Source organism: Littorina saxatilis, linkage group LG2 (genome assembly GCF_037325665.1).
Source record: "Littorina saxatilis isolate snail1 linkage group LG2, US_GU_Lsax_2.0, whole genome shotgun sequence".
NCBI classification, from domain to species: Eukaryota; Metazoa; Mollusca; class Gastropoda; order Littorinimorpha; family Littorinidae; genus Littorina; species Littorina saxatilis.
Genome location: NC_090246.1, coordinates 45,799,016 through 45,931,520, shown reverse-complemented (window position 1 = coordinate 45,931,520; position 132,505 = coordinate 45,799,016). Strand labels below are relative to the sequence as shown.

General features: G+C 44.0%; 2 protein-coding genes across 5 annotated transcripts; one reads left to right on the top strand and one right to left on the bottom strand.

The window, feature by feature from the left end:
* Positions 1-12,458: 12,458 nt before the first annotated feature.
* LOC138955294 (cholesterol transporter ABCA5-like) lies at positions 12,459-125,569 on the bottom strand. Of its 4 annotated transcripts, none has more exons than XR_011452181.1 (33): positions 125,370-125,557; positions 115,474-115,619; positions 109,101-109,488; positions 103,393-103,505; positions 102,889-103,109; positions 102,149-102,342; positions 101,431-101,594; positions 100,205-100,352; positions 99,755-99,941; positions 99,240-99,298; positions 97,527-97,660; positions 94,062-94,214; positions 92,094-92,213; positions 89,797-89,935; positions 89,170-89,260; positions 85,343-85,482; positions 62,880-62,996; positions 58,186-58,620; positions 55,919-56,055; positions 53,847-54,104; positions 46,890-47,021; positions 45,044-45,196; positions 44,435-44,572; positions 32,751-32,840; positions 32,177-32,392; positions 30,911-31,135; positions 29,465-29,637; positions 29,162-29,237; positions 28,480-28,574; positions 21,155-21,274; positions 19,896-20,143; positions 18,542-18,848; positions 12,459-12,743 (listed from the first exon to the last, which is right to left on the bottom strand). XR_011452181.1 is itself a non-coding variant. In XM_070326927.1 (33 exons), exons 2-33 carry the CDS (start codon positions 115,558-115,560, stop codon positions 12,714-12,716), a joined length of 5,166 nt encoding a protein of 1,721 aa, XP_070183028.1. In that variant the 5' UTR covers positions 115,561-115,619; positions 125,500-125,569; the 3' UTR covers positions 12,459-12,713. The 4 variants fall into 4 exon arrangements, 2 of the variants coding, with proteins under 2 accessions (XP_070183028.1, XP_070183025.1); XR_011452184.1 differs by having other exon boundaries at positions 18,582-18,848; XM_070326927.1 differs by having other exon boundaries at positions 18,664-18,848; positions 125,500-125,569.
* On the top strand, positions 69,306-71,405 carry LOC138955494 (piggyBac transposable element-derived protein 4-like). Its single transcript, XM_070327091.1, has 2 exons — positions 69,306-69,478; positions 69,805-71,405. The coding sequence occupies exon 2, from the start codon at positions 70,056-70,058 to the stop codon at positions 70,986-70,988; it is 933 nt and encodes a 310-aa protein (XP_070183192.1). The 5' UTR covers positions 69,306-69,478; positions 69,805-70,055; the 3' UTR covers positions 70,989-71,405.
* Positions 125,570-132,505: the final 6,936 nt, after the last annotated feature.

The following is a 132,505-nucleotide window of genomic DNA, read 5'->3' as shown; positions in this document are numbered from 1 at the left end:
ATTGTTTTGTCTTTGCTTCATAAATATATCTGTAAAAGTTACTGTCTTCATACCCATTCAGAGAATCTTTTGCTGATGGTTAAAATATGTACACCCATACAGACTACAAATACAAGAAAATTTGATTAAAAAATTCTTGCATTTTTAAAACATCATCACTAAAAATTGACTATGTCATACAGACATATTTGTATAAGAATGCCTGATATGTAAAATTAAGAAGAAACGCAAATGCTTTTGACGACTCGCCTTTGAACCCCCAAATCAAACGGTGAAAATTTGAAGAAAACAAGCCAAATTTTTGTCATGTCTGCTGATTGAAAACCTCAACGTGAAGTTTTTACAAACATGACCCCACTGTGACCCCAAAATGTGATGGGGGTCAACCAAACTAGGCTCAAATTGGCAGATTATCAAATCCTTGAAGTGTACAAAGTTTCAAAGCTCTTGCTTCAAAAACATCCGAGATAACCTCAACATTAAGTTTTTATGAAACGAACATGACCCCGCTGTGACCCCAATCAAACTCGGGTCACTTTGTGAGATCATCAAACCCTAAAAGTGTGCAAAGTTTCAAAGGTCTAGCTTAAACAACATCTGAGATAACCTCAACGTTTCAAACCCTAAAAGAAATATTTTTCAACACAATTATTATAAATGTCTTAAATCAAACCTCCTGAAAAAAAGATCACTTGGATCCTAATGTCTTGATTCAGTGAGGTTCTCCTCAAACCAGCAACTCCTCTCTCTACACATTATTACACATATTCAAAAGTTTAAAAAACTAAACAACGTGACAAACAAGTTCATGAGCAAACTATTACCGTATTTGACGGACTACAAGCCGCGACTTTTTTTCAAACAAAATCGCATTGCGGCTTATAAAAAGATGCGGCTAAAACGTTACCTAAACTTGAATAGCATTCACCTAATGGAAGTCGCCGCGGATTTTCATTTCGCTCGATTAGCGATTACCGGTACTTTATTAGCTCTCTACTCAAGACTCGGCGCTTTTCTCTTTCTTTCGCGAATCTTCGTTTGTCAACAAGTCGTCGTGACAAGATAGCGTACAGAGAAACACAGGATGTATCAGTCAGGATCTCGCGCTCACGAGATTGAGTTTTTTTGTGCCTCGCGATAGTTGGAGGAGCGAGAGCCGCCATGTTGTGTTTTCGTCTGCTCGAAATGTGCGCAAAAGTCGTAAATCATCCCCAAAAAGCTTATTCCGGGCGGGACTACATGTGTGTGTTGGTTACAAATTGTTTGTGTGATATTTTTCTTCAAACTTTTTCACTTTTCTTCTTTGTTTCACTTGTTTATTCTCAGAGCCGATTTCGCCAAATACCGTACTTTCGTTTGCCTGGTTGTTTTGATTGATTGAGTGACACGATCTGATTATATTTTTTTCGACGGCGGCTAATATAGTGACGCGGCCTATACGTGGCTGGTCCCAATTTTTTTTTTTAAGTCGGGGGTGCGGCTTATAAAACGGTGTGTCTTGTAATCCGTCAATTACGGTAAGTAAATATTCAGCACACTGATACAAAAATATCAAAATGTGGATTGTAAGCACAAATAATGATCGAAAATTTTTAATTAAATTTTCATTTGATTAATATACTTACCCGAGTCACATATTAGCATTGACGCAGTCGAGATGCTAGGTTGACTGAAAAACGCTATCCCGTCTATAGTATAAGGGAAGCAACCCAAGCAAAAAAGTAGCAAGCTTGCTACCCTGGGTTGCCTCCCGTAGCGTGCATCACGCCACAGATCTCGTACCCGATACGAGACACCCTCATTCGACTTCTAGAATACAAAGAAACTAAAAGCGGGGAAGGTGGGAGGGAATTACCTATGTGACTCGGGTAAGTATATTAATCAAATGAAAATTTAATTAAAAATTTTCGATTAAATTACATATTCTTACTCCGAGTCACATATTAGCAGATAACTCCAACAAGGTGGTGGGTAAGATCAAAAAGTTCAAACTCACTCTAAAGTTCTGAAGAGACAAAAGCCAGCTGCCGCCAAGGAAGGAATAGGCCGAGACCCATCCTGACAGAGGGCAGCAATGTCTGCAGAACCTGATAAGACAAAATCCTAGCGCCAGAAGCTGTGCGCAGGACATCATCCAAACCCCATAGGCCAAAAAGGCCAAGGAGGAGGCCCAGGCCCTGGAAATGAGCTCGGGCCGAGCCGAGGGAAAGATAGCATAAGCTATGACAAGGCGGAGGGCAAGAAAATCCCTTGCCAAGAAACTGGCCCACTGCCAAAAGTCAGGAAAGGATCCCGTGAGAAAGCAACCACTGACTCACTCTAAACCCTTGCCAGGAACTGGCCCACTGCCAAAGGACAGAAACGGACCGAGAACCACCCTGATTGACAGCCGAGATGTCTCTCAGGCAAGAAATGCGAAAGACGACCTCAGAGAGCCAGTAAGCTGTGCCCAGCACTTCTTCCAATCTTCTGAACCGTAAAACAGTCCGGAAAAGGACCCCAGTCTTGGATAAACCCGACCAAGTAGAGGGAAGGACAAGCTGCCCCCCCCCCCCCCCCCCCTTAAATGGAAGGAAATGCTAATGGCCTGGAAAAGATCCGTGCGTAAGGTTGCCGGCTAAGCCCTGAAAAGGACCGACCCTCACGGAGACCATAAGGCAACCATGCCAAAGTAAGAAAACTTTGGGATGGAGTGAGGCCCAAAAGGCCGTTGAGAGAACAGTCAGCTCCGGAAGCGTGACCAAACTCCAAACCGGAAAGAGAGAGACGCCTGAGTATCAAGTACCAGGGTCCAACTCAATGAGCAAAACTCAAGGGAGACGGTCACCGGTCGTCCCCTGCCCATCCCTGCGAAAGCAGAGAGAGGGGTAAAAAAGGGGACGAAGCGACCTAAGGTAGTGCATAAGCACCGCAAATGCGGACCCGCAGTGGCCAAATCCTAATGTGACCGGAGACCGGAAACAAAATGACAAAAGCCAGCGTGATCGCAGAGCAGACTGCTTGTAGGTAATTGAAAATGAATCAAAAAACCCGAAACAGAAAGGACGAAGCTGGTAAGAAAGACGGAAAACCGTGAAGCGAACCAGCCGTCAGCCTCCCGAGACCAGAGTTCTCAGTAATAGTCATAGTTGCAAGTGAAAAAGGGGTGACCAGGCCGGAAGCCCAACCCAGCAGAAATCGTCCCAACTCACATCATGCAAGCATGATGGAGAAGAGGAAGAGACGAAATCCGCAGTCACAAGAACCAATTGTCAAAGTCGCAACACGACAGGCAGGAGACTATAACACAGGCTAAGGCCGAGAGCCTTGCTGCCCGTAGGCCGGCCATTGCACCAAAGTACTCAAAGTACACAGGCACAGTAAGAAACCAAAAGTTTCGGCCGCCGAAAAAGATGCTGGCCTAGAGGCCAGCACCGAGAAAACTGGAACATTAGCTAGACCTCTGCCCAAAAAGGGGAGGAGTAGCCAAAAAACCTGAGAAAAAGTGACAAGCCAAGAATGACTTCTCAAACATGCAATGCCCAGACAATGCACCCTCAGGAAAATCTGAATGTTACTTCCGAGGCCAACTCAAGTGAACCTTAAGTTTGGACGAAACACCAGAACGCGTCTGATCGCTAGAGAAAGACAAAGTCAGACTCGGCGAAAGACAAACCTGGACCGAGTCCAGAAGCTCGTGGCAAGAGAAAACGGGGAAGCCCAAAGGCAGAAACCCCCTTTTAAACGGAAATCGACCTCTCAGCACCCATACGCTGGGAAAGAGAAAGAATGTCGAAGCCCGAAGCCACAAGCACAAGGAAAGCAACAACCACCACCTCCAACGGATGAAATGGCTGTTGCTCCCGCCGAGGCTAAAACCCCGAAGCCCTACTGTTGTTTCAAAAACCCAGCGTACCTATGACGGCTGTGAAAGAAACAATCTCACCTGAGCTGAGGACGTAGGCCGCTTAGGCTGAGTCCGCTTAGGTATAGCCTGCTTAGGAGCGGCCTGCTTTTGCTGCTTTCAAATTGAAGCTCAAAAGAAGGGAACCGCTGTTCTCTGTTGGTCTCAATCCCCTGCTTCTGGCATGAGAGGCCAGGCTGCCGGAGAGAGACCGTCCACCAAGGATGACGAACTGAGAATGTTCCTTGTCGACTCCTCAGAAAACCGGGAGTGGGCAAGAAACAAGTCCCTTCCGCACGAGACCGCATGGAAATAGTGCAGAGAGGACAGCCTCATCTGTGCCTCGTTCACCCTTGTAAGTGTGGAGAGGAGTGAGACACTTCCTCCGCGTCCTGCCCTTTACTAAGGGGAAAGGGCGCCAAGGAATCTGCCAGAGCGCGAGAAAGCGCCCGCAGGAGAGTCTCGGAAATGGAACTGAGTTCCAAAAGTTGTCAGCCCCCTTCCTCAGAGAATAGGAGATTCTGCCCATAGAGCGGCAGAACCGAATCCTTCCTCAACGGCTTCGTAAGAAGCAAAAGAAGATCCGGCGTGACCGGAAACGGTGCACGCGGACGGGGAAAGGCCAACAGGCGGCTACGAGACGACCCTGGCCAAGGCAACTTCCTCTGGTCCGCTAAGGGCACGAAGGAGGAAGCCTGCGCAGGAGCGGCAAGGCATTCCGATGCCGGCTCCGAAGCTGAACCCTGAGGAACCAGCAACGAAACCGACGCCGGAGGCCACCCCCTGTCGAAGAGGGGGGCTCGGCGAAAAGGCAAAAAGGCGAAAAGCTACAAAGGGCGATTCTTCAAACCAGAAGTAGCTGCTTCCTCTTTGCCAACCGAAGTCCTTCCTGTTGGCAATCGATTGTGCTCATTCCCTAACTGAGGGGAGGATGAGAGGAATCAAAAACCAAGGAAAGTGGGAGAGAGGAGCTAGCGGCCACCACCGGAGTGTGTGAATGCTGCTGTCCCAACAGAGGCAAGAAGCCTGTATGCCCATAGGGCAAGCCTTGTTCGAAATTCACCGGCGACCAAACGGAAGCAGCGGGAACTGAACCGGAAAATCCGGGAGGAGCCGGAAGTGCGGCAGCAACAGCAGCGCTATGCCAAAGCTGGTGCTGAGCCACCTACGAGCTGAAGCTCGGAACCCAAAGGTAGGCCGTAGGCCAGAACCGGAAGTGACAGTAACCTGTGCACTACCCGCTTGACCTACCCTCCTGCCAAGGCCGGAAGCGAAGCTGCCGGAAATGGCTGCCGTGCAAAGGGCAAAGCTCAAACCGGAAAGGGCCATGGGCTGCCCACACACCGATGAACTAACATTTCCAGCCGGAGCCGGAAGAGAAGCTGTCGCGAACGACTGCTTACGTATAGCGCAGCTCAAGCAGGATGGGATCATTATTTGTCCACCTTCCAACGAGGCACTACTTCCGTGAACCGGAAGTGCCGCTGTCGCGTACGACTGCCGACGTAAGGCAAGGCTCGAACCGGACGTGACAGTAGCCTGTGCACTAACCAGTGAACCTACACTTCCGGTCGGAACCGGAAGAACAGCTGTCGCGGGCGACCGCTGTCATAGGACAAGGCTCGAACCAGACGTGACAGTAGTCTGTGCACTAGCAAGTGAACCTCTACTTCCGGCCGGAGCTGGAAGCGGCTGCCGCGAACGACTGCTGACGTAAATTCGGAAGCTGGCCAGAGCCGCCGAAGGCAGCTGCTCCTCGCACACGGACCCGAAGTCCGAAACGCCACCTGAAGGGGACGGCTCATAGCCAAAAGAACCCGACAAATGACGCTGCGAGGGAAGGCCGTAAGCCGAACGCCCATCCTGTTGGCCATCGATGAAACTCGCACCCCTGACTAAGAGGAAGATGAGAGTCACCAACAACCGAAGGCAGCTGAAGAGAGGAGCTAGCGGCCACCACCGAAGTGGGTGGCTGCTGCTGTCCCAACAGAGGCAAAAAGCCTGTATGCCCAGGAGAACCACCGTATTCGAAATTCACCGGCGACACAACGGAAGCAGCGGGAACCGAACCGGAAAAGCCGGGAGGAGCAGGGAGTGCAGACGCAACAGCAGAACTATGCCATAGCTGGGGCTGAGGAGTCTGCAAGCCACAACCCGGAAGCCCTAGGCCGGAACCGGAAGTGACAGATGACTGTGCACGACCCGTTTGACCTACATTTCCTGCCCAGGCAGGAAGGGCAGCTGCCGGAAACGGCTGCTGTGGCAGGGCAAGGCTCGAACCGGAAGGGACCATGGGCTGTCCGCAAACCAGTGAACCAACACTTCTGGCCGGAGCCGGAAGCGAAGCTGCCGCAAGCCCTAGGCCGGAACCGGAAGTGACAGATGACTGTGCACGACCCGTTTGACCTACATTTCCTGCCCAGGCAGGAAGAGCAGCTGCCGGAAACGGCTGCTGTAGCAGGGCAAGGCTCGAACCGGAAGGGACCATGGGCTGTCCGCAAACCAGTGAACCAACACTTCCGGCCGGAGCCGGAAGCGAAGCTGCCGCGAACGGCTGCTTACGTAAAGCGCAGCTCGAACCGGATGGGACCATGGTCTGTCCGCAACCAGTGAACCACCACTTCCGGCCGGAGCCGGAAGGAAGCTGCCGCGAACGACTGCTTACGTAAAGAGCAGCTCGAACCGGAGGGGACCATGGTCTGTCCGCAACCAGTGAACCACCACTTCCGGCCGGAGCCGGAAGGAAGCTGCCGCGAACGACTGCTTACGTAAAGCGCAGCTCGAACCGGAGGGGACCATGGTCTGTCCGCAACCAGTGAACCACTACTTCCGGGAACCGGAAGTGCAGCTGCCGCGGACGGCTGCTGCGAGCACATACCTTGTGTCGACCGTATCCCCCAAAGGGACCTGCTCAGGTGCACTCCCGCAAGCGGAAGCCACCGAGCGCCGGCCGAGAAGAGAAACGCCTCCCTGTGCACGGACTCCAGAGCCATCACAGAAGCCAGCAGGCTGGACAGGTGATCAGGAACAAAGGAAGCCAACGACCGAGGGTCGCACACCCCCGGGAGGGAGGCAGAGCTGGAAACAGGGTCCGTCCGCGACATTTCTGTACGAACGAGCGTCCGAATTTCTGGAATCAAAGAAGACAAAAGGCTAGCAACAAGAGCGCCAGCCTCCGGCGCAGGTACAGGGGTAGAAACGGCCGTGGTAGCGGCCACCCCCGCCGCCCGCGAGCCAGACGAAGTTTCCTCCGGAGCCTAAATAGGCACAGGAAAAACGAAGTTAGTCTTCGGGTCAGAAACGTGAACCGTGGGGTTCCTAGCAGAAGAGGTGGAAGCCGAGGACTTAGGTTTAACAGGGCCTTTGCCCCTAACCTCGGCCTTAGCCGCTCGCTTTTCTCACTATCAGACATGCTGTCACACGAGAAAAACAAACTACTGAAAATACACAAGTCTCTAGGACGTAAAACTTCAGCAGAATAAACTAGCACTAACGTACCAGCTACAAGCAGCTACCAATGCTACTGGTAAACGCTCAAAGTCCGTAGCACGGACCCAAACTAACCAGCAAAAAACACCACGTGTAAGCGAAAAATGGCGACCAAAATGGCGGCCACAGCAACAAACTACTGAGCAAAATTCGTAAGTCCGCGGACGGAAAAATTCTCAGCAGAATGACAATGCAAACAACAACAAAAAGGAACAATCTCACCGCTAGAAACAGCTATGAGCAGACGGGGAGCCGAGGCCGGTAGGTGTCAAGCAGACAGCAAAACCGGCCTAGGAGCGAAATCAAGCACGACCTGTCTCTCTGGCTGAAAGATGTCGAATGAGGGTGTCTCGTATCGGGTACGAGATCTGTGGCGTGATGCACGCTACGGGAGGCAACCCAGGGTAGCAAGCTTGCTACTTTTTTGCTTGGGTTGCTTCCCTTATACTATAGACGGGATAGCGTTTTTCAGTCAACCTAGCATCTCGACTGCGTCAATGCTAATATGTGACTCGGAGTAAGAATATGTAATTTAATGAATAGCTTTACAACACAGAAAATATTAATACAATGCTGCTTTGATTATTGATCAGAGTACACATTTTGTCAACCAACAGACACTGGCAAGATATCCAACATACAACACATTTTTGGATTGAGGAGACATACACCAGCATCTATACTACTCGTCATAAAAAACTAGGCAGATGCTTTTGAGGGCAGATCTTTCTGATGATGCTGTTAATTGTAAGACCCAGTATATGACTGAAAAGGCCATTCATCCTCTACCTTATTTAGAAAACATTGAGTTTACATAACGTAGTATCTAAACAGTGGAACCTACAACACAAGACACCCCCCAAATCAAATTCGCAAAATCAAGGTTCCCGCGTTAAAATCGACAACAAAATCAGAACAACTAAACCAAAACCATAGACACGCCGTAGACAGTGGCTGCATGGGGAATTGCCTCCGCACTAACTTACACCGATGAAGAGCAACACGCCGGGTGAGTTTCTGCACAAAATCGTCTCTGTTTTCTCCAAAATGACATATCATCACATTACTGGCGTTTGTACTTCGACCTAAGGCGTTATTGCATCCCATCATCGATTTTCTTCTTTTCTTCGATGCATTTGTTAACGTTGAGCTTCGATTATTTATGCTTTTCTTGCAAAGTTTGCGTAAATTCTGACTTCCCACAGTTATTACGGAAAATCAAGGTTATCAATCAAACTGCAGTCTATTGGAATATCATTATTGTTTATTAGTTGACATGTGGTCCAAGTTGTGTCATCCAAAGTCACGCGGTTGGAGCGTAATTCTTGAATCTGTACCACGACTGATCGATTTTGCGGCGGCCCACCTACGCAAAGGGTGGCTGCATGCCAATGCACTATTTGCGCAAATGATACTGTGAACAGCGCATCCAGTAATAACTAATATAATAATATAATAATATAATAGTTAATATTATGCTTGTATTTGTATGTTTTGGGAATTGGGAGACGAATATTTTTTGCTTCTTATGATTATAGAATTAGTTTTACAGTGCGGGAAATATATGGCAATTTATGCCTGTTCCATATGACCTCAGGGGCGTAGCAGAACTGTCAAAGAAGGTTCGCCGGAAAACAAATAAAAGCCACAAATTCATTGCACACCTGTCAAGAGTGGTCCGGTAGAAAAAACATCACAGGCACTACACCGCTGAGGCTTATTCGTCTCGTGTGTGATACAGGAATTAATCTCTCTCTCTATCTCTCTTTCTCTCTCTCTCCTTCTTTTTGTGTTTTCTTTGGTGCCCAAAAGTGGTCCGGCAGTCGCAGGACCTGCCGGACCGTGTGCTATGCCCCTGTAAGTATATATTACATTTTGTTATTCATTTTATTTAATAATTTTATAATGTTTATTTAATAAGTTTATGCTTGTTTCTCAGTGAAACAAGGCATTTAATTGTGGACTGGCCTATACTGCTGCAAGATATCAAAATGTCTTAAAATACTTTCACATACTTATACAACTATGTTGTTTTTCTTCCTGTAGCTGCTGTTTAGTGTTTATCAAGGTGGTCCATAATAGCCTTTTTACAGTGTCACGGTCCGTGACAGGAAAAGGACTGCGTAGTGTAAAATTTGTCACGGGATTTACCCGTTACCTGTATTTTTGGGAGTGTGTGAGCGAAGGTGACGGGCGTGTGGAGTTTCCCCGTGTCATTCTTTTTCATGTCTATTACGATTTTTGGTGTGGGGTGTGAAGGTTTGAGTTGTTCTGTAGTCTGGTCAGGCAGACCCCACCAGTATTTCGTTGTGGATGGATGGGTGGTAGCAGTTTCATAAGCCGTTTGGGTAAGTTACGTTTTTGCATAAGGAAGACTAGGACAGTCTTTGTTTTGCAGTTTCATATTAGTTTTTTATTGACCGTATGCTATGTTTCGTTCTGTGTTTTGCTACGTCAGCTGTTCTGTTAACACAAGGTAGCGACAGAATTAGGAGAAAATTAAACACGCTCATGTTGTTTGTTGTTTGACCACGCGTATGGTTTCTTTGCTAAGTTAACCTGAAATGTTAAAGCATAGGTCGGCGTTGATTGTTTTGCTTGTGCCGTTTTGCTTGTTTGCTTGTTTTGCTTATTGTCGGCTTTGTAGACGTATGGCTCGCGTTTTTGCCGGAGCTAAATTGTGAAACGTGTTTTGATACAATATGGAACGGGGCTTTTTCCCGCATTGATATTATAATTGTGATATGGTTGTGTATGGAGGTAGGGCTATTTCATATAACCCGTGTGCGAACCTGACAAAAGCCGAGTTCTTTTCCAGGCTTATGTGTGCTTACCTCCGCACTCTACTGTCCTGTCGGGGGGTCTGGCCAACTCCATGGCTCGTCGTTGGAGGGCTGGAGCTTGGCTGGCAGTGGTGCCAGTCTCCTCCTGTGGGGATGCAGCGTCTTGCGGATGGCACGTCGCCGCCGCATCATCGAGGGGCGTTTCCTTCGTGTAAGGCTGAGGCTTATGGGTGCTTACCTGTGCACTCTACTGTCCTGTCGGGGATCTCGACGACTGGTTGCCTAGGAGCTTTGGGGATGGCCTGGGGAAGTATCCAGCGTATGGAGTCTTCTTGTCACCAGCATCACGCCTCACCATTGTGGTGTAGCTGGTTCTGGTTAAGGGTGTGTGTATCACCTTGAGGATACGTGGCTCGTCGCCACGTGGTCATCGGTCTCGTCGTCGTTCGGACGATCATCGAACGGTTGGGAGTTGGGAAAAGTGTGCGTCACTTGGCATGGTTTGTCACCACGAGAACTCCTATCATATTGTCGCTGGACAATTTACGAACTTGTTTTCCTCTCGTCGTAAGAACGATCCATTTCAGCTGATATTTCGGAGCGGAATCGTGTGAACTTCTCGTCTTCTAGACGGGAAACTAATCGAACATCATGTGTAGCCAGGGTATTACGTCTACTACTTTAAGTGATTGTATTTTGTTGAAAATTGTGATTGTGTTTGTGAACTAGGAGTGAGTGAGTTAGTGTGGTATGGGTGTGTTGGTGTCTGTTGTAACTGCAAGAGTAATTAACTGGGAAATTCGTACTTAAATAATTGTTGATTGGTTTTTTTTGGATTAAATTTTGAATGTTATGTTTTGTTTGCCTAGGTATGCACTAAGTATGATTGGTGGTGCACTTGCGTGAACTTGTGTGCGTGACATACAGGTCCGTTATACCTTAACATTTGTAAAATATTGTGACAAACGGATTTGCACATAATTTTATATTGGAGTTATGTGACGCAGGTGTACAACATTTCATGGGCCACGAACTTTGAGTAGGCACCGCACGGTGAAATATTGTCCGCGCAATGCAGTGCTGTCACGTGTGAGATGTGACCAATCAGAGAAGAGTATTAACTGAGGTTGCGTTTGTAGAGACGATAGGACAGCAGAGCTTTCCAGACCGTTGAAAAGACAAGACGGGTCTCCTGTTGGGTAAAGTTTCTCACCGGGCACTAGAGGTCGTTGGACTCGTGCCGCGGTATTGAATCGTTGGATTCAACTGCTGTGTTTACAGGTATTTATTGAATTGATATTTTGCTCGGAGATATTATTTTGCTCGGAAATATTGACTTGAGAAATGACCGGGAGAGTCATGTGCGAATTGGCTGAAAAGCGTGCGCTGATGTCAGCCATTGTTGAAAAGGGAATGTTTACATGTTTTTCGGAAATGAAGTCGCTTATGAGTAAGCGGGTGTATATACTGTAACCGCATAAGTTAGTTGACGGTAGTGATAAAGAATGTCAGAAAAGTTTATTCAAGTATGGAGACTTATGGTAGTTTAAACTTGTGTATTTTAGCATCCCGGGCCGAGGGGGTCGCGGAAGTGGGGAGACGAGACGGGAGGTTCCGCCCATTACGTCCCGAGCCGTGAGCTGTGGGAGCGCAGGAGGGAGTCAGCGTGAAGCGCTGTAGAACGGGGACCCCGTCCCATTCCACCACGCGAAGACAGTTTGCGTGGGTGGGGTGGACCAGTACGTGCCACTGAATGGTGTGAGTACGACTGGCAAGAAGTAACCAGCGAGATAGCTGTGCGGAGATACGTTCCCCAAGTAAACGAACACGAGACGTAGAGCGTTCGTGGTTTGTTGATCTGTGTGTAACAGAAATGAATATTGACAGAAGTATTGCTTGAGACAATGACTTCGTGTGTAGTGAGACAGACGGGCTCTCACGGAACAAAGCTTGAAGTGTTCTACGTGTGTGCACGTGAATTATAGACTGCATGAGAAAGTAACATGTGTGTATTTCTGTGCAGCTAGTTTTCTGTATGTTAACAGAAATAGAACTTCCTTGTTGAGTGAGAGAGATTTGTAGAATGGATGGGAAATAATATGTTTATGTTGTGTTGAATATTTCAAAGAGGTACAGGGGCAAAGGGCCGTAACCGTGTTATTGTCTTTGTGCCTGGTTGGAGTGTTGTGTGTGTGTGTGTGAAGGCTAGATAGTAAACAGAGAGAAGCACGCACAATTTCTGATAGGAGTAAATATACATACATACAGACATACACACGTAAATTCCAGCCGTAACAAATATAGACCCTTTACGGATGTATTTTTTTCCCCAGAATCCCAGAACTTATCCTTGGGTTATCCTTATTCTGCACAACATTTAAAATGAATAAAGACTAAACATGTATCAAGAAATAAAACGTTTCCTGACATAGGTACTTTTTCCAGTAACCTCATTAATCGACAAAAAACGAATCTTCAATTGTTCATTGGAATGTACATCGACACTGTGTCCAACAACGTCCTTTAGGTCTCGAAATTCGCATTTGCAGTAGTAACATCTAAACTGTAGATGATCCATGTGTGTTTACCTGCAAAGCAGAACAAAACCACTCTTAAAAGGAAGGACAAAACCAACAAATGTGTCATTCGTTACATTTGTGTGTGTGTGTGTGTGTGTGTGTGTGTGTGTGTGTGTGTGTGTGTGTGTGTGTATTTCTTATGAAATATCTACTCATAGATATTAACATACTGGAACTTAGGCCAATTTAACTCTTTAGTGACTAGCATTGCCGTCAGCTTTTCTTTTTCCAGGCCTGGGCTTGCCACAATTAAAACCAATATGTAAGAATGCTGCCAGGCTGAGTGTGTTTGATATCGATTGTTCTTTTCAGCAGCTGTCTGCAACTGGCGGGAAAGATCACTCGCTATCATATCAGTGTATGACGTCACTTTTTTGACATATCAATATAGTTTAGAAACCGGAAGTGACGTCATAAAATTGGAGATGATGTGATCATCAAAACCCAATATGTGTTATGCTATATAATAGAGCGTTCTTTTGTGTATGTGGTAAATATGATTTCTCTAAAATATTGCAAATGGTTCGAAAAATTTAATTACTAAAGTGTTTTGGGTTATAATCTGGGTTAGGACAGTTTAGGTTTGATATGTGAAGATCCTTCGTTTCTTACGCATGATTTAGTGTCCAAAAATGTGCTCAGCACTGATGGTTATAACGGGTAAAAGTAGAGAGATAAAAAAAAAGTGTCCAAAGTATGATAGACCAACAGACAAGCTGACAGACAGACAGACCAACGAACAGAGTGAGCTATAGACAAGTGACTAAAGTCAGCTGGAAAAACTAATCCATCATACCCACCTTTCCCAAAAATTTCCGAAGATGAGAATATGGACGGATTTCCGCGGATTTCTTTATTTATGTATTACTTGGGATAAAAAATAGGTTACAGTCATAAACGCTGTCTTGTCTTATGTTTACACAGGCAGGCAACAGTCACGAACAGAGCCCTAACTATAATATACCATTTTATTATTTGTAGTACTCGCATAAACTGTTGTTAGCTCTTCTTGATCAGCATGCTCCTGCTTCCAGCCGCCGCGTCTCTCACCGTCCTCCGTCGCCTTGGTACTCGTCCGCTGCGCCTCAGTTGCAAGATGCCAAGCGTGAGAGACGTAGAGCAGAGAGACAATGGTTGAAATCAGGCCTGACTGTTCATAAGCAGATTTTTCAAGTTGCCAACAAAGCAGTCACTAGCATCGTTCACGCAGCCAAGACTGCATTTTACAATGTCAAAATACTCGCATGCTCTTCTTCAAAACAGTTGTACGACATCACTAACACTCTTCTTGGTAAATCTGACTCGTCTCCACTTCCCTCTGAGATTCCTTCTTCTCGTCTTCCTCAGGCTTTCTCCGACTTCTTTGACAGCAAGATTTCCACACTCCGCCAGTCTCTTGACGCTCTCCCCCCCACCCAGTCCCCCATCCCTAACCCCTCCTATTCTGGCCCTGCCTTCTCCTCATTTCAGCCTGTTACCGAAAGCACAGTCAGAAAAACTATCATGCACGCCGGCATCAAAACATGCGAACTTGACCCCCTTCCCGCCTCTATCCTCACTCACTGTCTAGATACTCTCCTCCCGCATTTCACCTCCGTCATCAACGCCTCTCTCTCATCTGGGTCCTTTCCTGCCATTTTCAAATCCGCTATCCTCCGACCTCTTCTCAAGAAACCTTCCTTGGATCCTGAAAATCTGAAGAACTACAGACCAGTGTCTAATCTCTCATTTCTCTCCAAAATAACAGAAAAAATCGTACTCTCCCAGCTTTTGGACCATCTTGAAGCCAACCACCTTCTCTACTGCAATCAATCTGCCTATCGCTCTGGACACTCGACGGAAACCGCTCTACTGAAAATTAGCAACGACATACTGACTGCACTCGACAACAACGACGTCTGCCTTCTCTCTCTGCTGGACCTGAGCGCGGCATTTGACACTATTGATCATGCCGTGCTCTTGTCCCGCCTTCAAAACTCTTTTGGCATTTCTCAGTCTGTCCTTTCTTGGTTTCAGTCCTATCTCACCGATCGCTACCAGTCTGTCTCTGTGAACGGCCTATCTTCCTCTGCTTCTCCTCTACAGTACGGTGTGCCCCAGGGCTCCGTCCTGGGGCCTATTTTGTTCGTCCTTTACACCCAACCCATCCCTTCAATTGCCGCTCACCACTTTCTCTCTCACCACAGCTTCTCCGACGACAACCAACTCTATCTCTCTGGACCTATCTCTGACCTCCCTCGCCTCATTGCCTCCACCCAGTCTTGTATCACCGACCTCAAGGCGTGGATGGACCTGAATAAGCTGAAGCTTAATGAGGAGAAAACCGAAATGATTCTTGTCTCTCCTAAAAAACATCTCAATCATCCTTCTCTTCTCTCGTCTGTCGATCTCAATGGTTCTTCTATTGCTCTTTCTCCTGCTGTCCGCAACCTAGGTGTCACTCTCGACCAGTCCCTGTCCTTCCATCAGCATGTTGCCAATGTCTGTCGCACTTGCTTCTTTGAAATCCGCCGCATCTCCTCCATCCGTCATCTCCTCACTGAGGATGCCACTAAAACTCTGCTCTGCGCCTTTGTCCTATCCCGACTCGATTATTGCAATTCCATTCTATCTGGCTCTCCCAACTACATCATCGAAAAGCTTCAGCGTGTTCAGAATCATGCCGCCCGCCTCATCTTTCGTTCTTCCAAGCATGACCACATCACCCCTCTTCTTCAAACCCTACACTGGCTGCCTGTTCAACAGAGGATTCAGTTCAAGATCTCCACACTCTGCTTCAGAAACTTTGATCTATCGTCCCCTAGCTATCTTTCTGACCTTCTTGATGTCTACTCCCCCTCTCGCTCCCTAAGATCCTCCGCAGACACCCGCCTTTTTAGGATACCATCAGCACGCACCAAAACATATGGCCAGCGCACCTTCTCCTACCAGGCCCCATCCATCTGGAACCAACTCCCGCATTCACTCAGGCACTCCACATCTATGCAATCATTCAAAACCTCACTCAAAACACACCTCTTCCCTCACTAGTCCGTTAATGACCACACATCACCCTCTCCTGCTGGTCCTTGATCTGTCTCTTTCTTTCTCCTTCTTCTTCCCTTTCCAGCTCTATTCTTCTTCTCTCAACAAACTTTATGTATCCAATACTTTATTTATTTATTTACGACTGTTTTTCCGTCTAGAATGCATGTGCCTGTAGTTGGTATGAGTGAGTGCGTCGCGTTCTCGCTGTGCGCCTGTCTGTGAGTGTATGAGTCCTTGTCGATTTGTGTTTCGTATAATGTTCACTATGTATTTTATATTTTGTAAGCGCCTAGGGCTATATTTAGATTAGGCGCACAAATGTTCATAATAATAATAATAATAATAATAGGTGGGCAGCCAGAAAGTGCGTAGGCATGCAGCCGTAAGCAAAGATACATTGCGTAGGTGGGCAGCCGCAAAATCGATCAGTCGTGGTACAGATTCAAGAATTACGCTCCAACCGCGTGACTTTGGATGACACAACTTGGACCACATGTCAACTAATAAACAATAATGATATTCCAATAGACTGCAGTTTGATTGATAACCTTGATTTTCCGTAATAACTGTGGGAAGTCAGAATTTACGCAAACTTTGCAAGAAAAGCCTAAATAATCGAAGCTCAACGTTAACAAATGCATCGAAGAAAAGAAGAAAATCGATGATGGGATGCTATAACGCCTTAGGTCGAAGTACAAACGCCAGTAATGTGATATGTCATTTTGGAGAAAACAGAGACGATTTTGTTGTGCAGAAACTCACCCGGCGTGTTGCTCTTCATCGGTGAAAGTTAGTGCGGAGGCAATTCCCCAATGCAGCCACAGTCTACGGCGTGATAGACAGAACAATCAAATCTGCATCCAAAACAGTCAGTTTTGTTCACATATCTTGTCTATGGCATGCTGAGCGGTGTAGGTGTCACTCCTCTCAGAAGGCATAAAAGGCAGTTTTGGAAGCCGTTTTAGCCGGTAATGAGAGAAAAAAAGATATATTTCAGTAACTCCTCAACGCATTGTCTTGAGATATTAGTTGATTGAACAAAACAAAAATCAAAATTAGCATGCATTAAGAAAAATGAAAGCTTCAATATACCCTTAAATTTAATACATTTTCAACTATGGCTGTTCACAGCGCAGCTGTTTAAACGCACACACAAATTTCTTGGAAAACGCTCTTTCAAGAGCCACGATCAGTTAAGCGTGTCAGCTGTGAGCTTCGCTAGGCCTAGGCCGACATTTGCGCTCAGTGCTCTGAATGAGTCAACTTCAAAGACTACTTTCGCGTTGAAATCCTCATACCACGCATGTCTGATAAAATATGTACATGAAATTTGAGTATGTGGCACATCTGTTATTGTTCTTAAAGATTACAACAAATTAAATTTTGTCAGCAAAGACCTACAGCAGACCTTATGTCTCAAATGACTTAAAATTTTGTATGTACTTTACGAAATGTGTTAGCACAAATCACCGAAAGTTTGAATTGAAGGCAATGCGTTGAGGAGTTACTGAAACGTACCTGTTTTTGTCTCATTACCCACTAAAGCGGCCTCAAAAAACGCCTTTTACGGTTTCTCACAGGAATGACACCTACACCATTCAGCATGCCATAATGTGAGATATGTGAACAAAAGTGACTGTTTTAGATGCAGATTTGATTGTTCTTTTTAACGACATGCAGAACATGTTTTGTTTTAGCAGTTCTGATTTTTTTGTCAATTTTAACGCGGGAACCTTGATTTTGCGAATTTGATTTTGGGGGTGTCTGTGTTGTATCAACACTATGTCATGTAAACTCAATCTGTTAACTGAATGGCCTTTTCAGTCATATAATTGGTTTTACGATAAACGGCCTCATCAGAAAGATCTGCCCTCAAATGTATCTGCCTAGTTTTTTATGACGGGTAGTATAGAATTTGTAATTTAGACCCCTGGGCAAATGTTCAAGAGTATAGACCTGATGAAATGCTGACGCGTGCAGGGACGTTGTTTTGGCGGTGGCAGTCTTCTTTCAAAACACTGAAAACTAAGGACTGCTGAAAACTGTCAAAAATTGCCACAACTTTGACAGCAATTTTGCACTTGAAATTGAGTGAGGCTGTAGCGCAAAGGTTTATGCAAAGCCCGATAGTTAATTCCCACAGTATGACAGTTATTTCCTTCTGGCTCTTTATTATGCTTTGCTAGGGATAGAATCAAGGTTAAAAACACAACTTTGGTGCAACCCGGTAATTAATTATTTTGTTATCAACTGGCATGTGAATGCTTGATTCAGAATCAGGTCTCCACATCAAAACAGTTAGTTGCCACTGGTGAATCTAGAACTTATTCTCATTGCCTCGATTTTTTCTTGATTTTAACGCGGTGACCTTGCTTTTGCAAATTTGCTTTTGGGGGGTGTCTGTGTTTTAGGTTCCACTGTATAGACACTACCTTATGTAAAATCAATCTGTTGTTGAATATGGTAGGGGAATGAATGACCTTTCCAGTCATATAACTGGAATTACTATAAATAGCCTCATCACAAAGTATCTGCCTAGTTTTTTTTATGATGGATAGTATGGAGGATATCACAATATGAATTGTCAGTGCTAAAGCCTTTTTTCTTCCACTCTAGCTGGCAGCTGTCTGGGCAGCATACTTAGGCACTCTCTCACGTCATTTCAGTTGTGAGAGAAGTGTGCTTCATAACTCCAGCAAGTCATGCCAACACAACTATCTCAGTTTTGAGACCTGTATAGTTTGCTTACAATCTCTGATATGTCATAAATATACAATCACTTCTTCTTTTGCAACGGATGGATGTCTTGGATTCAAAGACCTGCAGATACGATGAAATGGGAAGTTTGGCACAGTTCTTTGGTGATGCCAGGTTCTCACAATCGCTCACTCAGCCCATTAACCTGCTCAGCAGGATGCACTAAAGAAGGAGATGTTGTTGTGCTGAGCTGTCGTTCCAGTGCACCCTTATCTTTGGCATTGTCCTGGTCCTCCCCTTCCTCCAGCTGTTTCTTGGCGAAGTTGAGGAACACTTGTTCCAGCGTGGACTGGCTGAAGCTGTACTCCTCCACTCCGTGTGACTGTTTGGCTGCACACACACACAGGTACAATGGAGTATGTTGTGTGTGCTATGGGGTTTAGATGGGGAAAAAAGAGTAACTGCTTTTGTACCTCAAATCATGTAGGTTCATGTACATGACAGTTTTTATCAGCTTTTCATTGCCAGCAAATTACACACTATACAACCGGTATGTGGAATCATTCTCAGAAAACCAAGACCATAAAAGCTATGGTTACTGTTCTTTTTACAGGGAGACCCCCCAAAAAATGCAACCCATAAAAATGCTAATAACTTCTACATCTGTTGACCGAATAACTTCATATTTGGTGTACATTAACTTCAGCTTATGGATGACCAGTCCACAAATCCACAAGCTTTTAGGTTGAATGGTCTGACTGTTAAAATAACTTTTCCAAAATGTGTTCCAAATTACCCTTCCGAAATTGTCAATGACACGAGCACAATCCAGACAGGATTGCCTTGAACCTAGCTGTAACTGCTGTCTTCAGGTCACAATGATCTGGGTGGGAAGAGGGTATACTCGGACATTCAGATAATCCAAAAGTATAAAGTCTGGATGGTTTAAATCAGTGAAATATGGGTACCGCTCAATGTCAAACATATTCTACTGTTGATCGAGTCGATTCCCGAATTCAGAATATTTTTTTGAAAGTGCACAAAAGTCATATCATTCGACCTAAAAAACCTTGCTTCTTTGTGGACTAGTCATCCATAGGCTAAAGTTAATGTACACCAAAAATGAAGTTACTTCGTCAACAGGTGTAGAAGTTATTAACATTTTTATGGGTTGCATGTTTTGGGGTCACCCTGTATAATTTTTATTTTTTTTAGAAACAAAACATGAAAAACAAACCAAAACTTTAAACACACACGTTCTAGTTCCCTAAAAACCCACAGGTCATAAATCGAATCAGTTTTAATTGGAATGAAGGATAACTGAGGCACATAGTATGGATTGAGCTCTAAATGCAAATGAAGCGGGTAAATACAGGACTTGGCACACACCCGGACAAGAACAATGACACTTAACCAAGACACACAAAGTATACTCACTGCTCTCAAGTGCAGCAAATGTTGCTGACAGCACACCCACATCAACCTGGGGGATCTTGTACTGAGCCCGCTCAGCGAAGCTCTCCAGGCAGGTGGCATTGGGAAACATGGTCAGTAAATGCTGTTCAAGGGCCTGCACTCTGGCTTCAAGCACCTCTCCTGAAGCACTGCTGCTTCCCCCCAGTTTGACCTCCAGAAGGTAACCGCTGCCATATTTCATCTTCAGGTGCTGTGTTGGGCCCAGACACCTGTAAGGAGATACAAACCATGAGGAACTTTTCTAATAGCTCCCGGGATAATCCTTTCTCTCCTGTTTATCTTGTTGAACGGAATCATTTTATTCTGGGTTAAATTGTGATCCAATGCCTGGTTTACATGCAACAGCTCAATAAGCATGAGTAACTACCAGTATGGTACATTTTGTCTCCCTGTAAACAGTACAGGTGTTTATATAAGCATATAAGTACATCACAAAATGTTCATTTCTTTCCACAAAATCTTGAAAATCATAACTAAAGTGACATCAATAAGCAGTACAACTCAAAGCTGTACTTTTAAGCTCCTTAAACCTGCTGCGGTAAAAAAATCAAGTACAAGTGCATAGCAATGAACAAGTGCATCGTCTTTCGGATGAGACGAAAAACCGAGGTCCCTTCGTGTACACTACATTGGGGTGTGCACGTTAAAGATCCCACGATTGACAAAAGGGTCTTTCCTGGCAAAATTGTATAGGCATAGATAAAAATGTCCATCAAATACCCGTGGGACTTGGAATAAAGTAAAAAAAAATTCCATCTCACACGGCATTAAGTCTCAGGAAACATGAATACACGCATGCAGGAAAAAAAAAATATGGGTAGCGCCGTATGTATGGCAGCTCGCTTTCCCCGGGGAGAAAGCAGCCCGAATTTCCATGAGGGTAACCTCACTGGACTGTAAATCTTATCCAATCCTATCCAATCCAATGAACCTACATGCATGCAAAAAGATCCACTTTCCCCCTAATCAAAATCTTCGAAAATCATAACTAAGCTGACATCAATAAGCAGTACAACTCATAGCTGTACTTTTAAGCTCCTTAAACCTGCTGTGGTAAAAAAATTAAGTACAAGTGCATGGCAATGAACCTACACGCATGCAAAAAGATCCACTTTCCCCCTTATCTCTCTTAGAGACGGCGACAAAAATGAGACAAAAAGACGAAAGAAGAAGACACAACAACCAAGAACATGGTGCGGGAGACACTGGTGCACACTCACTCCATCTGTCCGTTGACCATGATGCCCACCCTGGAACACAGAGCGTCCGCCTCCTCCATGTAATGTGTGGTCAGAATGGCCCCACGGTCTTGGCCCTCAAAACTGCTGCTGATTGTGTCCCTGTCATGACAAAAACAGACATGAACGTTCATTTCTACACAAAAATTGATAGGCGCAGTTACTAGCCACAGGCTTTTGAACTTTCGTATGTAGTTGTGTGTTTTTTGCTCTTTCATGAGGGAATATAGTCTGCAAGAAAGCAATGCATACAAAGTTGGCAAGAAGTGGATTTGAAAGGCTACCAAGTGACGACTGACACATAACTCTAGATTTGCTTTTGACTAGTTCGTGCTGTAAATGCTCTGTTGGGGAATTTGAAAATAAAACAATACATTTTCAATAATATTAACATTTCTGGACTGGGATGGTCAAGAAAGACTCTTCGTCTGTTTATCTGTATTCTAGTCACAGCGGTGTTAATGCAAATTGTAATTCAATCAAGTTTGCGTTTTAAGGGGAGGTGGGCCAGTGCACTACCTTTTTTTAAATTTTGAATGTTTTATTGTGTCTGAATGTTATTTTATGAAAGAAATGAACAAATGATGACAAAGAATAGTCACTTTTTGTATTTTCGGTTGCTGGTTTTTGTTTTACGTGACAAAAACAGTCAAAATACAGACAAAAGTGGAGTACAGGAGATACACGGATTTTCATCAGATGTGATTGTCACACTTCTAATTATTGTTTTATTTTATCCTTCTGAGTATGCTCTAGGGGATTACGAAGCAGATCTTGTTTATTATATTTATATTTGGAGTTAGGAACACTTCTTTGTTACAACTGTCAAACTTTAGGGTAACGCTTGCGAAATTATTTTTTGAAATAATCTGGATATGACTATAATAAAATTTCAGCAAAATCCCTTCGTAATCCCCCAGAATGTTGTATTCTGCACAAACTACAAAAGAAAATATTGCTCTAGCTAAATTACAGCCAGAGAAATCGCGTAACCCAAGACGTAACCGTAGGCAAAATGGCTGAACTGAGAAAAACGACATTGAAGATTGAACACCACAGAAACACTATTGAAACAGACACACAAGGACAAAACTGTGTTATGAATGAACAGCTTAGTTTATTTGAATTGCAAACTACTTAGCCTTTAGCACGCCAGCAGAGAATTTATGCGTCCATCCCTTCTTTCCCTCTGTCAACCAGCATGGGGATACTGCCCCAGCGCTAAACGTGCATCAATGACCCGATTCTCGTTTGTATTTGCATGCGAGAATAACGGTATTTTTAACGGTAACTTACTTGAGCCAGAACGAGACTTATTTCCTTCTGTTATCTCGTCGATTTGTTGGTTTCCTCGAAGTTTTCTGCTTTTGTTTTTACATCGATACAGTACTTTGGTGCTTCGACAAGCAAGATGGAGGATGATGAGTTTGAAACTTTCGTTTGATTGTTTTTTGACAACAAATCGTACGTGGAATCTGAACGATTTACTGAGGAAGCTCTTCGCAATGAACTGTGTATCGCGGTGAAGAAAATGACACAGTTCGTCAAGACAGTGACGGAATTTACGAAAGTGCAGATTGATACAAACAGTTGCTGATCCAGTTTCGTTCGGGAAATGGCAGGCCCAGCAAACATTACCGATAATCTGACTGATGTTGGATACTTTCTCCTGTTTTTGTTTTTTTTGCGTAGCAAATGCTCAACTTGCTTGTCGAGGAGATACTGCACAGAAACTGACTCAAATTCAGCGCAAAGCAAGCCAGTGCCGAGACGTAAAAAGTGTGCTGCATGGCGTGTTCGGAAATGGCGACCTGTGGATCTGCGTGGAGATCAAAGCTTTCCTCTGTATCGGAAACACCGACAGAATCCAAACTTTGGCCTAGTACCAGCGGAACTACTTGTTGTTGCTAACCGAACTAATAAAGACATTGTCCTCTTTCTTATTTCGAGCCATTGTTATCGTATCAAAGGTTGTTTCTCAAGGAAAAATTCGCTTTCGGTTGTCACCGATCGTTTGATGTGTAACCAGGATGATGTAAAACCGAGTGAACTTCGGGTGTTCCCGTCATGGCCGAGAGTCTCTTCGGTAGTTTCCGGATGCAAAATTCGTAAGCTGAGCATGCGCACTCGCAAAGTAAACTGGTTCCCGATTTCGGTTTATGAAACGAACCAATGGATGTCGAGTACCTTCCAAATAAGGATATTTCCGTTCGATTACGATTGCTGCCTTTGCAACGGACAAGTGGCTGAGTGAATGGAACATTCATCAAAACACTGATGTCATGTTATAGGTCAAGAGCTGCTGCGCAGTTTTGTATGTCGTGAATGCACTGTTTTGCTGAGGACAAAGCCGTAACTAGCCTTTGAAATGAGACAATTTTTGGCGGGGGAATATCGACTACAGAAGACAATCAATGCCACACATGTTCACATTTTGTCTTTATTGACAGATAAATAGGACACTTTTGACAAAAACACCGACACACATGGATGATAGGTATGTTATGGAAACATAATCTGCTAAAATACCCAAAACAGTGTTTTGAACGATTTGGTCAATTTTGCACTGGCCCACCTGCCCTTAATGAAACAGATCCTGTGATTGGTCAGAATGCCCCAACTCATTAAAAATTACCGGTCATTAATTGTCGATAACCACTCGCTAAAAAATCCATGAACAACCTGCTGGCGAGGCGCATTGATACAGCCTCAACTAGTCTCGGTTAGCTTTGAGGGTCATTTTACAAATATGAAGGCCAACGAAACACCGAGACCATAAGGTATGCGAAGTGATGACGTCGAATACGTGACGTAAGTTGATGCATGAATTCTTCCGGAGTACGTCAGTCAATTCCAAAGATCGCTTTTGTGATGAAAAGAATTTGTTTTAGATTTTGCTGTCCAGAAACCCGCCAAAAAAGAAGGGAAAATGTGTGTGAAAGAAAACAAAACAGGAGCAAAGTGATACGATAGGAATACAGAGACATATTTCTTGGGACTTGACCCTTGCAGGTAGGTGGACTGAAAGTAGTGTGTGAACAGAACAGAACCAATTTTGTCTGTTTACAACCGCATGAAAGCAGGAAAGAGATCGTCGTCAGATTGAATTACAATAACATTAACATGCTTCCATTTGAAACTTCTCGGTCTTCAATTAGCTTTTGTCGGGCGTCAATCCCCGATGAAGACCTCGAAGTTTCAAATGGAAGCATGTTAATGTGTAATTGTTGTGAGCACATCAGCTTTAATTATACAGTCATTGTTTTTAAGTTTTTAACTAACACAGGAAAAGAGCTTCTGTTTCTGTATTGATGGATCATGTTTCCATCCAATACATTCAAAAGCCAAACTAAACAAGAAGGGCAAAGCCCATACGACTCACATGCTTTACACATTTTTCCTACCAAAATACATGTGACCTTGACCCAAGGTCAAGGTCATCCAAGGTCATGCAACACAAAGCTGTTAATTCAAGACATAGGAAGTACAATGGTGCTTATTGGCTCTTTCTACCATGAGATATGGTCACGTAAAGTAAGCCCCATCTTTTGATACCAGTTTGGTTTACCTTGCTTCAAGGTCAAGGTCACAGGAGCTCTTCAAAGTTGGATTGTATACATATTTTGAAGTGACCTTGACCTTGAAGCAAGGTAAACCAAAAGATGGGGCTTACTTTGCCCTATATATCATATATAGGTGAGGTATTGAATCTCAAAAACTTCAGAGAAAATGGGAAAAATGTGAAAAATAGCTGTTTTTTAGGCAACATTTATGGCCCCTGCGACCTTGACCTTGAAGCAAGGTCAAGATGCTATGTATGTTTTTTGGGGCCTTGTCATCATACACCATCTTGCCAAATTTGGTACTGATAGACTGAATAGTGTCCAAGAAATATCCAACGTTAAAGTTTTCCGGACGGACGTCCGGACGACTCGGGTGAGTACATAGACTCACTTTTGCTTTGCATGTGAGTCAAAAATGGGTCAAACAGCCCAAAATCATTGTTTTAAGTCTACCTCGACGAACGGAAATTGATGCTCTCATCGAGGCTTTGTACAATTAGTAGTCTTGTTATTTAGTCTTTCACACAACTCAAGCCGTAATAAATAACAAGTCGCGTAAGGCGAAAATACAACATTTAGTCAAGTAGCTGTCGAACTCACAGAATGAAACTGAACGCAATGCCATTTTTCAGCAAGACCGTATACTCGTAGCATCGTCAGTCCACCGCTCATGGCAAAGGCAGTGAAATTGACAAGAAGAGCGGGGTAGTAGTTGCGCTAAGAAGGATAGCACGCTTTTCTGTACCTCTCTTTGTTTTAACTTTCTGAGCGTGTTTTTAATCCAAACATATCATATCTATATGTTTTTGGAATCAGGAACCGACAAGGAATAAGATGAAAGTGTTTTTAAATTGATTTCGACAATTTAATTTTGATAATAATTTTTATATATTTAATTTTCAGAGCTTGTTTTTAATCCAAACATAACATATTTATATGTTTTTGGAATCAGAAAATGATGGAGAATAAGATGAACGTAAATTTGGATCGTTTTATAAATTTTTTATTTTTTTTTACAATTTTCCGATTTTTAATGACCAAAGTCATTAATTAATTTTTAAGCCACCAAGCTGAAATGCAATACCGAAGTCCGGGCTTCGTCGAAGATTACTTGACCAAAATTTCAACCAATTTGGTTGAAAAATGAGAGCGTGACAGTGCCGCCTCAACTTTCACGAAAAGCCGGATATGACGTCATCAAAGACATTTATCAAAAAAATGAAAAAAAACGTTTGGGGATATCAATCCCAGGAACTCTCATGTAAAATTTCATAAAGATCGGTCCAGTAGTTTGGTCTGAATCGCTCTACACACACACACACACAGACAGACAGACACACACACACACATACACCACGACCCTCGTCTCGATTCCCCCCTCTACGTTAAAATATTTAGTCAAAACTTGACTAAATATAAAAAGACCAAAATACTGTACTCACATGTTTAGCTAAAGACGTGAGTACATTATTTTTTGGTCTTTTTATTTCTCGCTCTCACACGCAGTCACCATTGTTCTGCTTCAGTTATGACTTGTGTCCTTGGTTTCTCCCTTGGTTTGTCAGCTTTTTACCCTTCATGGTCATGTTCATAATTCCATAAGCAAGCAGCGAAAAACTGAGACGACTGTTATAAACTTCTGGGACAAAACGATGACAATATGTGCTTTCATCTTGTGAAATTTAGTGACACTCAGTTGTTAAGTTCTAACAAAGCAAAGTTTAGCGCGACGCTCCACATTCTTTAGTTTGAAGACCTGTATGCAATACTTATGGTACCCCTCTGTATAGAACTTGACTTTTTCCCCTGTTTCAAAGGATCCTATTAGCTAATAAGAATAACAATCAGAGTCAAATCACTGCAGCTATAAGCTAGCTCTCTCTCTCTCTGTCTCTGTTGTAAGAAAAGGCATGGACTTAACACTTTCGCGACGGGACACTGATAAATCAGTACCAGCGCTGACACGCCCATGGACGGGAAGCGCATTTTTCAGTACCAGCCATAGAGGGTACACGACTCGTGATTGCTTCCCGGTTTTTGAAGCTTGCAAATAAATTGAGTTGTTTCCCTTGATACACTTGGCGTCCCCTTCTGCCATTTGCAAATCCGCCTGATTTGTGTGCGTTTTTGAGGAAAAAAAAATGAATCAAAGGCGAGCCTTGTCTCGGGAGGAGATTCTCCGGATGTTGGACCTAGAGGATCCCGTAGAGCATGATTCGGACGTATCGTTTTCGCCTCACGAAAGCGATACAAGCAGTGAAAGTGAGGAAGAAACAGTCCCGTTGTTGCTAGTACGAGTCGGCAAACTACACGTGGTTGGCGGTGATACTGCTAGATGAACATGTATCTCGGAATCGTGCAGGAGCTATGGGGGCGTGGCAGCACTGATAACAATGGATGGCTGGAGCCTTCAAATCCTTTTGGAATTGTTCATAGGTGTACAGTTGGTACTTTGTTGTGAAAATGTGACTTATATTCAATATGGATTACCTAGACATCATTTGGTGAGTGTTAGATCTACAGTTTTGAGTCATTTGAGTCAGGATGCTGTGAGTGAATGAGTGATTTGCTTGTTTTTTTCTTTGTACTGTCTCCTTATTTCTGTGTACAATGTTAACAATATTTCAGCTAATTCATAGGTTTTACACCTTGTTTGGTTATAACATTATTTATAATACTTTCTGTTAAAAAATAACTTTTAAAAAAAGCAGTAGAAAATAAAACACACACAATAAAACGTTAAAAAACACAAATTATCCCTTTCACCCCCCCTTTCACCCCCCTTTGCTAAAACAAATCGCGTGACAAACTTATAAATAGCACGACTGAACTGGGCATCCATTTTTGAATTAGTACACAAAATTTGGTGGTGATTGGACTTAATTCAAGCTTGCTAGACAGATTTCTTTACAGTTACTGATTTTTGGGAAGTTTCTTGGTGGCAAGCTTGGGCAGGCAGGACGTAAACACCGTGGCAGTGCTAGTCACAATAGAGTTAAAGGTGGTCGTCTACATTTTTGCTTTTTTTCAATAATCTTATGGTTAGATTTCGCTAAAAAGTTATGTCAGATGGTGAATGAACCATGGGGAAAAAAGTGATAGAAAAAAAAATATATGTAAAAAAAGATTTTATTTTTGGGTAGCGTGACTCACGCTTCCAATATTTTGTTTTCTGTTTGCTGAGAACATGTGCTTTGCCTAAAAATACTGACCAATCAAATTCATGTCACTATGCTTAGAGCCACGCCCAAACAAGTGCAGCAACAGTTTGACACTGGAGTGCTGTCCACGCTTTTTTTTAAACGCACGAAATGCACGGGATTTGAGAGGAGTTTTGCGCTTGGCATTTTCCAAATAAGGATATCCTACTATGAGTACTACGCTGGAATACTACAATGAATTTTCAAACGGCTACACTGGCTTCGTCTTTCCTGATCGAAAGGGGGTGTATTGTTGATAATTGTAGATAATAGACTCTGCATTTTAATGGTCAAATGGCGATTTCGGTATAAAAATGTAGACAAGGACCTTTAAACCTCTATCCTTGTAAAATAAAGTTCCATCAGCATTCTCTCTCACTCTCTGTGGACCCTGTTCCTTGAAACAGAGATGAGTGCTGACTAAAACTTGCAAGAAAAGTCATTTGTTCCTCAGTCCATTCATTTGTTACTTTGAGCATTCATTCCTTGATTCACTTATCAATCAATGTACCATTATTCCATCGCTTACTGTAAAACCACCTACCAGAGGAAGCGTTTGGACTGGGGGTCCATGCCAGTGGAGGGCTCATCAAGGAGGACCACCTGGGGCCAGCCCAGCATGGACATGGTGTAGCTCAGCTATTCACAACACAAACACAACACATCACTGTCTTAATTATTCTGGGATTTTAAAATGTTTCGCTTTTTCTCTCACGCCACTCCCATGACTGAATGTTTCCTTTTGATTGCATGAAGCAATTGTTTTACTCCCCCCCCCCCCCTCCCCCCTGTCCTGCCCCCTGCCCACTCCCTTCCACCAACTCCCTCAATGATCACGGGTAAGTTGTAAAAAAGCAATACCCTCAATAACATTAATGATCTTATCTTATCTCATGCTACTTTCCCATTCACATTATTCTTCTGCAGACTTATGCTGGTTTGTTTTCTTTCCCCCTCTTACACCACTTTTTTTTCTTTCAATGTTTGTTCTGATATTTCATGCTGGTTAATGCTTTCCCTTCTCTTTCTTAACCACGTGTTTTTCTAAAATGTTTTTTTCAATGTTTTTGACATGTTTTATTTTCTTCCGCCAATACCATTCCCCTATCTGAAGGATTGATACTTCCCCTGTCCTGTGCCATGTACTTCTCAATCTGATATTTTCTTCTGAGGCCTTAAATTGGTTAAGAGAGCTTTAGGTACTTAAAGCCAAGCTCTGTGCTTACCTTTCTTTTGGTGCCCCCAGACAATTTCTTAGAATGTTTGTTGCTGTGTTCTTGAAGCTTCAGGTTTTCTACATAACTGCAAAACAAAACAAAACAAAAGATCCTGTAAATATAAAGTAACAGAATCTTAGAAGAATAAACACCTGGACACTACACATCTCTCGGATTACACACACACACACACACTTTTCTCTTGAGAAAAGATGCTTTACAAGGCTGATTGCAAAACTACAAAACAAATGTTGGCAATGCAGAGTACATCTCTGTCACTCTCCTGCACTTGAAAACCCAACCCACACTTACTAGTTGACCACTGTGGGAATGTCCTCTTTAGGGATTCCCTTAATGGCAGCGTACAGCTCCAGATGTTCAGACAGCTTGATGGTTTCCCACTGTGCATCATGCTGGGGGCAGAATCCCAGGTGGTGGAATGCTTCCGACATGTTGGAGCGAACATGGTGACCAGCCACAACAACCTGTCAGAAGTAAGGACAAATCATGTTCTTGTCAGGTACAGCCAGCTGCTATGTATGCAGTTCAAAACAAACAAAAATCAATCAATATCTTTTTACATTTAGTCACCTGTTTTTGACCCAAACGTAGCACAGGATGCCGTTGAAAAGCCAAAGGTCATCAGCTTTTGTTGATCTTTGGCAGGCCTTAGTTTTATTTGGGTGGCATAATTCAATGCGCATAGCTGCCAACCTGCTGAAGTCTAAATCCAGGGGGTCCAAGGGGGACCGTTTAGTCTTGAATATGAGCAGGGAGAAGTTGTAAAATTCAGGAGATTCCTGGAAAATCCGGGAGGGTTGGCAGCTATGCAGTGCGCTTTGTCAAAATGTCTCAAAGTGAAACCAAAAGCAGACGCAAGACTTATAGTCAGTTGGAGTTGTCTCCTGTACTCCTAACTTTAGTGTGCTGCAGACGGGTGTACCCAAACGGCTCATATCGCAAACGGTTCAGAATTCTAGAAAACGCAAGATCAGCACTACACAACTTCAGTGCACCTGAACTCGAGAGTGCTCGGTCGCTTTTTGAAAATGTGTATCTTGAACGGAAAATATTGAATATCACGCTGTCCGAAAGAATGGAGTTCTTATCGGACAATAACAGTGCTCAGTTCAAAACGATAGGACATCTGACCGCCATGCGGCTATGTGAATCGGACATTTGAGCCTTTCAATCGGTCTATGTCCGATGTCCGACGCCTAACGACATCCCTGCTTGAGTTCTCGAGTGTGGCGACAACTCAGTGACTTGAGTTTCCGAGTCTCTCTGTTCGTATTTGTGTACTGTTCTCCATATCTCACTGTTCGGGGCTAGTCCAGTAACTGATCCTACGCTCCCGGTCACTTCGTATAAGTTTGGAAAGCAATCTCAATTAGCGATAATTTCAAGCGAGACCGACATTATTGATATGAAATGCATTAACCAATCGCCGAAAGGCGCATGGAAGGATATCCCAAAATCCTCTATTCTCGATGACATACTAAGGAGTTAGTTCGGGAGAACGACGATCTATGGACGGTTTATCATATAAAGGGAAGCAAGTGGTTAAAAACGGGCGTCGATGGAGCCAATGAACAGTGTTATATACTTGTAGTATTTCATCCACTTGCGCACATGCTTAGTTCCAAGGCTGATATATAGTTTTGTTGTTGACAGATTAACCTCTTTAAAAAAACAAAAAACAAGTGAAACGTAAACCAGTTTTCTTTCTATCAACATTTTCTAGAACAGATGGCCCACCTTTCCCCTTGTTGGATGTACATCAGCTGTCATCATGCTGAGTGCGGTGGTCTTGCCCGCACCATTGGGGCCCAGCAGTCCAAACACCTCGCCCCTGTTCACAGCAAACGACAGGTTTCGAACCGCCACCTTCACCTTTTCTGGAGGTGGTTTGGTACAAGGCTTTTTGGCTTTTCCTGTTTTGGTGTACTCTTTCCTGGTCTGTCGTACATAGGCTACAGTAGCCTGTGTGCACAAAGAGTAATGTTATTAACTGTTTGCCGCACAGGCTGTTGCAAACACCACTAAAATGCATTAGTGCCCACAGAAACACACACACACACATGAACAAAGAAGGGATTAAGAATGCACATTTTGGATGAAAATATCCCAGTCTTCTCTCTTGTAACTGAATAACATTGTAAAACACTTGATTGTGTCTTCACTGGGTGACGAGCTCTGCTTACGAAAGATTTTGAAAAAGCAAAACGAAATCTGAACGGAGATCAAAACACAGCATAATGTTCCAAAATGGAGAAATCTACAAACGAGAAAGTTAACAAACAAGAAGAGCAAACGCTCGATCGAGTCACTTTCGCAGTTCTGAATATTATATGAGGCATCAGATGGACAGGAAGAAATTGCTATTCACAACACAATGAGTCACGTTCACATAAAATTTGAGCCCGGTCACTTTTATAGTTTCCGAGAAAAGCCCGACGTTAAGTTGTGTGTTGCCGAACAGAAAAGGCTAGTTATCTCCCTTGTTTTTCTGATAACGTTCGTAAAAGGCTACAGATGTAAATACTTTGATGTAAAGAATAATCCTACAAAGTTTCAATCACATCCGATGAACTTTGTCAAAGATATAAAATGTCTAATTTTTCCTTTGACGCTGACCTGTGACCTTGAAAAAGGTCAAAGGTCAACGAAACCATCGTTAAAGTGTAGAGGTCATTGGAGGTCACGACTAAACAAAATATGAGCCCGATCGCTTTGATAGTTTCCGAGAAAAGTCCAACGTTAAGGTGGTGTCTACGGACGGCCGGCCGGCCGGACAGACTAACACTGACCGATTACATAGAGTCACTTTTTCTCAAGTGACTCAAAAAATTTTAATGGAACTTTTGAGTGCACAATAGAAAGGTCCTCAACACCAATATGAATGGTTATAGACAAAATAAAAGAAAGACTTTTATCTGCCTATTCTTGGGAAATGATACATATTCTGAAGGACTGCAACTCCAGCAATTTAACACACTTTGTCTCTCAGGCACACAGACACACCTGCCCAGTGTCTGTGCCACGCTCAATCTGCTCCACCCTGGCTCTCTCCTCTGCCACGTCTTCATCCTCATGCTCAATGATGTCAGGATTGGTCTCGGGAGTCACATGCACGGTGTTGACATCACCAAATCTCAGCGCTTCTCGCACGCTCCCACCGCTACTGCGTACCTCCATGATTCGCAGTAGCAAGTACATCATCACAAAATCCATCACACACTGCAAAAAAGGAGATGGATAAGGTCATGTAGCAAACTGTGAATGAAAGTTCAACGTAGAAAGCAAGCTGTGGTATAGTACAGCACTTTCCAATTTTTTTAAATGTTGTTGTTGTTGCCTGCATGCAGGTGTAAGTGTTTTGCCAGCTCTGAGACTTTGGCTGTGAATTTGGGATCTTCATCAGGTGCATGCATACAGACTGAGGTGTCCAGCCATCCATAAAAGTCTGCACAAAAAGTCAATTCTGGGAAATAAATCCTTTGCTAAAAGAAGATCTCTATGCAACACTCTCTTCCGATTGAGCTACCCAAAGCCTACTATGGAAGATCATACACACACAAAAATGAAATCAACTTACTGCAATTAGGCAGATCATAATGTTGTTGTCAAACTTGAAGTAATCGCTCACTGAAGGCTCTTCATTTTTGTAGGAAGCAATGCGATAGATCTGGAAAAAAAACCATAAATGGAAAATTTCAATAGTAAATTTTCATTTAATTAATATACTTACCCAATTCTCATAAATGCATTGACTTCAATCTCACATGCTAGATGTCGAAAAACCACTCAAATTACCTGCCCTTGCAAGGGTGGTAACCAAGCTAAAAACAGACGCCATAGCCATTGCTATGACCTGTCCCACCTGGTTACCCATAACCCACCGCGCACCACGTGAGCGCCAACATCCGGAATAATCATTCGAGACTTCTCAAAAACCCTTAGGAAATTAAGTAGCGGGGATGGATGGGAGGGTATTAACTATGAGAATTGGGTAAGTATATTAATCAAATGAAAATTTACTATTGAAATTTTCCATTTTATTAACCCCTTCACTGCCCACCCCGTACTAGGTACGTGGTCATTTTCGGTTTGTCGTTCGCCCATAACTGTACCTAGTACGTGGGATTTGCGTCAGCAACATTTCAGGACATTTCTGAAAACTAAATGGGAGGTAACCACTGTCCAAGTACTTGTAGGGGTTCTAAACACAGTTCTTTCCCATAGAGTATTCGGATAAGTTAGTACCACGTGGTGAAAACTGTGTTAGAAATGTAGAACCGATCTATAGCATTCACAATGGCGGCCAAAAGTCGGACCTCAACTCGTAGACCTGTTTTCAAGCGATACAGTGTTCTGGAAGCTCTACAAGAAGTGATTTATGGATTACCACACAGAAGAATACTTTTATGGGCTGTAATGTGAGTACCTGATGTTTTACACCAGTTTTAGCAGTGTTTTGTGTGGTTTTACGTGCTGCAATGTGTGTGTGTGTGTGTGTGTAAGTCCGGAAACTGTAATTTTTGACAAAAATGGTCATTATATCAATTTTTACTATAACAATCACAAACAAAGTCCAATGATCATGTCATCCTATAATAGCCAAGGGTATAAGCAAAACACATGCCAAAGATCTATCAATCAATCAATCAATATGAGGCTTATATCGCGCGTATTCCGTGGGTACAGTTCTAAGCGCAGGGATTTATTTTTTTATTTTTTATTTTTATTTTATGCAATTTATATCGCGCACATATTCAAGGCGCAGGGATTTATTTATGCCGTGTGAGATGGGATTTTTTTACACAATACATCACGCATTCACATCGGCCAGCAGATCGCAGCCATTTCGGCGCATATCCTACTTTTCACGGCCTATTATTCCAAGTCACACGGGTATTTTGGTGGACATTTTTATCTATGCCTGTACAATTTTGCCAGGAAAGACCCTTTTGTCAATCGTGGGATCTTTAACGTGCACACCCCAATGTAGTGTACACGAAGAGATCTAAGAGATATCTCAATAAATGATCGAGCAGTGAACAGATTAGTGAACCTACCGAAGAAAGCGAAATTTTGCCCTGGCACACAGCAATACCAAAATGCTGTTATACTGTGGCAATGAAGGGGATAAATTACATCTTCTTACCCCAATTCTCATAAATGCAGATTGCTCCTAAAGGCAGAGGGAACTTACTTATGTCCCTGAGAGAACCTGTCCTGCAGAAACTAACGAGGGCAAGGAAATGGCCCCATCAAGTTAAGAGCAGGAGATGTCCAGGAGGTAAAAAATTAATGAACACGTCATCAGACCTCCAAAGAGCTGTTGGCAAAACTTCGCATAGGCGACAGGAACACCACCAGCGAGAGAAGAACCCCAGGCTCTGGACTCCTGAACACCTGTAAAGGAACAGAGGGAGGACTGAACTGTGTTCAATAGGCCACCACTCATAGGACTGTCATATGAAAGTAGCATCTATAGTTCCAATTGACTGAGCGCAAGTTAAAAAGGATTTTAAAACTCTAACCAGACAGTTAGAAAATCCAAATCGCCCGTAGCGAGAATCCTCCCGAGAGGAGGGAATTAAACACCAGAGGAGATTGACCAGGTTTCTGATTGAAGGAAATCTGGCCGAAAAACCGTGAAAAAACGGAACTATAAGTTCCAAGGCTACATCCTCCGGTAAACCCCAACCCCGAGTAAGAAGAACAAAGTCCTACGCGTTATACAAGGGGACGCCTCTAAACCTCTTAAAACAAGGTCCTTTGATCATGCCCGCAAAAGCGCCATGAACATCAGAAGAGAGGCCTATTTGTTTCAAAGTAGCTGAGATAGCCGAGACGCCGGAACCTCCAAGAAGAGGCCAAGCTGCCCAGAGCCAATAAGAAACAGAGGTGATTAACCACCTGGATTGAGAGAGGGGCGCTAAGGAGTTGCACCCCCGCTCTATACACCAATTGGCCAAGGAGGCCAATGAGGGGCATACACAGAGAAAGTGGAGGACCTATGTGCTTCATGAACCGAGACCAGAGTCAAAACCCACGATCTGTAACACAAACAGCACAACCTCCAGCCCTGTATGCAGATGGCCCAACCCGTGTGTAAGCCCTGAGAGGTCCTGCTGAGCGAGTCGGCCAGGGAGATATTCCCCTGAGATATTGATTTAGTGTGAAAGGAACCAAATCAGAATCCCGTAAACTCTGTCTGACAGGGAGCAAGAACTTGCTCCTCCCTGCTAGTCCACATAGGAAGCAACAGAAGTATTGTCCGTATGCAACCGGACATGCCTTTATATAGCCAAAGAAAAAGGCTAGTAGACTGAGAGCTACTGCTCCTAACTCCAGGCAATTGAGATGCCCAAGGAGTTGAGTCTACATCCACAGCCCCAAGACTGTAATAGCCAATGTAGGCTCCCATCCGGACAGAGACGCATCCATGAAGCGGTCTAAATCCGGGGGGGGGACAAAGCTAGGGAAAACGCCCTGAGCGATCCAATTGGATTCCAGCCACCTACTCGCGTGGAGGAACCCACCCTGGAGGAGGACCCTCTTGTCCCAGACCTGTGAGGCCGAGTCCCAAAGAGACTTGAGGAAAGACTAGAGAGCCAGCATAGCCATCGATTCCGTCTGACAGAGGATCAAGGCTAAGGACCTCGCAGAGGTCTGCTCTCGTGCCAGCCTGGTAGTGATAAGAGCCTAAAGCCTCTCTATTCTCTTCTGTGAAGGACGAACCTTCCAAGAGACAGTGTCGAGCGGCATGCCCGGGTAAAAAACCTGGGATGGGGACAGCTCAGATTTTGCCTGGTTTACTGAGAACGCCAGGCAAAGAGCCTGGTTCAACACCATCTGAAAGTGCAGCTGGCAAGCTGATTGACTCTGATAAAAGATCAACCAGTCACCGAGGTCGTCCAGAGACGAATAGCTCTCCGTCTGATCAGAACACCGACTGAATGCCCTCCATGGTAACAACTCATGGCCAGCAACAGCCTGAAGGGCAGAGCCCTGAACTGAAAAAACCTGGTGACCCCAGCAGAAACGGAGCCACTTCCTGTCTGCAGGACGCATAAGGAAGGCTCGTGTGACTGAGCACAGAGGAAAATCTCAGCCAAAGCTGATAACTCTAGACCATGCCGTCCCACCTCCTCCGGAGAGGAGAGGGAGGAGTCACTGAACGAAACACCCACTTTGTGACCGGGAGCGCATCAATGCGCTGCTACTTGTTTATGAAAGAAGGGCAAGACTGAGGCTTCTGAGTAGGTTTTAACAAAACCCCGAAAAAAGCCTGTCCCTTGCTTCCTGTAACCGGTGTAAAATCAAACCCCTTGTAAAAGAAGGAGATCACACCTGCTGAAGACAGTGTGGGCATAGAACATAACTGACGAACTCATCTGCTCGGTGATGACCCTAGCCAGAGCTGCCAGCAGCATGGCTACGGCCCTATCCGAGGCATCCTCCCTAAACCGAAACGAGTCCAGGGAGGATAAGATGGCTCGTATGAGAGCACAGAGGAGAGTCTCAGCAAAAGCAGCTAACTCTAGACCATGCCGTCCCACCTCCTCCAGAGAGGAGAGGGAGGAGTAACATCACGAAACCCCACGTTCCCTGTGGTCTATTTGTGAAGCCAAGAGACTAGTTCCGGCCCTTGGCAACGAAAATGTCTGGATCAGATCCTGAGACTTGACATTCCAACCTATCTTCTTCCGCACTAAAAGTGAGAACGAAGCAGCCTGAAACCCAGAAGCCAGCCACTGGCTAGCAGAAGGAGGAGCAGGACCATGCGCATGAAGCAGCGGGAAAGGTGTAGGCTGAAGACCACTACCCTGAGGTGCGGGTCAAGCCAAGAGCTGCGACATGTGGTAGGCAATCACCGAAGACTCGGCAAATCGAAACGATTGCGAGTAAGCCCGCGTAGACCCAAAGTCATCCGCGGAAGAGGGAGGAAGAGAGACACCCTGCTCTGAATCCGCCACCCCATCCGGGAAAAAGTAAGCTGACACAGCAGCCGCTTTTTGCATGGCGAGCCTACAAGCAGTAGGCAGCGCTACACACTCTCCCTCCTCCGAGGAGTCCGAATCCCCACCAGCAGTTGTGTCAAAACACAAAGGAGGGGAGACGGGGGAGGCAGCGCACTAAAACTCCTGCTGATAACACCGCCAAGAGTGAGAGTGAAAAGCGTGATCTGTCTCTGCCTGCCAACCCAAACCGCCCACCTGACCCGAGGGGGGAGAGGGCTTGGTAGTTGGCGCAGCGCCCTGCCGAGAAGGAGGGCGAGTGGGGGTATGAGACAAAGCCAAGCCCGGCCAGCCGTACCCCACCCTCTGTGTGAGAGAAGCGTCCCAGTGCTGAGAACCAGTCTGTCTGGTTTGAGCCACGCCGCGCCCCGAGTGGGGAGGGGGGTGGTTAGTCACGGCAGTAACCCCTGGAGGGGGGAAAGACTGAAAGAGAGACGTAACTGTAAGCGACCGACCCCCACCGGCATGGTTGCCACTCTTCCGGCCTGGTGCCAGAAATCTGGTTTTTGAAAATGTTCACAGCCGGAAATTCCGGGTTTTTGAATTTTGTTGCGGAAAAAAAAAAATCAAATACGGGAGCAGCGGAAAGAAAGCACTACTTCTGCATGCTAATCAAGAGATCCACAAGAAGAGTTTGCAGGTAAGGACAAGAACAAATTGTATGCATTGCTATACTAGAAGACTTCGAGTCAGACAACAACAGGGGGGGGGTAATTTATTTAATTCGTTTGTGGTATTGGCATACCCTTTGTTGTAACCACTTACTACAACGCAACGTATGATATGTTGATTATTTTGTCGGTTTTAAGAACTCACATACCCCTTAGAAAAAAGGGTGGGTTTTTTTGTGGGTTTTTTTTTGGGGGGGGGGGGGGGGGGTATAATATTGATGTATTTCTGATTTGCACAGCGAGAACTTAATTATACAACATCTTGTCACAATCATAACTAAAATTGCTTATCTTAGTTTTGTTGTGTCTACTTAATTCTAGTTTTGTGAATAACTAATTTAACCTGAACTAAAGAAAAAATCCACAGAATAATAGTCTTGTTTGTGTGTGTGTCACTGTTTGTTTGTGTGTGTGTTTTCGCTGTTAAGTTAAAACATAAACAATAATTATGATAAAATAGTTGAAGAATGCATTTCGTGTGACTCACAGTGAGGTCTATGATAATATAATCATATATGATATTTATATATATTCATCATCATAACTTTTCAGGAGATTGTTTTTAAATATAATCGAAAATTTTATAAGTAAATTTTCATTTGATTAATATACTTACCCGAATCACATATAGCATTGACGCAGTCTAGGATGCTAAGGTCTGAAAAGGTCTTAAACAATTTTAAAGGGAAGCAACCCCACCACAAAAGTGTAAACGTAGCCATGGTAATGACCCCACACCCGGGGAGTTACCTCCCATTGGTGTGTCCTACGTCACTACCACTACTCAACACGTGGTCAATATCATACGGCTTTAAAGAAAACTAAAAAACCATAAGTGGGGTTGGCGGGAAGGAATTCACTATGTGATTTGGGTAAGTATATTAATCAAATGAAAATTTACTTATAAAATATTCGATTAAATTACATATTCTTACTCCGAATCACATATAGCAGATAGCTTCAACAAGGCGGTGGGAAAGAAAAATCTAACTCACTCTAAAAATCCCTGCCAGAAACTGGCCCACTGCCAACAAGTCAGGAAGGGCCCGGTGGGAAAGAAAAATCTAACTCACTCTAAAACCCTTGCTAGGAACTGGCCCACTGCCAACAAGGCAGGAAAGGACCCGAGAACCATCCTGATTGACAGCCGCGATGTCTCTCAGGCAAAAGTTGCGAAAGACAACTTCAGAGAGCCAGTTAGCTGTGCCCAGCACTTCTTCCAATCTCCTGGACCGTAAAACGGCCCGAGAAGAGACCCAAGCCTTGGATTAATAAACCCGAGCCGAGTCGAGGGAAAGACAAGCTGCCCCCCCCTCCCCCTTACTAAAGGAAGGGAATGCCAATGCCCTGGAACGATCCGTGCGTAAGATTGTCCACTCAGTGCTGAGAAGGACGAACCCTCACGGTGACCGTAAGACAATCATGCCAAAGTATGCAAACCTTGGGATGGAGTGAAGACCAAAAAGGCCTGTGAGATAGAAGTCAGCTCAAGAGAAGAGTGACCGATCTCCACCAATGAGAGAGAGAGAGACACCTGAGTACAAGGTACCAGAGTCCAACTCGATGAGAAAATATCAAAAAAGAGGTGGTCGCCAGTTATCCTCTACCAGTCCATGCGAACGCAGAGAGAGAGGTAGTACGAGGAAGCAGCGACTTACGATTGTGCGTAAGCCACCGGAAGTGCGGAATCACAGTGGTCGAAGCCTGGTGTGAATGGTGACCATAAACAAATTGGCTAAAGCCAGAGTGTCCGCAGTACAGTCTGCTTGTGGGTAATTGAATGTGGATCAAAAACCCAAAACAGAAAGCAAGACTGGTAAGCATAAATGAAAAACCGTGAAGCAGACCAGCCATAAGACTCCCGAGACAAGTGTTCTCAGGGAAAAACCAGAAGTTAACTTCGCGGCCAAATCAAGAGCCTTCCTGAGTTTGGCCGAAAAACCAGAACGCGTCCGTCTACCTCTGAAAGACTGAGAGTCAGACACGGAGATCAACGGGCAAACGCCGTAGTCATAGTTGCCTGTGGTAGAAGGGTGACTGTAAAAGGAAACCCGACCCAACGGAAGTCGTCCTGACTCACCTCATGCTAGGATGAGGGTGAAGAGAGGAAGAGACAAAATCCGAAGTCACAGGAACCGAAAAAGCCATAGTCGCACCACGACAGGCAGGAGACTATTGCACAGGCTAAGGCTGAGAGCCGTGATGCCCGTAGGACAGCCATTGTACCGAAGTACCCACAGCACGCAGGTAAACGTAAGAAACGGAAGTTTCGGCTGCCAAATAAGATGCTGGGCTATAAGCCCACAGCAAAGAAACCGGAACATTAGCTAACCCTCTGCCAGAAGGAGAGGAGTAGCCAAAACCTGAGAGAGGTGATAAGCCTCAAAGAATGACTCCTCAAACATCCATTGCCAAAGACAATGCCCCCTCAGAAAAACCTGAATGTTACTTCCGAGGCCAACTCAAGCGCACCTTAAATTTGGACGAAACACCAGAACGCGTCTGATCGCTAGAGAAAGACAGAGTCAGACTCGGCGAAAGACAAACAAGGACCATAGTCCAGATGCTTATGGCAAAAAGTGAGAAACGGGGTAACCTGAAGACAGGAACCCCACCCAAACGGAAATCGTCCTATCTCATCTCCTGTATGGGGTGGGGATGTAGCTCAGTCCGTAGCGCGCTGGATTTGTATCCAGTTGGCCGCTGTCAGCGTGAGTTCGTCCCCACATTCGGCGAGAGATTTATTTCTCAGAGTCAACTTTGTGTGCAGACTCTCCTCGGTGTCCGAACACCCCCGTGTGTACACGCAAGCACAAGACCAAGTGCGCACGAAAAAGATCCTGTAATCCATGTCAGAGTTCGGTGGGTTATAAAAACACGAAAATACCCAGCATGCTTCCTCCGAAAACGGCGTATGGCTGCCTAAATGGCGGGATAAAAAAAACGGTCATACACGTAAAATTCCACTCATGCAAAAAACACGAGTGTACGTGGGAGTTTCAGCCCACGAACGCAGAAGAAGAACTCCTGCATAAGATGAGAATAAAGGAAAGAATTGACGAAGTCCGAAGCCACAAGAACAGAGAAAGCAACAACCACCACCGCCGACAGGTGGAATGGCTGTTGCACCAGCCGAGGCTAAAAAACCTGGATGCCCTAAGGTCAGCCGTTGTTCCAAAAACCCTGACGTACCTATGAAACGTCTGTGAGAGAAACAACCTCTCCGGTTAAACCGGAAGTGCGACAGAAGCAGCAGCCCGTGGCTGAAACGACTGTTACGCTGACTGAGGACGGAAGCCAGTATACCCGAAGGCCAGCGCTAGATCCGACCAAAAGAGACCTCAGCGGGTGCCCGAGCTGATGGACTTAGATCGCTGTGTAAATATCGGACTGATGCATAAGAAAATATGCACTCATTAGATCGATGGGAGTCGCCCGACCTCACCACTCCCACAATCCATTGGCTGTGTACAGAGACCATCCAATGAAAAAGTGTAGGGAGGAGATCCCCTCCGCCATCACCAAAGTGGAGGGCGGAGGGGGGGGGGGTGAGATCGGGGGCACTTCCTTGGGTGGAGAGGCTTGCTGCTAGAGCTGCCTCTCTCCCTGCCCGACACTGATCTATTTCTCGAAACTCGAGAATCAGGCAGAGACTGCCAAATGGCTGCCGGCTTAGCTTAGCCAGAGGCCTGAGCATGCTTCTCCTGAGGAGGCTAGCTCTGCTTCAACCCTTGTAGAGAGAAGTCGGAGACCTGCTGATCTCTATTCGACTGGATCTCCTTTCTTCTGGTATTAAACACCAATGTTCAAAAGGAGATCCCTCTACCCCGGGCAAAGCTCAAGTGTCTCTCTTAGTCTGCTCAGTGAACTGAGAATGCGAGAGAAACAAGTCCCTCCGACACATGACTGTATGAGCATAGTGAAGGGAGGACAGCCTCATATGCTCTTAGCTCACCCTAGCAAGGGCTGACCAAAAGAGTGGAGATGTCATCAGCCTCCTGATCCACACAAGGTGTGAAAGGATTCAGTGACTCAGTGAGAGAGCGCTCTAATGATCATCTCCGAGAAAGAGGCAAGTTCCAAAAGCTGAAGTCCAATTTCCTCCGACGCGACAAAGGTGTGGTATGGGAACACAACACCCAAGTGCCTCTAAACTGCTTCGCCAGCAGAGGAAGAAGTTCCTGCGTCCCCAGTAAAGGCGTACGCGGAAGATCAAAGAACGACGACAAGTTCCAACCCGGCTTCGGCAAGGTGAACTTCATAAGCAAGAAGGAACAAAAGTTGAAGCCTGTGTAGCCGAAGCCAGTCAAGGCTGAGCGTGTTCCGGAACTGAACCGTGAGGAACGAGCAGCAGAACCGGAACACTGGGGATACCACTTCCGGGAGGAGATGGTCTAGCCAAAACCTGCAAAAAGTGGTACACCACCAAAGGTGACTCTCGAACCGGAAGTAGGAAACCTCCTTCCTTCGCGGAACGGAAGTCCGACATAGACGACGGAGCAACCAGAGAGGAAGCCACCAAAGCCAATGCACCCTCCGGGAAATATCTGGAAAAAACCTGCGTCGCAGCTTCGAGAGCAGCCAAGAGCTTCGACGGAAATCCAGAACGTGTCTGATCGCTGGCTAAAGACTGTACATCAGAATAGCCAAGCGAACGGACACGGACCTAAGTCACAGTTGCCAGTGGAAGACTAATGAACGGGATGACCGGAAACCGGAAACCCGTCCACCCGGAAACCGTCCTGTCTCAACCCCTCCCGAAAGAGGGTAAGAGTAAGAGGAGGTAACATCCGAAGCCACCAGAACTGAATAGGCAGTAGCCGCAACACCCAACAGGTGAAGTGACGACTGTCCCGGCTGAGGCTGAAAGCCTGAATGCCCGTAGGCCAGCCGCTGTTCCTCACTCACTGACCTCCGAGAGGAAGCATCAGGAAGAGGAACAGTGTATCCGGACAGAGCCGGAAACGCAACAGACAAAGCCGCACAATGCGGAAGCATTGTTGAGTGGACTGGGGCCGGAAGCCCGAACGCCCGTAGGCCAGTCCGCGGTCAACTCCAGTAAAGGCCACAACATGTACTTGCAATGGAGGACCTATGCTTCCAGTAAACCGGCGTATATTGATAATTTTACTCACAGAACTCATGTATGCAAACAGAAGTAAATGGATATACAGCAGTCCCTGCAATGTACGGCCCCCGGCGTGAGCGGACACCTGACATGTACGGACACATTTGCTCGGCACGGAGTGTTTTCCTTCTATATTTGCCCCCCCCTTAAACGGACACCTGCAAAACGTGGACACGGACACTCATTTTCGGTCCCAACAGCAGGTCATACCTCCAATGTACGGACAGACCATCGTCAAATTTTCACCACAACAAAATCGATAACAGAGCAGTCCGGCTCTTGGTGCAAAGATCACAGCCGCAATGGCGTGACGACAGTCACTGGTAACTTGAGTGCACCTGTACCCATCAGGAGGGGGGGGGGGGGGTAGTTTTGGTCAGGAGTGGAGTACATGCGAAGATGCCAACATGAAACTGCACTGTGCTCTTTATTCTTGTCTGTTGGACGTAAACAACAGAAACCACAGTCGATGAAGGTCCTGAGCGAAAGAGAGTGAAAAACCGGCCACAGTTCTCAGCATCGTGTGTCTGTGTGTAACCTCTTTCATTGACAAGATACTCTTGTTTCCCCTCAGCCTTGACCAGTGAGTCGGTTGCCTAATCTGTGAACCCTTCAGTTGTCTTGCTGTGTCAAAAGTTACGACACAGTCAACTGGTTTTGCTCTGAGTGAACAGTTAGAGCTGACCTCTCTGGCCACAGCCCAACAGTACATGGCTGGAGGGAGTGAGAGAGAGAGGGAGGCGGGGGGGGGGGGGGGGTGGAGGGGTAGCTGGCTAAACTCTGTGGGGTGTCAGGTGTCACTGCATGTCAGCAGGAAGAGCATTGGAGAGAAATAGAGAGGTGTACTCTTCCACACAATTTCCAAGCATCAGTTGTCACGGCTTGGAGTAGGCATTAGTGAGGGAGAGTGGGAGCTGTTATGTACAGTGTATTTCCGACTGAAGAGTGAAAAGTCACTGCCATGCCACATGATCGGCATGCAGTCAATAAAGCCAGACAAGATGAAAATAAATTACATGATTATGACATGCAGCTCTATCTGCTGCTATTTATTCAAACTGGGTTTCAAGCTTATTCTTGCAAAGCATCTGCACACGCTCCTCTGTGCTGTGTTTGTGTGGCTGCTTTCGTATGTCAGTGCATGGTGAGTGTGTTCACTGCCTTGAGGATTTATTTTATCTCTTCTTTTCAACACTTTTCATACAAATCACTTTTACAGAACGTTTAAAGAAGTATTAGGAGTTTATTGTTTAGCAGCCACAAGAAGTGATTAGCATAGACTCAATCCTGTTGTTTGTGTGTCTCTGTGATGAGTGTATGGGGGAGGGGGTGCTGTGGTCACCCCTCCCGTGACCGGACACCTGCAATGTACGGACAGTTTTGCTATGGCCCAAGGGTGTCCGTTCATGAGAGGGACTGCTGTACTGACATAGCCTTGTTTTAAGTTGCTCACCTTGTCAATGTAGTAAAATCCACCAAAGATGATGTAGACAGGATCAATGAAAACCAGCACATAATGTAGCGCTGTGGCTATGGACGTCTCTGCCAGCATGTCCAAGAGTGACACGGCCAGGTACGGCATCATTCCTCCCTGTCAACCGGGTAAAGTGAAGACTACTTCATGACTGATCAGTTAACTAAGGTGACATTAAAGGATGCTTCAGGAAAATAAATCATATTTCATGTTTATTATTTTATGAAAACTATAAATGTGAATGTGATAAAATAAAATAAAAGTAAAATAGCACTTCAGGAACAGGAGCACTTGAACGCAGACACTAAATTTCCTGTCTTACAGAAACACACATAATCATGCATGTACACACTCAGAAACTCAACCTTACCACCAGAAGCCCCCCCCCCCCCCCCCCTCCCCATACACCTCCCATGCTTCTCACAGTATTCAACACCCCCATCTCCCCCCCCCCCCCCCAAAGAAAACAAGCATGGAGCCACAATTGCTTCCTTCTTCTGAACATAACTCCCGCCCAACCCCCCTCTCCATCTTTCTCCACCAAAGGCATACATTCCCTGCCTTTTGAAATAGAGACCAAACACAAACCATGGAGAAGATGTTGGGCAGTACAGCCTGTGCCGTCTCATACTTCTCAAAGAAGAACGTGGAGACAAGTGACAGTAACAGGCATTGTGGAATGAAGAGAATGAACAGCAAAATCAGGCTGATAATAGCACCTGTTGGAGTCAGAGATGGTACCTGCGCAGAGAGAACAAAATAATGCTTATACTGACATAAGGATGATAATGCAGCATTTTCAGCAAGGTTTGTTGCTCACTGATCACTGATACATTAAAATGTGAGACAAGCAGTTATTTTGAGATCATGTTGATAAAGTTACCTGTTTAATTTGTTATGAATTGATCAGACCCCAAGGAATTTAAAAATGATTTTATATCACACACAAAATTGATTGAACGACCGGTGCTGTGATGGTCCCGACTTAAATCCTTTTCTGTACAGATTTTACAATGCAGCGACTACTTTGTACAGGGTGACCCCCCAAAAATGCCACCCTCTAAAATGCTAATAACTTTCAATCAGCGAATGTCTTCATATTTAGTGTATATTACCCTGAGATGTGGAATGATAATTTCACAAAGTTTCAAGTATGCACATCAAGTGGTTTGAAATTCGGAGAGATTGCCTCAAAAGTAGGATGTTTGACACCAAGAAGCCGCCACACGCATCTAACTTGAACCCTCCAGACTCCCAGTAATTCTTGTTTCAACTCCTATATTGTCTGAGGATGGTTTTTATATGTAAGCCCCTTCAGAGAAACCAACAGGTAAACATCTGGATCAAGGTCTAAAATCGGGTTGATGTGCCTTACCATTCAGTGTCAAACCTCATACTTTTGAGTCAATCCCTGAATTTGGAATACATTTTGAAAGAGCATAAAACTCAGAACATTTAAGAAACAAACTTGAAACTTTGGGAACTTATCATCTCGTATGTCAAGCCAATGTACATCAAATATGAAAAGGAGTTGTAAGCACTTTAGTGAGAAGCATTTTTGGGGGTCACCCTGTACTACCGTATTTGACGGATTACAAGCCGCACCGTTTTATAAGCCGCACCCCCGACTTTAAAAAAAAATTGGGACGAGCCACGAATAGGCCGCGTCACTATATTAGCTGCCGTTGAAAAAAATATAATCAGATCGTGTCAATCAATCAAAACAACCAGGCAAACGAAAGTACGGTATTTGGCGAAATCGGCTCCGAGAATAAACAAGTGAAACAAAGAAGAAAAGTGAAAAAGTTTGAAGAAAAATATCACATACACAATTTGTAACCAACACCCACATGTAGTCCCACCCGGAATAAGCTTTTTTGGGATGATTTACGACTTTTGCGCACATTTCGAGCAGACGAAAACACAACATGGCGGCTCTCGCTCCTCCAACTATCGCGAGACACAAAAAAACGAAATCTCGCGCGCGCGAGATCCTGATACATCCGGTGTTTCTCTGTACGCTATCTTGTCACGACGACTTGTTGACAAACGAAGATTCGCGAAAGAAAGAGAAAAGCGCCGAGTCTTGAGTAGAGAGCTAATAAAGTACCGGTAATCGCTAATCGAGCGAAATGAAAATCCGCGGCGACTTCCATTAGGTGAATGCTATTCAAGTTTAGGTAACGTTTTAGCAGCATCTTTTTATAAGCCGCAATGCGATTTTGTTTGAAAAAAAGTCGCGGCTTGTAGTCCGTCAAATACGGTAATCAAGACAATCAAGGACAGACCTTGAAACACAGACTGTTCCATACAATTCTGAAAAGAAAGTAACACATGCACACACATATATGGCTCTCTCTCCCTCTCTCACCCCCCTTTCACTCTCTCTCTCTCAGACCCTTCCCTAACCTCACAGACACACACACAAACTTACCCCCATAGCCAAAGCAATGATGAGGCAAATTGTTGCAGGAATAAGGTAGACGATGAGGTCAAAGAAGAACATGCTCCCCCAGTACATGTGGAAAGATACTCCAGCAACCCGAAGCTGACTCTTACACTTCCACTGTAACATAGACATACACACCAACCATCAGTTCAACTGCACGTAAACCCCCTAACGAGAAAGAGCAAGCTAGTATGTGTCTCTGCACATAAAATGATATGGTTGAATCATTCTTACAGCAAAGTAACAGAAGTTTCTACAGGATGTAAGCTAAAGCACAATATAAAAGAAAATTAGCACCAAAACAAAAAGTAACTGAACTCAGGAGGAAACAAGTCACGTGAAGCGATATACAAACATTTAGTCCGTCGTTATCAAACTATTAAAATCAGTACCAGATGCCAGTCATCACCGAGATTACCTTCAGATAGTCTCGGCTAACCAAAAACTTACTCCGCAAAGCATGCGACCGTAGTACTTACTGAACCTATTTTCTTTCATTCTCAGCACATTTGTAGAGTAAACATAATTCTCAGCACATTTGTAGAGTAAACATAATATATCTATTTATTTTTGAATTCAGGAGAAGATGAAGTATACAATGCAATCATTTTTTGACCTGTTTCTGCAAATTCGATTTTAATGACAACTTTCATGAGCAAACTAATTAACCAATTTTTAAGTTTTCAAGCTGAAATGCAATCCCATAGTCCGGACGTCGTCGAAGATTGTTTGACCAAAATTTCAATATATTTGGTTAAAGGACCAGACCACGCTGTTTTAAAGGTTATTAGAACCACTAACCGATGACTGAAGGTTAGAGAAATGCACCTAAAGATTCCAAAAATGTAAAGAAATTCACCGATTCGTAGCTTAATCATTGTGATTTAATTAAAAACGTTCCGCCAAATTCGTCTGCTAAACGAGACTTCGAAATGGCCGCCAGTAGACGAGAACCGGCTGTGACGTCACTTAGTGTTTGGAAACCGAAAGTTACAGCTTACGCTCAAGTGGGCGTTTGCCTAAATCGAGCATCAACAGCACGCCGAAGGAATGCGCACGGCTGCTGATAGCTATGAAGTATAGAAAAAAGGTTCAGGCATCAGTTGTCACCTTTTTCCGATGGGCTTACAACTTCTGCAGCAAGACTGATTAACTGGAAACGGCCAACACGATGTTGTGTGTTTCGCGACACTTTCTTCCAATGCGAACGCAGTTAAGCCGGCAAGAAAACCTGGCACACACAAAACAGCTGTTGCCTAACGCAGTTCCAGTTCCGACAATTGTTGACCACTCACAGGAGGTCAGAAACCGGATACCAATGTCATCAGAACGATCTGCTTTCACTAAACGCAGACGAAAGGAAGTGAGTACATGTATACTGAATGTGTTCTGTAAGGGATAGGGGTTCAGTGTCACTGGGCGTTTTTGTCAGACTGACAGTATTTGTAGTGGAATGGCATCTGTTCCTAATTTTAAGCACATGTGTTAAGATTACAGATTAAAACATATATATCTGTTACTACATGTCCGTCCCCATGCACCCACCTTAAAGTTCCCTCTCTCTCTCCCTCTTTTACACTCACCTGGGTAATCGATGAGTCTCAGGTTTAATCAGTGTCCGTCCATATACACATAGACATTCACACAAACACACACACGTTGTTATAGTTGTTATCTAATTCAGTGTTGTATTAAATAGATAAAGAAATCGTTAATACAGCAAGCTTGCATGAATAATTTGCTGTTGTCCTTTTTTTCAGATCAGGTTCTGTAATACAGTAATTATAATTAATACGAGTACAAATTCATGTTTGCAGTCATACTCATAGTGTGTGAGTGTGTGTGTGTGTGTGTGTGTGTGTGTGTGTGTGTGTGTGTGTGTGTGTGTGTGTGTGTGAAAAGCACTTTGATACTTAAAACATCTGTGTTATTTGATTTTATTACAAAACTGCAGTCAGAATATTAAGCAGACCTATTCCAACAATACATTTTGATCAGCAGTAAATGTAATGTCAAATTATGAACAACAATCATGTGAGCAGATATATCTAACAGAAACAAATAGTCTAGCAAAATAATACAACCAAGTACATGTGTGGACATCATCATCCACATAAAAAAATTGATTGTAGGAAGAGCACTCTGTGTTATTACCACTGCTTCAGTCAAACTGCCAGTTCAACTTTATCTCTGTGGGTTGTTTTTTTCTCTCAGAGTAACATGGGGAAAAAAACCTTTAAAAAACTTGCATGCTACAGAGCTGGATTGTTTCTAGTGATCATGCAGCATGATTTATCCGCATAGAAAACTACTGAAACACCTAAACAGAAATAACAATGTCTACAGAAAAAACCCACTGTTTGATTGCTGTCTGTAGTACTCCTCTTGCTAACAGTGGCATTAAAATAATTAAAACTAAGCTATGCTCTCTTGGGGGGGGGGGGGGGGAAAGTGCTCTAAGTACTTTTTGTGTCTACATAGGCAAAACAAAACTATGCAATGTTTCAGATTTCCTGACCCACCCTATGTTTTTCCTCCTTATCCTGGACTATTTTGGACTCTTACAAAAATGTAGGCTACTTCAAAAATGACAAATTTTAATTTTGCAGGCTTACAAGGAAATTGACTCTTCTCTTACAACCAGAATACACCATGATTTCAAGCAAATAAAAAACTACATGCACCTGAGAAAAAAAAAACTTTAATTCAAGAAGTTAGACCTCCTAACCCCAGCTTTTCAATTCAATTCAATACGTTGTTGATGTTGATTATGGAGCTTAACGTCCTCCCAGGTAACTAGGGACCTATATTGGGGCATGATTTTTTATACAATGTTAAAAGTGTAGGGTGTAATGGGGGGGAGGGGGACTGGAGGGTGACGGGGTGTAGTCGCTAATAAATTTAAAGGTGCGTTTATTATCTAATATACCAGACATTTTGTTTTGGCTGGTGTACAGAATAACATCACATAAAATCGCACTCGTAAAACATACAAAACACATAAAATGTACACATCAGTACACACATAACCCAAACCACACATATCCATACCAGCACCATCACACACATATCCACATACATACTCTAGTTTGTACATTATAAAAATAAATACATTATGATTAATATCATTACTAGTCAACTTAAATTAAGGCTCAAAATAGGTCTTAAGATGGATGTTATTTAGTGTAATGAAGAGATTATAAAAACCAAAAAAAAGCTATGAGAAAGAAAGTATGAAAGAATGATGCCCTTTCTCCGGTGAAAGTTCTGCTGATTGTGGTAACTTTTTTTTCTGTCTAAAACAGGCATCAGTTAACTGAACGAGCTGTTTGAGGGGGTGGTGATCCTAACACTGGCCTATGGCAACACTGGCCTATGGCAGCTACAACAAAGCTCTGCATACACAGCAAGACTACAATGCAACAGTGCCCAGACTTTGACTGCTACAGGCTGCTTTCCCATGCAAAGTACAAATATGCAAGTGTCCATAAACCAGGGTTTAATACAAAGTCATGTAGTATGTGAGTGAGTTCTGATGAAAAAGTGATTGTGTTGTAATATTGGTTATTACTGAGTGTTGATGTTACAATGATTACATTATAAAAACAACAACAGAACAATGTGAAGAGCAAACTTCTTCTGTGGGCATGCAAGTGAGTTAATCTTGTGTGTGTGTGTGTGTGAAACTATATGTGACTGAGTGTTACAAATTTAAATGACAACAGTTTTCTTGATAGCCTTTAAAAACAACAACAAATACATACATTTAACAATCAAACAAATATAGGCACCTCAAAAAAAGTTGTATGTACACCTTCGTGGCTGGTGATGCATTCTTGCTCCCCTGCAAGTTTTCATTCTACAATGTACCTCAGGCTAGCTTCCTCTCTCTCTCAAATCTGCCCCTCCCACACAATACAACAGGTACAGTGGCCACTCTGACACCAGTCTCTGAAATAATCAAGAACAGTTAAAACTGCGATGAGCTGTTGTTCTTTTACTCGTGAATGCAATGCATGAACACTTAAACAATATCCCACTTATTCGCGAGTGCGTTGACAAGGCGAGAGTGAAAAAATAGCACAGACTCGAAAGCAGACGATAAGTTCAGCACAGAGAGCGGGCGTGTTTACCTTTGATCGCTGAGACAAACCGTGTCGCAATTTTCATCGTCACTGTTTCACTACTGCTGGAAGTGGCCTCCACCCTCATCTTTCATGCTTGATTCGAGGAGAGAAACCGGTAGTTCGAACATGTACGGTTCAATTTCGTCTGCAGTTACGCTTGTTGTCATGTTGGTAAACAACCATCTCCACACGGTGTGACGTCACGGATAATTTATTCATAAGCCAGTCTCGCGAAGATCACGCGGCACAATGGCGGGTCGTTTTGGAGAAGAAATCCGTCGCTTCGGTCACAAAATTCGTCGGATTACGGCCTTAGAAGATTCCGAAGTAAACCAAACATTGTTGAAGACGGTAAGAAAGTGGTTTTCTAACTAACTGCAAACATCGGGAAGTGTTCGGTCGCGCAGGAACACGATTCGAAGCGTTTTTGACGATAAAACAGCGTGGTCTGGTCCTTTAAACAAGAAGAGCAAACGCTCGATCGAGTCACTTTCGCAGTTCTGAATATTATATGAGGCATCAGATGGACAGGAAGAAATTGCTATTCACAACACAATGAGTCACGTTCACATAAAATTTGAGCCCGGTCACTTTTATAGTTTCCGAGAAAAGCCCAACGTTAAGTTGTGTGTTGCCGAACAGAAAAGGCTAGTTATCTCCCTTGTTTTTCTGATAACGTTCGTAAAAGGCTACAGATGTAAATACTTTGATGTAAAGAATAATCCTACAAAGTTTCAATCACATCCGATGAACTTTGTCAAAGATATAAAATGTCTAATTTTTCGTTTGACGCTGACCTGTGACCTTGAAAAAGGTCAAAGGTCAACGAAACCATCGTTAAAGTGTAGAGGTCATTGGAGGTCACGACTAAACAAAATATGAGCCCGATCGCTTTGATAGTTTCCGAGAAAAGTCCAACGTTAAGGTGGTGTCTACGGACGGCCGGCCGGCCGGACGGCCGGCCGGACAGACTAACACTGACCGATTACATAGAGTCACTTTTTCTCAAGTGACTCAAAAATGAGGGCGTGACAGTGCGGCCTCAACTTTCACTAAACACCGGATATGACGTCATCAAAGATAATTATCGAAAAAAAGAAAAAAAACGTCTGGGGATATCATACCCAGGAACTCTGATGTTAAGTTTCATGAAGTCCAGTAGTTTTCTCTGAATCGCTCTAGACACACACACATACACATACACCACACTCTCGTCTCGATTCCCCGTCTGTATTAACCCTTTCACTGCCCACCTCGTACTAGGTACGTGGTCGTTTTCAGTTTGTCATACGCCCATAAACGTACTAGTTACGTGGCATTTACATCAGCGAAATTTCTGAAAACTAAATGGGAGGTAATATTGAAAACTGGTCCAACTACTTGTAGGGTTACAAAGCACAGTTCTTTCCCTTTGTCCGTTCGGATAAGTTAGTACCACGTGGAGAAAACTTTCTGAGAAGTGTCGAACCGATGTAGTATTCAAAATGGCGGCCGAAAGTCGGAGGTCAACTCGTAGACCTCTTTTCAAGCAATACAGTGTTCTGGAAGCTCTACAAGAAGTGATTTATGGATTACCACACAGAAGAACACTTTTATGGGTTGTAATGTGTGTACCTGATGTTTGACACCAGTTTTAGCAGTGTTTTGTGTGGTTTTACGTGCTGCAATGTGTGTGTGTAAGTCCGGAAACTGTCCGTTTTTGACAAAAATGGTCATTATATCAATTTTTACTATAACAATCACAAACAAAGTCCAATGATCATGTTATCACATAGCCAAGGGTATAAGCTTTTTTTCTTCTTCGTTCATGGGCTTAGTTCACTCATGTTTTTAGCACGAGTGGATTTTTACGTGTATGACCGTTTTTACCCCGCCATTCGGGCAGCATACGCCGATTTCGGGGGAGGCATGCTGGGTATTTTCGTGTTTCTATAACCCACCGAACTCTGACATGGATTGCAGGATCTTTTCCGTGCACACATGGTCTTGTGCTTGCGTGTACACACGAAGGGGGTTAAGTCACTAGCAGGTCTGCACATAAGTTGACCTGGGAGATTGGAAAAATCTCCACTCTTAACCCACCAGGCGGCAGCGACCGGGATTCAAACTCACGACCTACCGATTAGGAGGCCGATGTCTTACCACCACGCCTGTCGGTAAGGGTATAAGCAAAACACATGCCAAAGATCTAAGAGATATCTCAATAAATGATCGAGCAGCGAACAGATCAGTGAACCTACCGAAGAAAGCAAAATTTTGCCCTGGCGCACAGCAATACCAAAATGCTGTTATACTGTGGCAGTTAAAACATTTAGTCAAAACTTGACGAAATGAAAAAATGAACAACTATCATCAAACAGTAAAAGAGTACGTTTGTGGAATAAATGGTTGGGACTCACAAACAGTAACTTGATGAAGGACATCTTTATGAGAAAGCACATGACGCAAAACTGCCAGGCTAAAGTCGGATATTAATTGGGCAAAGTCGACTTTGTGAAGTCTACTTCACGAGCTCTCTTCATCACGAAGCTTCAATTGGCACTGAATTGTCGGTAAAAAAGACTGCACAAGGTCAACTTTTGGCTCAATTCAGGAAGACCTTTACAAGGAGACATCACAGGGACAGGAACATAAACAACAAGTAGCCACAATAACCAACCAGTACTATCATTCCTTTGCACTCATCCCCTCACCTGATTTTCTAGTACCACAGCGATGGCAAGGCCAAAAGCAATGCACAGCAAACAGAACAACAACAGCAATGAAAACAACAGCTACAACAATAACCTATGAGTACTTTGGCATTCAACCTCACCTGATTTTCTTGTACCACACCGATGGCAAAGCCGGGAGCTATGAGCGCGAAAGCAAGGCCGACCATGAGGGAGGAAGAGAAGGCACCGTTATCAAAGTTCCTGGACTTCTCGCCTGGCCAGGGCAGACTGTAAGTGACGATGTCTTGTGACACGCCCGCCTTCTTCATGATGGCTGAAGTGATGGCGCTCAGCACCGCTGGTAGGGAGTGAATAGCCGTGTCGTTGTACAGTGCTGTGTAGCTGTTCAGGTTGCTGGTCTGTTGAAGATAAAGAGAGGCCATTCACAGCAGTGCTACAGTACAGACTCGCTGACAAGAAAACTTCCTTGGATTACTGATAGCAAGCTTTCTTTTTTTCCATGCCTGACCCTGTGCCACACTAAAACCGCATACCCAGTGACTCAAGTGCTTATATTCCTAAAACAACCTTCAACAGTTTTTATTGTATTTGCTTACTGCTGAGGTGCGTCTCACCAAATGCTGTACCCCATGTAAATCCAGTATCCCATGACCCCCAGTCCTGATCAAATCCCATTACCGAGAGTTCTGACCAAATCCTACACCCCATGACCCACAGTCCTGATGAAATCCCAACAACAAGAGTTCTGACCAAATCCTACACCCAGTGACCCACAGTCCTGATCAAATCCTGCACCCCATGACTCACAGTCCTGATCAAATCCTGCACACCATAACCCACAGTCCTGATCAAATCCTGCACACCATAACCCACAGTCCTGATCAAATCCTGCACACCATAACCCACAGTCCTGATCAAATCCTGCACACCATGACCCACAGTCCTGATCAAATCCTGCACCCCATGACCCACAGTCCTGATCAAATCCTGCACACCATGACACACAGTCCTGATCAAATCCTGCACACCATGACACACAGTCCTGATCAAATTCTGCACACCATGACACACAGTCCTGATCAAATCCTGCACACCATGACCCACAGTCCTGATCAAATTCTGCACACCATGACACACAGTCCTGATCAAATCCTGCACCCCATGACCCACAGTCCTGATCAAATCCTGCACACCATGACCCACAGTCCTGATCAAATCCTGCACACCATGACCCACAGTCCTGATCAAATCCTGCACACCATGACCCACAGTCCTGATCAAATCCTGCACACCATGACCCACAGTCCTCATCAAATCCTGCACCCCATGACCCACAGTCCTGATCAAATCCTGCACACCATGACTCACAGTCCTGATCAAATCCTACACACCATGACCCACAGTCCTGATCAAATCCTACACACCATGACCCACAGTCCTGATCAAATCCTACACACCATGACTCACAGTCCTGATCAAATCCTACACACCATGACCCACAGTCCTGATCAAATTCTGCACACCATGACACACAGTCCTGATCAAATCCTGCACACCATGACTCACAGTCCTGATCAAATCCTGCACACCATGACACACAGTCCTGATCAAATCCTACACACCTTGACACACAGTCCTGATCAAATCCTACACACCATGACACACAGTCCTGATCAAATCCTACACACCATGACACACAGTCCTGATCAAATTCTGCACACCATGACACACAGTCCTGATCAAATCCTACACACCATGACACACAGTCCTGATCAAATCCTACACACCATGACACACAGTCCTGATCAAATCCTACACACCATGACTCACAGTCCTGATCAAATCCTGCACACCATGACTCACAGTCCTGATCAAATCCTACACACCATGACCCACAGTCCTGATCAAATCCTGCACACCATGACTCACAGTCCTGATCAAATTCTACACACCATGACCCACAGTCCTGATCAAATCCTACACACCATGACACAGTCCTGATCAAATCCTACACACCATGACTCACAGTCCTGATCAAATCCTGCACACCATGACCCACAGTCCTGATCAAATCCTGCACACCATCACCAAGAGTTCTGACCAAATCCTGTCCCCCATGACCCAGAGTTCTGACCAAATCCTGTACCCCATGACCCACAGTCCTGACAGGCATAACAGTGGAAATAACAAAGGAAAAGTGTTGTTATCTTACCGCAGTGTCCATGGTCAGAAGATTGGCACCTATAAAGTGTGGAGCAACGTCAGACAAGTTGAGAGAACTGCTTGTGTAGGAGTCAACTTGAAACACGCTGCTCATCACAGTCACAATATTCTGAGAAATGACATTATCTGTAACAAACAAAAACATATTATGACCACTGTTTGTTAACTGCTGTTACAAACATGCACACATACACATGAACAGCTATAATTGGGTCACACAATTTCTCTTGGTGGAGTTATTGCAAGCGTGTTAAGGGGCGGTGCATTGGATTTTGTCAGGGCAAAGACACCAGTCCCAGCCTGGGATCTGTTTTTAGTTCTAGAGTTTTTGAGATCTCCTGCTTTCGAACCCTTACACTTGGCAAGTCTTCATAATCTGACACGTAAGGCTCTGCTGCTCACTTTACTTGCCACGGCAAACAAATTAAAACGAGATCACCCAAACTGGTACATGAGAAGCAGGGACCTGTAAACGGAGTGAAACACTGTCAAGAAGACAGTAGGCTGAAAGCCTGTAGCGTAGTGTAAAACGCGTCCGAGCGTCTCGGAGGCTGAAGTGGGAGTAAGCTTTCACAACATGGCGGCGGTGGAGTCACGCGTGATCGGTCACGTGACGGTATGACCTTGACTCTTGTCTAACATGGGTTATAGGTCAAGGCCGTTCTTTTTTATGGGGTTACTTCCCCTTTGGGGTGAAGCATAGTTCAGCGTATTAGCACTTAAACTGAAGTTAATGCTATATGTGAGTCGGGTTAAGATATATAATTTAATTACAGCTAAACATACACATCATACATACTTTTTCTACAGGTAATGACACGGTTTGTGGATTACCGCTACAAACTGTTTATCACAACCGTAACACACTCAAATACAAAATATTTCAGTATGTAAGCTTGACACACACACACACACAAACACACATTAACAAACAAAACAAAACAAGTCGCTTGAAGCGATATAAAACCATTTAGTCAGTCTGTATCAAACTAAAAGATCAACACAACAAACCAGTCATCACCGAGACTTTATTTAGATAGTCTCGGCCAACCCATCCCGGGGTCACGCTCGTCTCCGCGAAGCATGCAACTGTAGTACATGTACTTACTGAACCTATTTCCTTTCATTCTGAGCTAATTTTTAGAGTAACCACGACATATCTATATATTTGTAAATTCAGGACGAGGAATACCATGCAATCAATTCTTAATCGGCTTCTGAAAATTCGATTTTAATGACAACTTTAAAGAGCAAACTAATTAACTAATTTCTAAGCTTACGAGCTCAAATGCAATCCCATAGTCCGGACTTCGTCGAAGATTGCTTGACCAAAATTTCAATCAATTTGGTTGAAAAATGAGGGTGTGACAGTGCTGCCTCAACTTTCACAAAAAAAACCCAGATATGAGGTCATCAAAGGCATCTATCTAAAAACTGAGAAAAAAACAGTCTGGGGGTATAATACCCAGGAACTCACATGTGAAGTTTCATGAAGATCGGTCCAGTAGTTTTCTCGGAATCAGTGTATACACAAACACACACATACATCTATATATATATACGACTTGTGTGTGTGTGTGTGTGTGTGTGTGTGTGTGTGTGTGTGTGTGTGTGTGTGTGTGTGTGTGTGTGTGTGTGTGTGTGTGTGTGTGTTTTGTGTGTTGTGTGTTGTGTGTGTGTGTGTTCGCGATGCACGGCCAAAGTTCTCGATGGATCTGCTTCAAATTTGGTGGGCATATTCAGGTAGACCCCGGACACAACCTGGTCGATGAGAATTTTCAACACGTGCTCTCAGCGCGCAGCGCTGAATCGATTTTGGTTTTTCTGTTCATCTTCCCAGATCCATTCCCAGTAACTCTTCCTTATCTTCTCCAGTGTTTTGCGTTTATCTCCCTTCCTTCGTGTGGCGTCAATCCATATTCCCGTTACTATTTTTAGAAGGTCACTGTCCACAACGCTTTCATCCCGGCGAAGCCGGATATTCCCGTTACTATTTTTAGAAGGTCACTGTCCACAACGCTTTCATCCCGGCAAAGCCGGGTATTCCTCTACTTCTTCCCGGCGAAGCCGGGTATTCGGCTCTACTTCTTCCCGGCGAAGCGGGTAATCATCTAGTACATACATACATACATACACCACAACTCTCATCTCGATTCCCCCTTCTTCAAAACTTGACTAAATGTAAAAAGAAACTACAAAGCACCACCTGGTAACAGTAAACTGTCTTGCTTTGCAGTTCACATTGCTCTCACTTACTGACAGAATCCTGCAGCACAAACTTGTGTAGTGGGCTGTCGCTAGGGGCAGAGGGTGTCTTGGCATACAGAAAGGGGCTGAGGTTCAAGGGCTGAGGTGTGTTGTCTGAATTGGACGATTGCTTGCTGAGCACCAGACCGCCGGCCACTAGGCCGATAGGCAGGATCAGCATGAAAATCCAGGCAGCTTTACTACGGACCATTAACAGGAGTCGCAGCTTCAGGAGGTAGAAAAACACCAGTCCAGTACTCCCTTTATTGGTGGCTACAGTTTGCAACACCTGGCTGGGATCTTGGCGCTGACCACGCATTTCAATGTGAATGTCGTTTTTTCTTCCTTGCTTGTTGGAGTCCACATCAAGCTGAGTGTGCGACCCTTTGAAATTGCTGTTTTCATTTCCCTTCAGGTCATCCTCCTCAACTTCTTCATCCTCCCCTGGACAAAAAAATTTACATGTAAACCTATCCATATAACTGGAACAACAAAGCAGCAACAACGTTGAACAAGCAATCACAGTAGAAGGTATACTATCTTGAATTAGCGTACGTCGGTATGCAAGTACACAAGAGCTCTCCCAGTTAACAGTTTACATAAGAGTTAAAACTATTTTTGACCAATTGACCAATTCAAAATTCAAGAAAAACTTCAAACTGACAAGGCATTTTTTTCTGTTCATTTTGTATGAAATACAGTCAGTCAAGCATCACTGAAGTGATAAGACCTGACAAAAGAATTATCATCAAGCGAAGATATTTTTTGCCCTGATAAGGGACCAACAGGAACAGAAGCATTTATGCTTTAAAACTAAGGGCTGTTAGGTGAAACTAAACCAACAATTTTAGATACAAAAAAAAGGAAAACAAAATATATCAAAGGATTAGTCTACTGTTCATTGTGACTAATAATAATAACACAGTGCCCCCAAACCACCCCCTTGTTTATTTGTCAGAGAAAAAGCTAGGGCATCTTTCACAACCCATACAAACCCGACAGTTATTTTCACAAATCGTCTATTGTACAACTCCATCCTTTTAAATTAAAGCTGATTTTCCCAGCATTTAGAGATCTTAATTAAGAGAGGGGTGCCACTGTAATCTACAAATTCGAACAGACATGCCCAAAATCTGCAATACCATGGAAGGAAAAAAACCACCACAAAACACACACATCAAACAGCACTAATTCAATCGTGACTCGCTTAATTCTTTCTTTTCCTAATGCTGGCAGCCAAAGAAGCAGAAAAACTAACCAAAGAACAACAAAAACAGCATGCACCCATTTTGTCAGAACTGCGCCCATAACATTGTGAAGTAAACAAAATTGATAAAATGCTGGTAATTAAAATCTAGTGTGACGACATGCAACATAATCATGAGTGCAAAAAAACAACCAAACAAGAAATAGAAATACAATTCTGGAATGAACTCTGTCAGGGTTTTGAATGACTGTGGCAGAGTTATATTGCCATCTAAAACTGAGGCAAGCCATCATGGCGGCAGTGAATTGGTAAGACAAAAAAAAAATATAGGTCTGTTTACGGTAACCCGACCGACCCTAGTTTTTTCGCGCGACCCTAGACTTTTTTTTGGCATTTGGGAGAAAAAAAAATAAATAAAAAAAAATCTTGTTTTTTTGGCAAAATAACGTAAAAATATGGTTTTTTTGGGGAAAAAAAAAAAAAAAAAAATCCCGACCTACCGACCCTATTTTTTTGGCCTATGTTACCGTTAACAGACCTATTTTTTTTTTTGGCCTAATCTCTGATGTGCATGTTTCTGGGAGAAAAAAGCATTGTATAAACTGCCTAAATACAATGTCTGTTTGACATGATGCCTCCTTATTTCAAAAGCTTGCACACCCGATGTCATTACTCACTAGGATTCCACAATTGCTTGCTTTAGATTAACTGGTCAGTGTTATCTCTTATTTGCCTGATCACTCAGAGCGGCAACTCTTCTTTGCCCATGAAAAGAGCAGACAGTTAATATGTTATTTCAGAACATTGTCTCTTCAAAACATATATTTCCACAACAACTTCTTACTGCTTAGAAGGTTTTCTTAAAATTCTGACCAGTGCATAACTAAACAAGTCGCGTAAGGCGAAATTACTACATTTAGTCAAGCTGTGGAACTCACAGAATGAAACTGAACGTAGTCCGCCGCTAGTGCAAAAGGCAGTGAAAGTGACGAGCCTGTTTGGCGCGGTTGCGATTGCGCTGTGCTTTACTGTACCTCTCTTCGTTTTAACTTTCTGAGCGTGTTTTTAATCCAAACATATCATATCTATATGTTTTTGGAATCAGGAACTGACAAGGAATAAGATGAAATAGTTTTTAAAACGATTTCGGAAATTTAATTTTGATCATAATTTTTATATTTTTAATTTTCAGAGCTTGCTTTTAATCCAAATATAACATATGTATATGTTTTTGGAATCAGAAAATGACGAAGAATAAGACGAAATTGTTTTTGGATCGTTTAATAAAAAAATAATTTTAATTAGAAGTTTTCGATTTTTAATGACCAAACTCACTCATTAGTTTTTAAGCCACCAAGCTGAAATGCAATACCAAACCCCGGCCTTCGTCGAAGATTATTTTTCCAAAATTTCAATCAATTTAATTGAAAAATGAGGGTGTGACAGTGCCGCCTCAACTTTTACAAAAAGCCGGATATGACGTCATCAAAGGTATTTATCGAAAAAATGAAAAAAACGTCATGTCAAATTTCATAAAGATCGGCCCAGTAGTTTAGTCTGAATCGCTCTACACACGCACACAGACACACAGACACACACACATACACCACGACCCTCGTCTCGATTCCCCCCTCTATGTTAAAACATTGAGTCAAAACTTGACTAAATGTAAAAAGAATATTTGCAGGGAGAAAGAAAATGTCATAGACTCCCTCCGCAGAAGTTTATTTCCCAACAGTTCTTGATTCTACCCTCACACAGTACACTGGAGTGGGTTGACAAACACCTTAAGGCAACAACAACAAAATTGTCTGTTTCTGGTCACCCGACCGTCCCTAAATTTCGGCGCCGACCCTAAACTTTTTTTTTCCAAACTCAAAAAATTTTTTTTTTTTTTGGTGGTTAAGGACTGGGTGAGAAAATGAACAACAAAAACGTGTGAAAACGAAAGTCCGCTGACGATTTGTAAATGTGTTGAGTGTCTTGTCTCTATGTATAGTGAATCCAGTCTCTTTGCGCGATTTTTAAAGTTAGTTTTATTGGTCTAGATTTGGGGTAAAAAAATAAAAAAAATTAAAAAAAAATTTTAAAAAAATACCGACCTACCGACCCTATTTTTTTTAGCCATGTTACCAGAAACAGACCATTTTTTTTTTTTTGGCCTAATACAACAAGCACATACCAATCTTCCTGTTCAACTCAATATTAGCTTTCAGGAATAAAAGGGAATCAGGAATATAAATTCACTACCAGCATCCAAAAAGCACTGAAATTTACATACACTTACTATTACTATTATGATGGAAACCAGACGTCAGTCTAAGATTCTGCTCATTAAAACCATTAGTTGTGCATCTATTGCATGGTATTGTCCATAAGGGGATAATGTGTTGCTGAAAATGTATTGTTACGTTATTTTGTTTGAATATATGTAGTTGATGTTTAAAATAGTATGGTTTTATTCATGGAATATGTAAAGCGCGGAGAGCATAGTTTACTGTGGTTTGCGCTATACAAGCTCTCATTATTATTACATGTATTATCATTATTAAACCAAAGCATTTGAATGTTAGAATTAATGGTGTTAATTAGGCATAAGCTTAAAAGCGGTTACCATATTTTTGGGACTATTAGGTGCTTCGTTGTAAAAGACGCAACCCCCACTTTTTCTTCTTCATCTTCGTTCTTGGGCTGAAATTCCAACATTCACTCATGTTTTTGCACGAGTGGGTTTTTACGTGTTGTTTTTACCCCGCCATTCAGGCAGCCATACGCTGCTTTGGAGGGAACCCCCACTTTTAAGGTTAAAATTAGACAAATCCACACTATTGGCGCTTCCGGTGTATGGGCCGCAAGTCAAAGGAAAGGTACATGGTGGAAATATGTTTTCTCCATGATGTGCAGTGAGATCAAAGTGTCTGCATTCTGATATCTGTTTGGCCTTGTGACCTCAGGTCAATGACCACATTTTCAGCTGAGCCCTAGTTTACCGACACTGATCTTCTGACCCTGGGTCAATGACTGAGTTTCTACAATGAGACCCACACCTTTGTGGTCTGAGAGGAATAGAGTGGGAGTGTTCTGTTTCTTTGTATAGTGATGTGTGTACATCTATACTCTTCTTTTGCCATATACAAGGTGATACCTGTAAATAGGGCGCAGGGGTAAAAGTTGAGGAAAAAATTTGCGCCTTATAGACCCAAAAGTATGGTACAAAGTGAACAAAAACAAGGATTACTCACAGTCCATTTATTTCTGTTCCTTCACTAAGCTTGTAAGCTAATGTATGTACCAAAATACATGTACTATGTGAACCGTCATGTTTGACATATGTATATCAGACGAGAGATGCAACATTCAATCTGGTTTGATAGGAACAGAAGTTTAAAAAGAATTCCATGTTGAAGACATCTAAACTTTCAGCAATATGATAAAAAGAACTTAGCAAGACAAAACGATAGATACTAACTAACATTTTAATATTCACATTGCTTACCAAGTTTGAGAAACACCTCTTCCAGTGTCGGCATGGAAACGCCATAGTTGAGAATTCCCAGAGACTGTGCAACCGTCTTGGAGCCGAATTCCCTTGTTTCTAGTGCTTTGAACAAGTCTGCAACATAGTTGAGTTCAAAGTGTTAAGTATGCATCTAAGGTCATCTTAAGCAATTGTATTTCATGTTCAAAAGGGATGAACGCTGGGAAATGTTTCAGGCTCAGTAGGATCTGAACTTATAAGATAGTACTCCAACGAACACAGAAAACAGCTGCCTATATGGCTGGGTGATTGAAAATATCTTCATATCTGAATGACAATCAATCAATATGAGGCTTATATCGCGCGTATTCCGTGGGTACAGTTCTAAGCGCAGGGATTTATTTATTTAAAAAAAAAAAAATTATGCAATTTATATCGCGCACATAATTCACTTGTGTTGTTCTAAAACCAGCCCTGAAGGGGAATGACCTTCTGCCAATCTTGAGTGGCCTGGTCCCAAAGCGAACTGACCGCTGACTGGAATGGCCGCTTGTGCACTCTGCCAAGTGGCACTTAAGGGTGGCCATCGATTCCATCTGGCCTAAGACTGAGGCCAAGACCCAGTGACAGGTGCCTGACTCTGTGTCAGTAGCTCTGAAATGAGAGCTTTCTTTCTTTCTTTATTTGGTGTTTAACGTCGTTTTCAACCGTTCAAGGTTATATCGCGACGGAAATGAGAGCTTGTATCTTCTCGATCCTCCTCAGAGAGGGACAGACCGTCCATCTGACTGTATCGAACTCCATGCCCAGATATGTAAATACCTGTGATGGACTCAGTTCTGATTTGGCTCGATTCACTGAGAAACCTAGAGAGCTGGCCTCTTTCAGAACTATCCCTGTGTGTAGTAGGCAAATTGATTGGTCCTGGCTGAGGACCAACCAATCGTCTAGGTAGACCCTGAGACGAATTTTCTTTTGCCGTACTATAGCTTGTTTGTTTGTTTGTTTGTTTGCTTAACGCCCAGCCGACCACGAAGGGCCATAATCAGGGCGGTGCTGCTTTGACATATAACGTGCGCCACACACAAGACAGAAGTCGCAGCACAGGCTTCATGTCTCACCCAGTCACATTATTCTGACACCGGACCAACCAGTCCTAGCAATAAAAAACGCTGGCGCTGGACCCGAGTACTCTTCAGACTGGCTCGCTCCCCCAGTATGAAAGTTTTTGTCTTGTGCACGTGGATTTAAAAAAATTTTTTTTTATTTTTTATTTATTTTACACAATTAAAACAAGAGGCTCACGTAAGAAATCGACAAACAGTAACACAAACTCAATCACTCCGTCACACATACACACACACACACAGTAAGCATTGGTGACACTGTGCAAGAAAGAGAGACACTAGATCTAGATCTGTCTCAGTCTGCATGTAGCCTACTTACAGACACGACTGCCAAATAGTCTCGGCCCGCTCAAAATAACAATGACCGAGACATTCCTTCGCGTGACGTCTAACCCTCTTACGCCATAATGTGACGTCTTCAAATGACGAAATGTTAAAGTTTCTACCACAGACATACACACGCACGCACGCACATACGCACATACGCACGCACGCACAGACAGACAAAGTTACGATCGCATAGGCTACACTTCGTGAGCCAAAAATTATTAGAGTAAAATAAAACATTAAAACGTTCATAATAAACAATAGTAAACAAGAATTTAAAAAAAAATAAAAAAATAAAAAAATAGACCGCCCATGCCGGGAATCAAACCCGGATCACTTGGATTTAAAAAAAAAAATTGTTTATTTATTTTACACAATTAAAAAAATTATTAGAGTGAAATAAAACATTAAAACGTTCATAATAAACAATAGTAAACAAGAATTTAAAAAAAAATAAAAAAAATAGACCGCCCATGCCGGGAATTGAACCCGGATCACTTTGGCCATAGACGGACGTGCTACGACAACTTTACTATAGTTGTGCGCCTTGAATCACTGTGTGTATCTGTCGCTCTCTCTCTTTCAGTCTCACCGAGACCAAGCACTGTATTGTAGTTTCTTTGCCGAGACCAAATGCGGCTGGCTTGCAAATCATGCTTTTCTCGTCACTGCGTGACGTGTTCGCCGCTCAAGTCTCCCCTTTAGTTCAGGCTGTTCGCAAAGCGACCAGCCTCCCACCGCAAAAACTCCCACCGTTAAGAGTGGCTTTTGTGTTTTTTGGGGCATTTAGGTCCCAGGTAACATTATGAAGTTTTAATACGATCAATCGGACCTATTATCAAGTTAGTGTATCAACTTTTGAAAGAACTGCGCCCAGTAGTTTCCCAGCAATAAGCCGTTAAGTCGAGACAGACACACACACAATTAAAGTCTGTTGGACCCTAGTACTGCGTACTCGGGGATAACCCTGTTTGAATGGAGCAGCGCTAGATTGCCAATTTTAAAGTCTTAGGTATGACCCGGCCGGGGTTCGAACCCACAACCTCCCGATCACGGGGCGGATGCCTTACCACTAGGCCAACCGTGCCGGTCCGTACTATAGCTCAGAGCTGGCATATCACCATGGTGAATAAAGGGAGCGCCCTAAATTGGAAGACCTTCGGACCTATAAGAATGTGAAAATATGCATCCATGAGGTCTACTGGGGTCACCCAGTCTCCCGGTCTTAGTGCTTCTCTGACGGAGGCTGGCGTCTCCATTCTGAACTTCGTGGTTCTGAGATACCTGTTCAATGGGGAAAGATCTAGAACAGGTCTCCAGCCTCCCGAGGCCTTCGGGACAACGAAGATTCCCCCGTAGAATCCGGGGGAGGTGGTATTGCTCACTTCCTCCACCGCGAATTTTGCTATATAAAAGGAAGTGATCTCCTCTTGTAGGACGTATCTCACTTCTGGTCTGCCCGGGAAACGAAAGCGCGGAGGCTGTCTGGTGAGGGGCGCCTTGGCGTCCTCCCAGATCAGCCTGAACCCCGACCTCACCACCCCCACTATCCACTTGCTGTTCACTGATGTGACCCAATAGGATAGAGCCCTGGAGGGGCCTCCCGCCACCAAAGGGGTGGGGGTTGAGGGGGGTGGTGGGATCGGGGGCGCATCATTGGGGGTGTGGCTTTTGTGTGCCGCCCCTGCCCCTGCCAAGAGAAGACCTCTTGTTGCGTGGGGCACCTCTGGACGGGGCTCCGAAGCTCTTGCTTTAAGTTTTGGTTGCCTCGTCTTGCTTCTTATGCTGTTGGCCATAGTTAGAAGCTTGTTTGGGCTTTTGGGAAGGGCCTGACGTCATTGACTTGAAATGCTTGTCTTTGGCGTCCCTAATTTCTCTCTGCTTGGCGTCAAACGCCAGATCGCCCAGAAGAGAACCCTCAACGATGGGAGAAGTTCTGAGTGTGTCAATAGTAGCCTGCTGCGAAAAGTTTGCGCTAGCTAGCAGCATGTCGAGTCGCGTCTGCTAAAAATAGCATTCGCGTACAACTTGGCTGACAGTCTTGTCTGCTCTTTCTTTATCTTGGCAAGTGCAGAGAGAAGTGTGGCAGCATCGACCTCCGATGCTTCTGCATTGAAGCGAAAGGGGTCTAGAGACGTTGTCAACGCTCAGGAGAAAGCTCTAATGATCGTCTCAGACGCTGAGGCAAGCTCGAGAGAAGTTCTGTTTATCTCTTCCTGAGCCGCCAGGGAAGCCTCAGAAACCGGTGTGGTTGACTGTAAGTTATGAGGCTTTGACAGCATGCTTCTCAGTTCCGGTGTGACCGGAAGTACCGATCTCGGCAGAGAGAAAGTACTGATCAGATTGTTAGGTTTTTTAACAAGTGGCAATTTGTCATTGTACCGCTGGTGCAAAGGAACGAGTCTGCACATCCGATGCTAGCTATGGAACAGCTGCACTAGGCACTTGTTCGTGAGCGTGCAGGAGCGGGTATGCTCTAGAAGGCATGCCGCTGCCCGGAACTGGCAGCTTGGCAAGAAACTGAGCCATTTGGTATGCTATAGAAGGGGATTCCATGAACCGGAAGGTGTCAGAATCCCTCTTTGTTTGCCGGAAGTCATCGGCTGCCGAAGGGGGAGGAGCAGCTGAGCTGTCCATCGCCTTAGCGCCTTCCGGGAAATATCGGGACGAAACTTCCCGGAAGTCATCGGCTGCCGAAGGGGGAGGAGCAGCTGAGCTGTCCATCGCCTTAGCGTCTTCCGGGAAATATCGGGACGAAACTTCCGCTGCACAGGCCGGAAGTGTGCAGTTGGCTAATGCACTGCTCTGCCATTGCAGAGCGCGGGTGAGAGGAATAGAGTCCTCAGAGTCCGGAACCACGTCACCCTGGTGCGGCTGAGAGACGCAACTGGAAGGGCCTGGGCCCAAGATCCGGTTATGCTGGAACTGAGCACCCCTACCTACAGGGATCGCACCGGAAACCCAGTGGTCGCATCCCTCCCGGCTGGAAATCGCATCCTGCGATATAATGGTCGCTGTAGGCGGTGGAAAGGCTCTGACGGACGCCAGGGAAGGCGTTCCTCCCACAGAATGGGGAATGCGCTCAGAGCTGGCGCGTGCTTCGAATTGCATGCTCATTTCAGTTCTAATTGAATCTAGAATGGAAGCGACTAATGAATCATGCTGCTTAAAGGCATATGTACGCGCTCCCGTGTTTACAAAGTGTAGTTTGCCCATAATCGATGTCAAACGCACCATAAGACCATGTAATGACGATATGTCGCCATGCGCGGACCATATACATGCATTACAGCTTGTTTTAGAGTCTCAAAAACTTTGGATGTAAACAAAGACGCGGAGTTATTTCCCTTGCGTCAACGCTACCTCTGTTGGCAAATCTATAAATAGGACGATCCAGATCAAAATGAAAATTAACATATCTCAACATTGAAGGGGTCCTAGACCACAATATTTTGCACGGAACTTAATTTAGCATGTCTCCAGCTGTTGGTAAAGCAATTAGCGTGTATAGTCATCGAGTACATATGGCTTTAACTGGAGTGGCCTCTGGTTTGGGCAAAACAAAGCCAGACGGGTTAGAAATGGGAACAGTGAATGAAACGTTATTCACTAAATCATCAACCTTGACGGTTGTACAACGTTTACTCTTGCCTGTAGAAGGGGTAGATTCCTTGCTGTCTCTTACAAGGTTTGCTTTTCTTGTCGCTATCGGCCATTCCGAATTACGTATTAACAAGACTCAAAAAATATTTTCGAAATTTGGAAAATTTGCACACATTTTTTTCTGAGTTGGATGAAGAAGAGCGTTTACATAATTATAAACCAACAAATGGAAATCTCTCACCCAGATGTAGTAGTGAGAGGCTGACAGGCGAACATCCATGAAAAGGGTTGCTCCCAATGACAAAAAGTCAGTGGATGTTGGAGTAAAATTTCAACGTGCTAACACGTTGCCGGTCGAAGTCAGGAATGATGGGAGATAACTACAGCCGAACTATGACGGCTCAGAGCAACTTTTGCTCAGGTTACCTCCCTCAAACATGATCGTAGTCTATTTGCTATATATGTGAATTGGGTAAGAATATATAATTTAATGGGGCTTTAACCCGTTCACTGTCCACCCCGTATGTAATACGTTGTCATTTTTGGTTTGTCGTACGCCCATAACCATATCTCGTACGTGGGATTTGTGTCGGCGAAATTTTGAAATTTTAAATGGGAGGTAAGCGTGGAAAACTGGTCCAAGCTCTAGTATAGGGTTGCTAAAAAGTAGTGATTTCCCTTGGACCGTCCGCAGAAGTTCCTATCACGTGAGGAAAACTCGGAGAAAAATCTAGACCTATAATCGTATTCAAGATGGCGGACAAAAGTCGAAGTTCAACCCACAGGCCTGTCTTCAAGCACTACAGTGCGCTAGAAGCTCTGCAAGAAGTGTTCAACGACAATGATAGTGGCGATGAAGACTTAGGAGGACTAGGTGACAGCGATTCCGACGACGATGAGACAGACAGCAACCAGCACCACCCTCTTTTGTCGGATGCTGTGGGTGATGAAGACGAAAATGACTCGAACTTCGAAATGGAAACTGAAAGTGACTCCGAGACTGAGTCTGATGCTGCCGAAGTTTCTGACCATGCTATTCCCAGCACAAGTACCGCACCCCCTCCTGTCGTGAGAGGTCGTGGTCGTGGTAGGGGGAGAGGCTCGAGTTCGCAGGGGCGGCGTGGCCGAGGAATGGGGCGTGGCCGAGGAATGGGGCGTGGTGCTCGCCAATTGGATCTGATCACTGAATGGAAAGTTGCCGACGCAGAACCACCAAATGCAGACATTGCCTTTACTGCCAATCCTGGGATAAAGTGCAATGTTGACAACTTTGGACCAGCAGGTTACATGGAGCTTTTTTTAGATGACGATCTGATCAATCATCTTGTCATCCAAACAAACCTGTACGCAGATCAGTTCCTGGAGGCCAATCCAAACCTACCTGAGTTTTCGAGGGCAAACAAATGGGAGCCTGTCGACGCTGCTGAGATGAAAAAGTTCCTGGCTCTTGTGCTGCTGATGGGAATTGTTAGGCGGCCTGCTATTGAACTGTACTGGTCCCGGAAGGTGCTGTACCGCATACCAGTCTTCAGTTCAGTCATGACAAGAAACCGGTTTCAGGTAAGTTTGTTTACTTACTGTCTCTCATTCTCTCTCCACCCTTCTTCCCTCAAATCCTCTCTCTCTCTCTCTCTCTCTCTCTCTCTCTCTCTCTCTCTCTCTCTCTCTCTCTCTCTCTCTCTCTCTCTCTCCTCTCTCTTTTCAGCATCACAAGCAGTGATGATATATATAAATATATTATGTGAGTGTGTGTGTGTGGGGGGGGGCAGGGTGTTTATGTGTGTGTGTGTGTGTGTGTGTGTGTGTGTGTGTGTGTGTGTGTGTGTGTGTGTGTGTGTGTGTGTGAGATTGTGGGTCTGATCAACTATTATCCAATTATGTTTCAGATCATCCTACAGTTCCTGCATTTTCATGACAACACAAAGATGCCACTGCCAAATGATCCGGAGTATGACCGCCTCTACAAAATTCGCCCAGTACTAGACCACCTGCACGAACGATTCCAGGAGGTGTATGAGCCACGGCACGCAATATGTGTGGATGAAAGCCTACTGCTTTGGAAAGGCAGGCTAATATTCCGCCAATACATCGTGCCAGGTTTGGCATCAAAGTGTACTTATGCTGCGAGTCTGATGGCATGGCGAGAGGAAGTGGTGGCTATTGTTACCGCTTCAAGGTGTATGCGGGCAAGGAGGACCCCGTCAACGAAGTGCAGCCTGTTCTTCAAGCTGTTGGTGCCGACAACCCAAGCATGTCGGCAAGCGAGAAGATGGTGCTGTACCTACTATCCCCACTGTTGCACAAAGGATATCACGTGTACACCGACAATTGGTACAGCAGCCTCAGGCTGTACTTGTACCTCCTGGAGAAACAGACCTTGGCATGCGGCACAGTGAGGGAGAACCGGGGCATTCCGATGGAGCTTCATGGGGTGAAGCCGGGCCCAGGCGCATCCACTGCTCTTTGTGGTGACGGCAAGATTGTGGCCACAAAGTACCACAGCACCAAGATGGTACACTTGCTGTCCACAGTGCATGGCCACACTGAGGCAGCCATTCGAGACAGAAGACGACGGGGCATCAACAAGCGCCCTGCTGTATCCACCATGTACAATGGAAACATGGGTGGTGTCGACAAGCAGGACCAGTTGATCCACCCATACGACTGCGCCCGGAAATCCATGAAGTGGACAAAGAAGCTCTTCTTCCACTTCTTCCAGGTTGCTGCAGTGAACGCCTTCATCCTCTCCAAGACAGGTGACAACTCCAGCCAAACATTCCTCAGTGTTTTGGAGTCCGTCATCTGTTCATGGCTGTGGCCAGACAACGTGCCGGCAGTTGAGGAAAACAAAATCGACGATGAAGTGAGGCTTACAGCCAGGCACTTCATGTTCTCCATTCCAGCTACACCAAGCAAGGCTAACCCACAAAAGGCCTGCAGGGTGTGCACCAAGAAGCACCAGATCAGGCGCGATGTTCGGTTCCACTGCCCATTCTGTCCCTCCAAACCTGCGTTGTGCTACCCTCAGTGCTTCATGGACTACCATACCAAGTTCATCTACTGGCAGTAGTGGGATTTTCAGGAGTTCATCCTGATGTACATATGTATATAACAGCAGGTTTTGTAGTGTTTTTATGCTCTGCTGGGTGTGTTTTCATCATCTTAGTGTGTGTGATTCTGCCTGATTTGTCCCGTCACACCTGGACTGAAGTACCCTTATTCATTTATGGATTTACCACACAGAACACTTTTGATGGCTGCAATGTGAGTACCAGATGTTTGACTTCATTTTCATTATACACTTTCACCTGTTTTTGCAGTGTTTTGTCTTGTTTTATCTGCTGCAGTGTATGTGTGTGTGTCCGAAAACTGTTTGTTTTGTGAAAAAAATGTTCATTATATCAATATTTACAAAAACATTTTTAACAAAATCCTATTATTTTGATATCACATAATAGCCAAGGGTATTATAAAAAAAACATGCCAAATATCTAAGAGATATCTCAATAAATGAATGAGCAGTGAACAGATTAGTGAACCTACCCAAAACAAGAAGAGCAAACGCTCGATCGAGTCACTTTCGCAGTTCTGAATATTATATGAGGCATCAGATGGACAGGAAGAAATTGCTATTCACAACACAATACAGATGTAAATAATTTGATGTAAAGAATAATCCTATAAAGTTTGAATCAAATCCGATGAATAGTTTCAGAGATATGATATTTCAATTTTTTTCCTTCAAGACATACCTGTGACCTTGAAAAAGGTCAAAGGTCACCAAAGCAGACGTCAAAGTGTAGAGGTCACTGGGAGTCACGTTCACATAAAATTTGAGCCCGGTCACTTTTATAGTTTCCGAGAAAAGCCCAACGTTAAGTTGTGTGTTGCCGAACAGAAAAGGCTAGTTATCTCCCTTGTTTTTCTGATAACGTTCGTAAAAGGCTACAGATGTAAATACTTTGATGTAAAGAATAATCCTACAAAGTTTCAATCACATCCGATGAACTTTGTCAAAGATATAAAATGTCTAATTTTTCCTTTGACGCTGACCTGTGACCTTGAAAAAGGTCAAAGGTCAACGAAACCATCGTTAAAGTGTAGAGGTCATTGGAGGTCACGACTAAACAAAATATGAGCCGGATCGCTTTGATAGTTTCCGAGAAAAGTCCAACGTTAAGGTGGTGTCTACGGACGGCCGGCCGGCCGGACGGCCGGCCGGCCGGACGGCCGGCCGGACAGACTAACACTGACCGATTACATAGAGTCACTTTTTCTCAAGTGACTCAAAAACTGAATTTTGGCCTGGCACACAGCAATACCAAAAGGCTATTATACTGTGGCAGTGAAGGGGTTAATAAAGAATATAAAGTTTCAAAAATAAACTTTGATTTAATTAATATACTTACCAACTCACATAGATAGCAATAACTTCATTTTGTTGCTAAGGTTTTGAAGCACTTATACATGGTAACATGGGGAGGTAACTCTTAAAACAAAACTCTATGCCATATAAGGCATGCGCCGAACATACACCGGTGACACTCATTCCGTTCTGAAACACATACCCCTTTAAACACAATATGCGGGGCAGGTTGGGAGGGAATTCAGTATGTGAGTTGGTAAGTATATTAATTAAATCAAAGTTTATTTTTGAAACTTTATATCAAATTACTTATTCTTACTCAACTCACATAGATAGCAGATTGCTAATTTATGTGGTGGGAAAATATTCACAGTCAATATCTTGTACTTGTCCTGCAGCGACTACAGCTGGCAGACCATGTGTACTATAATAGCGGGTACTTAAAATATCCTGCAGATAGAAACTCATGACTACGTCCTTGGACGTCCAATAAGCTGCATTCATACTTCTGCAAGTCTTCCAGACTTGAGTACAGCTAAAGAAGAGGCCCACACTCTGACTTCTTGAGTCCGTGCTGCCTGAAGAGGGAGGGCTGACTGCCCCCCCCCCTCCCCTTTTTCTTGCTACCACTTGTAAGCATGCCTAATCAATGTGGCAGTCCATCTAGCTAAGGTTGACTTCATCAAGTCATTGCCTCTACCAGTGTTGATGGATATGAACAAGAGCCTTTGTTTTGGTGATCTAAACGGATCAGTGCGAGTCAGAAAAGTTTTCAAAACTCGAAATGTTCAATTGGTTAAATATGGTTCTGGCGGAGCCAAAATATTGCTAAGTGGTTTGAATTGCGTTATCGGAGCTGGTTTCTCCTGTTTCTGCTTATTTGCCAGAAATTTTGAACGAAACCTAAGCGCCATGGATCAGTCTTTCTCCAAAGAGATGTCTATAGCAAAACCAGACAGAAAATGCACTTACTCCCACTTCTCTCAGAAGCTAGTAGAGTAAGCATGGCCGCTTTCCGTGTTAGATTAGCAAGGCTAGTTTTATAACGGATCAAAGAATCCGATCTCAAATGCTCCAAAACTAGCAGCAAATCCCAAACCAGTCGGGACTGGAGATTAGTTTTCAGCCAACCGAAGGGAGGTTTCCTTAATCACGCTGGCGATAAAGCCCCCAATTGAAATATTGCGACCTATCTGTTTCAGTGTAACTGATATCGCGTATCGTCTTACTTCAAAGACATGGGAGAAAAATTCGAAAAGGTGGTTCGCCACCTGCATTGAACGGAGAGAAGTGGAGTTTTTTCCGTCAACATTACGCCATTTGGTCCAAGCCAGTCAATGTGACACGTAAAACGAAGAAGTTGAACCCCTATGGGATCTCTGGACCAAATCCAGAGTTGAGGCAGAAGCCCCTGAGCGTCTCAATGATTCCCATACAGTAGCCACCCGTGTGGCTCGAGTGTAAAAAAACGGTGCCCTCTTGCCAGCCTTATAAGGTCTGGAAACCAAGATTGAATGGGCCCATACGGTGCGACCGGCAGGCCGCTCAAAGTAAAATCGAGAGTATTGATCTTCCATGCTTCGGGGTCCGAGAACGGGGAGACGAACATCAGCAGAAGGCGATAGTACCGAGTGGCAAATAATTCTATCAGCGGCTTCTCCAAATTCGCCCGAAGGCGTAGAAGCGCGTGGTGAGATAGAGTCCATTCTGTGTGGACATTCTTGGCCGACCGACTTAGAGAGTCGGCCAAGTCATAGAGGCTCCCAGGAAGGTACTTCGCTGCTAATAAGATCTCGTGGTGGTAACACCACATCAGAATCTCGCATGCTCGATGTGGCAGTGATAGGGAGCGAGAGGCCCCCCTGCTTGTAGAGATAAAACGCCACTGTGGTGTTGTCTGATTGAATCAACACATGTTCTCCCCTGACAAGGCAGACCTGTTTACCCCCATAAGTGTTTTGGAGTAATGCTCAGCCCCAAAAATAGTAATCCTGGCACAAAAATAGTAATCATCCAGCATTCGTCGCCAATTACAACGCACATGACAACTGTGTCTGCGAAACGCAATCATGCACATATATCCATCATTCACAAACAAAACACATCAGTCAGTTTTTGTAGTCATCATAATTTCAAAGAAGATCACATCAAAAGCACATGCATCACTGATTCTTTTGCTCGTAGTAGGCCTTTTTCAGTGTGTCAAGCGCTTCTCTACTGTACTTGCGCTTGCCGAATGAGTGAGGGCGAGACTTCACCACTAGCGAATAAGGCTCTCCAGCGTCTCATCAGACAGACATGATCTCTGGTCAGTGCTGTGCTTTTTCACCCCATTTTGCCATTGAAAAAAACAATGCCAAACATGTGAATTGATTTTTTTTACATTTTTTTTATTTATGAAAATCGTAGTCTTGACACGGATAGCGGAATGGCGTATTTTTTGCAGAAAATCGTAATAAATTACGCCAAAATCGTAAGGGTAAACAGGTCTGACAAGGAGAAAGAATTCCACAAGAGACAGAAAAACTGCTTCGCTGGTGGAGGGAGAACCAATGGGAACACCTTGCGTGAGCAATGGCGTGAGAATCCATTGTTTGGTCGTGTCTGTGAACCAGTCGAGAAAAGACACTAACATGTTCCAGCCCTTTGTTGGTTTGCTTAACGCCCAGCCGACCACGAAGGGCCATATCAGGGCGGTGCTGCTTTAGACATTTAACGTGTTCCAGCCCTGCAATTCCAGTTTCCACCTGGAGTTCAGGGCTTCTAGGAAGGGCCGCTTGTACAGTCTCCTCAAAGGGATCAAAACGGCCATGGATTCCATTTGACTTAAAATCGAAGTCAGAGCCCTGACTGAGGCTCTGAATTAAATAAAATGTAGCCACTTCCGATCTGTTTTGTGTATCAAAATGTGGAAGTAAACATCTGTTTAATCTATGGAAGTGACCCAATCGGAAAGCCCCCAGTGCCTCCCTCAATGAAGTGGGAGTCCTAATCCCCACCAGCCTCTGTGTCAAAACACAAAGGAGGGGAGAAGAGGGATGCGGCGCACTAAAACTCCAGTTGATATAACTGCCAAAAGTACGAGTGAAAGAGTGCTTTTGTCTGCCCCCCAACCCCCACTGCTAACGTGCCCCGAGGGGGGAGAGGGGTGGTATTGGGCACAGCGCCCTGCCGAGAAGGAGAGCGCATGAAGATAAAAAGCCAAAGCCGAGACAGGCCAGCCTAGCGCTTTTCTTTTGATAACAAGACAAAGCCGAGGCCTGCCGTGCGCTTTCCTTTTGCTGTGAGCTTCTCTTTGTTAGAGAAGAGTCCGCGTGCAAAGAAGAGAATTCAAAAAGAGAACCTTCTAGCAAGTAAGAGATTAAAGTCTCACCAACAGAACCATACTGTCGGCCGAGGCCTTCTCCCAGGAGAACAGCAAAGCTACATCCTTTGTATATGCGTCCCGACAGAACACAAAGGTATCCAGTGAGGACGTAACCCCACAAGGGAGAGAACGAATCAAAGTCTTGGTCAAAGACGATAATTATAAAGAAGTGTGGCCACAATCTTCCACAGCCAGGAGATCCTTGTTCTTGCAAACAGACAGTTTCTCCTTGCTATAAACATCCGGATGGATGTTCGTCAAGTCCGGTGTAACCGAGAGCGGTTCCGTAGTTAGAACAAAAGAATAAACTAAGTTCTTAGGCTTGGTGTTAACCGAGGCCTACAGATAGCGCTCAGCGAGTGATGCACTACTTGCGCGGGTGACGCAAGCTAAAGCAATGCCGCAGCAGGTGCTTCGCCGAGCGCTGCCCACAAAGGAAGTGGTGGCAGAGGAGAATCATTTGAGAAAACTTCCACAAGTTCAAATGCCACCGAGGGAGGATCTAAGAACTTAAAGTTCGAAGATTTTCCTGAGAAGGCTCAAATCAGCTGAATGTGACGCAAGCCACGGCAAAGCCGAAGCAGGAGCTTCCCCATGTGATGCCAGCAAAGGCAGAGGTGGGGCAAAAACATCGTTTGAGAAAACTTTTACAAGTTGAAAAGCCACCGAAGGAGACTCTAAAAACTTAAGTTCGCAGATTGTTCCTGAGAAGGAGCAAAAACAGCCAAAGCTGATGGTGGAGCAACGGCAGATGACGATGCTACTGCTACCCCTTCAGGGAAATAGTGCGTAGTAACCTCTGCTGCTAGTGCCAACAAAGATGGCAGCTTAGCCGAAAGTCGAAAAGAGGCATCCCCATCTGCCTCAGAAGCTTGTCTTCCATATCCTCATCATCCTGTTCAGTAGTATCCCAACGATCATCGAAGGGATGAGAACCGGAAACCAATCCCGCCGAGGCAACATCTGCCGAAACCGGAAAAGGTTGGGAAAAAATTCCCGGAAGCCGGAACTCCGTGAACAGATCCCCCATCCACCTGCCTCATGCCAGCTGAAAGACTGGAAGAGGAAGTGGATGCAGCCTGTGTAACAGCAGCGGAAACCGCAGTAGCGGAACCGGAAGCCGAAGGCTGATGAGTGCCAACTACCAACATAGACGTGTTAGCGGCAGAAGGCAATACCATCCTGCCACCGGAAGCCGCAGCCGCAGAAGCGGAAGCGGAACCAGCAGTGGATTGGTAAGCATCAGCACCAACCGGACCCATAGAATGGCAACCGGAACATCCTGTTGTCCTACAACCGGAAGTAGCGGACACATGCTCTTCACACCCCAACCCGTACCCCGGTAGGGCATAAGGCTGACGTGAGGAATGAACCTTATGGCTGGTATTCACTTCCGCTAAAGCGGAAACCGTTGCCGCAGGTTTGCGTACTTCGCCAAGAACACCTCCTGCCGACGCGTAAGCGCCGAGAGGAGCAGGAGGTGCTGATGTCTGAAAATCAGACAAAATTTGTCGAAAGGAACCCCTGACGACAAGTCCAACACCACTGTTGGATCTGCAACAACGTCGGCAGACGTAATGGTTGCAGAGGGCTCTGAACGAACACGCGCAAGAGCGCAAAAACACCACCCGCGACGCTAAAGCGCCGAGAGGACTGGGCGGTGCTGATGTCTGACAGGCAGACAAAAGTTCGTTGGAAGGTAAACTTGACGCCGAACTAAACACATCTGTCGGCTCTACAACGTCAGTAGACGTAAAGGTTGCAGAAGATTCTGAACGAACCTGCGAGCGACAGTGCGTTACCTACTCCTGAAGGGAGCAGCAGAGAAGCCTAACTTGCTATTTGTTTACAATCAGCAGTTAACATTCCCTGAACCTCAGAATAACGATGACAAAAAGTCAAGAGGATCCTCTTGCTTAACTTCATTATGGTTGTAACACCTGTGGTTATTAACCGAAGCCAAAAAGTCAACTGAGGGAGAAGCGTTATCTATCAACAATAGAATAGAATGCTGCATATCAGGGTAAATTCCCAAGCTAAAGATGGCTTCTCGCTAAGGAAACTTTAGAACTTTGAGAGTTATAAGTAGTAGAAGAAGTTCGTGGTATAGCGCCAGCTTTAACCGTTTTGCCCAATTGAGAACCAGATGAGCGAGTCTGCTTGGCAGAGCTCTTAGTTTCTCTTTATGCCTAGGATGTCGGCCATTTTGAAAGTCAAACATGGTGGACAAAAGTACAAAAGACAAGTGGCAAAACCTTCAAAAACGCTAAGAAATCTTCTCGTTATACAAAAAAGAAACGCTCTCACAAATTCCCGAAGAAGTAAAGAAGGACGTTGATATGTTACCAAGATTCGATGGCCTTCCCTGAGAGATAGGCCGATGGCTTAAAAAAAGCCTGAGCACTTCAAAACACGTCATGCAACACACGTTGAAGGAAAAGGAATGAGTGTCACCGGTGTATGTTTGGCGCATGCGCAGGACACCGGTAGGGGACGTAACTACCATGGACCATGCCTTATATGGCATAGTTTTGTTTTAAGAGTTACCTCCCCATGTTACCATGTATGAGTGCTTCAATACCTTAGCAACAAAATGAAGTTATTGCTATCTATGTGAGTTGAGTAAGAATATGTAATTTAAATTAATCGAAAATTTTTAATTAAATTTTGATTTAATATAATATACTTACCCAATTCTTATGAATGCATTGACTTTAGTCCCACATGCTAGATGTCGAAAAAACCTCTCAAATTACCTGCCCTTAGTAGGGTGGTAACCAAGCTAAAAGCGACGCCATAGCCGTTGCTATGGCCTGACCTTGCTCGGTTACCCATAACACCCTGCGCACCACGTGAGCGCCCGCATCCGTAATAATCATTCGAGACTATTAATCAAACAAACACCCCAAGGACATAATCCAGCGGGGATGGATGGGAGGGTATTAACTATAAGAATTGGGTAAGTATATTATATTAAATCAAAATTTAATTAAAAATTTTCGATTTAATCACATATTCTTACTCCAATTCTTATGAATGCAGATTCCTCCTAAAGGTGGAGGGAACGTACTTATGTCCTTGTAAGAACCTGCCCTGCAGCAACTAAAACCAGCAATGAACTGGAGCCATCTAGCCGCGTGCAGGAGATATCCCGAAGATAGAAACCGATGAACACATCATCTGATCTCCAGTAAGCCGTTTGCAAAGCTTCGCCTAGGCGACCAGAACGCAACACGGCAATAAAAGAAGCACAAAATCTGTACCCGAGCTGTTGGCAAACCTCGCATAGGCGAGAGGAACACCACCAGCCAGAGAAGAACACCAGACTCTGGACTCCCGAACGCCTGAAAAGGAATAGAGGGAGGACTGAACGCCCCCCCCCCCCCCCCCTGTTCAAAACGCACCACTCATAGGACTGTCCTATGAATGTAGCAGAGCCCCTAGAGAGAGACAAATAAAAGATGTCTCTTTCGCTCCATTGTAAAGAAATAAGAACCTGAGCTAAAGCTCGTGGTTCCAAAAGACAGTAACGTCAAAAAAGGGATTAAAAAAAAAAAAAAGTCTAACCAGACAGTTAGAAAATCCGAATCTCCCGGAGCGAGAATCCTCCCAAGAGGAGGGAATCAAACACCAGAGGATATTGACCAGGTTTCTGAAACCCCAAAACCTGGCCAAACACCGTGAACAAACGGAACCAAAAGCCCTAAGGCTACATCCTCTGGCAAACCCCAAAAACGCCTGCGCCTCACTGCCCTATAGGGCTGAGGCCCAGAGTAAGTAGAACAAAGTCCCACGCGCTAAACAAGGGGGAGCCTCTAAACCTCGTAAAACAAGGTCCTTTGATCATGCCCACAAGAACGCCATGAGCAACAGAAGAGAGGCCTATTTGTTTCAAAACAGCTGAGATAGCCGAGACGCCGGAACCTCAAAGACGAGGCCCAGCTGCCCACAGCCAAAAACTGAAACAGAGGTGAAAAACCACCTGGCTTGAGAGAAGGGCGCTAAGGAGTTGCACCCCCGCTCTAAATCCCCAATTGGCCAAGGAGGCCAAAAAAGGAGCATACACAGATAAAGTGGAGGAAATATATGCTTCGTGCCCAAAGACCAGAGTCAGCACCCATGATTTAAAACACAAACAGCACGCCTCCAAACCCGTAAGCAGATGGGCCAACCCCTGTGCAAGCCCTGAGAGGACCTGTTGAGCGAGTCGGCCAGATCGCAGAGCTGGCCGGGGAGATATTCCCCTGAGAAAATGATTTAGTGTGAAAACCCAATCAGAATCCCTTATACTCTGTCTGACAGGGAGTGAGAACTTGCTCACCCCAGCTAGTTCACATAAGAAGCAACAGAAGAATTGCCCGAATGCAACAGGACATGCCTGTAAATAGCCAAAAAGGAAAGGCTAGTAGACTAAGAGCTACTGCTCCTAACCTCAGGCAAAAGAGAAGCCCAAGGATTAGCGTCTACATCACAGCCTCAAGACTGCAATTGCCAGTGCAGGCCCCATCTAGACGAAAACGCATCCATAAAGCGGTCTAAGTCCAGGGGGAAACAAAGCTAGGGAAAAAAGTCCCCTGAGCGATCCAAAAGGATTCCAGCCACCTTCCCGCGTGGAGGAACCCACTCTGGAGGAGGACCCTCATGTCCCAGACCTGTGAGGCCGAACCCCCCAAAAAACTTGAGGAAAGACTAGAGGGCCAGCATAGCTATCGATACCGTCCGACCGAAGATCGGGTCTAAAGACCCCGCAGAGGCCTGCTCTCGTGCCAGTCTGGCAGTGAAAAGAGCTTAAAGCCTCCCTATTCTCTCTTGTGTGAAGAATAAACCTTCCAAGAGACAAAGTCGAACAGCATGCCCAGGTAAAAAACCTGGGATAAGGACAGCTCGGAATTTTGCCTGGTTACTGAGAGCACCAGGCAAAAAGCCTGGTTCCACACCAAAAGAAAGTGCAGCTGACAAACTGATTGACCTTGAAAAAGCTCAACCAGCCCCCGAGATAGTCCAGAGACCAACACCCCCAGAAACCGAGCCCTTTCCTGTGTGCAGAAAACGCAGAAGGAAAGCTCATGTGAGAGCACCGAGGAAAATCTCAGCCAAAGCTGAAAGCTCTAGCCCATGCCGACCCACCTCCCGCAGAGAGGGAGGAGACACTGAACCAAAACACCCCTTTGTAACCGGGAGCGCATAAATGCGCTGCCAGAGGTCCAAGAAGGAAGGGAAAGATTCCAGCTATTGAGTAGGTTTTAACAACCCCCGAAAAAGCCTGACCCTTGCTTCCTGCAACCAGCATGAAATCAAACCCCTTGTAAAGGAAGGAGATCACACCAAGCAAAAACAGTGTGGGCCTAAAACGTCGCCGAGAAACTTCTCCGCTCAGTGACGACCCTAGCCCAAGCTGCCAGCAGCCTGGCTAAAGCCTTATCCAAGGCATCCTCCCTAACCCAAAAGGGCGTTCAGGGAGGATAAGATTGCCTATAAGAAAGCACAGAAGAGAGTCTCAACCAAAGCAGAAAACTCCAAACCATGCCATCCTAGCTCCTCCAGAGAGGAGAGGGAGGAGTAACATTATGAAAACTCCATGTTCCCTGTGGTCTGTAAGCGAAGCTAGAAACTAGCCCCTGGCAATAAAAAAGTCCGGATCAGACCCTGAGCCTGAAAAAATTCCCTGCTATCTTCTTCCGCACTAAAAGTGAGGACGAAGCAGCCTGAAACCCCGAAGCCAGCAGACCCCTGCGTATGAAGCAGCGGGAAAGGTGTAGGCTGAAGACCACTATCCTAAGGTGCGGATCAAGCCAAAAAGTGTGGCATGTGGTAGGCAATCACCGCAGACTCAGCAAATGAAACAAATTGCGAGAAAGCCTGTGAAAACCCAAAGCCATCCCGGAAGAGGAAGGAAGAGAGACACCCCCAACCTATCCGGGACAAAGTAAACTGCAACAGCAGCCGCTCTATGTATGGGAAGCCTACAACCAGTAGGCAACCCTATACACTCCCCCTCCTCAAACAAGGAGTCCGAACCTAACCACCAGTTGTGTAAAACACAAAAGGAGGGGAGACAGGGGAGGTCGCGCACTAAATACTCCTGCCGATAACACCGCCAAGAGTGTGAAAGAAAAGCGTGATCAGTCTCTGACTGCCAACCCAAAACCGCCCACCTGAACAAGAGGTGGGGGAAAGAGGGGCTGGTAACTGGCACAGATCTCTGCCGAGAAGGAGAGAGAGTGGAGAAACAAGACAAAGCCGGGCCCGGCGCGTCTTACCCCACCCGCTGTGCTAGAGAAGCATCCCAGTGCTAAGAACCAGACTACAGTCGAACCCACTTAAAACGAACACGCTAGTTACGAATTTTGACTTATAACGAATTAGTTTTAAGTTCCCAACTGAATACCTCTTTCTTCATGCTTAAAAAAAATGCTTAAAACGAATTCTTTATAACGAATTTACGCTTATAACGAGCACTTTTTGGATTCCCAAGCATGCATAATGTCTGTAATTTACTCACGCTTATGACGAAATCTTTAAACTCGTCCCGAGATCGACATATCATGGGAATTTGAGAAGTTTTAATTCACGTGTGTCAAAGTCTTCCCTTGCGTCGACTGCTTGAACCATTGCTCAACCGATCACTGAATAAAGTTAAACTGATTACACTGTACTCACAAAACAATTTCAAATTTAGAATCAAAGTGATTGATAGCTCAGACACTGAACATGAATGACTGACTGACGTTTATTTCCTTCGCGAATACCAAAAACGAAACATCGACGCCAAAAAATATAGATGCCAGAGTGGTTTCCCTTGGACAAGGGAAACCACACTCTCAACGTTTGCGTTCGCCGGTTCGCGATAGTTTATCAGTCGGTCAGTGCTTTCGATTTGGATTTGAACATCATGTTGCAACAAAAAAACAAAAAACTAAATTGGCCAAGGTTTGCTACCCGTCGCCAAGGTAAGTGATTCCGGACAAATGATAGGAACACCGCGAATGTGGACAGTGTCAGTGTGTGCGCGTGTGTGTGACCAAAAACGTAACAACTGGATGAAACATCTGTGTGCTCACTCTCACTCAAACTCAACAATCATCACTCAACATGAGACACACATGAACATGTACCTGAATATGTCACTTTATTGTCTAAACGTGAAGCAGCATGAAAGTTGCGAAAGAAACAAATTGAAACACCATAAAATGTACAAGACTTAAAAAAAAAAATAAATAAATAAAAAATCGATCAATTTTCTTAATACGAATTTTGGTTAAGACGAACTTTTTTTCCGATCCCCAGTGATTCGTCTTAAGCGAGTTCGACTGTACCTGGTTTGAACCACAACTCACCCCAAGTGGGGAGGGGGGTGGTCCAGCATAGCCGTAACCCCTAGAGGGGGTAAGGACTGAGACAGAGAAACGGCCGTAAACGGCCGATCCTCACTCGTCCACCTGCCGAAGTCAAGTAGCCCTATCACTCACCCACCCCTAGGAGGGGGGGGGGGGTGGGGTGACCTATGCTGGCTAAGGACAATGACCACCGGCCAGGCGATACTATAGCCGAGTCCCCACAGACCATTGTGAATACAAAGAATGGGAGACTGGAGAGAAAGAGTATGTTCTGTCTCCGCCTGTCACAGGTAGACAGCCGGCACAGCCCGTGCAGAGAACAAAACGGAGCAAAGCTTATTGTTCCCTGACCACTGTGCGAGACACCCTGCCGAGAACAAAAGAGAGTGAAGCTCATTGTTTCGCGACCGCTACCCGCGACAAGCGCAGGCAGCTAACACAGCCACCTGTCCCAAATGGAGCCAATAAGGGGTATGTAACGTAGCCTGGAAAGCCGTACATAGCACCCCCGCTGTGAAGAAAGGCCTGAGCCACGCCATGCCCCAGATGGGGAGGGGGATGGCTCGCCACAGCAGAAAGAGCGACGGAGAGAGACGAACCGAGCAACGGCCGACCCCCCTCCGTCCACCTGCCGTAGTCCTATAGCCCACCGCCCACCCACCCCGATAGGGGAGGAGAACGATTGTCGGGCCAGGACAATAGAGGCACAGACTGTGAAGACAGTCCAACAGCGCCCACCCCGTCCAACCCAGAGGGAGGGAAAGGGTAGAACGCTACTCCAGCCCCCACCCAATCCTGCCCGGTGGGCGGGAAAGAGTGAGCCACTGATACCCCCCCCCACCCTGCCCCAAATGGAGCAGAGAAGGGGTATGTAACGTAGCCTGGAAAGCCGCCACCCGAACGCGCCCGGGGGGCGGGAAAGGGTGGGAAGCTAACACGGCCCCCTGCCCGCAAAGGGCAGAGTGGGACAAGCCCAGGCCGTGACTTACCGTGCCCCCCCACTCCCCCTTCCTCACGGTAAGGGGGCTGCATGACCGACCCAGCAGTGCTGTTTTTAAAGCAAGCCGAGCGGCCAAAGCAGGCGGGGAGCTGGCCCCCTCTCCCAAAGGAGAGAGTGCTCGCGAACAACCCAGTCTACCAGTGGCAGAAAGGACTGAACCGAACTGGCCGTTTGCACCAGGCGACGGTGCGACGCAGGAGCACCCCCCCTATCCCCCCCCATTGGCTAGGCTGCGTAACACACTGTGAAGTACCGGCGGTAATCAGAGTGGTTAGACGCAGGCAGGGAGCAGGCCCCCCCTCCTAAAAGGAAGGGGTGCTCGAGAACAGCCCAGAGCCACCAGAGGCAAAAAACGGGCTGAACCGAACAGGCCATTTGCACTTGACCACAGTGCGAAGCTGACGAACGGGAGGGAGGGAACCGCCGATCGCGCCTGAAACAGCTGAGAATACAGACCAAAACATCGTTAAGTCCCCCCAAAAGGAGGACATTGACTGATTCCTCTTACTCAGAGAAAGGGGAAAGAATAGCCACACGGCCACCCCCCCCCCCCCCCCCCATCAGTCGCACCGACGACGATCCAACAAAAAGTCTATAAGGAGCCTAAAGGCTGATTAACCCCAACAGGGGAAGCGAGCTGTGAAAGAACTGAACCCGCCCTCGGAGGGATAGGAACATAAAAAGAAGTGCTGTTTGACGGATCTACGACCCGCATAATAGGCAAATCAAAGTTCTTAGGCTACTCTTAGGTATAGTTTTCTAAACCAGGCTAAGAGCCTTGTCACCTTCCAGTCTCGCGCCAAGTTTAGCTTTGTTGTCGGCCATTTTAAGACCGGCGAAAAACAGTTACCCAGAACAAAAAACTTCTGCGTGCGTGTTCAACACAAAGCTATCAACATTTATACCAAACATAAACAGGAAAGATCTCACCAAAAGGTAGACGGACAGGTAGACCCCCAAGAACCGGCTAGTCTCAAGGACGAGCAGGCATGTGAAGGCCAAAAGTGAGAGCGAAATTCGGACACGTCCACCGTGTGTTGTCGAAAGTCGAGAATGATTATTACGGATGCGGGCGCTCACGTGGTGCGCAGGGTGTTATGGGTAACCGAGCAAGGTCAGGCCATAGCAACGGCTATGGCGTCGCTTTTAGCTTGGTTACCACCCTACTAAGGGCAGGTAATTTGAGAGGTTTTTTCGACATCTAGCATGTGGGACTAAAGTCAATGCATTCATAAGAATTGGAGTAAGAATATGTGATTAAATTTGTCTTATCTTGTCTTGTCTTGTCTTGTCTCTATCTCCCTTTCTGCCACACACATGCCGCAATAACAACAATATTGTATTAACAACTGACTTGCAAAGCTGCTGACTTCTGAGACAGGGATGGTGAAGCCCAGCTCCTTGCCGTGAGACCTCTGGAACTCCACTCCCCCTGCATGCTGACTCAGCAGAGACGTCACTGACTCTATGTTACAGCTAGGCTCCACCACCATGCTGGGATAGACATACATGTACAGAAAGTAAGGATCACAGAAAAAGTTAAACTCAACTACAGTATACTAGTAATGTATATAGCTTGCAAAGAAAGTTCTAAAAATTATCACATGCAACATTTCTGCAAAATCGTCTCAAAATAAATCTGCTCATTAAAGGAAATGCAATTATTTACATTTATTTGCTTTCTGGTTCGAGATTTATTGTGCAAATATATTTACAGGATATGTACACAGATGTTTTCTTGGCGCCAGAAAAACTCAAAAATAAACAGACAGGAAAATAATATCTTAAACAACAAGAAAACCAAATGCTTATGAGTTGTTCTTTGCTACTGGTGACAAGTGGGGGTGAGCTCATTCGGATGCATGTTTCAATACAGTCTAGAGGAGAAACTGGCCACAAAGCACCCACAACATGACAGAGAGATAGTAAAATCACCACAATCAAAGAAAATACCACGATCATTCAATAAATATGGTAATATCAAAATTTACTGTGAAAATGCCAGCAAAGATGGCGACCCAAAACGGGAACACACACTAGGAGCGTTTTTGCCGACTTGCATCACGTTCTGTATTTTTGGTAAAAACCGTGTTTGTGCTGTTTTTGTTCAAATAGTATCTAACAAAACTGATGCATTTTTAGAAATGTTGCCATTTATTGTTGTTTTTGTGAAATGCGAGTGTGTTCCGAGGCGTAACCTGCATACGACTGATGTCACACTAAGGGTACCTCACTTCGATCAGCGTATCACTCCAAATGAGCTTCAAAGTAGAAAAGCAGATACACTACCAAAACACTGCATACAAAATATATAAGACTGAGCCAGAATCAATGAAATTTACTTCTTGTATAAAATATTGCAATCAAATTTGTTCACGCCGTCACACATGGAACGCAGGTTACCCTCAACTTTCGATTCAAAGTAACTCCACTCACACTGAATAACCATCGGAACGCAGATAACGAACTGATTCGGACACATTGATGCTATTTTACACACAAATTTCAACTGTGTTGCTATGCGATTAACAGCCACAAACAAACAAATGTGCGCCGTCACATCGCCACGGAGGGAGGAACGCAGGTTACCAAGAGATTGTTTTCGATACCCGTCTGATAAAAATCATCGTTTTTCACGAGTGAAGGCTCTTTGGCAGATCTGGTGAGTTGCAAACTGTCTATGAATGTTTCATTTAATGTCAAATGCATACATTCTTGTCGATATCGTTGCCTTTGGGCTCATAAATAAAGTCAATCGTCGTGTTGTCCCAAAGTGACTTCTGTCGGCATAGAACTTACTGTGCTTCGATCATTGACTGAGAAGAATCTTCCAATGACACTAGTTCATTTCACTACGCGACTGCAGATCTGCAAGGAAACTTATGGCAGGGGAAATAAGCTTAACTGAAGATGAATAAGCGGAGTAACTGTTCTTCAACGGATTGCTTTCACTGATCTAAATATTTAGATCAGTGATTTCTCTGTTTGTCGTCTGCTAGTCTGCTAGTAAGTAGTCTTCGGTCGTGTGGAAGTCACATCTATTTCGACTGTGTGCATCGATCCGTGTAGTGAAATGTTGATCTTTGATGATTTGGCAACATAACTTCACTAAATGTGCTTCGAGTGTATCGCCCGGTAATCATTTGAAAACGTCTTTTAACAAGACCAAGTTTCAACAGCCCAGACGGGGAGGATCCTTGATGGCTCACAGGGTATATAATGTTTTCCACCGTTTTTTAAAGAATCCTTTCAAATTTGCTATTCCAAAAGTACCCTATGACACGACTCGAGTGGCAAAGAACATTCTCTGCAATTCCTGTCTCAGTCGGTGCAGCCGTTTCAGATCCTATCGTCATCATACAAACACACACACAGACACACAGGAACCAGCTTTAAAAGTTAGATTATGTAAGAACCATGTGAACCAGTAATTTTTTCTTTTGAAAATCAGATACTACAGTATTCCTGCTTTATGAAAAGCTATATTCTAAAAACAAAACTAGAGATTTGAATTTTGACCAGTTTTCTCCCTTTCTGTCACCAGTACAGAAGAACAACTCAAATACGACTCTCCTTCGTCATGTCCATTAGTGTTTTGTAGGTCTTAAAAAGAGGATTCCACTACCTATGACCAGAATCATAATAATTACTATTGTAATTCAATCAAGTTTGCGTTTTAATGAAACAGATCCTGTGATTGGTCAAAATGCCCCAACTCATTAAAAATTACCGGTCATTAATTGTCGATAACCACTCGCTAAAAAATGCATTAACAACCTGCTGGCGAGGCGCATTGATACAGCCTCAACTAGTCTCGGTTAGCTTTAAGGGTCATTTTACAAGTAGGAAATATAAAGGCCAACAAAATACCGAGACCATAAGGTATGCGAAGTGATGACGTCGAATACGTGACGTAAGTTGATGCATGAATTCTTCCGGACTACGTCAGTCAATTCCAAAGATCGCTTTTGTGATGAAAAGAATTTGTTTAGAGTTTGCTGTCCAGAAACCCGTCAAAAAGGAAGAGAAAATGTGTGTGAAAGAAAACAAAACAGGAGCAGAGTGATACGATAGGAATACACAGACATATTTCTTGGGACTTGACCCTTGCAGGTAGGTGGACTGAAAGTAGAGTGTGAACAGAACAGAACCAATTCTGTCTGTTTACAACCGCATGAAAGCAGGAAAGAGATCGTCGTAAGATTGAATTACAATAACATTAACATGCTTCCATTTGAAACTTCTCGGTCTTCATCGTGGATTGACGCCCTCCCAAAGTCTAATTGAAGCCCTCCGTCGCTTCGCTCCGTCGGGCTTCAATTAGCTTTTGTCGGGCGTCAATCCCCGATGAAGACCTCGAAGTTTCAAATGGAAGCATGTTAATGTGTAATTAGTCATTTTCTTTCCCAAATTGAGTTTTGGCTAGCCCAGAAAAAATATGTATACACTCAGACACTTGGTGTCATGATGTCATATGATGTCATATCCAAGAGTCTAGGGAAGACTGACCAAATCAAACAAATGACCTCATAGCTTAATGAGGTCAAGACTGATATCCTTGATAGCTCAGTGGATCATTTTCAGTGGTGAAAATCTTTTCCAGCAAACATTTTCATGCTGGGACTCAAAATTTGATAAAAACAAGCCACATGTTGGTCATGTCTGCTGATCACCAACACCGACTATTTCCTGAAATTTGAAGGCTTTTGCTCCCACAATAACCGAGAAAACCTCAATGTAAAGCTTTTATAAACATGACCCCGCTGTGACCTCAAAATTTGACAGGGGTCAACCAAACTAAGGTTTTGTCGGTAGATTATCAAACCCTTGAAGTGTTCAAAGTGTCAAAGCTCTAGCTTCACAAACGCCCGAGATAACATCAATGTTGATTTATTATGAATCGCACACGACCCCCTGTGACCCCAAACTTGATGAGGGTCAACCAAACTGGGGTCTCTTTTTGAGATCATCAAACTCTAAGAGTGTTCAAAGTTTCAGAGGTCTAGCTTGAAAACCTTCGAAGATAACCTCAACGTTAAGTTTTTTGTCCACGGCCTGACAGACGGCCGGCCGGACGGCCATACAACCGGACACATATGATTCCTAATACTCACCAATTACTCAGGCGAGTCAAAAAACAACATCAAGCTGCAAGAAGAAGAAGAAGAAACAACCACTTACTTGAGGTGATATCCGATTCCAAACTTGCTCTTGAGGAAGAGTGAAGATCCGCAGCATTTCAGTTGTCCCTTGCTGACTATGGCTTTCCTGTCTGCAAGCCAACAAGCAGCAACAGAGAGAAAAAACATAAATGAGAGAGAGAGAAAGAGATTTCCTCTGAGAAGGAGGAAGAAACAGTGACAGAGACAGCGAGAAATAGAAATAAAGGAAAAAACACAAACACAGGGACACACAGAGAGAGCAAAACATGCTCATAGTTGAATAAATACCAGATCTTGCATGAGTCTGCAGATGAAAATTCTGCTAAGCTTCACAGCTGTTTGAATCCAAATTTACAATTCATTGCTTTTCCTGTTTGAGAAGTAGTCAAAAATCAACACAAGACAATGGGTATTCCTTTTTCAAGTATAGTTCACATCAAGAAATTTACCAGATTAAATAAGAAAATTGTAAAACAATGTTCTACTGTTCAAAATTTAAGAAACTGATGTAGACTTATTTCTGCTTTACCATGAATTCAAGTGTGAATTAAAAAGGCCTGTTTAAGGATGATAGCATGAAATACTGTGTGCTGGTAGTAATAAGGCACACACAGACAATGAATTTTACACTGTCAAATACTCTCACCGGCCAGAATGTCTGCCTCATCCATGAAGTGTGTGGTCAGCAGGATGAGTCGTCCCTCTTTGCTGGTTTTCAGCAGAGACCACAGGTGGCGCCGTGAGTAGGGGTCCATTCCAGCAGTCGGCTCATCTAGAAAGATGATCTGAAAAATAAACAAGTCGCGTCAAGCAGTATCTTGACATTAAATCAACCTGTCCGCCTGAAACTGAAAGATCGACTCTGAAAACCTCGTATCAGTCATCGTTTCGACCATGAAAACCTTGCTAGCCAAAGCCGTTAAACCGAGACTTTTTGATTCAGGAATTGATGAGGATTACAACGCAGTCTTTTTTGAGTTTGTAAGGGAAATTTACGATTTTAATGACAATTTTAATTTAACAACCTTATCAATTAATTTTTAAACTTTTGAGATGAAATGCAAACCCATAGTCCGGACTGAGTCAATGAATTTTTGACCAACATTTCCATCCATTAAATTAAATGAGGTTACCAAAGTGCAGCCTCAACGTTTGCAAAAAGCCAGATATTACATCATTGAGGACATTTATAAAAACAACAACAAAATTAATACATTTAGTCAATCTGTCAAACTCACAGAACTATACTGAACGCACTGCATTTCACGAAGACAATGATAACCGCGACCCTGACTGGGTGGCCGAGTGGTAACGCACTTGCGCTCGGAATCGAGAGGTTGCGTGTTCGACCCTGGGTCAGGCCGCTATTTTCTCCCCCCTTTCCTAACCTAGGTGGTGGGTTCAAGTGCTAGTCTTTCGGATGAGACGAAAAACCGAGGTCCCGTGTACACTACATTGGGGTGTGCACGTTAAAGATCCCACGATTGACAAGAGGGTCTTTCCTGGCAAAATTGTATAGACATATATAAAAATGTCCACCAAATACCCGTGTGACTTGGAATAATAGGCCGTGAAAGTATATACTCGCCTAACACGCTTGAGATTTACTGGCCGATGTGAATGCGTGATATATTGTGTAAAAAATTCCATCTCCCACGGCATATTGTAAACGCCATGAGCCTCCCTCTGGGAGGGTATGTGCGTAGAAATACTCACTAATAAAATAATAAATAAAACTGACATATTCACGTGGAAAATGTGATCGCTTGAAGTGACAAGCCAGTATAGCACAGTAATGTACAGCGCATCACAGATCAGTTCAGTAGTTTCCTCGGAATTGATCTACACACACACCGCGACCCTCGTCTTGATTCCCAGTCTTTGTTAAAACATGTAGTCAAACTTGACTAAATGTAACAAGTCGCGTAAGGCGAAATTACTACATTTAGTCACAGAATGAAACTGAACGCACTGCATTTTTTCGCAATGACCGTAGTCCGCCGCTCGTGCAAATCGCAGTGAAACTGACGAGCCTGTTTAGCGCGGTAGTGGTTTCGCTGTGCTGCATAGCACGCTTTTCTGTACCTCTCTTCGTTTTAACTTTCTGAACGTGTTTCTAATCCAAACATATAATATCTTTATGTTTTTGGAATAAGGAACCGACAAGGAATAAGATGAAATTGTTTTTAAATCGATTTCGAAAATTTAATTTTGATCATAATTTTTATATTTTTAATTTTCGGAGCTTGTTTTTAATCCAAATATAACATATCTATATGTTTTTGGAACCAGAAAATGATGAAAAATAAGATTAACGTAAATTTGGATCGTTTCATAAAAAAAATAAATGTAATTATAATTTTCAAATTTTTAATAACCAAAGTCATAAATTAATTTTTAAGCCACCAGGCTGAAATGCAATACCAAAGTCCGGCCTTCGTCGAAGATTGCTTTACAAAAATGTCAATCGATTTGATTGAAAAATGAGGGTGTGACAGTGCCGCCTCAACTTTTACAAAAAGCCGGATATGACGTCATCAAAGACATTTATCGAAAAAATGAAAAAAAAGTCTGGGGATATCATACCCAGGAACTCTCATGTAAAATTTCATAAAGATCGGTCTAGTTGTTTACTCTGAATCGCTCTACACACACACACACACACACACACACACACACACACACACACACACACACACACACACACACACACACACCACGACCCTCATCTCAATTCCCCTCTATGTTAAAACATTTAGTCAAAACTTGATTAAATGTAAAAATGTTTCATCCATCGTCACTGTCCTATGACAGCCAACCTTTCACGTTTTCTCAAACTTGTATACATGTATGTGCTGTACTGCTTTATTCTGTGGCCTTATTTTAGTCCTAGTTCAACTTCCTCTGCATTACCAGCAACCTTTCAATCCGTGTTTAACCCACCTTAGGATCCCCAATCAGCGCCATGGCGACTGACAATTTGCGTTTCTGACCGCCACTGATTTTGCCGGCCATCACCTCAGCCTGGTCCTCAAGGTCCACACTCTTCATTGCTCTCATCACCTGGTGGGTCACATGACAACCAATTAGTCAAACAGGAAGGAAAAACCACAGTTGAAACAGACCTACACATGTAAATGGTAATTCAGAGATAAAACATAAATTTCAGTAATAAAGCAAAGTTTACCCGAGTATTTACTCATTTTCGCATGTGGATTTCCTTTTTGCTTAGTTTTTCTGCGTTTTTGGGAACCTACACATGTATTTACCTAAGCTGTTAACTTAACAAGTCCTGGACCAAATCTACACAAGTTCTGTTTCTAAACCCGGCGCTCCCTGGAAAATTGACAAAACAAGGGGACAGTTTTACTATGCTATTTGCACACAGCCTGCTACTTTCCCATGCCGGATTAAGGAGTGGAACAGGGTATGATGATGCACTTCTGAACTTTTGACACAAAGCGAACGTTAGTCCTGTTACTGCCCAACTAATCCACTAAAAGGAGATCTGTTGTTCTTTATGTTCCTTTCTTCCTTCTTCAGGCAATCCATTCAAGAAAGAATGAGTTTCAAGGAAATAAATGCTGTTGAGGCCATGTCAGACGCACAACACAAAACACTGTTTTCTTTCAAAACAAACACAAAACAGCGTGTTTCCCATGTGACATCCCCCAAAACGCGTTTCAGAAATCACTGTTTCGTGTTTTCGCATCGTGTTTTGGGTTTTAGAGCATGCTCTAAAATCTGAAAACACGTTTTGGTAGTCAGCCAATGAACGCGGACGATCAACTCATGTGACTCGGTTTCCGGCACCACGGAGATAGAAAAAAAATGGCCGACGCAGATGTGGTACCGATTCAGGGTAGTATCGGACCGATGAATCCTAACTAGAGTCTATGGAGCCTGTCACGATTGAAGAGAGGCAATAATATCAGTGGGCGCTGCCAGCCGTGTTGTTTACAAACCCAAACACAGCGCGGTAGCTGGACGGGTCAAGCTGACACTGACCGTATCAGTGGGCACTGCCAGCCGTGTTACAACCCCAAACACAGACCGGCGATAGCTGGACGGGTCAAGCTGACACTGACCGATATTTCTGTGAAAACACGCACCGCGCTTCATCTGTGTGTTTCGCGTGTGACATCCCCTCTGTAAAAACATGTGTTTCCCCCGACGTTTTGAAATGGTGTTTTTGTCGAAAACATAGCTTTGTGTTGTGCGTCTGTCTTCGCCTTTAATCAATCAATCAATCAATGACGCTTATATCGCGCATATTCCGTGGGTACAGTTCTAGGCGCTCTGCAGTGATGCCGTGTGAGATGAAATTTTATACGGCCAGTAGATTGCAGCCATTTTGGCGCATATTTACCTTTCACGGCCTATTATTCCAAGTCACACGGGTATAGGTAGACAATTATTAACTGTGCCTAAGCAATTTTGCCAGGAAAGACCCTTTTGTCAATCGTGGGATCTTTAACGTGCACACCCAATGTAGTGTACACGGGGGGAGGGTTCGGACACCGAAGAGAGTCTGCACACAAAGTTGACTCTGAAATTAATTTCCGCCGAACCTGGGATCGAACTCACGCTGACAGCGGCCAACTGAATACAAATCCAGCGCGCTACCAACTGAGCTATATCCCCGCCTTTAGTTAAAAGCACATGTACAGTTCACAATTACATGCATATGTCGTTTATTTTTATTTTTGTTTTTTCTTTTGCGGAATACCACGAAATCGCGGAGATTTGGATTGCCTGTTCTTCTTGACATGTGACACTATGTTCAAGTGTTTCTGGGAAGATGGGAGTTTGCCAAATGTCGAACCTGTCTAAAGAGACCACTTTTTCTCAGTCCCTTGGGTGGTCTCTTTTGACAGGTTCGACTGTATGAGTAAAATCAGCAGCACACACCTCAGCCTCCACCTTGTCAGCGGGCACTCCCTTGATGCCAGCAAAGATATAGAGGTGCTCCTTGACGCTCAGTTCATCGTAAAGAATGTTGTGTTGGGGACAGATCCCACACATGGACCGGATCTCCTCCATGTCACCACTGTACGATACGTCCTGCAACGAAATACTAACCATGAATTTATCTTCACAAACGTTTATCGTATTCTGTGCCTCAAAGGAACAAGTATATCCAATACTCAATAGTCAACCAATATGACACTGAATGCACATGATATGTTACTCAGATCATACACTATAAGTAAAAAACAAGTCGCGTAAGGCGAAAATACAACATTTAGTCAAGCTGTCGAACTCACAGAATGAAACTGAACGCAATGCAATTTTTCAGCAAGACCGTATACTCGCAGCATCGTCAGTCCACCGCTCGTGGCAAAGGCAGTGAAATTGACAAGAAGAGCGGGGTAGTAGTTGCGCTGAGAAGGATAGCACGCTTTTCTGTACCTCTCTTCGCTTTAACTTTCTGAGCGTGTTTTTAATCCAAACATATCATATCTATATGTTTTTGGAATCAGGAACCGACAAGGAATAAGATGAAAGTGTTTTTAAATTGATTTGGAAAATTTAATTTTGATCATAATTTTTATATTTGTAATTTTCAGAGCTTGTTTTTAATCCAAATATAACATATTTATATGTTTTTGGAATCAGAAAATGATGAAGAATAAGATGAACGTAAATTTGGATCGTTTTATAAATTTTTTTTTTATACAATTTTCAGATTTTTAATGATCAAAGTCATTAATTAATTTTTAAGCCACCAATCTGAAATGCAATACCGAAGTCCGGCCTTTGTCGAAAATTGCTTGGCCAAAATTTCAATCAATTTGATTGAAAAATGAGGGTGTGACAGTGCCGCCTCAACTTTTACAAAAAGCCGGATATGACGTCATCAAAGGTATTTATCGAAAAAAAGAAAAAAAAGTCCGGGGATATCATTCCCAGGAACTCTCATGTCAAATTTCATAAAGATCGGTCCAGTTGTTTGGTCTGAATCGCTCTACAAACACACATGCACAGACAGACACACACACACACACACACACACACACACACACACACACACACACACACACACACACCACGACCCTCGTCTCGATTCCCCCTTTATGTTAAAACATTTATTCAAAACTTGACTAAATGTAAAAAGACACATTAACTCATTCGGGACGCGTCTAAATTGTCCCTCGTGTTCCCTCCCGGCGCACGATTTTGACCCATTAAAAAAAATATATTAAAAATCAACAACACAAAATAATCTTACCTACCTTACATTTTTGCAATGTTTGAAACTTGCTCTTTTAGAAAATATATGAAACATTTGAAAGAACATACCTTTTGTTGTCTTCACATCCAGTCAAACTACCTCTTTGAAGCAAAAAAACCAAAACAATTTCTATGTCATGGTTTGATCATACACAATGTCATGATCGACACTTTCATTGTCCGAATCATCACCCAAATCATCGTCCATTGGCACAAACTCGTCACCAGAATCTAAAATATCATCTCCACTATCATCATCACTAAGGTCAAGATCAGAACCGTCCTGAATAACAAGTTCTAGCACTCTTTTCAAGTTAATACGTCTTGTAGCAGAACGATCCTCCATCTTGGAAAAGTCAAAACACGTGGGTCGCACACCGCACGGCTGTTCATTTCCCCCTAAACTCTCCCCTTTAGTTCCACACACTGCCTGCTTCACCCCTCCCTGCCCTGACCCAGTTTCTGGCATTCCAGACTGGCCTGCACTATCTCGCCCCCGTGGGAAAACGAGAGCCCTCTTTATCTTTACTGGAGGCTGGCAGCGAGATGCCACTAATTAACAGTTTATCTCTGGCTCTGGTTTGCGCACCAGTCTTCTCTCTGAGTTGAAACTTTATAAGTTTGAATGAGAAACGTGTGTTATATCTGCAACACTTGATTTTGTCGGGTTCCGTCCCGTAAGTGTGTCTGACTGCTGACTGTAGCGTGTTTATACACCTTGTGGTTCACTTATGCACTATTTCATGATTGTATACGTGTGATTTTCGATGGTTTGGACAGGCAGTTACTCGTGTCAGGTAAGGCGGAACCCCTTTTCACCCAAACCTAGTGTAGTGCATGTATGTGTTTGTCATATATACCAAATGTGGAAGACAGAAAAAGTGACTTTGTGTTTTTACAGTCTATTGTAAAACACATGAAAACCTCTCGCATGGTCGGCTTTTCAGTTATTGTCAACTTCACGCATGGCACGCATGTCTGAATGTATGTACGTCGTGTTTGGTGTCTTTGGAAAGGTTATGTATGGTCCTTTCTTTTTTGGTTGTAGTGATAAATGTACGTTGCTTCAAAATGAGACAATTGTAGACGAAGCCAAGCATGTCTCTTTTATTCTTTTGGCGGCGAGCTATCTCCCTCGTTGGGAGCTATCTCCCTCGCCGGGGTTTGTTTACGTTGCAGCGCCGAGCGCTGGCAGTAGTATTGCGCGGGGCGAGGTTGCTTTTCGTTGCTCGCGCGCTGTAGCGTTGGCAGCAGGGACCTTATCAGGGGAAGTACAGGGAGCAGCCATGACCGAGGGTCATGACCTATTTAGCTACCAACTTAATCGTAAGCTAGGAACAGCCGTGACCGTCAAAAAAATCTAATTATTCCCAACAATTGAAGGGAAGGAACTGTTTACAGTGAATGGTTCCACTGTAGACAGGCAGAAGTTTATTGCGGGGGTTGTTTTACCTTGGTCAGCGGGGCCGTTCACACCGTTAAAAATTCGTGATATCCGTCGGATCGTAACTTCCAATGTGTCGGCAATGCAAAGCACAGCTGTCGGACTTCCAATTCCGACACAACGCGAATGAGTTAAAGTGTCCAAAAAAAATCTTTACAAGCTCAATTAAGTTCATGAATGCAAAATTATATCAGCTAAAGTGACGGGCGCTGTGGCGTGGTGGTAAGACGTCGGCCTCCAAAGCGGAAGGTCGAGGGTTCGAATCCCGGTCGCGGCCGCCTGGTGGGTTAAGTGTGGAGATTTTTCTGATCTCCCAGGTCAACTTATGTGCAGACCTGCTAGTGGCTTATCCCCCTTCGTGTGTATACGCAAGCACAAGACCAAGTGCGCACGAAAAAGATCCTGTAATCCATGTCAGAGTTCGGTGGGTTATAGAAACACGAAAATACCCAGCATGCTTCCTCCGAAAGCGGTGTATGGCTGCCTAAATGGCGGGGTAAAAACGGTCATACACGTAAAATTCCACTCGTGCAAAAACACGAGTGTACGTGGGAGTTTCAGCCCACGAACGCAGAAGAAGAAGAAGAAGAATATCAGCTAAAGTAAACCTTGTGTAAACCGTGTCAAACAAACAAGAAGTAAAAGCTTGTAATTTTCAAACATATTCCAATGCTCAAGAACACAAGGAAATGACATACCAATCCACGAATGGTAGCAGTGCCCGAGGTGGGGGGAATCACTCCTGTCATCATGTTGATGAGAGTGGTCTTTCCTGCTCCATTGTGACCAAGTAGTGCAGTGATCTGCCCCTCATACATGTCCAGTGATAAGTCTGAACACAAGACAAACCAATGAAAACAAATAACTTTGATGTATTTCGTGATCATAAAGATCAATCAAAAACTTTTCTTTCAAGTGAGTCATCCGCACAGATCCAATTGTTTGCACAAGTACAATAGATGAATACACATCTTCACACCCCGACAGATTGAAATTGAAATTGTGACGTACATGTACAACCAATACAGCAGTCCCTCTCATGAACGGACACTCTTGGGCCATTGCAAACCTGTCCATACATTGCAGGTGGCCGGTCACGGGAGGGGTGACCCCCCCCCCCCCCCCCCATACACTCACAGAGATTCACAAACTGATTGAGTCTATGCTTGCCACATCTTGTGGCTCTAAACGATAACATTAGACTCCTAATATTTTTTTTAAACATTCTGTGCAAATCATTTTTATGAATGGTGTTAAAAGAAGAGATAAAAAAAAAACTCAAGGCATGCACTGTCATCTTACGAAAGCAGCCACACAAACACTGCACAGAGGCACGCATGTTTGTGCAGATGCTTTGCGAGAATAAGCATTGAAAACCAGTTTGAATAAAAACCAGCATATAGAGCTGCATGTCATAATTATTTTCTTCTTGTCTGGCTTTATTTAATGCATGCCGATCTTGTGGCAGTGACTTTTCACTCTTCATTTGGGAATCCCATCCCTGTACGCAACATCGCTTTCCTTACCCGAAGCCGTGACAACTGAACTTTGGAAGTGTACCTTCATTACCTCCAGCGCTTTTTCACTTCCAGCTGACACCAGCACCCCACTGCATGAGTCTAGCCAGCTACCCCCTCCCCCCCCCCTCACCCCCCCAGCCACGCTCCCTCTGTGGGCAGAGAGGTGTCACCGTCAGCTAATTGAGGGCCTTCAGCGAATGTAGCTTCTGTTGTTTACAACCAAAAGACAAGAAAAAATAGCATAGTGCAGTTTCATGTTGGCATGTTTGCATTTGAAAGCAAGAAAGTGCATGTACTCCACTCCTGACCAAAACCACCCCCCTCCTGATGGGTACACGTGCACTCAAGTTAACAGAGACTGTCATCACGCCTTTGCGGCTGTGACCTTTGTACCAAGAGCTGAATTGCTCTGTTATCGATTTTGTTGTGGTGAAAATTTGACGATGGTCTGTCCGCACATTGCAGGTACTGCTGTATCTACAACACTGCAGCTTAATAATACTCACTTCTCTTCTTCTTCGTTCATGAGCTGCAACTCCCACGTTCACTCATGTTTTTGCATGAGTGGGTTTTTACGTGTATGACCATTTTAGCCCCGCCATTCAGGCAGCCTTGCGCCGATTTCAGGGGAGGCATGCTGGGTATTTTCATGTTTCTATAACCCACCGAACTCTGACATGGATTACAGGATCTTTTCCGTGCGCACTTGGTCTTGTGCTTGTGTGTACACCTGAAGGGGGATAAGGCACTAGCAGGTCTGCACATAAGTTGACCTGGGAGATCGGAAAAATATCCACCCTTATCCCACCAGGCGGCCGCGGTTCAAAATCACGACCTTCCGATTAAGAGGCCGACGTCTTACCACCCCGCCACTGCGCCCGTCATACTCACTTTTGACAGCTGTCACTGTCTCCTCGCTTCCCTTGAAGACTTTGGATATATTGACAATTCTGAAGCGAAAGAAAAGATGGATCAGCCTCAGTGTGCACTCGTATCCACATGTGCATACGTTTAAAAAGAAAAATTCACATGAAGAGATTACAGCAGGCTTAACTCTCACAAGGACTACTGCTGTCCGCATAACAAAGTTCAGTCACTATAAAAGGACACCAGAGGAATACCCCAATGACAAACCAAAAGGTCTGTCAAATGTCACCAGATTGTCACAGTTATTTTTCTCCAGCAAAGAGCTTACTCAATGAAACAAAGGGCATAAACACTATGTACGGCCCACATCTATAGCAAAAGGTGCTACATCTCTGAAGCTTCCAATTTACACTCAGCTGCTGGTTTACAGGCAAAAGTGAAAACGAAAAGTAATGAAAAGAGCCATACACATGCCATACACATAACATACACACACATATAAAAACACAGAGGATGAGTATTGAAGACAAAGAGCATACCTCATAGTTCGCTTGTCACGCATGCCGGAAGACACAGGCTCGATATTGGGGCCTGACACTGCTTCGCTGTCATATGCATGATCTTGACCAGAGACAAGGTGGGTTCTCTCCCCTGTACTTCTCTGCTGGGGAAACCAGTACGACTTCTCCAGAAAGTACCAAGGCTTGTAGCGCGGTCCATACTCACCTGGGGAGATGTCAACAGAATGATTAACACTCTTAAACAAGCAACAAAGGCTCTTTCAATCAATGTGTATTCACAGAAATTTTCATACTATACATTACCTCTTTCTAAAACTTGCTTGTGGAGAAACACCCCAACACACATGAAATTAAGTGATATTTCAATTTCTACAGCTGACATTACTTCACATAATGAACAGAAAGTAACTACACTAAGTATTCAGAATGAAAAGTTTCTTCCCAGAATTATGACCACAAGCAACTCACCTGGAATGACGTGATCCAGGTAAATGGCCACCAAAAGGTAGAGAAGGGTGTCAAGAAACAACATCAGGACCGGGGCGTACAAAGGAAAGTCTCCAATAGTTATAGTGTCAAAATTCATTCCTCCATGTGCAATATCCAGGAAAATGCCCTGTGAAAAAAACACGCACAGTCAAAAGAGCAACTCATCTGATGAAAGTATATACACTATACCAGTGTTGTTTCGAGACTCAGAGGACAATAGGTTGGTTGGACCTGGATTGAAACTATGTATTACGAATTGCCCTGGCTTTGTCCGTTTACTAGGAAAATTGATGGTCCAAAGATCTACATGTCAAAAGTATTTGACTGTCGACTGGCCAGTGGTCAGAGCAATATGTCAGATCACAAACATATGTGTTTATTGATCAATGGCCTGAGAACAACACTGCTGTACAGTTGAGGCTTTGATAAAACAAACTTTCTGGCTAGATCAGAAAACATTTTTCAAAGAAATCACAGAGATGTACCATATGCCTGTGTACATAACACAGCCCATGATAATAATAAGTACCGTACTTTCCGGGTCAAAAGGCGGGACTTTTTTCCTCGAGTTTGACCCCTGCGTCTTGTATAACCAAGCGCCTAATCCGTGTGTGAAATACGAAAAAAATCAAAGAGACCGCCTGAGTACCAGTCAAACAACTTGTGATAATGCATGTTTCAGCTACTAGGTACTACCCTGGCCAAGTTTCCTCTCAAGACATCAAAGAGACCGCCCCATAGGTTAAACTCGGTCACTGACCCCAGTGCAGGAAGTGTTTCCTCTCTCAGATCTATGACAGGGGAACCACCTCTCATAGCAAAAACTGGGTCATTGACCCCTGGGAAGAAGGTCAGTGTCTAAACAAGGCAACCCAGCTATCACAATGGACCTGCCTTTGATCTCGCCGCACACACAGAGCACACATATTTCCACTCTGTATTCTTCCTTTGATGTGCGGCTTATTTTCATTCTTCGACCGTTTGTTACCGGTATACTTTTTTAATTTTGGTGCGCCCTATCGGCCCCCTGCGCCCAATGGGTGACTGGATTACAATTTTGTTTAAAAAGAAGGGGGTGCGCCTTATGCGCTGTAGCGCCTTGTAACCCGGAAAATACGGTACTGCTATGCCCCTTTTCCTGTGTCTGTAGAGTAAGAATTTTAGATGGCAACATCAGACAAACAAAACCAGCATCAAAATCCCACCTGGTCCATGGCCAGTGCCAGAGCAACAGGCGAGAGAAGACACATGGCCCACTGAGCGCCTGGTGGCACACCGTAATCATAGCCATTGGCTGTGATTGTGCGTGACTGGCTCACCGCTAGGTACAGCAGCGACAGAATAATGGTGGAAAAGCCCGCCACAGCACCTGCACATATACAATGGTATTTCATTACTTGTACCTTCAGGCTATTAAAGATTAGAGGGAAAACAAAAAGCGAAGAATCTTCTTTTCTGTGTGTGTGTGTGTGTGTGTGTGTGTGTGTGTGTGTGTGTGTGTGTGTGTGTGTGTGTGTGTATCTGTATGTGTGTGTGTTTGTGTGTTTGTATGTGTGTGTGTGTGTTTGTATGTGTGTGTGTGTGTATGTGTGTGTGTGTGTGTGTGTGTGTGTGTGTGTGTGTGTGGATCTGTGATGTGTGTGTTTGCATGCTCATACATAACACATGATGTATTATCAATGCTGCCTGGTTTGAGCAATAATAATCATTCATTAGAATTGTTTATACTTTGGACAACAACAATAATGACAACAAACAGCAAGGTTGACGTTTTTTCATCATTCGGCTTTGATCAAGTGATGCACCTTAAACCGGACAGTGTGTATACATGGCAACGGCATGCACTAAATATTATCACTAACCAACCATTAGATACAAACAAGCAAAGTTTGAGATCATCACTCACAAAGTTAATCAACTCACCAGCTGCTGTGGCCTGTTTGAAGAAGGGCGTGATGAGGAAGGCCAGAGTGATGATCGATATGCCGTATAGCATCAGCATTAACCACATCAGGAACATGTTGCTCTCATTAAAGAAGTTGCCCAGCTTTGCAATAATGGTCACCACACTGGTCACAATGAGGATGATAACGAAGTACACGGCTGACCAGGAAAGCCTGTGGAATAAAAGTTGAAACTAACACTTAATTGAAAGTATGCAGCTGTGCTCTTAACATTTTGCCTACAGTACTCAGAACACAGATTTTTATTTGAACCTATAACTAGAAAACTCAAGATCTTTGTAATACTTGAGTTCAAGCAAGGTGATCAGTAAATGTGTTGAGACAACATAGTTCAATGCAGCTGTGAAATGTCAATATCAAAATAATCAATGCACTACCCTTACCCCTTCCACACTAGCTCTCACTGTTATCACATACACACTTTTAATACGTAACATCTCATTCATTCACACACACACACACACACACACACACACACACACACACACACACACACACACACACACACACTGTGCAGACATACCTTAGGAAGAGAGACCAGAAAAGTCAAGATTATGCAATGTGGCAGAAATCCAATTGCAACTGGGTAGATTCAACGTCAAAATTTCAACTATTTCAAGTCAATTTATCTCACTTCTCTGCTTATCAAAGACAGCTAGATTATCCGCTGAGCAAAAATACCTTCTACCCCTCTCTCACCAAAAGACAGAGTTACGCAGCCCCATCATAAACATGCCCTCGCGGATTTTCTTCTCCTTCTCAGCCACCAGGTTGACGGTGAGGAAGTTGATGAAGAAGGAGTAGGCCAGCACAAAGTAGAGAGAGGAGATGGTCTGCAGGTAGGTCAGGTCTGGCGTGTAGTCTTCCTTCGGCATCAGCTGGAAGTTCACCCCAACGCTGGGGACATTTGCGCCCAGCTCCTGTCATAAGGAGGCATTGGTCAATTTTTTTATCCTTTTTCTGCCAGTCTTTGTACTTCTTGACAAAAAAATTATTTCAAAACATCTACGCATATATACCCACACACACAAAAACCACCCATTTCTATGTGTACAGCAAGTTTCTGATCTACAAAGCAATGTCATTTTCATATTCCACTCTTTTTTTTTAAAGAAATGAACAAAATAAAAAAGACTTGAATTGAATGGACAAAACATTTTGATGCAAAAAACCTACAGAGGCAGAGGAATATGTGAAGCCTACCTTCATCAAGGCTTGGTTGATGACTTTCTGCAGGAAAGCAAAACCTGTCTGCACATAACGGTTGGCTTGACAGTTGGCGTCTGATGTGGCGTTCCAGTTGTTTCGGCATTCACCTGTTGTCATTGCAACAAAATTAATTACCTTTTTCATGCCCTGAAACTATTGCCGATAGGGAAACTAGCTTCTTTCAGCTTTCAGTTCAAAATCCATCAATGCTTTTAGAATCATCAAAGGTAAGGTGCTGTTTACCACCTGATCCTTGTCAACGACCCCACAGATCCGTCTACCTTCTACTCGCGCCGCTGGCACTCAACAACAACACCAGACCTGGCATTGTGCACGGATGACATCCACAAAACCATCTCAAGAAAAGTGGATGAACAGCTGGGTGGAAGCGACCATCGCCCAGTTCTCCTTACCATCAGTAGAGACTCAGCATCTGAGCATCCACAACACCCGAGGTGGAACTACAAAAAGGCAAAGTGGGGACTGTTCAACGTACGAACAAATGAGCTGACCAGAGCCATAGAAACAGAGGGGAGAAACATCAACAACGTGATAAAGGAGTTCAATGCTAGCATAATCCAGGCAGCCAAGGACAGCATCCCACGTGGAGTGAGGAAGGACTACATCCCATACTGGTCCGATGAGCTGCAGAAGACGCACGATGCACTCACAAGAATGAGAGAAGAGGCAGAGACGAACCCTAGCCAGGAGAACAACATCAAACTCCAAGAAAGCAAAGCAAAACATCTGAAGACAAAGCTAGAGTGCAAGAGAAGAGGCTGGAGAGAAAAGACGGCAGGGCTGAATATGGAAAAAGACACAACAAAGCTCTGGAAACTTACAAGAGCACTGAATGAAGAGGGCAACAAGGGACAGAAGATCACCCTGGAGGAGGAAGGAAGAACACTCACTGGAAAAGCCGCTGCCAATGCTTTCGCCCAAGCATATCGGGGAGAAAGCGACACCACCATACCCCTGCCTCTACAAAAGGAAGTCAGAACAGAAATTAGAGAAAGAACAGAAAGAAACGTGCAGGATGCCATGCAACAAGACATCACCATGGCCGAGCTGAAGAATGCCATCAAGAAGCTCAAAAAGAAGAAGTCTCCAGGTCCAGACAACATTACGAATGAGATGTTGCAACACATAGGCAACTCGGCCCTCCAGAAACTACTGGGCATCTTCAACCTCAGCTGGAGACAGGGACAGGTACCTCAGTGCTGGAAGGAAGCCAGGATGATCCCAGTTTTAAAGAAAGGGAAAAACAAGACCAAAACCCTGAGCTACCGACCCATCAGCCTGACAAGCTGCGTATGCAAAACCATGGAGCGCATTGTCAACCAGCGCCTGCAGCTGTACCTGGAATTAGAAAGCATCATCGTCCCAGAACAAGCCGGCTTCCGACAGCACAGAAGTACGGAGGACCAGACAACACACCTTAGCCAGGTCATAGAGGATGCTTACCAGGCCCAGAAGGTCACCCTGGCCACCTTCATTGATCTGCAGAAGGCCTTCGACAAGGTCTGGAAAGATGGACTCCTTGTGAAGCTCCTACGTTCCGGCGTCAAAGGCAACATGTACCAGTGGACCAAGTCGTACCTGCACAACCGAAAGGCCAGAGTGCTGGTGGACGGTCACTGTGGCCGAAAGGTGCTACTACGCCAAGGAGTTCCACAGGGAGGAGTACTCTCCCCCACGCTATTCATACTCTTCATTAACGACCTGGTACCAGAGTTGCCCAAAGGAGTCCAAGCGGCACTGTATGCTGATGACCTTGTTCTCTGGTGCTCGGAAGAGTATGCAACCACAGCAACCTACAGGATGCAACTTGCCCTAGGAAAGGTTGCAGCGTGGGCGGAAGACTGGTGTGTGACCATCAACAGGGAGAAGACCACTGCCACTCTCTTCACACTTTCTGCCAAAGCGACACCTGGCAAACTGACCTTGGGGGACACACCCCTGAAATTTGAAGACCAGCAAACATACCTGGGGGTCACCTATGACAAGCGCATGACCTGGAAACAACACATCATGAATGCAGAGGGAAAGGCCAGGAGAAAACTAAACATCATGCGGAAGCTGGCAGGATCACACTGGGGTGCAAACGAGAAGATCCTGAAAACAGTCTACCAGGGGACTGTACGACCGCACCTCGAGTACGGATCAAGCTCTTGGGCAACAGCAGCCAAGACACACCAGCAGGCCCTAGACAAAGTACAGAACCAAGCGCTGAGAATCATCACGGGCGCAATGAAATCAACACCCATACAGAAGATGGAACAGGTGACTGGCATTCCTCCACTGAGCAAAAGGCGAGACTGCAAAACAATGGTACAAGCCACCAAGTACCAGTGCACTCATGACCATCCAATGAGTGACAGACTCAAGAAGATGTCCTTAGGCAGGCTGAAAAGATCGAGCTTCGCTCTGGAGGCAAGGGCTTTGCAGAAGAAACATCAGACAGAGATGCCAGAGCTAGTGGAGCCACCATCTTTCTCCCTTGACGCCCCTCCCTGGGAAGACAGACAAGGAAACCTGGACATACAGACCAGTGTCCCCTACCTCACAACAAAGGACGAGCAGAGCAATGCGACGAAAAAAGCCCTGACTCTTGCCATGCTTGAAGAAAGGTACCCCCAAGAAGCATGGATACGGGTGTATACTGATGGGTCAGCCACAGAGGCCGTCAAAAATGGAGGAGCAGGGGTGTATGTCCAGTACCCCAGTGGAGAGAGGCAAGCAGAGGCTATACCAACAGGCCTCCACTGTACAAACTACAGAGCTGAGGTACAAGCACTGATCCATGCAGCATACACCATCAACGACAGAGTCAACCATGACAACCAGGTGGTCTTCCTGACTGACGCTCTGTCAGTACTACAAGCAATGACCAGTAGCAAACTGCCTCAGCTGGAACACGCTCTACACAACATCAAGAGCCTGAGGACAGTACTGCAATGGATCCCCTCCCACTGTGGTGTACAAGGAAACGAAGAGGCGGACAGGATGGCAAAGCTGGGTGCAGAAGATGAGCAAGAGAACAACCCTGTGAGCCTGACAGAGATGAAGACCATCATTAAGTCTCTGCACAGGACGCCCCAGCCACAGGACAGCTACCACCTGCTATCCAGACCACAGCAGGTGGTCATCTTCCGCCTGAGAACGGGACACAACAGACTTAACCAGCATCTCCACGGGAAGCTGCATGTTGTGCCCTCCCCCATGTGTTCTTGTGGAGAAGCAGAGCAGGACACGGCCCACATCCTACGAGACTGCAGGAACCACCAGGTGCTGAGAGAGGAAATCTGGCCATTGCCGGAGTCCCTGCACAACAAGCTGTACGGGCCAGTGGCTGCGCTGCAGAGGACCACTAATTATATCTCAAGATCTGGACTCCAAGTGTGATCGGCGATCGAAAAGAAGAAGAAGAAGGTGCTGTTTGCATTTAAGCAGTATATATACCAATAATTAAGAGTTTTTGGTTCCATGAGATTTTAAAGATCTGAACATAATTCATGTACCAGGGGTGAGTTTTGGCGCTCGCCCGCTCGCCCGCGGCGACTTCAAATCGCGTCGGGCGAGTTCAAAATTCCTCTGAAATCGCCCGCCGGGCGAGTTCAAATTTTGCTGAAGTACAAAGTCGTTAGGCAACGTAGTCAATGGGAACGGCCGGCGAACAAATATCTCTGCGGGCGATCTCAAAATCTGTCACTTCTCTACTGCCCACTCATCCCCCCCCCCCTTCCCCCACTTTGAGGACTCAGGACTACCATCAATCAATGTCAGACACATTGGCTAGACAGCTACCCCCCTCCGCCTCACTTGACCGTGTCATCACCCCTCCAGTGCCACGAGCCGCTGGCGATTGCATCAGCAGTCAAAATAGTTAAACCCCCCCCCCTCCGTCCCCCCTCTTTTCGCTATTCACTTCACCCCCTCTCTGATCTTATCCTGCGCTCACCAATCCTTCAGAGACTTTCACATGTTGTAAAACAGTTTCCTCTCAGATAAAAACTCGGTCATTGACCCCGAGTAAGAAGGTCAGTGTCTCAACAGGCAGCTGTGTTCAGATTGCAAGTAACGGTCATTGACCCAGGTCTTAAGGCCAACCAGCTTTTACAATGCATCTGCCTTTGATCTGACCGCCCATCCAGAGCAAACATATTCCCCCTAGCCCTCTGTATTTTTCCTTTGATGTGCCTGCTATGTACCACTGATCCAGTTTCTGGGAAATGTATATAATTATGTCATTGACTGCAGGGATACTCATTGAGACCGTTTTCCCAAATATGTTAACACCAGCTTTGCTGACCAACTTAGTACAAGTAGTGACAGTACTACTGCTGTCAATTATTTCCCTTCAACTAAGGAAGTAAAAAAAACACACCCAGATCCACTATATAAAGAAGAAAAGACAGACCTTCAACAATAGGACAAGGGATGCAACTCTGCTGAATCAAAAGCATAAAGATCACCTGTGAACAATTCTAGGATCAGGAAATCTTAACATCTGTTTGTTTTCATTAGGAAATAGAAATGAAATGTAATGCTTTTGATTATTTATGACTTAAGCTGTGGTAAATTTGGCTGGTATGCAACTTTTACAGTAATATTAATAACACAGACATAAAGAAAAAGAAACAAAACAAGAAAGCAACTTAGAAAAATGTTTTGTTTGTAGTCAGTTTTTTATACTTGGTTTTATACAACAAAAAACAAAATTTAAATTAAAAAAAAATGCTGATTTACTCTTTTGTAGTGTGTGTTTATGTGGTAAGTAAAGTTCCATAGTAAATTACTTTGTAAATTGTGTGGTTGGGGTACATAAAGGGGGTAACTTTTAGTGAGGTTTAGTGTGTGATTGTGTGACAGGGTGTGAATGTGGTTTTGATTTCTTGTTTCTTTGTGGCGGCTTTTATTTTAAATTCTTTATTAAAACAAGGTTAATTATCATTATATTAAAACATAGCATTTTAGTCATCAAGTTTTCGGTGTGTTTGTGGTAGTTATTAGTAGTGCAAATCCACATGTATGCATTATAAGTATGAATGTACGTCTTTTGTGTATGTGGTTAGCAAGCGACGAGCCGCTGGGGCGGTTGTAAGAAATCCTGGCAAGTTGGGGGCCGGTTGGGATTTGGGGGGGCCGGTTCAATTTTTGACTTACCGGCCCCCCTGGCCGGTAGCAAAAAAAGTTAAGGTACACCCCTGTGTACAATGCACTGCAGAATGGATCGCATAGCAGACTTATCAAACTGAAAAATCTGTTTTCTGTGCATGGCACATCATCAGGCTTCTCTCCGGCTCATGAAAGAAAGATTAGGAACAAGGTGTTTGTTCTTTGTGATACACAGAGCCTGCCAACCAGGCAAGACGTAAGATATATGCGACAAGGGGACTTTTGACAATAACTTCAAATGCTACCCACTGTTAGAATAAGTATCTAATTCAAAAATGACACATGGGTGAAACTGATCTAAAACAAAAATAAGGAAAGTTAGGCCCAGGCAAAGCCCTGCTAGGGGGTCCAGGGAGTATCTATACATATATGTGACTTAAAACGGACTGTCCGTTTACAACACACCCACTTACAAAAGTGCACATTTAAAAAGATGCATGCACTTCTTGGTGGAAAGGCACGCAAAAAATTACCACCACCTCTCCCCCCCCCCCCCCCCCCCCACTAAACCACATAAGCTCTACCTTGATTTTGTCCTGCAGTAAAAATCGACTTGGTGTTGGTGACAGCATCTTGGGGCAGGCGAATAGCGTACTGCTGCATGGCAGAGTTGTTCTGGTAGCCGAAAATGATCCCCGCCGCCACACTACTGCTGTTGGCATTATAGGCATCCAAGGCAGCACTCTCTGTTGCAAACGACTGGTAGCTAATGTTGTTCAACTGAGCAGTAATCTCGGGCATGACAGAAGTGACGTCCAGTCCATTTGTGACAACATATAGGGACTTGTCGGCTCCGAAGGAAAAGCTGGACAAGGAGTTGACAGGGAAGGAGAGTGGCGGTTTTGTCTGCGGCTTGACCAGGGCTTTGATCATGATGAGGATGCCAACGTACATCAATGGGTAGAAAATCTCCTGCACAAGCGACACATCAGCCAAGGTGACAAATGTGTCATGTTAGTTACTACGTTCAACAGGGGTAGGTGTTTCAGAGGCAAGTGCACCAGGCTTTGGTGCAATAATAAAGGATTCAACTCCCAGTCAGCCAGGGAGAGAAAGTTGTTGTTACTGAGCATATACTTGCTTAACACTCAGCAGGGTCACTTGGTACCAAGCAGGTGACTGTCGTTCAAATTAGAAGATTATGTGCACATCCTACCATACAGGAAAATAGAAAATGATTTGTTATGATTTTTTGTCCAAGTTGATTTTCTCTGCACTGACTCAGCGTGCCTACCAATCATCCTTGTGCACACTAAAGATCCCTCACTAACTCACTGACTTGCAAGAGTAGTTTTGGATACACACAGATAGAATGCAGAATTCCTTGAAGATGGCATTCTGCTGCCTTATGTGGCTTAGATGAGAACACTTTTAAATACAATTCATGTAAAACAACCATTTAAAAATTAAGTAGATGTGCAACGCCAAGGCACTGCATACCCCAGCGAAAGACAAACTTCTCTCTTACTCTCTCTCTGTCTCTCTCTCAAACACACACACACACACACACACACACACACCCCCCAAGTTACACACGTACACACTCACTCACACGCACTCACTCACTCTCACACACACTTCATACACACAAAACACACCCCCATACGCACATATAGACAGACGGACATAAACACCTTTGCAAACAAACACACATACACACACACATACACTTACGCACACGCACACCCACCCACTCTCTCTCTTTCTCTCTTATACAAACAGACACACACCCACACACACACACACTGTACATACGCACGCACACACTTACACACACACATTGACTCACACAAATCTCATACACACAAAACACACACTTATACGCACATAGACCGGTACGGTTAGCCTAGTGGTAAGGCGTCCGCCCCGTGATCGGGAGGTCGTGGGTTCGAACCCCGGCCGGGTCATACCTAAGACTCTAAAATTGGCAATCTAGTGGCTGCTCCGCCTGGCGTCTGGCATTATGAGGTTAGTGCTGGGACTGGTTGGTCCGGTGTCAGAATACTGTGACTGGGTGAGACATGAAGCCTGTGCTGCGACTTCTGTCTTGTGTGTGGCGCACGTTATATGTCAAAGCAGCACCGCCCTGATATGGCCCTTCGTGGTCGGCTGGGCGTTAAGCAAACAAACAAATACGCACATAGACAGTCGAACACACACACCTTTACAAACAAACACCATATACACACTCATACACACACAAACATACACACAAACTCAGACACACACAAACATACACACAAACACATTCACACACACACACACACACACACACACACTCTCTCTCTATCACACACACACACATTCACACACACACACACACACACTCTCTCTCTCTCTCAAACACACACACACACACACACACACACACACACACACACACACACACACACACCCCAAGTGACACACACACAGATACACACACTCACACACACGCACTCACTCACTCTCTCACAAAAACTTCATACACACAAAACACACACCCATACGCACATATGGACAGACGGACATACACACCTTTACAAACAAACACACATACACGCACACACATACACTTATGCCAACACACACACTCACACACACACGATTACAGACTCATGCACGCGTGCGCGCACACACACACACACACACACACCACACACATACGAGTACAGACTCATGCACGCGTGCGCACGCACACACACACACACACACACACACACACTCACAAAAAAGCAGCAGTGACATTATTTGGCTGAAAGTTCAAAAGGATAACAAAGAACACGACATTTATTTAGGGTGTGTATATATTCCGCCCGAATCGTCATCCTTTGGAAAAGATTTTACTGAGGAATTGTGGGACAAGTTAGAGAATGACTTAGATGAATTAATACCCAAAGGTAACGTGATCTTATGCGGAGACTTCAATGCAAGAACGGGTGAACTGATCGATTATCTAAAGTTAGATAGCGAAAGTCTTAGGTATTCTTTGCCATCAACTTATTGCTTTGACTATCTACATGAAAGACATTCTTCAGATAAGGTCATACAAAAACAAGGTAGAAGGTTGATAGATTTGTGCCATAATAATAACATGTATATACTTAATGGAAGGTCCTTGGGAGACTTAAGTGGGCGATACACATGTTATACACCCCAGGGTTGTAGTGTAGTAGACTATTTTCTTTGTTCTCAGGAACTAATCAAGGATGTAATACATATGAAAGTAAAAGATTTAACTGTATATTCAGATCATTGTCCTTTAGAACTAAGAATTCGAATTCCGTTCAAAAACAAAAATGCCAATGTTAAACCTAACATCAATTGTAAACATAATAAATGTTCAATTAATAACCAAGGAAAAGCAGAAGATATAATATATCAGTGGGACAGCAATTCACAAGTTAAATTCAAACAGGAGTTAGACACACGAGACATGAAACATTTACTTCAGAACATAAACGACGAAATTGAAACAATGCATACATGTGAAGACAAATATTACTCAGACGAGTGTGTTAACAATTTAACAGACAAAATAACAGCAATGCTAAACACGGCTGCAAAAAAATGCTTGAACAAGAAAATCAAGAACCGCAATTTTACGAAAAAGAATAGAAAACATAAAAAATGGTTCGATAGTGACTGTTTTTTACAAAGGAGAGAATTAAAATCATTATTAAATGCTCTAAATAGATACCCTTATGATGTAAATTTATGTCAGAAATACTACTCAAAAAGAAAAAAATACAAAGCAATATTAAAAAAAAAGAAAAGGATTTTTAAAGATAATTTAGTAAAGAAATTGAATGACGAATTTAATAACGATCCAAGTGCTATGTGGAAAACTCTAAAAGATTTAAAGACGATGGGTGAAGTCAATACAACTAAAAAATGTGCAATCAATCCAATGAAATGGATTGATCATTTAGAGAAATTGATAGGAACAGAAACTAAAGTTTCTGATGAAAGAAAATACATAGTAAACGAGGAATTAAAGAAGATGCATACACATTGTTGTACACCTATTTTAGATGACCCCATAACAGAGAAAGAATTAAAAAAAGAATGTAAAACGTTGAAAAATAAGAAGTCATCCGGAAAAGATAGAATAACCAATGAAATTATAAAAGCAAGTTTAGATCATATGACTAAAATATTAGTTAATCTATTCAACATTATTCTTACAAGTGGTAACTATCCTACAGAATGGAAGACTGGAATAAGTGTACCATTGCATAAAAAAGGAGATCCAATGAATCCGAGTAACTATAGAGGAATCACTCTTAGTAGTAATTTGGGAAAATTGTTTTGTAAAATCATAAATTCAAGAATCAACAACTTTTTAGAAAAAAAGAATATTTTGATAAAAGAACAAGCTGGGTTTCGAAAAGGATACCGAACGATGGATCAAATATTCATTCTGAAGAAAATTGTAGACGATATTATCAATACTAAAAATGGTAGATTATATGGATGTTTCGTAGATTTTCAAAAAGCTTTTGATAACGTTTGGCATGATGCACTTTTACTTAAGATATATACAAAACTGGCATAAGAGGTAAATGCTACAATATAATCAAAAACATGTATATTAATACAAAGATATGCACACAAATGCAAGGTGGATATTCACCAGATGTATTGGTTAAAAAAGGAGTACATCAAGGAAATACATTAAGCCCAACTCTTTTTAATATTTTCATTAATGATATAACAGATGGAATGCCTAACGTTGATTCGCCATACATTAACCAGAATACAAAAATATCGTGTCTACTGTATGCAGATGATCTAGTACTTCTTTCAAAATCAAAAATAGGATTACAAAATAAGTTAGATTATCTAAATAACTATTGCCTACAGTGGGGTTTGAAAATTAACATAGAAAAAACAAAAATTATAGTATTTTGTCATATAAATCCAAAAATGCACACAATATTTAAATGTGGAACTGATGTAATCAAAGTAACAGATCAATATAAATATTTAGGGGTCATATTCAACAAGAATGGACATTTTGATACAGCTCAAGATCATTTAAGTAAACAAGGTAATAAAACAGCACATTCCCTACGCAGAATTTTCAGCAATCAAAACGTGCAAATAGATACAATGATACATTTATTTGATTCACTGGTAAATCCGATATTAACATATGGCGCTGAAATCTGGTATCCGTTTACGTTTAATAATAAAATAAAACAAACAAATACTGATCATTTCTTTGGATCATGTTTATCTAGCAAAACTCCTCATGAATTTGTTCATATCAAATTTTGTCGATTCCTTCTTGGAGTTCATAGAAAAGCTATGTGGATACCTGTACTGGGGGAATTAGGAAGGTTCCCTTTAGGATTAAAAATGTTATCACAAACAATAGCATTCTGGGCGCATATTCTAGACTCCAAACAAGATTCGTATATACATCAATTATATGACTCAATGTTGCTCCATCCGACAGAAACGCCATGGCTACAATTTGTTAGACAATCTCTTTGTAACTTAGGTTTTAGTCACGTTTGGCATAACCAATCTACATTAAATGTACACAAATTAAAGTTTGCCATTGACAAAAAACAACAAGAGGAATATATAAGATACTGGACAAAAGAAAAATCAGATACATATTCCAGACTTAAGTTTTATTCTATGATCAGTAAATCTTACGAAATGCAGTCATACTTAATACAAATTAAGAATAATAAACACAGAAAGATGTTAAGCAGATTAAGGACTAGCACACATTGTCTAAAAATTGAAAGTGGAAGACATCAGAATATCCCTAAAGAAAATCGTCTTTGTATTGAATGCAATGTCATAGAAGATGAAATACATTTTCTAGATAAATGCAATAAATATGTTAAATTAAGGGATGAATTTAAAGAAGATGCTTCACATATCAATATGAAATATGCTAACAAAAATCCAAGTAACTTATTTTTAGAAGACGAAGTTCAAGTTCGTCTTGGCAAATTTGTTACGGATTGTTTTAGCATTGTATAATGCATTATTATTATTTGTTGTTTGTTGTGTCAATAACTTTACTGGTTCATGACAATAAACATTATTCTATTCTATTCTATTCTATTCTATTCACACACACACACACACAAATACACACACACACACACACACACACACACACACACAGTAACACTAACACATGTGCTCAAAATGAACACAAACACACACACTGCGCGAGAGAGAAAGACTACAGGGAGGCATGACGTCATGGTGCAATAATTGACGTCAAAGACTTTTGACCGTGACGTAATCTTCTCACGCGAGCTTTATCCATAGTCTTGAACAACCACACACAAATAGACTTGGAAAGTACAGAATTTCTACCCGTCCAAAGCGGCCTTGGGTGGCGTTTGCTGAAAAAATGGGGGCGACTATTGCACCCACCGTATTTTTGTTAGTATGGTCCCAATTTTTGGTGAACTTCCATCTCCAACTGTAGCACGTAGCCGGGCACAAAGAATCCTTCTTTATCATGTATTATCGGTGTGAACATTTCTCAAGTCGATTACAGTATGTGGGATACCTCCAGCTTCGCTGGGATTAAGATTTGATACATGCTACATAAATTACAAAAAAACAAATTAGACGTGTTTCTGGTATACATACACAGTACACTACCCTCATCTCAAGGTACAACATGACTATGAAAATAATTGCAACTTAACAAGTCAAATCCAAAAACAAAGAGATTGCCAACGTTCCAATTTTCAGAATAAAAAAAGAAAGGTAAGTTGTTCGAACGTTTGTTATTGACAAAAAACAAAGAACCTTTACAAATATAATCATTAATGCACATTCAACCCCAACTCAAACAGGTGGACAGAAATATAACCATACACCAGCACACACACACGCACACATGTTAAAACCAAACCAAGGAAGTGATTTTACCTGAACAAGCTGTTTCATGTTCCGTCGTTTTAGCAAAAAGTTGCGCCATAATAACGCTTTCAGTTGAGCAAACCATGTAGCCCTCATTTTAAACAAGGATGAAGGAGTGCTCACAAGCAAAGGTCTTGACTCAGTTCATCACCTACCTGTGAAAACGAAAGAAGCAAGTAAGTGATGTATAAATGGAAAAAATAAAAATTACGAAACTCAACACGGACAAGAATATCTGATCAAATGCATTTCAATTCTTTTCATCAGTCTTCACTTAATAACTGTGCATAAGAAGGTATAATATACAGCTTTCCCATAAAGGTCTTGGCTGATTGGTATATATATGGATCAGGAATGTCAAAACCAAATGAAAGCAGATTTGTTAAAAATCATATATTTGCTGTTATTTATCAATAAAGTAAATGCGCACAAAATACATGTAATCATCTTCAGAAACTTAAATCTTGGAAAAAACAAACAAACAACATGACACTCAGAGACAGAACTGGATAAGGTGCTCGATCACCCTGTGGGGATCCAGGCAGGTCAGGTGCAGCGCCGGGCTCCGTGCCTCAAAGGAGTTCACCCTCAGCGACTGGAGGTCTCTTCATCTTGTCCTGTGGAGCCAGGGGACAGAGGAAAGAAGCAACTGGCCAAGAGAACAGCAAGCCCAAAGTGTCTTGGAAGCTGGTGGTGCTGGTTGGCACTGTTCTGCATTATATCAGTGTCACAGATAGTAGAGTACTTTCTTGAAACCACGAGATAGTCATTAATTGAAAGTAATGTCTGGAGGAGTCACACAGTACTTTGACTTTGTTCAGTCAGTTCTTTGACTTTTTTCTTCTTACCAGTTTGTTTCAACTACGGTTAGAAAATTACATTGAGGTATACACATGTATACTACTTTGACAACACTTCACATGTGTCTGTGTGTGAGGATTGTATTGTTGTGTGATTATAAATGTATGTATGTAAAACATGTAAAACATATTGTGTATGTGTGTTTCTCCTCTTCTTCAGAAAAACTTGCTGTCTTTTGCATGCTCTTCTTTCTTCTTTCTTGCAAGTACTTCTGTTAGCTACATTGTTTGAATGAGTCGCTGTGGTTGTTGTGTGTGTCTGTTGGATCGTCGAAGGGTTAATGGAACTGTCGACTTGGTGTTGTCACAGCGTTGGGGTGTGTTGTTCACAGGTTGTGGGGTGTCTAGGCGAGGCGGTTTGAGGCTGGCATCTTGTTGTTGTTGAAGACGAGTCCACATTTTCTTGCCACGTCCATCAGATGGTGAAGGTTCCTGTCATGGTCCTCTTCATTCTTGCCATGAACGATGACGTCATCGGTGATTCCGATGGTACAAGGACACTGGCTGAGAATGCGGTCCATGGCTTGCTGGAATGCATCTTGGCTCACGTTGAGGCCAAAGGGAAGACGATCATTGAAGCAGAATCGGCCAGCAGGGCTGTTGAAGGTGGTGAGCATGGAGGATTCCTCATCGAGTTTGATGGCCCAATAGCCGTGTTTGGCGTCGAGTTTGCTGAAGACCTTGGAGCCACTGAGGCGATTGGTGATCTCCTCGATTTGTAGGGGTCTTGTGGTGGGTCCTCTTGATGCCCTGATTCAGTGCTCTGGGATCCAGGCACACACGCAGACCGCCACTAGCCTTCCTGCTGAAAGCTAGTGCGCTAACCCAGTCTGTGGGCTCCGTGACGGGGGTGATTACGCCAATGTTCTCCATCTTCTTCAGCTCCGATTTGATTTCATCTAGAAGCTGGATGGGGTACTTGCGTGGAGGCTGCACCACGGCTTGGGCTCCCTCCTTGAGCGTGATGTGTTGCTCACCTTCAAAGTTGTCTACACCCTCAAATCTGTCAGGGTATGTACACTCCAGGTCACTGGCGTTCTTGACTGGCTTCAGTGACTTAATGGCACAGTGAACAGTGACTAGCTTCAGCTGTCTGCTGCTGGGTAGTCCCAGGATGGCTGGACCATTACTGTCTGTGACAAAATATTCTGCGTCATGCCATTCTGTGTTCTTGAATTTGCATTGGATCGTGACGACTCCAAACTGCTTGGTGAGTGTCCCGTTGTACGCTTGTAGTACAGTGCGACATAGTTCTGTGGCGCCTGCTGCCGGAAAACCCTCAGGGTTGAGCTGCTCGGGAAACATTCGCCAATAGATGCAGAGTGGGAGTATGTTTCCCTGGGCTCCCGTGTCAACCTTGACTTTAAGGGATGCTGGCATTGTATACTTGATGTCCAGGCTGGCGAACAGCTCATCCCGGTTGTCGCCGTTATTTGTCTCGATGCTTGAGAAATCTAGGCATGCGATGTCGGCTGTAAGTTCACCATCGCTGAGGTCTTGCACGACATTGATGTGTTTCCTGCCGCCTTGCTGGTGGCCAGGTCGACTGCGTCGCCGTCCTCGGGATTTGTGTTGGTTGCCAAGACTCTGTCCAGATCTGTCTGTGCTACCGCTGGTGCTCGAGCGGCATTCCTTCTGCCAGTGGTTGGGCCTGAGGCATTTTGAGCACGTAGTGCCGTAGGCTGGGCACTGTCGAGGTGGGTGTTTTCCACTGCAGTTGCCGCATGCTCTGCTGTCCTTTGCTCTGATGGCGTCGATGGTCGAGCCTGTAGCTGTCAATTCCTGCATTTGACGCATATGGTTCGCTGTAGCCTCGTGTGACTTTGCTAGTTCTAGGGCTGTAGCGAGGGTCAGGGTTCTGTCCCGAGAGAGGAGTTCACGCTGGACGGTGGAAATAGATGTCCCAGCAATCAGTTAATTGCTTTAAAACTCTCTTATCTTCTGCGGCTTTGTCAGTATACTTGCATTTGATGGCCTTTGTTCTGCATCTTGTGTAAAAATCTTCCACCGACTCCCCTGTCCGTTGCGTCAGTCGCTGCATTTCTAGCCGATGAATGCGGAAATTTTGTGGTGGTTGGAGTAGCTGCAATCTGTCCCAGATGTTTTTGGGATCTTCGAGCTGTTCGACAGTGAGGTTCCATGTGTTGAGTAGACGTAAACCTTCACTGCCAAGCCACAACATGATGAAGTTGTGTTGCAGTTTTTTCTCAGTGTTTTTCACTTTAAACCACATGTCGCAGAGCTGCTTAAAATCTTGGAGTGATTGTGCCTTGTCATCTGATGACCAGTCCATCTTTGGGCGTGGCAATGGTGCATCAGCCATGTTGGTTGTGTGTGCGTGGTAAAATTGAGAAAGATACCACTTACCGGATTGTGCGGAGTGACGGTTATGGAGTCGATGATTTATCCGTGTACAACACTAGCATTACTGTCTGTCAGTGTCAGAGACACAGTCACTGGTGGTCAGGATAGTGTCCAGGATAATTATTTAGTAATCCAGTTGAAGACAGGGAATGACACAGTTAATAAGGCCAAAAAGAAAAATATGTCTGTTTCCGGTAACATCGCCAAAGAAATAGTGTCGGTCGGTCGTTTTTTTTGTTTTTTTGTTACCTTTTTCTTACGTTTTCAGAGGGATTCCCAGCGTCATTGGCCGCCATGTTTTTTTCGCGTGGCAACGGTAACGGGAGGTAAGTCTCTTCGATTGTGAAGTCTCATCGACCGATTGCTTCCCGTTTTTTTAAATTCTTTATTTTTATTTTTTTGTGTGCGAAAAGCGAAAAAAAACTTTAGGGTCGGCGCTTAAAAATAGGGTCGGTCGGGTTACCGGAAACAGACATATTTTTCTTTTTGGCCAAATGGTTAGTCACTGTTCCAGACTCACATAGATCACAATCACAGTCACAAAGTTCCAGGTAGTACAGTTCCGATGATCAGAAGCTGTCAGTGTCACACACACAAAAACTGGCACAGAAAACACAAGTTGTAAGATGTTCACACTGGGGCACCAGAGCTGCCACCATGTAATGCTATGGTGTTTGGTGTTTGTATTCGGAGGCTATCGTAGGGTCACACTCTCAGCCACATCAATATAACATCAGACGAATGTCTATCACTAAGTTTATTCATTAAAGTATAGAGCATAAGATATAAGCAGCATACAGTAACACTGCTCTGAGCACAGAGTGAAACTAATTAGCATAAGGATGCTGTGCTGGAAGAAGTTTAGGGTGCACAATGTACTCTTGTTCTAACTGATGATACCAGACCGTGGAAAGAGGTCTGAGAGGTAACAGTCAGGAGAGGCTGGGTGGTGGCACAGTTGATAGTACCAGAGACATAGATAGAAGTCTGTATGTATACATGTCTCTGATAGTACTACAATCTGTAGTGGCAATCCAACTTCTAACACCATCATAATCTTCTTTTAAAAAACAAAAACCTTTGGACTCCTTTCTTTTCATTTTTAAATGTGAGCATCAGTCTATAGGGTATTCATAGGTCAAAACCTCATGGTGGCTTTTCCCCAAAGGTGGCAAATGTGTGAGGTCGAGAATAAAATCCTCATTGTTGGTGAAAATAAGGTCTATCAGGGTAGCATATTAGTTTGTTGTGAAACTGAAACCTGTACCGACTTCTGGCAGACCAAGTACTTTGCTGAATCACTTATTCGACGGGCAAGCTGGAAAATGTTGGCTTTGAGCACCCCTGTCACTGAGTTACAATGTACCACAGCTAATAAATAATGGCGACCGACATCAGACGTCGCAACAGTTGACGCTTTTGTGTCAGGAGCCTCCGCAAATTAAGTTACAGTTCCTGACAAAACTAGGCCATTACGGATACGGACTTTTGGCAATGTTTTACGGACAATGAAAATTAGGCTCCACAATTTTAAGCTACTCACCAAATTTGAGCTCCCCTGAGGGGTACATCACGAAGCGTCCCGGTACCGAAGCGTCCCGGTGCCGAAGCGTCCCGGTACCGAAACGTCCCACTATAACGTGTCACAGGGGTACCAGGACGCTTTGGTACCGGGACGCTTCGGGACGCTCCCGCGCAGTAGGGCACGAAGTGTCCCGGTACCGAAGCGTCCCGGTGCCAAAGCGTCTCGGTACCAGTCACCACGCACATCCTCGGCTCGCATGCCAATGTATTATATAGCAAAGGAAATGCCTGTAATTCACACAGAGCAATCACTTGGTCTTAAACGTGCACAAGACAAAAACTTTCATACTGGGGGAGCGAGCCAGTCTGAAGAGTACTCGGGTCCAGCGCGAGCGTTCTTTATTACCCAAACAAACCCAAATTAACCCAAATGCAGTGATGTACATTTTAGTCGGTCTCCGGTCTCTGACCGATCCAATTTCCCCAGGACCTATAGCTTTAACCCCAGCAGGACACAGGTCCGATTAACCTACAGAAGAAGTGGTCAAGGGTCCGATCGTTTTTGACAATGAAGCGGACATGCGGACTGTTCAATTTTCAAAAGGAAAGCTTGTTTTGGTTTTGCCAAGCGAAAGTAAACACTGCGTGAGGAAAGCTGGTTTCGGTTTTGCCAAGCGAAAGTATGCACTGCGTGTGACCAGTTTGTTGAGTGAACGAGGCACCATATGGGATCTGATTCTTTGAATTAATTTATCCTCAAGTTGGATCAAGAAGAAAAAAAGAAAACCGAACCCATACATGGTGCCTCGAGTGCATTCATTGGCTCAGCAATAAATCGTTGAGAGAGGATTCAGTGCACAGAACTTGGTGTGCACGGCTCGAAGAAACCGATTGTGTGTCAAAACCCAGGACATGATCCTGAAAGCAAAACTTGAGGGACCCGCAGAACGGTCAGATGCCTACCTGAAAAACATTGTCGACAGATGGGCAGTGAAAAAAAACCGACAACTGTTCAAATAACTTTGAAATGTGATTCAATCCTTTGAGTATCTAGTCATGACAGTCGCGGAAGGTGGAAGAATTTAAACTGAAAAATCTTTTTAAATGCGGTTTTACGAGTCGTGTTTTTGTCCTATTGAAATTGCAATCTCAGGACACTGTGTCCTATTGATTTTCAGTCTTCAGGACAATTGTCCTAAAGGCTGCTAGAAAAATGTACATCACTGCAAATGATACAATTTAAAAGTCGGAGGCAGAACTGAAAAGACTTTTTCCGACGCTCACGCTTAGTGAAGCCAGAAAGCGTGTGTGATAACGGACATATCCCTCTTGTGAACGGAAGCCTACGGACTTTTCCCCCGAACTTGTCCACACGGGTACAGTATTTCCAAATTGGTGTGTTGTGAGTACAGATCTAAAGTAAAGTTGGGGAAAAGTTGGACAAAAAGTGATTTTTTTTTTACCGAAAGCAAATCAAGGTCTGTGCAAAATTAAAAAAATCAGTGAAGTCAAGGTCAAATCAAGGTCAAGATTAAATTTAAAAAAACCAAATATGGTTAGTCAAGGTCAAATCAAGGTCAACAAGGGCGGACCTGGGGGGGGTTACACGGGTTACGTAACCCCCCACCCCCCCAAAAAAGAGGTAATTTATTGGCTCAGGATGCACCAGATAGCTCTATTTTGCTTCTTTGGATAAAAAAAATTTCCGGGGGGGCATGCCCCCGGACCCCCCTAGAGGCTTAGGCGCCTTCGGCGCCGTCAACTTGTATCTTCGCAGTCATTTTGTAACCCCCCCCCCCCCCCCCCTCCGCCCTTGGTCAAGGTTTAAAAAAAAAAAAGTCTAAGCCCGCTGCGCCGCGCTGGTAAGGACTGACCACAATGTGTTGCTCTCCCGTTCTTATTAGACCCCCGCTGATGCATCACACGTGCAAGCCCCCCGGCAACATGGACATTGCGGCTGGGCTCTTCTCCTTGACTTTCACAAGTCTTCCTCTCCCCTCTCTTTCTAATTACGGGTTTAAGTGTTGATATCCGGCTTTACTACCCTCTCTTCCCTACCTGCTAACACTGATCCCTTTAGGCCTACCTCAAGTATCTAACATCCTCCTCCTCCACCCGCGGCTAATCTGTCTCGTTTAAATAGAGTTTATCTGACGCTGTCCGCTCTATCTAAACTCACACTTAAACTACTCACTTATCGCCCCCCCCCCCCCCCCCCCCCCCCCCCCCGGCGCAAATCAAAAGCACACGATAATCCCAAAGAAATGACACTCCTCTTTCTCTCCCTCTTATTACTTACAGTTATACTCACACACCTGCGCGCGCACACACTCACATACACCTGACACACACGCAATCACTCTCGTGCGCACATACATCACACGTAGCCAAGTCATGTATTGATTTTGGGCAAAGAAATACTTGTACAAAAGACCTGAAAAAATCCCGTAAAGAATACGAAAAACAGATTGCAAAAGAAGGGAAGATAAACCCTAAGATGTTTTGGAAGTACGTCCAGGAGAGAATGAAGACTTCTACAGGTATAAGCACTTTGAAAAAGGTGGATGGTTCCTTTGTGGTTGACGATATGGGTAAGGCAGAAACCTTAAATGAGTATTTTTCTAGCGTTTTTACACGCGGGGACGTGTCAGACATCCCGACTATGACGGAAGGCTGCTATTCAGATGGGGCATCCTTATCTGAGATGAGAGTGACACCCTTAGCAGTTAAAAACAAACTGAAAGAGTTGGATGAAAATAAAGCCCAAGGGCCTGATCTAATCCCATCAAAGGTACTTAAGGAGTTGTGTGATGAACTATCTATCCCATTATGCTTGCTGTTTAACAAATCCTTGGAATCTGGAAATATACCAGGTGATTGGAAAACAGCGGAGGTAACCGCTATTTTCAAAAAGGGTACTAAGTCAGAACCAGGTAACTACAGACCAGTAAGCTTAACCTGTGTAACATGCAAGGTATTGGAGTCTCTTGTTCGGGATTCTATAGTGTCTTATCTCACAGACAATAATTTATATGCTGACTGTCAGCATGGTTTTAGAAAAAGACGTTCTTGTGTCACTCAACTCATAGAGGTCATGGAAGACCTCACAAAATTTGTTGATGAAGGTGAAGCCATAGATATAATTTTCTGTGACTTTAAGAAGGCTTTCGATACTGTGCCGCATGAGAGATTACTCCTAAAGCTTGCTTCGTATGGGCTTAGTTCCAGCGTCCTTTCCTGGATTCGGTCATTCCTGAGTGGCCGGTCCCAGAGGGTACGAGTTGGACAGGCAACGTCGAACCAAGCAGCAGTTCTCAGCGGAATTCCACAGGGCAGCGTTTTGGGGCCGGTTCTATTTACAGTGTTTATAAATGACTTACCAGATGTGGTTAGTGGTATAGTGAAGATATTTGCGGATGATACAAAGCTGTACAATAAAGCAACAAACAGTTCAGTCATGCAAAAAGACATACACTTACTTCAGGATTGGACAAATAAATGGAAATTATTTTTTAATGTTTCAAAGTGCAATGTTCTGCATTCTGGTAAAAAGAATCCCAAATATGACTACGTGATGACTGTCAATGATGCTATTGAAAAAATAAATGAATGTGATGAGGAAAAGGACATCGGTGTTGTTTTCGACAGCAATTTGTCATTCGACCCGCATATTCGAGGAGTTGTGTCAAAAGCTAATCAGAGGATTGGCATTATCAAACGAACGTTCTCATTTCTTGACAAGGACACCTTCTTAAAGCTATACAAAGCCTTTGTGAGACCACTGGTGGAATATGCAAATGTGGTGTGGAGCCCATTCCTCAAGAGACAGTCTCAGACAATTGAGAGGGTGCAGCGTCGAGCAACTGAAATTCTAAAGGAGTGCCGGGATAAGTCTTACGCGGACAGACTCAAATATTTAGACCTCCACTGGGGTGTTGCAGGTAGCTCTGTTTCCTCCTTGGGGATGAAGCTACCAGGGGAAGGGATTGTGTTGGAGGTGCGGGTAGAGGGGTAGCCCTCCCGGTGCTCCCCCTTGGACCTCCCTAGTCTAGGACCCTGGGTCTTCGCGAGGTGGCCATTGTGGCGTAATCCCTCCGGACTAGCATAACGTTTCCCTATCCCAAGACCGACCGTGCGTGGTCTATGACCACATCCTCTACGAGGTGACCCTATCAACTAGGCAGCGCAAGCCCCTAGGCGAAACACGGCGGATCTAGAGGAGAGAACCTCGATAAAAAATTTGAGCTGCCATGAAGACGGAGCATGTTGGCTGAGGACAGCGGGCAGACCTTCTGTGCCGACACCCATCTACAGGAGAAAACCAGGCATGCACGCATCAAACCCAACATGGCCATGGCCAGACCTCCACTCTCTGAAGGGAAGGAGGACAAGGGGTGACCTAATACAAACATATAGAATTATAAATGGGGTGGATGATATTGACATGCACAAAATATTCACATTCAAGCAGACAGACAACACCAGAAACAGCCAGGGAAAAATCTTTGTTCAACACTGTAAGACTAACAAGCGCAAGTTTTCGTTTTCTCATAGAGTTGCTAACAATTGGAATGCACTACCCGCTAACATAAAATTCGCACCCACAGTAGACGCCTTCAAAAACTTCTTGGACAATTCTCCAAAATTTCTTAACCTTTTTTACGACTTTGATTGAAAGCATTGAAAGAATAGGGATTTAGGCATGCAAAGTATCTGACAAAGAAGGGGCACCAATAAGGCCTCGCGGCCTTCGGCTAACAAATATAGCCGCCCCTATATACTACTACTACTACTAAGTCCTGTGACGCGTTATAGTGGGACGCTTCGGTACCGGGACGCTTTGGTACCGGGACGCTTCGGTACCGGGACACTTCGGTACCGGGACGCTTTGGTACCGGGACGCTTCGGGGTGTCCCCCCCCTGAGTACCACTACCAGAGTGGCAGAGATAAACTGTCGTGGGACAACGGACAAACATCCAAACTGACACAGTGAAACCTAATAGCCGCTTATACATAAAGGCGGCTAAATGACAATGACCAGAGCACGCAAATGGATTCCAAAACACCCCCCTTTTCATGCCAGAATGATCATCCTCAAGATCGTGGGCATTACCGAAAAGAAGAGAAGAAGAAGAATACTGAGAATGTAAACAAACCCCCCATGGCATTGGCAGTGACTTCAAAGTTGCGCCTGTTTGTAGTCCTTCGTTGTATCTCTTGCATCATCCATGCAGACCAAAATTGTGAAATGCATCGGTAACCAGAATTACAACCTTGTTTGTTTACCTTGCGACCTTCCAAACAACTGTCAAAAAGCTAACATCGCAATACACCGCGCTTCTCAGTCAACAAGAGTTGCCTGCTCTTATCGGGCGAGGTCAAAAACTGAAACTGAGGCCACAGGTGCCGGAATCAAGTTTATAAGTTTCCTCAGCGACAGCCTCGGAGCTCACACTTATAATTATGACCAGAATTATGTACAAGCTTTGGAACGAATTTTAGTTAAGTTGTTCTATTGTTTTAAGGATTGAGTGGGTTTTTTTCACTAGTCGGCAGCAAAAGAAATAAGCTCATCACATGTGATCAGCTGGCCGCTCCCATATGTGTCCAAGCGGTTACCGTCATGCAAGACGGTGTTGGGGTTACAGGGTCACTTGGTGATGATAACAGTGATGATGACAGCGAGTCATAAAGCCATCTTTCACGTACAGATTCTGATTTGCGTGCGGCAAGCGCTCTATGCCGACTGACTGAGTCAGGCAGTAGGCCTACTCAGCACGGTGAAGCCGGCGCGGACACACTCAACTACTGATTCAGAATAAATAACGGGAGTGCTCACCTGGGCTATATCAGGCCAGGGACCTATATTTAGATGCAATACCAGTCCTCCTGCTCAGTTTTTAGGGTACACCTCGATCGACTAGTCACACTTAGTTAGATCTACACTGCTTTCCGGCCCAACCAACAGACCGGCGTCAGTCCGGGCCTCACTGAGTCCGAGTTCCGCCCTCGTGTGTGCGTCTGCCGACCAGCCGCTCTCTTACATACCTTCCTCAAGAAATTTCGAAATGTTAAGATATTTCTAAAATAATGTACATGGGGAAACCCGTATTAGCGCCTATTGTTCTCAATCGCTAGGCGATCCAAGCCCAGCCAAGCCTGTGCATCCCCTGACATATGATCTGTGCAGGCGCCAACGGCATAGCCAGGACCAATCAAATCATTCCTTGGCGCGGCATGTGATAATGACCGACTCAGAGTCACGAGTTTATTATTACGAAATGTCTCTATTCCGGTCGGTCTAACACTATTTTGTTTAAAACCCATGATGAGTACACGATAGGTAAATGTGTACCAATATCAACACATGACGGTAACAAACCCAACACTCGAGGCGGTACACATGAACAAAGCTATATGGGTTCGTCAGTTCAAGCATTCACTCTTTTCGTGGCCATGACTGAATTATTCACGGTTGTGCCTATTCTCCTCGTCGTCAAAATCACACTGATCCGCGACAAGTCAGTGATTTCAAGTATATCCATACGGTAGCAACACATATCATAGTGACGACAAAGTAGTGAAGTGAACTCAAGTGGTTAAACCTATCCAACACTGACAACTTTTCAATAAACTTGATTTTTAGCAAAAAGAACTTTAATTTTGAAACGCTCGTCATGTTGTCCTGAAGTTAGTTTCAACATTGAAGTTAGTGAATCCAAACAAGGTTTTGTGGCCCGTTCAGAAATTATCAGTGGAAATTTCAAAGATACATAAAGCAGAACAAGTTTAAGATAACAATGAAAAGCGGTAGGCCTACTCACCACTGACTGAGAACAAGCACTGACGAACACGGACCAAAACACAAAATGTAACCACTTTCGGCCGACGTCTTCCTCCGGACAAAAAAAAAAAAAAAGAACAAACTGAAGTAAACAGGAGAGGTGACAGGGAGAGAGAGGTGACAGGGAGAGAGAAGGGAAAAAACCTTTAAATCTGAGGAAGTATTCGGTCGAAATTCGCCGAATCAATTTATTGTTCCGTGTTCGAGTTTGTATCTCGTGAGTACATGTTAATTATTATCTTCTCACCTTATTCAAAATGGCATAAGATACATTAGGTAGACAAAAAAGACCATAGCGCTCACATGATTCAACGACAGACACCATGAAGCAAAGTCCAAATTACACTTTTTTTCCACCAGAAATAATTATGATCATGTCAATCGTGGTTTTAATGGCAGAGATAGCACGAAAATAAAGATTTGTTTCTTTGGAAAGCTGAAATTTTGTTCAAGATCCTCGATGAAAAAACCTCTGAAAATATATTGTTGTTGTCTTTTTGTTTTGTTTTTGGCTCACGTAATTGTAGCCTATGCGGTGCTAACTTTTGTCTGTCTGTGCGTGCGTAGTATGGTAGAAACTTTAACATTTGAAGACGTCATATTACATTGACGTCACATTATGACGTAAAAGGGTTAGACGTCACGCGAAGGAATTACTGAAACTCTCGGTCTTTGATATTTTGAGCTGGCCGAGACTAGTTGGCAGTCGTGTCCCGTCTGCAAGTTGCAGACAGACAGATCTTGATCTATAGTGTCTCGCTTTCTTGCACAGTTTCACCTATGCTCTTTCTCTGTGTGCGTGTGTGTGTGTGTGTGTGTGTGTGTGACGGAGTGATTGAGTTTGTGTTACTGTTTGTCGATTTCTTACGTGAGCCTTGAAGGCTTCGCCTCTTGTTGTTGTTGCTGTTGTTGTTGTTGTTTTGTCCTCAAAAGGGATACACCTGTATTTGCATAAATTATGAATCAGAATTGACGGGCTTTTTTGCGATAATATGGGGTGAAACATTTGTGGGTTTTTGTGTGCAAAAAATCCGTCTCACTGAGTTCAAGAAAAATTAAGACAGAACTTAGCTTTGAAATATGTTTTATCTTATTGTCCCACCATGTAACAAAACAGAGCATTTCCTTCATATTAATGAACAGAATGACTTTGTTCTTTGGATAGATATCATAGGCACAAAATACATTTCGGAAATAAGGCAAGTTTCCGAGGGAATTTCTAAAATCATTCCTCGGTTATTCACAGAAAAGTGTGTCCAGATCTGTTATTGCCCATGCATGCAGAGACATCATTTTTGGCAAACACACACACACACACACACATTAACACACAAACACACACACTGGCCGGCACACACGCTCGCGCACTCACGCACGCACACACGCATATGGAGCGCAAACACACACACACACACACACACACACACACACACACACACACACACACATATATATATATACCAAGACTGATTTTGTCAGTGCCACTGAGAAGGTAGCATACCTGGGTTTTTTTGTGTGTGTCTGAAGAGGTTACATGCCGAGTCTCAGTGATTATTAAAAATAATGGTCGAAGTTGGCGGATCATGAAAAATGCGAGCTTCAGCGAGCTTTTTCATGACCGCGAACTGAGACCATTATTTTTAATAATCACTGAGACGAGGTGTGTAACCTCTTTATTCCTCCTTTCTTCAGTTATTCAAAGAAAACAGGAGTTTTTGTGCGAAAGTTTGATCGAATCCAAATCACTCAACGGCAGTCAACCTGCGCAGGCGATCGATTAATGCGCGGTTGTATAGTTCCCTGCCAATCATTCCATTCTGTTAACACTTCTTGTCAGTTTCCCTGTTTTGGACTAAAATCAAGTACACAGATATATATTCTGCTGTGGCGGTAAAGGCAGATATTGTGTGTTCTGTTTATGTTTTAGTATTGCTAGGGGGTAATGTTCTTTCGTCAAATGGGACTAGCAGACGAACTTTTGCACCCGTGTTCAAACGTTAATTACTGTATGAAGTTCAGTTTTCTGGGGAAAATAGTGTATGAAACCGCTTTATGTTGTTTAAATTGATGAGATGTGTGCATTTGGTTGCGTGTGATCTGTTTATAAAATGAAATATTGTTGAAAACTGACCGTCGGATTGCAGTCAGTGTTGTCGAAGAAACTGAGTGAAAAGAAGGGGAACTACTCTTGTCGCTAGACAAAGTATTACTTGCCTTGGGAATTTGCTTGTGATGAACGTTTGTGCACGGCAGATCTAGATTCAGAAAACAACCGAACTCATGGATTTTATATGGAGATTCATGTGTTCAGGCCTGTAGTTGTTAATTTAAATGCGGTATGTTTGTATTGTTTGCTCCAGAGATGTATACTTCGTACGTATAGAGCGTTCGGAACTTTTCAGTCCGACAAAAGTAGTACCGAAACAGAACAGCTTCTCAACCCATTGCACTATCGAGGATTCAGGCTGTTGCTGGCTCGTTATTTGTTTGGTTGCTGGGTCATTATCGAACAAGAGGCGAAGCCTTCAAGGCTCACGTAAGAAATCGACAAACAGTAACACAAACTCAATCACTCCGTCACACACACACACACACACACACACACACACACACACACACACACACACACACACACACACACACACACACACACACACACACACACACACACAGAGAAAGAGCATAGGTGAAACTGTGCAAGAAAGCGAGACACTAGATCTAGATCTGTCTGTCTGCAACTTGCAGACGGGACACGACCCAAGTAAAAAAGTACTACACTATGTACTATAGTATACCATAGTACTTGTACTATAGTTTACTATAGTTTACTATAGTAAAAGTACTATGGTACATTGAATTGTACTATGGTATACTATAGTTTACTATAGTACAAGTACTATAGTACATTGAATTGTACTATGGTGTACCATAGTTTACTATAGTACTAGTACTATAGTAAACTATAGTACAAAAAGTACTATAGTATAATACATTAGTGTGTACTATAGTACATTGTGGTACATGTACTATAGTATACTATAGTAAACTATAGTACAGTTTAAATGTACTATAGTATTTTGGTCACTTTTTTGCAAAAATGTACTATAGTATACTATAGTATACTATAGTAAACTATAGTTTACTAGAGTACATGTACTATAGTTTACTAGAGTAAAGTGTAGTACAGCGTAGTACATTGGCCGCGGTACATTTGTACTATAGTACTTTTACTATAGTTTACTATAGTACAGTGTGGTACTTTTGTTGCTGTAGATTTTGTACTATAGTACTTTTACTGTAGTTTACTATAGTATACTGCAGTACTTTCTTAAAAAAAAGTACCATAGCCTTAAAAATTACACTGGATGTAAATGTGGCCCCAATTTTTGCTGAATCAATTGTGTTGTGTGAATTGAATGTGTGTGTGCACGATCAGGCCACTCGCTGCAGTCAATCTGTCACATTTGGTAGGAAAGTAAAGGTTCATCATATGTTTTAAATTTTATTTTCATTTTTCGGCAGAGCATTAATAGTCAAACTTATGTAAGAACATTTTAAAATATCCACTAACATGTAAAAGACCCAATTAAAAAATAATTTTAAATAAGGTGTTCATCTTGCACAGTGAGTAACCAAGCAGTTGATTTTTGGTAAATGTCCCAATGCAGAAACAGTTTTAATGCAATTTTTTATAACCCTGTTAACCAGAACAACTAACAATAAAATGCACAAAACAGATTTATTATAGCACTCTTCTTTGTGGGAATTAATCTTTAGCACAACACATATTTTCTCAAAATTATCTCCCAAGTAATTTCTATGATTAGCTTTGAAAGTGACCATGCCTACATCAGTACATGAAAACTCTGTGAACAATCAAAGGAGACAATGATTGTCCCTATTATTGACCGGAACTCTACCCCAATCTGAACTTGAATAATGCAAACTATCAAGCTGATTTGATGTCATCTAACCCTGTATGTGTGTGACCTTACACAGATAAAGTTATTGAGTTACTTTCTTTCTTTATTTGTTGTTTGACGTCGTTTTCAACCATTCAAGGTTATATCGCGATGGGGAAAGGGGGGAGATGGGATAGAGCCACCTGTCAATTGTTCCTTGTTCACAAACGCACTAATCAAAAATTTGCTTCAGGGGCTTGCAACGTAGTACAATATATGACCTTACTGGGAGAATGCAAGTTTCCAGTACAAAGGACTTAACATTTCTTACATACTGCTTGACTAAAATCTTTACAAAAATTGATTATATTCTATACAAGAAACACTTAACAAGGGTAAAAGGAGAAACAAAATCCGTTAGTCGCCTCTTACGACATGCTGGGGAGCATCGGGTAGATTCTTCCCCCTAACCCGCGGGGGGTTATTGAGTTACAACGATCTTGCTTCAAACACATTCAAAATAATACCATTTCTCTGTTATTATTATTATTTTCTGTGAACTTAAAAGTTTATGAGGGTCAATTTTACATGGGTCACATCTACCGGTCATCCAACTTCAATAGCCTGTAAAGTATCAAAAATCTAGCTTTCAAAACATTTCAGAAAAATAAAAACACATGCTTTCGCAACACATCCTTGATATTTGTCAAAAATGTGGTTTTGAAAAAATGCCAAATATGGTCATGTTTGAAATTGATTAAACCATAGCAGTATGTTAACTTTGTAAAGTCTATCCCGAAAACCGTCCAAGAAAACAACAATGTTCAATTCTGTCTACCCATTGTAAGTCAGCCTAATTATGCTCCACATCAGTGACATTCTCCTGACCTGGTGAGTCAAAACTCACTAAATGTCCAATGGAGAGTTTTCAGCATGCAACCAGAAAGTATATAGTGTGGCGTTATGTCCCTTTTTTTCAAAACAGGGTTATATATGTGGCAATAATCACACGAAATGTTCTCTGTCCTCCACATCTGTTTGATTTGTGATTGGTGTCCAGATTATTTGCTACAGGCATCTGATTAAGTTTATTGTAGCTGCTGTCCGGTTCCCTTTGCCAGTGATATCTGCTTTCCTGTTCTGTAACTTGTATTTATGTTCGCCGATGGCACCCGCTGAATAGTTTTGGTTGTTCTCCAATGGCATCTAGCTAGCTGCTTTGACGTCTGTAAGTGGCATCAAGGTCCTTCACCATGCAGTCATCTGCTGGAAGTGAACAGGAGGCTCTCTTGCTTATGACACCCACACCAGAGCATGGAATGAAACCTGCAATGACACAGCACTATGACTATGAGAAAGCATGCAGACTGAAGCAAAGAGGGCCAAACTTTAAGAGAATGATAATGAAACCTACCTTAAAGTGCCGTGGCTTTTAGTGCATATATATCTAACTTTTAAAAGTTGTGTCCGTCTATGTGTGTATTATGATGACTAAAGGCTCCGACTGAGACGGTGGTGGTGGTGGGGGTTTGAAACGTGCTGGTGC

Bases quoted from the DNA above. Each gene is read 5' to 3' on its own strand.
- LOC138955494 (XM_070327091.1), top strand. From the start codon at position 70,056: ATGGCGAGAGGAAGTGGTGGCTATTGTTACCGCTTCAAGGTGTATGCG.
- LOC138955294 (XM_070326927.1), bottom strand. From the start codon at position 115,560: ATGAGGGCTACATGGTTTGCTCAACTGAAAGCGTTATTATGGCGCAAC. The intron at 109,489-115,473 runs GTAAAATCACTT...TCGCTTGTGCAG, and splicing joins ACATGAAACAGCTTGTTCAG to GAGATTTTCTACCCATTGAT. The intron at 89,261-89,796 runs GTGAGAGTATTT...GTTGGCTTGCAG, and splicing joins TGAGGCAGACATTCTGGCCG to ACAGGAAAGCCATAGTCAGC.